General features: G+C 33.8%; 1 protein-coding gene and 1 long non-coding RNA gene across 2 annotated transcripts; both read left to right on the plus strand.

Annotated features, from left to right (window-relative positions):
- The first annotated feature begins 17,601 nt into the window (after nt 1–17,601).
- On the plus strand, nt 17,602–76,127 carry LOC124372416 (E3 ubiquitin-protein ligase SHPRH-like). The gene is made up of 18 exons (XM_046830815.1): nt 17,602–17,993; nt 29,105–29,205; nt 32,170–33,036; nt 36,138–36,257; nt 36,849–37,080; nt 40,917–41,175; nt 43,372–43,474; nt 45,379–45,621; nt 46,743–46,880; nt 49,334–49,536; nt 55,872–56,051; nt 57,370–57,608; nt 58,548–58,816; nt 68,095–68,250; nt 69,245–69,505; nt 74,502–74,612; nt 75,347–75,501; nt 75,695–76,127. The coding sequence occupies exons 1-18, from the start codon at nt 17,771–17,773 to the stop codon at nt 75,978–75,980; spliced, it is 4,146 nt and encodes a 1,381-aa protein (XP_046686771.1). The 5' UTR covers nt 17,602–17,770; the 3' UTR covers nt 75,981–76,127.
- A 19,508-nt stretch (nt 76,128–95,635) lies between these two features.
- Nucleotides 95,636–98,522, plus strand: LOC124372415. The gene is made up of 3 exons (XR_006923328.1): nt 95,636–95,710; nt 97,482–97,643; nt 98,325–98,522. It is a non-coding gene; the product is annotated as an uncharacterized LOC124372415 (long non-coding RNA).
- Nucleotides 98,523–113,204: the final 14,682 nt, after the last annotated feature.

Consider the following 113,204-nt stretch of genomic DNA (forward strand, 5'->3'; position numbering starts at 1 on the left):
TTATAGTTTTGTCAATTATAGCATAACGTACAATCGCTGCAATGCTATTTATTTTAATGATGAAATCACGAATATTCAACAATATATCACTGAACATATATTTAATATCGAAAGAATCATTACCTTTATCGCCGCAATTATCGTTGCTATAAACAATTGACACCACATTCACTTTTCACTGCACTTCATACTTGACGAAAACATGTAAATGTATTATTGTATAGCAGCTGTACACGCGGACGCATCGCTCACTCAAGTAGGAGAGAGAAAGATGTCGAACAGATGTTCTGCACTCTCGCTTGCACTTCAAGCCTTAAATGGAACGCCTCAGAGCGAGGTAACGCCGCATGAGTCATGTTTTTTGGTGCGTGCAGCCGGCTCCATCGAATTATAAGATGTTGTCACGTCAAAAAGTGCTCTAAAGCCAAAAGACTTGATCATTGGGAAGTTTGACAGTTACAATGCAGTTTTTGACTTGATCTTCCAATCATTGAGAAAGTCATTGCATTTTTCACAGGTAAAGAAAACCGATTCATGAGACACCAATACCCTATATTGTTACTCGTGTCATATTCTTACTGATTGAAAATAAACTCCTCTTTTCCTTTATTCCAAGACTGAACACAACATCGTCTTGAGCTCTGACACTGTCTATTAGGTTTTCTTTAGAGGTCTTCCTTCACTGTCTTATATTTCATGATTTCAATCTCTAATGCCTTTACTAGATGCCAGATTGATGTGCTTTTCAGACATATTCCATTGCGTTATCAATTGTCCCATGACCTACATGTAAGGTTGTCTTCTTCTACTCCATTGTTCACACAATAATCACAGTGCTGCTTTATGTTTTGTTCAGTGTGCAATACATCTACTAATACTTCTTTTTGTTCTTCGCTTATGACATGGATATGATCAAAAGACTTTATGACTTGACAAAAACTTCTTTCCATCAATAGCTCCTTGCTAAATTGCACTTCAAGCCAGCAATCCTACCACTTCCTCAACTTTATTATCTGCCCTTTCTCAAACCAACAGCTTTAGTTTTACAGTCCCTGCAATAATGAAAGCGGCTCTCACAAAATTCTATAGCTACTGTACTTAGTGATTACCGTTCTCAGACAAACTCTTTCCACTTCCTTAATTACACTTGTTTAGTTTTGTGCTCTTATCCACATTGGTTTATTATTAAACAACTATGGATCTTATATGATTGACAATCTTCTTCTGCCAAAACAGTCCATTTATGTTTGGTTATTTATCTTTCTACGTTATTAAAATGTTTTGTTTCCATGGATGGCTCCATTTTCAGCAAGGTTGAAATATTTTATTCTATAACAATGTATCTACGTAATATTAACTGAAAAACTTAGGTAATAGTGATGACAATCGCCTTGTAAGTCTAAGAACTAAAAACCTACTGAGTGCTCCAGCTACCCAGGCATACTTTTTATCATCTTGTCTGCTGGCCTAAGTAACCGATGATTGGGGAGTTTTCCATCGGGCAAGATTAAAATTATGTAAGAAGACCACTGCAGGCACTACATATCTGGAAATTAACTAACCAGTGGGACTTGAGGATTTTAATTATTGTGGTTAGACAAAGGCACTGCCATTAGATAATAATCTAGTTACTGACAGTTTTATAGTTATCAACCAGAAATATATACTATTAGTAGGGGAACATGGGATGCTAAATTTGCAGTTACTACAGTGTCATGGGAACCTACTGGATTGAGAAGATTAGGTCCTACAACAATAAAGTCTATGTTGAGTTTTCCATTTTAGTGGGAAGGTGAGCGTGCACAAATTTTCTAAAATGTAAAAAAGAATCACATAGAACTATTTGAGCATTTCAGACATCCATAGTGTATACGCGCAGTCTTTCAGATAATCAAGAGATATTAATCTGAAGAGTAGTGAACACAACGTGTCGTAAAAAAGATGTAGGAAAAAAAGAAAAAGTTATTCGAGCATGTCAGATAATCAGAGGATATGTTAATTTTAAGTGACCTCAAAAAAGTGTCCTATTCCAAATGTCCGACGATTTCGAGGTGACCATAAGTCATGAACGATTTTTGAAAATGTAAAAAAATGTGACCTTGAAATACTCGAATGCGTCAGATATTTTTACAAATGGCTCAAGTTGATGTACTTCTCATCCTATATAATAATCTGACAATTATATGGAGGAACATTGGTAATCTGACAGTTAGAATGTTTTTTAATTACTGGATGTAATAAAACATATATATATATATATATATGTACAATTTTATCCTTTATTGATATAAAACTATAAATTTGTCCCAAATTTTCACCCTTTTTTGTTTATAACTTTGTTAATTTTAATTTTATGACAAAAATTTACAGGAGTAAATTTATAGAAAATGTTATTAGCACCAAGAAATGTTTTAAAAGGTTTTTGGTTTGTAAGATAGTTTGTAAGATACATAAAAAACCTTTTGCACCCCTTTTTACAAGATGACGGCCGAGAGACATGAGTGGCGACTTCACAAACTTGAAATTAAACTTTTACTAACCCCTCATTGAAGTAAAAAATAAAATAAAATTGCGTCCTCTAAAAAAAGCAAACCCAAATGTAACTTTTCAATGAACTATTTTTTAATCTATTACATTAACACTTACTCATCTACATTTATACCAGCAGTCTGATTTGTGGAAGATTTGTAGAAATAGTTAATTCAGGGTTTCCCTATCATTGAGTTTGAAAAGTCTACTTCGGTCAAACAGTAACTACTTCCAAGCATCGAAATCTATTCCTAGTGCCGTAGTAGAGTTTGCATTGTTATCATGTATAAGGGCACATATATGTTCTACACATAACATAGATTATTGATGGTTTGGATTGATTCAGTACAAATATTGAGTTTATATCCATTCCAATTTGCCAAAGGGTATTCAAACAAAAATATATTGAGTTTATATCCATTCCAATTTGCCAAAGGGTATTCAAACAAAAATATTTTGTTGGTCTAGAAAGTAAATAGTAACTTTTGGTGAAAAAGTTGCTATTTTTGACCATTGGAAACAACTTCAGGTGCCACAGTAATGTTTCCCTGGTCAAGAATATACATGAATTGATCTGAAAAGTTTACATTGGTCAAAAACCCACTACTTCCTGTAATTGTAATTTACTTACAGTCTAAGGTATTATTTAATTTATGCTTTGTTGCCCTGATCAAGAAAATATACACATAAATAGGTCTTGAAAATCTATCATATAAAAGTGACTAATTCTGACCATTGTAATCTGGCCTACAGTATTTCCAGTGCCAGTACTCTGTTGAGGGCATAATGTATGTGTGTCAATTTTCACCTTTCTGGGAAGTTGAAAACTAATTATAGTTCTTATAGGTGCAAACCCAATTTCAACCCCTACGGGTAGAGTTTTATGAAAATGCTTTGATATTCTATGTAAGTCATGTGTTATGTGTGTCAAACTCCATCTTTCTGGGATATTGGGAGATTGTAAAAACAAAAATATAGTTATTCTGGGCGTTGCAACCCTATTTCAATCCATATTGATGGTTGAGCTTTATGAAAAATCTTGTATTTGCCTGCTAAGAATATTAGACACACGTCAAATTTCATTGTTGTAGGACATAGAGAACAAAATACAGTTCTTCTAGATAAAACCTCATTTCAATCTCTACAGAAATTTCAAATTTTTAGGTTATCGGAAAGTTGGAGATTTAGTGATGAGCGAGTGAATATGTGAGGACTTTGCCTTTTACATATAGAGATTTAAAAGTGTAACATTTGCCATTTGTATCACATTTAGAGATGATGTCAAACCATTCTTTCAGGAGACACAAGATAAGTATACTATAAGTGAAAGATTAGTATGCTACATACCAGTTATGTAAATTTACATCATATAAATAGTTATCAGATGAACAGGCATCATCTTTTCCATTGATTTAAAAATCATTAACCTATAAACGGCATGCAATACCACAGTATCCATCATGGTACGATTATGTTAGCAAAACTGTACTAAAATATACCTTTACTCCTATAAAAACATCAGTCATTAAGACAGAATCTTTGCTGGTATAAAATTGCGAGCCAAAATGTGCCATATCTTATATTTTTCATCATACCGACACAAATCACATTTATAAAAGAGCTCTAAATCAATTTTATAAACATCAAAACAGATAGGAGATGATAACGATGTAACAAAAACTCCGATAAACAGTTTACCGTCTTATATATTACATTCTCATATAAGTATGCAAAAGTGTTTCACCATATCAAATGAAAACCATCATTAGTTGTTTGGAGACTTGTCCTTAACCCAAAGTGCAGGTTTCGAAAACAGAATATTCTAATTACGCTAAACAGTTAATTCCCGAAATGTATATTATTTTTCCATCTATATTATGCCGTATTGCCAACAAAGATCACTCTTTATCCATAAAAATGCAGCATGCCACTTAAAGGAGTACCTACTACCACATTCAGAAAATAAATGCGGAAAAAATATAAAAAATTTGCAATGACCAGAATCCATTGCAAATGGCGCAGTGTAGTTGTTTGAATCCAACATGCAATCCATCCAATGCAATCCAATGCAAGTTGTTTGAAATTGTTTGAATCCATTGCCAATGGCGCAGTGTAGTGGGTACGGCGGTTATCGCAAGATAACCAGATCAAGCAACGCCGAGCGTGGCTGCTGCTTGGACAGGTGACCGCTGAGCGATCCTGTCCTTGCAAGCGGCCCGCCTGCCCGGCCATTGGTGGTGGTTCGGAAGTCACCTTTAAGCCGTTGGTCCCCAGGTTAAGTGTTAGAGAGGGCTTCTTAGCCCTAACTTCGCCTGGTAAAATAAGACATTCTTTACTTTACTTTTTTTTTTAATCATGTCAACTTGTATTTTTCCAAAATTAGCCTAATTTTGAAAGTGCAGAATCTGTTATTGTATTTACTAATGGTGAAAATAAATATTCTTTTAACCCTTCATGTACAAAAAGAAAATGATCATTTTGAATTTCTTTACAGTAGCCTAGATACTGTTTTAGTCATTTATTTTGACATGCCAGAATATAAATGGTTTTTATTGTGTTTGCATAAATTTATCAACAATATTGATGGTTAATTTTTGGAAGAAAACCTAACTAACTTAACTTTGTCTCTATTACTCGCACTTATTTTGAAAGTTCAAGTTCCATTACTCTGATTTTTTAAAATATCTGATTATCTAAACTCTAAGAAATTTAATTTTTAACATTATCTTCTTCTTTTTCTTAATAAAATGGTCACATTTCTGAACTTCCCTTGCTTCTTTTTTATTTTAATTTAAAGCTTGTTAAATTCTTCGTGCTATCGAATCATTTGACAGTGGGGTATTTTTTATCTATAAAGCTTCTTGGGGACTTATCACCCGTGAAACGATATCAATAGCAGCAGGAAGTATCAATTCTTCTGCTATTGTATGACGTATTGTTCTCTAACTGAAAAATGTTTAATGAAGAGCATTTAGGTTAGTATTACTTTTAATCATTTTAGTGATATTTCCTATTTGATTTTTCAGAGCCTGACATTTTAGTTTAGAAAAGCTTACCAGTTTATCCTTGAGTCAATAATATTTGGTTTCCGTTTAATTTTCACTTAATATTTTTGATGATTTAATTGATTCAGCGAACATCACACATGGCACACAGTGGCTTACTTCCAAACACTTTAAATAACATTTATTTTAATTCCATCAGCCTCGTTATCACGGAAGCACTCTTTTTACAATTGCATCCATTACAACATTGAAATAAGTAAGAACAGCAGATTGGGCAGAGAGCAGAAAGGCTGATCACGCTTGTCCGCAGACTTTATAAAGCGATCAAAAATACTGTATTTTGATTTAGTTTTTACTTTATGTTACTGTTTGTCTTCCTGTCATACTTTTATTAATGGAAGAATAAATTTACTGTTTATCAAATATTTGATCAGGAATACCATACAATAAAACCACAGCATTTTACAGGTAACATGTCCTATTTACTTAGTGGTGTTCAATGCCTCGCCCCCAATTGAAATTTACGTTTGCCGTCAAAATTTTGAACACAAAATGCGGTTCATAGGTTCAAAAAGGATGAGAACCCCTGCACTAGTTAGTCATTATGTACAGGAGCGAATTGACTGTTACGCACCAGACAGTGGTAATGTGTTGACTACGCATGAACCTTGTTATTGCTCAGCAATGTTAATGAAGGATTTCTACCTTAATTTTTGTGTTTTTTATTTTCTAATGGCTACCTGATCATTATACTAAAACTTGTCTGACTTCTTGTGACACTAAAAGAACATATGTAGCAGGCTACATCGTCATTGTACTTGTTGCCATTAGTCAAATACCAAACAAGTGTTTTTACTTTGAATGATTTTGAGCAATAATGTTGAACTGAATTTAGTTTTTTAAATTTGTGTTATAGTGAAGCTATAATTTTATATGTAAAAGAAATGTATTTGCTTTAGATTATATAAAATAATTAAACTTTATTTCAACTATGTTTGAGCAGTAGTAATTATGATTACTTTAGCCAATCTGAAATGGTAGGCCTAATACTGCAGGTAGGCACTGATGCCATTAAAACTACATTAACTAATTTAAAAAATCATAATTTGTTTGATACCTACTGAAATAGTAAGGTTTCCAATATATTCATAATGCCAAATTTAGAACGTTCAAAAATCTTTTCAAGTGCATTTTTTGCAACGTTGTGTTTGTCCTGACTTTTCATGTAGCAATACACTATTTGACTTCCACCTTTAATTCTAGTTCCTATTTCCTATACTACAAACTGTACACTTCAGATTTAAAGCAGTAAGGGGCTGCAGTATAATAAGCGGCCACCAACACAATTAAATCATGATTATGGAATGATATTGAATTATCGATATTCATGACCCTCTAATACTGAAAACAGTAAACAAGATGTCGTACCAAATAAAGTAATAGATATTTGAGAGGCTGAATTTAGTTCATTTTGGGAAAATTTCCAAATGGAATCTACCACCTATTCTTTCCATTTTGGAAACTTTATTTATTAGTGTTTATTTCTTATGTAGTAAGCACTTTCTCTTACAACCATTTAAAACTTTAATCAATTTAAAAAAAAAAGGGTAGGGTACGATAAGCGGATCCGGTATCGAATTGGTAAACGATATTACTTAATCATAACCATCAATATAATCAATCGATTCTGATTAATTATTTTGAACAATTAACTTAAATAATCTATATCAACAGCTGTAAACACTTTAAAATAATACTCGTAATGTAATATTTCAATTTTATATAAATAGCCTAACATTTGATTTTTAAAAATGGCATTAAATTTTAGAAAACTACATGACAACGCTTTGAAAGAAGATAAGACATGTTCTTAAACATGTTGGACTCGTACCGAAAAACGTATGTGAAATTTGTGGAAAAGAAACAACTGTAACTGTGAGAGGAGCAAATATGATTGTCTTCAGTTTTCCTAATTTTGATTATAATAATTTGTTTGATCACTGTAAATATTAAATTCATATTTAATTTAAAACTTATGATTGTTATTGAGGAATATGGATACTTTTATATCGATTGATAGTCAAGGATTTGAGATGCGAATATTAGGTATCGATGACTACATTCTTCGATATAAAAAACCGGGTCCGCTAATCGTACCCTACCCAAAAAAAAAACATTTTGGGCCAATATTTGCCTGTTCATTCCCATTGTTCTAACCGATGTCACCAGCTTTATAGTACATAAATGAAATAAAAACAGCTGGCAATGATTTTCTATAGGTCAAATGTTGTATTCGATAATGTAGATATTTGTAATCATGATTAATTATGATTTGATTGTCGTGGTTGGCCGTTAATTACACTGCAGCTGAGCAAGGTCATTATCTTGTATCAGTTTAAAACATTGTTTAATGTTGTTTGAAAATACAATTTGAGACAATAATTGCATGTTCATCGCCATTGTTCTTGCTGTTGTCACTAGCCTACTTAATACATAAATAGGGTAGGGTACTATAAGCGAACCCGGTTTTTTATATCGAAGAATGTAATCATCGATACCTAATATTCGCATCTCAAATCCTAGACTATCAATCGATATAAAGTATCTATAGTTCTCAATAACAATCATGTGTTAACTTAAATTAAAATATGGACCTAATATTTACAGTGATCAAGCAATGTCGTGTAGTTTTCTAAAATTGACTGTCATTTTTAATAATCAAATGTTACTTACACAAAATTGAAGCTGCTGATATAGATTATTTAAGTTAATTGATCAAAATAATTAATCAGTATCGATGGTTATGATTAAGTAATATCGTTTGCCAATTTTGATATAAAAAACCGGGTCCGCTTATTGTACCCTACCCCATAAATAAAACAAAAACAACTGGCAATGATTAATTATGAATATCTATAAATCAAATGTTGTATTCAATAGTTTCAATATTCCTAATCAATAGGCTAGGCCTACTCATGATTCGATTTTAATGGTGGTCGCTTATAATGGTGCAGAAAATAATAAATTTTCCTCATTCAAGTGAAATTGAATATTACTATCCTGTCACACTAGCCTAAATCTATATTTGGTACCACAGGTATTTCATTATAATAGGGAGACACATTTTGCATTGAACACTATCAGACATAGATGACTAACCAAAGTTACATTTTTTAGATAATGATAATATGGTAAATCCAGTCATACCATTTTCAAATTTCTCAACAAAGTTGACCTCATTCAAAATTAAACTGTTATATAGCCTATATTTGAAAATAAATTACAGTGTTTTTGTTGGTGTGAATCCACAAGCTGTCATAATAAAAATACTTAACCTCAACAATGTACCCTTCTTTTTCTTATGGAATTAATCCCACTATATGTTAATTTAATCAATGTAGGCTATATAAGAAAAACTGTTTTAATTTGTTTACATTTTAAGCTCGTTCAGGCAGTGTTAAACAAATCCAATCAATTTCACGTCATCATGGACAAATGAATTACAGATTTAGAGACATTTATTTGCAGGTTATTTTATAATACACTGCCTGTACCATTGAGCATCAAGCATGATCATCCACATACCTGCCCCTGTTATAGATTCCTCTTCATCAGATAAAATAATATCATTCTTCAATTGTATGTCTTCTTCCATTATCAATCTTATATCGACTAAAACGTTTTGAGGAAAGTTACAAATATTATAATAACTATAAAAAACACAGATTCCTTATCACTCAAAACACACTAACATCGCTATCTCTCTTGCGCCAACACCTGAGAATCTTGGATAGCTAGAGTGAGAACTGACTACTGATTACTGAGAAGGGCCAGAAACAACCAACCAAAAACCAGCTCAGCATTTATGTTTTATTGTGCTGTGTTTACCATGGGGTCAATTAAATTTATTTTTTATAACTATTGGTTAATCAAACAAAATCATCAAATGAGCTCTTGTAGTTGCACTATTTCTTGTAGCATGATTATATAATGTGCAATACTGATGAAATACAATAGAGACCTAAACACATCTATACAGGTTGATAGACTGAGAACTGAGACCAATATGCGTTTTAAAAACAAGTACACAACTTGTTTTCCCTTGAAATTGCTACAGGAATATTCCCCTAAGAAATTAAGCGATTTCCAGCCGCGCTAGTTTTCGTGGAGGTCGAAATGGGAGGGTATTATAAGGGTTAAAATACCAGTATTGAATAATTTTTTTTCTCGTGACTTATTTTTTCTAGAGGTCTCCTAGGACTGCAAAAAACACTAGACATTTTCAAAAATTGTCCTATAGAATAACAAACGGGCACAGTTCCTATAGAATTGTACGTACAAATGGGCATTATGTTGAATCAATAGAAGATGTTGTCGATATAAAAACACCAAATGAATTAAACATACAATTTTCTCATTAATTGGACATTCAGTAATTCTAGGATGAACATTCAATACTGGTTAATTAATGACAGCATGGTGAGCATTAACCCAGATATGCCTAGTGACCTATATTTAGGACACTTGTAGTGTTCTCCATAAAGCTTACTTCTGAAGTAGTTTCAGCTTTTTCCAACAGGTGGCAGGGTGGTTGCTGTCTTCAGTAAGAGCTACTGAATGCATCTGAGCAACAATCAAGTGAATGCTTCAACTAGTTTGTTTCTTTAGACTAGTTTACAAATTTAGGATTTCCAATCAACTTCATGAGCTCTGCGCCATGTGCGAAAAGTAAGTACAATTACTATTATTTTCGTAGTTTTAAACCTATTTAAGTACATTTCCTAATAACTGACTAACTAGTTATTACATTTATCTTGAAAATGTGACCGTTCTAAATTCAGACCGTTTATAGGTTATGTTTGGAATTGGCCCGTCCTACATGTAGTCCAGTAGGCATATGTACAAACAATAATGCTTCCACTCTCAAATGAGTTTCGACCCTTGTATTTCAAGTCGTGACTTAGTAATTGGGTTAAACTTTTTGTTTTAAGCATCAATACAATTTTTTTACAGTTATTTTATAAAAATTCTGAAAAACCTTGTTATTTATCGTACTTTGAATTTTTTAGGAACTTGAACCTTCATGAAATTTTGACGATGCTAGAAGATGAAGAGATCCAAGTGCCACCTGATGAAGAAATTGGCGTATATATTTCAGCCACCAATCAATGCAAATGATGATGTCACTGATGAGGATTCTGGGGGGATGAGGACATGACTTCAATCCATCATCTTCCAGGAAACCAACTATTGGCCCCGGCTGAAGTTTCCCAAGAATTTGAACTGAGTGACAACAAAGATGAAGAGGATCCTTCTTTATCACAACCAACCTTACCCTCTAGTTCAGCGAAGATGGACATAGCACAGCCACCAAATAAAAAAGTAAGACGAATTCAGAATTTCACTGAAGAGAAACCAGCAAAAAAGGTTAGTAAGCCATTCACTAAAAAGCAGTACAAATGGGTCAAGAGGACCTAAAACTAGATGATACTATTTGGAGTAATAGACAGGAAGTACAACAAAAATTAACACCAATGGAACAGTTTTTCTGTTATTTTCGATGATGATATTGTAGATTTATAGTTGAGAAAACAAATCGTTATGCGGCATTACATAACCGTTTAGGTGATGTAACTGTCGATGAAATGAAATGTTTCATAGGAGTATTGTTGTTGAGTGGTTATGTTCCATTACCTCGAAGACGAATGTTTTGGGAAACAGCTTTGGACACTCGCAATGAATTAGTTGTAAATGCAATTTCTAGAGACAGATTTGAGTTTATTATGTCAAATTTGCATGTTTGTGATAATGACAACCTCAATGCTGATGACAAGTATGCAAAAGTACGTCCATTGTTTGATGCATTGAACAAAACATTTTTTGATTACGCACCACATGAGGAACACCACTCAGTTGATGAGTCTATGGTCCCATATTTTGGGAGGCATGGTTTTGAAACAATTCATCAGAACAAACCTATTCGCTATGGTTACAAAATTTGGGTTGGTGCTACACCCAATGGCTATGTAGTTTTGGAAAGACCCCTACCAAGGGAGCAGCCACACCTTGGACCCTCAGTATGAACACTTGGGCCTTGGTGCCAGTGTTGTTTTGCAGTACTGTGATGTTCTGAAGAAGAATGGTGATTTCCCGTACTTCTTGTATTTTGATAATTTTTTTCTGGTCTACCTTTGTTTGAGAAAACTGTCCCAAAAGAAATATAAGAGCTATTGGTACGGTGAGAGAGAACAGAATAGCAAAGTGCCCACTGACTGATAGTAAAGATTTGAAAAAGAAAGAAAGGGGAACTTTTGAATACGAAAAAGTATGTGATGAAAATTTAATTATTGCAAGATGGAATGACAACAGTATTGTCACTGTTGTTTCAAATGCTGTTGGTGTACAACCCATACATCAGGTAAAACGCTTTTCACTTAAAGCAAGAAACATGCTTTCATCCCTCAACCAAACCTCATACACCAGTACAACAAAAAAATGGGGCGGAGTGGTGGACCGGTGCGATCAAAATATGAGCCTGTACCGAATCCAAATCAGAGGGTAAGAAGTGGTATTTCCCTCTGATCTGTGACTGCATTGACAGTGCAGAACAAAATGCCTGGCAACTTCACCGCCATGCGGGAGGGAACCTTGACCACTTGTCTTTCAGACGCAGACTTGCCTGTAACCTGCTAGAAACATTTGGTAAAGGGTGCGCGTCAAAGGCTGGACGGCCATCGAAACAATCAAAAGTGGACTCCAGGTTTGACAGATTGGACCACCTTGTTGTTCCTCAGGAAAAGCAAACGAGATGTGGGCATTGCCATGCCAAGTGCACTACCAGATGCCAAAAAGTGTGATGTTGGTCTTCATACTAAATGTTTTATTGATTACCACACAAAGCCATAAAACTACAAATGCACTTACTAAAAATTTTATTTAAGCTTGTTTTATATATCTTTGTTAAAAACACAGTTGAATTAAGTACATAAAACATATATATCCAATGTAAATGTAACCCTTCTAAAAATAAAAAGCATTTTTGGAATATTTTAGCATTTCACTCATATTTTCCTACTGTCCTATATATAGGGCCACCCATTATTTACTAAACGACGATGAAATTTTTTACAATTATTGTTAAAATGTGTTGAAGAATACATTTATAGTATAAAAAAACTGTAGAATTAAAAAAAATTAAAAAAAAAATAATTCAGGCATATCTGGGTTAATGATAATTGTAAATTTGATTTCCATTAGAACTTATGGGCTCTTGACGTTATAATTTATATTTATGAATTTCATTTTAATCTTTTTTAGTTGTCATACATGATGACTCTAATTTTGATGAGTCAATAATACTTTCCTATATATTTATACTAGCGACCCGCCCCGGCTTCGCACGGGTATATATAGCCTATGTCACTTACTGAAAAAATGATTAAAATCTATCCAGTAGTTTTGATTTATGCATTACTGCCCGTGGCCCGAACGCGTTAAATTTGGAGTAAAACAATTCCCCTTTCCCTATACCATGAAGATTTCCTGCTATCTTTGGAATATCTAAATTCATACTTACATTACTTATTTACTTTTTACATTTTTGTTTATTTATTTTATTTTTACAACAATTATTACATTACAGAATGTCTTTATATACAACGTTCACAGCTTTCGTGTCATTAGACAATACACACATGTTTTCTCTAGAGGTTACTCTTGAAAGAGCGACATACAGTTGGCCATGTGAAAAACAATCAACGCTCAAATCTAAGGCTGCAACGTTGAAGGTTTGATCCTGCGACTTATTAATGGTCATTGCAAAAGATGTCTTTACTGGAAACTGTAAACGTTTAAATTGGAAGGGTAAATCAGATGGTATCAGAGGGATTCGGAGAATCAATACATCTTCTCCGATACCATATCCTGTGAGTATTGTACACTCTATTATGAAAGTTTTTAGTGATTTTACCAGCAAACGCGTGCCATTGCAAAGTTTAGGTGGATTCAGGTTTCTTAATAAAATAACAAGACAACCTACTTTCAACACCATTGTGTGAGGAGGGGGTCCAGACGGGTTCAAAGAGTATAGAAATTATGTAGGCAAATGAACAGCTTCTTCCAAATCGAGAACAGTATCGACCGAGTAGTATATTTTCGTCGGCGCATCAATCTTTTAAAGAATCAAGCTATTTACCTTATCTACTTGTTCGTTAGTTGGTGACAGATTCACTCTTTCTTTAAACCAAGATATTGTCTTACAACTTATGTTATCAATGTCAGGATAGACTTTGTTGACTAACTCTTTGATGTTGTCTATCAAAACACAAAGTTTTCCAGGTTAATCCTTCTCTCACTTTGTGTTAACTCTCCATTGCCAACTTTCCCGAGTCAGAGTGAGGCGAGCCTCACGTTCCGTTGACAATAATTTATTCTTCATCTCATGCTGAACGTACTCTTCTGGCATTCACTGTACTACGACCTATGTTCGAACGACCACGTCTTCCAGACATGACTGAAAAAGTTTACTCAGTTCTATATGTATGATTACCTATACACAAATTGCCATATTATGAGTATGTGCCGCACAAAAAATATCTAAATACTTACCATTTAGAAACAAAAGATAATTGACATTTATAAAAAACAAAAGATGCCTATTCTATTCAGTTCTTTTTTTAAACTGCAATACCTCAACTTAAACAACGATTTTAATTAAATTGAAAATACTTAAAAAATAATTTGCTATTCGTTCGACTAAAAACAAAAGATAATCAACAATCATCAAGAACAAAAATACCTATTCTATTAAGTTCTTTTTCTGAACTTAAATACCTCACCTTAAATTACGATTTTTGAAAATAATTTCCCTAATATTAAATTGATTTTTATTTAATCTAATCTTATCTAACCTTATGTACTTATAATTACTATAAGCGCGATTTAAAAATTAACATTAGAATAGAATATCATTTATATTTTAAAACTATTATACAATTATTTATCGTAACTTACTTATAATTATTGATACGTTGTTGAACTGAAAAGCACGTTTTTATTAAGTATGTTATTTTCATCGCTAGAGAGCTCCGATAATAAACGAGTCCGATCGCTGCAAAATTCTGCTATAGGGAAAATCGCGGTCTCCGACGCGCTATTTATAGACACGCTGCCGCCGCCCCGGCCGGCCAGTACCGCCGCAAGCGCTACGTCCCGCAATTTTAAATCTGTAATATCTTCAAAAATATTAATTTAAATCTTGTGCTGTAAAGGACCATATAGACCTATATTACATCAACAATGTATTTAAGCTATTTAATTGGATAAGAATTAATGTTGTATTGGTTAAAATCACTTCGAAAATTACCCATTATTTGTCGTAAAAAGTAAATGACAAAAAAATGTTATTGTGGGATATCTATAAGAGATAGACATATACCATCGCAGTTTTCTGTAGACCTTTTCAATGTGTACAAATAATTAGTACATTATTTTGATAAATCTCGTAGGGTTCAACCTGCGTTTGCAATATAAGCGGAAAAAATTGATAGTTAACCACATCACATTAGAAACCTCAAAAATAACAGTATTTATCCACTAATGGATGTTATCATACATATAAACCTTCCTCTTGAATCACTCTTTCTATAAAAAAACCGCATCAAAATCCGTTGCGTAGTTTTAAAGATTTAAGCATACAAAGGGACATAAAGCGACTTTGTTTTATACCATGTAGTGATTTTGCAACATTGAGCTCACAGATTAACCTCCGATTTTTAAAATGCAGCTTTTAATTAATGGAATGGGCAATTGTTTTAATCAGAGACAACCGTATTTTGTTTTGAGCAAAAACGTATTTTTAACTGTTTATCGTCGTAGATGGGGAGAATCATCTATAAAAAGCCGATAATCAAGGTAAACTATTGAGATTTATGCCGGAAATGTCCGGAAAAATCCTGTTTCCTTCCAAACACAATTGAGGATTGTAAAGGGATACACTAGAATTAAAACTTTTTTTAACATTGAAAACCTGTCTATCAATTCTTCCCGTAATTTAAAGATTATTCCTCTCATATTTAAACGACGAAAGAACAGTAAAACATACCTTCCCGCTAAAAAGGACTCTCAAAGTTTTTTAAAGAGTCCAATAAACAAAGAAGTTTTGAAATACGAGTAGTAGTCGGAAACTCAATATTTTTATTTTTTCTGATTTTCCGGCTTTGGACATTATCCAAATTTTTTATTGTCCTTCTCCATATATTAATATAGATAAAGTCTCGGCTCTCTAACTGAGATATTACGGGTTCAAATTCCGAATTGGTCCAATCTGTACCGACATGAATGTAGTGGACATCGAAGTAGAGGTGTGCCAAGCCGTTCCGGAACTATAGAACGGTTCCGACCAAATGTTCCAGGCTCAGAGTTAGTCCCAAGATAACCTTCTACTTCCAGGCGTTCTGTTACGTCAGATTATTGCTTCATTATTCTTGCCTGATTTTGGAGCGTAACATGTACATATATATGTACATACATATAGCATGTACTATTTATACCATTCCGGAAAGCATTGATGAATATTTTACTAAATTCAAGATATTCCACTACATAGATGACTTAATAATACTATATTTATAAACTCAACGCCGAGTGATCCTGTCTGTTCTTACAAGCAGGAAAACTGCCTGGTCATTTGGATGTGGTTTGGAAGTCCCCTTAAGCCGTTGGTCCCTAGGTTAAGCGTTTAAGAGGGCTTCTTATCCCTAACTTCGCCTGACAAAATAAGACATTCTTTAGTTTTACTTAACGTCTCTCTGCTCAACTAAGTTTCGTCCATTATAAATATCTATCTTGATATACAATACCATAACAGCTAACGATAGTATTAATAATCAAAGTAAACTAAACAGTTTAATATAAAAACATATTTCATATCACAATAAGTACAATGAATAATATTTCTGAGATGTTGAAAATCCCAAATTACAGTACCTCAAATTCTCTCTTAATAATCCAGTATGTTACAACATGAAATTTTGCCATTACCTGTAAACTAGACCGGTATTGAAGCATTTTTATCAAACTAGTCGTTCCGCTTATCAAATCTGGAACTTCTTGACATGTTTAGTAAACAGTAATTCCGACGGAACATGGAGTTCTAAAGTGAAGGTCCATTACATAAATCAGAGAGTTAAAGTTAAAAGTGGTAAAAAAAACCCTCTCTAAAATTAATGTAATTAAAGTAAAAGAAAGTCACTTACCTCAAAATCTTAATCTTCAACAGATGGTATGGTAATAATCTGTAGATAAAGTAGAACAAACCAGTGTATTTTACCACCACTATTAACAAACAGTGCTGACAACATAAGCAATCGAAATTTCCCTAACATAATGGCTCAAATTAGACCCCTGGCTCAAGTAGCCACAGATTACGGTACTGGAACGTATTTTAATTTTTGGTTAAGCCTCAGCATTACCAATTTGACTTTGAAGTGCACTGTTTTGTCATGCTATTCATGGATTGAACCTCCCGGAATTTGAACTCGTGATTTCTCAATTAGAGAGTCGTGACTATATCCATTAGTCTACGGAGGATGACTACCGGGACTTTCCAATGGAGCTAGTGCCAGTTCTTTTAGCACATATGTTCAAAAAAAGTAAAAGAAAAAGAAAAAACTTTGTGATGAGTTCTTTTTTCTTTTCTGAATAATAGAGATATTGATCAAGACAAAATTGTAAACAATCACTTAACATTTGTATTGTTTAAATGAAACTGTAAAATTGCACCATACTCTATCATCCAAACTATCAATCTATCATCTCTATATCAATCCTATTATGTCGATTCTAATATTTTAATTAATATAGTTCAGTGTAAATGTTTCTTTAATAACTCCATATATTAACAAATCAAAATTTCATTGACATATCGAAGTTCACAGTGTCCTACACCAACAATCTATCGGTTGTCTCACTGCAAACATGTGGTAAATTTAGGTCGATTCAATGCCGCCTTGTTCCTTCCTTAGTTCCAGGCCTACCAGCAGTAGACGCTTGGATAATCGGTGTTTTGTTGTTTACAAGCCGTGTTGGGTAGACCGGTTGTCAAAATTCTTAGTTGATTTCTTCATATTGAACATTAATTTTAGATCTGTTACTATCAAAGTGTACCTTAAATATATAAATGTTTGTTGGAAAATTTAAGTTGTGATTTTTATTAACTTGGTGTTGTTCAAATCAAGATGTTGACGACAAATCGACAAAGGGTTATTCAAGTGTATGATTGTGTCAAAACATTTCATAATCTTGAGATACTGCCACCTGATTTGCCAAATCCACAACATGTCAACCTATTACCAACATTAAGACCTTATCAGGTAAAAGCAGTGAAATGGATGCTCTCTAAAGAGTTGTATCCTTCCTACTATGAGAAAACCGAAGAGAGTTCTTCATCAGATAACCTCGGTAAGAAATGACCAATGTAGCCTAGATTGTAAAATACTAGGGCAGAGTATGATAAGTGGACTCGGTTTGTATATCGCTTATTACAAACGGGTAGGGTACGATAAGCGGTTCCGGTTTTTTATATCGAAGAATGTAACCATCGATACCTGATATCGCATCTCAAATCCTAGACTATCAATCGATATAAAAGTATCTATAGGCTAGTCCTCAATAACAATCATGTGTGTTAAATTAAAATATGAATTTAATATTTACAGTGCTTAAACACATTATTATAACCAACATTAGGAAAACTGAAGACGACCATATTTTCTCCTCTCACAGTTACAGTTGTTTCTTTCCCACAAATTTCACATAATGGGTTTTTCGGTACGAGTCCAACATGTTGAAGCCACGAAAAACACGTCTTATCATCTTTCAAAGTAATGTCGTGTAGTTTTCTAAAATTTACTGCCATTTTAATAATCAAATGTTACTTATGTAAAATTGAAATATTACGTTACATGTATTATTTGAAAGTGTTTACAGCTGTTGATATAGATTATTTAAGCTGATTGTTCGAAATAATTAATTAGTATCCACTGATTATTTCGATGGTTATGATTAAGTAATATCATTTACCAATTTCTATATAAAAAACCGGGTCCGCTTATTTTACCATACCCATACAAACTTTATACATTGAATAACACAACTATTAATCGATAATAACTAGGGCCTATCTAAAATATTAAATTAATGTCACTTGTATCAAATTAAATTAAATAGTTTAAATGTCATAAATAACAAAGGAACCATGACTATTAATGAAACAAAATTAAAACGGGTGTTAGGAAAAATTACATTTCACTCACAAAGAAAACGTGACAACAAAACAAACATCTTGGCACTGAGAAAGATACAATAAATCATCTTTTAGTGTTATTTTGTATAGTTTTCTAAAGTTAACTAACTTTTTTTGGTAATTATCATATTAACGGACGGAGCGGAAAAATACGAGTTTTGCGTTATTAACTTATTGGAATCGTCCTGTAGAAAAAATGTAAGGTTTGATGGGGGTGGAAAGGAGAAATAACGCAATTCTAGAACATAAAAAATGGATCAACTGTTCACAACGCGCGGAGTAATATTTCAATGTTGTACATCCACGTTGAGCGTCACGTGACCTTTTGTGATCATGATTTAACCTCGTGATGACGTCATCGGATGCGTCGCCATCTTTGCAAACGTAAATGAAAAATAATACTGAAATGAGGAGAATTTTGATCCAAATGAACAATGTTTTTCTTAATTTCGAGCTACAAATTAATTACTTGTTATCGAAATGAGACGAGTGTCTCCGGAGGTGCTGCCGAAGCCCGTGCTGATGTCAGTGAAATAAAAACATCCCTCGAGATAGTACCTATCAGTAAAATATCAAATTCTAGAGGGGCTGATCAGAAATATAAGTTGAAACGTTATGCAAAGCCAATTATGTAAAGTGAAAAAACTTAATAAATCATGAAAAACTCTAATATTAATATATAGATGGATATTAACAGAGAACACTTGCCATTAGTGTGTTGGCAGATATAGTTGAGCAGCATCAACAAAAAAGTGGATTTTTAAAAATTGCAATATTTAAAATTTTTTTTAACTTTTTCTAATTTTCCTATTGCAATGAAACAACAAAGTCTCCCGGTTTAAAAACAACACGCGACAGCACGACGAACAAATACAATCATTATTAAAAATGTTTAAATAATTAAAAAGGAAATAATTTCGTTTCGGTTAAAACGTAAACTCTTTACGTGCCCTACTAAACACTTCGACACACACAATTCACTAGGGTTGGTCGAACTAGTGGATGGTTGATTCATAATTGTAATGCACTCACTCAATCGAACCTACTGAACACAATATCTTGTGAAGCACTGACTCATGCCCCGGAGAACTCAAATAACAGATATGCTATCAGGCCGAGGTGGCAAATCACAAATTTGACGTTATCAACGTATTCTGCTCATCCTCCTGAACAAAAAATATATATGGTTTTAAGGGGTGCAAATGACAAATAACATGATTTTAGATGGTATATACATAAATAGTTAAGTTCTTAATGTTTTAATGTTCTGTTTGTGTGCTGTGTCTGGATATCTGTAAATATTATCTGCGGGGTGGGACTGATAGCGTATCTGTTATCTGATCGCTCTGGGGCAGAAGTCAGAGATAACGTGTACTATAGGTTGGATCGAGTGAGTGCGTGACAATCATTGATCAACCATCCACTAGTTCGACCAATCGTAGTGAACTGGTGTGTCGTAAATATTATCTGCGGCTGGGATTGTTAGCACAACAACAACTACTTAATTTGTAGCTCAAAATTTAAGAAAAACATTGTTCATTTGGATCAAAATTCTGCTCATTTCAGTATTATTTTTCATTTACGTTTGCAAAGATGGCGCAGCATCCGATGAACGACATCACGAGGTTGAATTATGGTCACAAAAGGTCACGTAATGCCATATGTGGATGTAGAACATGGAAATATTGCTCCATGGAAAATATTGGAACAGTTGTTCCACTTTTGATGTTCTAGATCTTCGTTATTTCTCATTTCCACCCCGTCAAACCTTATATTGTTTTGTTCTGTGGGACGATTCCAATGAGTTAATAACGCGAAACTCGTATTTTGCCACTCCGGCCGTTAATGTGACAATTACCAAAGTCCGTTTTGACTGCATTTAAAATGCAGCCAAAAACACAATCGGATTATGGTTATCGAATGATTTGAATCATCCAAAATCATGACCAATCCAAAAGACTTAAATCAAAATGTCGGAACAAATAACGTAATAGATATTTCAAAGAACAATATGATTTTGCTAGTTTTCAATCTTAGAAATCAATGTATAAATATTGATATAATTTACAAATTATATTATAATATATAATTAGAACAAAACACAAAATTTACTTACTTAATGTATTTTCAAGGATAAAAGTGACTACTTGTGAAACAAAGAAGACACATACGTCCCTGCTCTTGCCACCATTATCCAATAACAAAACACATGATTTTAATTTTGAATTTATTTCCCTACACGATTTTACTTTGAACTAATTTTGAGTGATAATGTCGAACTGAATTAAGTTTTAGGCTTTTAAAATTGTATCATAGTGAAGCTATACTTTTATATGTAAAATAAATGTATTTTTTCAGATTACATAAAATAAGAAAACTTTATTTAAACAACGTTTGAGCAGTGTAGTACTTAAGATTACTTTAACCATTCTAAAATGGTATTTCTGTGGGTACTAATGCCGTAAAAGTACATTTATTAATAAAAATGCAATTGTAAGATTTCAATTAAAATAGTACACGATTTTTCATTATATTCATAATACCAAATTAGTTATGTTCAAAACAAGTCTTCTCAAGATCATTTTTAGATATGTAGTGTTTGTTCTAACTTTTCTTGCAGCTAAACACTATTTGATTTCCACTTTTAATTCTAGTTTTCATCTCGTCAATAAAAAGCTGGACAGTTCAGTTTTAAAGGAGCAAGGTCATTATCTTGTAACCATTTAGAACATTACCAGTGTTTATAAAAACATTTTGAGCCAATATCTGCATATTCATAACCATTGTTATTGTTGTCACTAGCCTTCTCCTACATAAACAAAATAACAACAGCTGGTAATGACGTCACTAAATAAAGAAAGCTGGCAATGATTATTTATGAATATCTATAGGTCTAAATGTCGTATTCAATTTTCAAAATTTATAATCAAAATCCGATTGTGTTGGTGGCCGCTTATTGTACGTAAGCCTTAAAAGGCTTCTCTTTAGGGGTACCGTGATTCCCCCCTCTTTAAAAGTTGTCTGATTTTGACCAGATAAACTTCTGGCCATAATCAGACTGTAAGATATGTGGGTTGTCACTGTACACTATATGGGTCAGGATAAATGATAAGACGTTACATTTTAGAGTACCATTGCTCTAAGACCGCTTATAAAAGAACGGACGGGACACGGATGTTTACATGATGGTGTCTGGTGGTGGACTCCTCGCTAACTAGCTTGGACATTTGGTTGTAGGGTAGTGGCGTGATGTGACGTCACAGGAGAGCAGCCTATGAGCATTCTTTATTCGTATAGACTACATCGTATGATACATCGCCTAACGATACATACTGCCAACATAACTGGTGCAACATTAAATATTGCTATGGGTACATTACCAACTTAGTATTTATCACACTAAATACACTACACAGACAACTATTAAAACATGTTTTGATCTACATTCTATAAACCCATAAATTCAAATCTCCCCAATTTACTTTCGGGAGTCATAAAACACCACCAAACAACATGACAAGGAATGTGGGGGTACAAGTACTTGTACTAGTCCCTCAAAGATGAAAATTTACAAATATATAAGTACCATAGAGTTCTATTAATTCAAACAAACTCTCCAATAATGTAGTTTTTATTTTTGTGAGGCCTTTCATACTCAATGAGTACATCTTCAGACTCACACAACTGAATAAAAGTAATAATAAAGTTATAAATAATAATAATAATAAAAGTTATTATTACTTTTATTCAGTTGTGTGAGTCTGAAGATGTACTCATTGAGTATGAAAGGCCTCACAAAAATAAAAACTACATTATTGGAGAGTTTGTTTGAATTAATAGATAATTTCCAATAAGAGAAGAGCTTCAAGAATGTACCATAGAGTTCATTAAAAGTCTGCATTGACTACATCCAAAAGACACACCATTGAGGGGTACCATTCCCCTGTTTTATAAAAGTTGTCAAATTTTTTTCAAATTTTTATTATAAAACATGTTTCAATGCCTATTTTTGGGAAAACTATCAAAAAATGTATTTTAAACAAAATAAAGACTTACTTTGAAAGGGGCTTTGATTTAAAAAGCTCTGGGACAATACATAGCCAGAGATATGGGTGTAAATGAACTTGTACTAATACCATAAGATGCAAATGTACCAAAATGCAAAAACAGAAGAGAACATGAAAAATTTGTGGTGTGTATACCAAAAGACTCCCTCAATGTAGGTAAAAATTCTCTTTTTGACCAAAATTTTTAATGTGTTAAAATGTCTACTTTCAAGAAAATTCACCAAACGTTTTTCATTCTTCTAATTTAATAATTCAAGAGTCAGAAAGCCACACCACACTTATTTGACTTACTGCCACCGCTACATGTATTCCACCAAGTAGGTATGCAGATGATGCTGAGCAGTTCTCCTTTGGACTTTATTGCGCCACTTCGCACTACCCCACATTCTTTCAGATTTAAGATAAGAAGGAAGAGATTTGTAGAGTTTAATGCCTGTTTCAGCAAAACAATTTTAAGTGATTTTAAGACTACATTGAAATATGTGGTACTTATGCACTATATGGATCCCACCTATTTTATTACAAATTGGGCACAGTTAGTAGGAAAAACACGTGTAGCATTAATATGAATATATTTACAACAATGAACAGAGAGAACAAATGGTTACTGTGTATTGGCGTCACCCCTGAAGGCCACGATGTCCACTAGCGATGTATCAAACCTATCGCCTCCGGTCTCCGCTACTGCCAACCGCCACATGTATTCCACCAAGTAGGTATCCAGATGATGCTGAGCAGTTCCCCTTTGGACTTTATTGCGCCACTTCGCACTACCCCACATTTTTTCTACACACTGCGTGTTGGCCTCAGTTTCGGGATCTACGAAGTTGTTGCTGTAGTTGACCGAAAAATGTTTAAATCCAGCACTTTCCAGTTCACCGGTTTTGTATCCTTTCCTGCAATCAGACATAATCGTACTACCTGGTTCTATATGCTCCAGCGTAGCAGCTATAAGTGTGGCTGCATAACGGTTCGGTACTTTAACCAAAAATCTAGCACTAGTTTCACTGCAGAGTCCGCCAAACACCCATTGTTCAGGCAGAACACGACCAACATTGTTCTTACGTCTGGTATACAAGTTTTTGTCTATTTCAACTATTTTATTAGTACCACCAATTTTCCCAACATTCTTTTTTATAACAGATTCAACACATACCTCTCTTATGTAATTGTTGCAGTCCATTGTTGTTTGTATAGACATTCCCAACTGTCGGCCACACCACTTAACTGAGGAACTACTCGCACCAACAATACATAAAACGCAATGTTGTTACAAAAGGTAACCTACTGTGTTCAAACCATGTACTGACACGAAACCCCACTTTCTTCTTTCATGGTCTGACATTGCGTTTCCAAAAAGGGTATTGTTCGACGAAATACAACTTCATAGCATGTCCTCCTTTGCATAATTTTGTCACGGGCAGCAGACCTTGCGATTGGAAAAAACCCACGGCTTCTTCTGTAGACGGCAGCTCCCAAATCAGCATAGAGACGGCAATGGAATTTACTGTATTGTCGTGCGGTATGCGCCAGCGGCTTATCAGGCGTTTGTCAGGCAGTGACAGGCGCGCTAAGCGCCAAACAGTAGCTCACGCGCCCACTCTGCATGTCCACTACCTAGTCTCCTGACCTAGGTTAAGGTAGGTTATGTTATGATAGTAATTTAACATAATATAACATAACATAAAATAACCTTACTCTACCCAATTTGTAAAATAATAGGTGGGGTCAGTATAGTGCATAAGTACCAAATACTAAATTCTAAGAGAATTTGAGTTTCTAGTCATATGGTTATGAACAGATCTATTTGGAGGTATGGAATCTCTTTTTTGTATACAATAGGCAATCTAAAATATACAGTGCAGGTACTGTAAAAATACCATACTTTTCAAATAAAGGTTTACAGTGAGTCCTTATGTTTACAGTAGCTATAATCTTGATTACACATTTTTGTAAAGTTAATAAATTTTTTTGTTACAATCATTGTCCCATACAATAATTCCATAAGATAAAAAACTATGAAGGTAGGCTATAAGTAGGTAAAGAGGATGTCTGTAGTTACAATATATCTTAGCCTATTTAATATAAAAATACCCTTAGACAATGTGCCTATCCCATTTGATGTTATTTTAAAGAATTTAACATAGTCAACATTCTGTTGGCTAGATGGTTTTATACAAAATTATAGAGTCTGGGTTTTATCTTTATTAAGTTATAGTGAATTGACAGCAGCTGACCATAATGTCACTAATATTACAAAGAATATCATAAGCAAAAAAAACATTATTACATTTAACTTGTACAGCCAGGTCATCTGCAAACATGAAAGAACTCACATGGTTAGTAGCAGGTAAATCTTTTACATAAGTAATAAAAAATACTGGACCCAGGGTTGAGTCCTGTGGGACACCAGTTCTTACATTTAAGTATTGTGAAAATAGCCTTTATAATAAACTGCTTGTAGCCTTTCAGACAAGTAGGACCCTACAAACTTAACTGCCAAACTATCAAAACAATAAAATTTAAGTTTATATGGCAGTTAGTCATGTGAGATTGTGTCAAATGCTTTTGACATGTCATAAAAGGCACCAATTACTTTATTCTTGCTGTCCAGACCATAAGTACAGCTCTTCAAATATTAAATTACTAGACTAATACCTTTCTTAGACCTAAAGTGAAACTGACAATCAGTAAAAAGAAAAGTATTTTTTCAAAATATTCAATAATTTGATTGTTTAAAATAATCTCAAATACCTTAGATATTATCGGTATTATCGATATAGGTTGATAATTGTAGTTAGACTAAGAGCTCTTCTTGTAAATTGGTATGACCTTAACTAATTTCAAACATTGAGTGAAAACACCAATTTCAATAAAACAGTTAAATAAATAGGCTAAAATCTCAGAGATATGAGGTGCAGCAATTTTTAGCAGACCAGAGTTCAGGCAATAAACATCCAGACTCGTACTACAGTGCAAGGAATTGACAGCATTGTAAACTTGCTCAAAGCTTACACATTTCAAAGAAAAAACTGAGCGCTTGAGGTAAACTCTGCTTAACCTTATCTAAATAAAAAGACGTATACTGATTTGAGTTCAGAACATTATCAATAATACTACTTACACTACTAGTGAAAAAATCATTAAATCCAGCAAAGGTAAGATTTCTTTTACTATTAATAAATTTAGGCTTATAATTTTTGCTTGAATTCTCCTTTAAAATAGACCACATTTCCTTGGGTTTGTATTTAGCATTAACAACTTGATTACAGCTATACAGTTTCTCCTTAGATCTCCTGTACTTGCACCTTAAATAAAACATTCCTTATAACATGCTAGACCAGTGTATTTAAATTGTTCATACATAAACAAACACAGATCAGCATTATATCAATTAGTTTTATGAGATGTACATTTACTAGATACAATGTTTAAAAAGTAGTTTAAAAACCAATCAAACTTCTCATCTACTGTCAGAAGGGTGTAGAGAAACAACCAACTGGTTTTACTTAACAACACTGTAAAATAACGTGAGCTCACGCAATCAATAGGTCTTATTATCCTAGTAGCACCTATATCAACACCATCAGTAAATGTTCACTGCAACTGGCAACCCATAATGATTGCAAAATGGTCAGAAACAATCATAGGCTCAAGTTTAGACAAAAAATCCTATCAGGATTTATTGTAGTGGCTATATTATCAAGGCAAAAACCTTGACCTAACCAGGCCTAGTTATTTCATTAATAGCTGTAAATAAATTAAAACTTGTCAACAGTTTTAAAAATACATGCTTATTAATATGACTAGATAAAATATTTACATTGAAATCTCCACACAATACCAGAGATGAATTTGACTTATTCGTAGAATTATATACAGATAATAAATTGAATAGTCCTTCAATAAACATATTTAAATTGTTGTCCATGGGTACACAATACATACATAGACAGGTAAGGTTCAACTCTTGAATGTAAATGGCAGCTATTTCACATGTACCTTCAATTGAAAGTTCCACCAAGTCTGGTACCTCAACACCTACCCTTCTAGACTTGGTATAAATTGCTACAGGAAGAGACTCAGATACCACCTGACGCCTTAACTTTCTTTTTCTCTTTCTCTTATTGTTTGTTGTTGAATTGTTCTCTCTTTTGTTAGAGCGAGGTACGTATTCAGCACTGAATTTTTTACCTGTTTTTATCAAGTTTATTAGAGAGAAGATATATTTGAAGCCATAAACAAGCACATACAATAATTCGGTTGTCTCCTACAAAAACTATTAATGTAATTTCAAATTGTTATAAGTATACAAAAGTAACATATCGTAGTAATATAGAATCAACACAAGTGCTTATATGTAGATTAAAATATTTGAGATTTCAAGAAAAGACATTTGACAATTATGTAAGCTACTAGTTTCCTGCATGAGGGAGTGTATGACAGGGCTACTTGACAATTGTGTGGGCTACCAGTTTCCTGTATGAGGGAGTGTATGGCAGGGCTACTTGACAATTGTGTGGGCTACCAGTTTCCTGCATGAGGGAGTGTATGACAGGGCTACTTGACAATTGTGTGGGCTACCAGTTTCCTGTATGAGGGAGTGTATGGCAGGGCTACTTAACAATTGTGTGGGCTACCAGTTTCCTGCATGAGGGAGTGTATGGCAGGGCCAATTGACAATTGTGTGGGTTACCAGTTTCCTGTATGAGTGAGTGTATGGCATGGCTGATGGGTAACCTGCATCCCAAAAATTATTAGTATCACACCCAGGTAAAGGATGGTAGGATGCTAAATGATATTTTTAGGGGAAACTGTAAAAAAACAGACAATATTTATGCTGCTGGACAATATGTTAAATCACACGATTTGTTTACTCTCTTACTGCATATTGAAATGTAGGAAAGTATGAATAAATGTTTATCTATTAGGAAAACATCAACGTACGGTATCACAACATTGTATCATTGTTCTGTTGTATAACATTCTTCAATATTTATATTCCCTTATCACAACATTGTATCACTGTGTTTACTTCTATCCGAAGTATTTGGTCCCTTGTGCTTTTAACAATGGACATCAATATTAAACCATTAATATCATTACAATATTTATAAACGTATTATGTATTAACTTGTGTGTTTGTTACCTTCACAGTTTTCTTCCCAAAAACTGTTTGAACTGTATATCATAGGAAAAAAACTTAAAATAAAATATGTAAGATTTAATTCTAAATAATTTTGCTCCTTTAAATTTCTACTATCTCAATCAATAAATTAATTAAATGGATTAAATAAAAACACTTACAGATTGTATAAACCAGATTTTCAGACCTTAAAGAAAAAGATGTCAACTTTCTAATATAACTTAACTAGCAGTTACCCGTGGTTTTGCATGCAATTTTTTACGCTTTGCACCTGTATGAAATTTAGTCAAGCCATTGAAATTAACTCCGGTCTTAGTACTTTTTGTACCATGGTTGATTTTGCCTTTTCTCTCGATCAAGAAAATATATACATACACAGATCTGAGAAGCCTACTTCTATCAAAAGAGAACTAAGATGGATTTTATAGTAGTTTTTAAATTTATAGTAAATGTTTGATAGTAACTTTTTTTTTCAAAAAGGAGAAGCCGTTCTCCTGACTTTATCTTTGACGTCTAATAGCCTACATAACATTTTCTAAAAATGTACAGTTAAAAGTATATTTAAACTAAATTTTTTTATTTTATCTGGACATTTTCTTGCTCTGTGCTCAAACGCGAGTGGAGAGGGAAAGGTTGAAATAAGAAGTGCTGTTTCTATCAAACTTACTCTTTTTTAATGCAGTAAATGTTTAAAAAATTGAAAATAGTGGTTGATTTAATTAAACATTTGGTTGTGCTGTCATAAAAGAATGTTTACAGAGAACAGTTGATTGGATTCAACAGGCTCTTTCAATTAATTTTCTCAACTTTAGAGACCAAGATATTTGTTTTGGGAAAGGTGGGATTTTTCACCACCTTAAAAGACCAGTGGGGTCCAACCCAAAGGGATTTATTTAGCGATAGTTTATGTGTGAAAGCAAAACAAACAACAAAGTCACTTTCACAATTAAAATATAGGATTAGGATCATTACATTGTATATTTCAATAAAAAGGTAAATTGTTCTTTCATGTGCGCTGTGTATGATAAAATATAGATAAACCTTGTATTTTCAGAATCAGCTGTGTTGTTACCAAAAGGAGGAATTTTGGCAGATGAAATGGGTCTTGGAAAAACTGTGGAAGTCCTGGCCTGCATTCTTTCAAATCCTAGAATTGTGAGTTATAAATAGATTAACTCCTGTTGTAACCATGACATGAAACCATATTAGAAATATGACGCGAATAATGCACCTTTAATCACTCAACATTTTAAATAAATATTGTGTATAATGGGTAAACTTGATTAGACTTAAAGTTTGTTATTGACAATGGATAATAATCGATCGATAGGGTAATAGGATTTTTTGTTACAAAATGTATAACACTACATTTCGAGGATTAAAATCTACCCTCTTCCACAGTTGTAAAAAACCTTAAAACCTAAAAGTGCAGAAATGAATTAACACTAAAAAACCAATATTGCCTACGAGGGGTTACCCAAAAGTAACCGGAATTGTATTGCTGGCAGCCGGCAGTGTGTAGTACACATTTCTGCCGCTAGGCGTGTGTCGCGCAACCCATTGCGAGCTCAGTGACCCCAGTTCCGTTGTCCTAGTGCATTCTGTTCGTTCGTAGTGACCGTTTTCGCTAACCCTGTTTTGTTCTTGTTTCGTTTTTTGTCATGGCAAGTTTAAGTGAACAACGTGCAGCTGTGAAATTTTGTTTTTTACTTGGTAAAAATGCTGCAGAAACTATTTTAATGTTGAATACAGCTTACAAAGATGATGCTATGGGGAAAACTCAGGTCTACGAGTGGTTCGCCCGATTTAAAAATGGCGACATGTCGATTGAAGACAAACCTCGTTCTGGACGTCCATCAACCTCTCGAATGGACGAAAATGTTGAGAAAATTCGTGAACTTGTGCTCACCGACCGTCGACAGACAATTGAACTATCAGAGAGTAGTGGGTTAACTTGGAGCTCGGTTCAGCGAATTTTAACAGGAGATTTAGGACTGAAAAGGGTTGCTGCAAAATTTGTTCCTCGACTTCTGACCGACCATCAAAAGGCACATCGAGTTGAAACTTGCCGCCTTCTGAAAGAACATCTCGAAAATGATCCCGATTTTCTGGAAAAGGTAATTACTGGTGATGAGTCATGGTGCTATGGTTATGACCCAGAAACGAAGCAACAGTCAAGCCAATGGAAGTCGCCATCTTCACCTCGTCCAAAAAAATGTCGGCAAGTCAAATCAAACATCAAAACCATGTTGATTTGCTTTTTTGATGCTAAAGGCATTGTTCATTCTGAGTTTGTTCCTCCAGGTCAGACTGTCAACCAAACATTTTATTTGGAGATTTTAAGAAGATTGCGCAACAGTGTTCGCCAGAAAAGACCCGATTTGTGGCAGACTGGAGACTGGTTCTTCCACCACGACAACGCACCGGCACACACAACCATCTCAGTTAGGCAGTTTTTAGCCAAAAACGGCATGGTTCTGCTGCCCCAAGCACCTTACTCGCCTGACCTCGCTCCATGCGACTTTTTTTTATTTCCACACATGAAAAGAGGCTTGAAAGGTCAACGATTTGACAGCGTTGAAGAGGTTAAGAAAAAAACGAAGCTCGAGCTTGCAGCCATTTCTAAAGATGACTACAACAAATGTTTTGATCAATGGAAATACCGTTGGGACAAGTGTATTAGTTGTAATGGAGATTATTTTGAAGGAGATAAGGTCGTATTGTAAAAAATTTGATAATATATAATTTTTATAAAATAATTCCGGTTTTTTTTGGGGTACCCCCTCGTACTTTGATTTAGACTGCAGGCTACAGATGAGAACAGATCTTATTAACTCTTACAATATTTTTTTATGTGGTATATTCTGTTGTGAGTTATATTCATGTTAGAAGATCGTTATTAGTGGAAAAACAAACAATTCGGAATATTTTTATAAAAATCAGACATTTAAAAAATGTACAACTATTGACAGTGGTAACATTTTTTAGTGTTTCTTGTTGCTTATTAATTTGCTTTTTACGTGTTTATTTGTGTTTATAGAAATGTATAATCCAAATATAGTTAAATATTTGTTTAATAGCATAATATTACAATATTAGTATTTCATTTGTAATTATATTTTGTGCTCAATTTAACTAAAACGTGTTAAAATATGCTAAGTTGGTCTGCTATGCCTATAATTGGTTAAAACATACTTCAAATATAAAAATCTTTTCCAAAGATTTGGATAAACGGTGAAAGCTTGATGCTGAGTGTTATAAAATGTTTCACTTAAAAACACAGGACCGATTGTGAAACAAACAACACCAAAGTAAGTAGTTGGTTCATGAAATTGTAAAAACTTGTTTCAGCAGCCTCCCTATAATGTAATCACTGTTACAAAGCAGAAGAAAATTATAAAAGATAAAATGCAATTGTTATAATTAAAGTGCAATCAAAGCACTACATATTTATTACCTTATTGTACAAGTTCTTAAATGTCCAGTAATGATTATCATATTTATTACCTTATTGTACAAGTTCTTAAATGTCCAGTAATGATTATGAATTATATTTGATGGGTACAGTATAACATTGAATACCTTGAAAAAAATACAAGATAAAGAGAAAAAAACAGTCTCAATCCTACAAAATAAACAGGTAGACCATAACAATATGTGATCATGTATTTAAAAAAATGCAATACAATATGTAAACCTGAGAAAGGTTTATCAGTCTTTCTTGATATGTCTTTCTTTTTTGCGATTCAATGTTTATTGAAATTATATATATATATAATTTCAATAAACATTGAATCGCAAAAAGTACTTGCTCCGCCGGGACAATATATATATTACAATTATATTTTAATTCGCTTCAAATAACTATATAGTAGCCTATTATGATAAAAGCAAATAGGGGATGACAAAATCTTATAATCTTGCTATCCTTTCAAACAGTCAAAAATGAACTCTAAATACAGTAGGACTAAATAATTTATTGAATCAATTAAATTAGATAGTTCATTATTTTTCACAAGTTTTTTTTTTTTTTTTTTTTTTATACATTACAATACTACTTCTATGTATAAATAACTTCAAGCAATTTTTTCTTTTACGTTCTAATTTGAAATGTTTCAGGTGGATGAAAAAAAGGATTCCTGTAAAATTGAACCTGAAGAATTTAAAAATGAGACTAAAGAGTCAAAAGAACACCTTCAAAAAAATAAAACGGAAACTATTGTTAACTCTGGAGAAGAATTCGATCCCACTGAAGATGGATTTGTTGAAATTAAAATCAGTAACGACAATTCAGAAGACTTGAAGAATGGCGTAGGAGATCTTAAGGATAGCGGTTGTGTTGTAAATGATATCCTCCCACATTCTCCAAATGAGGTAACAGAAATCCAGACAGAAACTGTGCAAGTGGCAAAGGTTAAAAGGAAAAGAAGAAAAAAGGTAAGGTTCGATGAGGATGATGATTTTGTACCTGATAACTTTGATATTGAATTAGAAGAAGAAAATATGGCGGGTGGCAAAAGTAAAAGGAAAAGAGCCAAATCTGATAGTTTTAGTGATACCGGTGGGAAGAAGATGAAGATAGAAAGTACAAAACGAGGGAGGAAATCATATCCAGATTCAAATAAAGACTCTAAACAGATTAAACCTAAACGAGCGTCTGCCCTAAAGGCTGGAGAAACTTTTACTCTGCTGAAATCGTGGTATGATAATTGCCTGTCAGAGACCAGCATGAAGACGCAGCGGAGAAAACAGTTTCATCGCTCATCATCGTTCCAGTGCTGCTGTGTGAAGGATATAGAGTCCGACAACATCGTCGAGTGCCCGAACTGCAACACCTGGCAGCACGCAGAGTGTGTCGGTTACGATGAAACACTGGCTGATTATCAGTATTATTGTTTCCAATGTTGGCAACACCTGCCAACTGTTCTATCATCAGGAACCGTCATCATCTCTCCAGAGGCAATATCCCAGCAGTGGGTCAGCGAGGTGAGGATTTGTATGTAGTTTTGGATTTCAGTGAGCAGCCTACATTTAAGTGTGCAGCAGTATTTCAGTTTTAAATTTATCCAGCCTACAAACTTAATAGAGTAATAAACTTATGGTGCTGGCATAAGACTTTAATAGAGGATCCACACCATTGACACAATTTGTTTTCAAGACACTTAACAAGGCAAATCTAATTCTAAAGATAACTCACACTCAGATTTTGTGTACTGAAAAGATTTGTAGTTCGTGAAGACAGTTTTGTAGAACAAAAGGATATTTCAAAATGTTTTCCAGATTAATATATTCAGTACGTATGTTTGTTGTTAAATATAATATATTTTGATACCATGTGATATAATAGGTTTTCCTTGTAATATTTTAAGACCAACATGGATATTATGAACAGCTGCTGTAGAATAAACCTACTGGTTGTTTGAAAACTTTGCAATAAAACTATAAAAAGATGTACCCTCTAAATTTTATTTGCATGGTTAAACTCAAATTGTGTGAAATGAAATGAATGAAATGAAAATGCCTTTATTTACAGAGGCGAAGTTAAGACTTAAAAGTCCTCTCTACCACTTAACCTCCAAAAAAAACAAACAAAGTAAAATATTATCATACCTATTACAACATTGTAATTGACACTTAAACTAAATCACTTTAATAATTAATTACATATTGGATGTAACATAATAATGTATATATATAAATTATAATTAAAATTAACCATTTAGATTAAACTCTAACATAAATCTCTTTACAGGCAACTAATAAAACTATCCTATCCTAATCAGCTTTCATTCCCCATCCACGCAACTCACATACAGTTACCACAAGTGTGACCACAAGAACCACCAACCGTCACTCCCGCCGAGTCCGCAGCAGAAAGGCCCGAACCTCCGCCCCAAAGCGATCGCGCTTGTCAATAGTTCTGATGTTGTCTGGGAGAGCGTTCCACAATCGACATGCGGAAACAGTGAAAGATTTATTATATAAGGTTGTCCTATGAATTGGAGTTGATAATAAAGATGCACCCCTACGAGTTCTACGTGCACTAATATCAGACATAAAAACGAAACTTTGGGCCAAATAACTTGGACAACCATTGTGGATTAGTGCGTGCAACAGACTAAGTACATGAAGATCTCTAAGTTCTTTGGATTTTAATAGGGATAATTGCTCAAAATAAGGAGATACGTGATCATCACGTCGTAAGTTGAAAATAAACCGAATACAATAATTCTGTGCACGCTGAATTTTACTAGAAAGGTCAACAGTCATGTCATTGATCACCACGTCACAGTAATTGAAGTGAGGTAAAACTAGAGTTTTCACCAACATCACTCTAACATCCAACGGCAAGTATTGTGCAAATCGCTTGAGGCCATGTATACAGGCAAAAACCCTATTACAAATTTGTGACACCTGATCAGCCCATCCCAGGTTTTTGTTGATAGTTATTCCCAGGTTTTTTACTTTTTCATTGTAAACTATTTCATTATTGTTCAGTATCAGTCTTGGAGCAGTATTAATGTCAATTTTAGTAATAAGCCTTTTATAGCCTATTAAAATACAGTTAGTCTTGGTTTCATTAAGTTTCAGTCCATGTCTGCAAGTCCAGTAAGCTATTGAATCAATATCAGAGTTCATTACCTGTACACAAGTGTCCATCTCATTAGGTGAAAAGTGGCGGTAAATTTGTAAATCGTCAGCGTACAGATGGAACTTTGAGTGTCGGATGCTAGTAGTTATGTCATTAATGTAGAGTGTAAAAAGAAGTGGTCCAAGTACAGAACCCTGAGGCACCCCTCGGGTGACAGGTTTCCACTCGGAGCACCCATTGTCAGTCTTGACACGCTGCTGTCGCTCGGAGAGATATGACCCCACCCACCTGACACAACCATCAGAGAAACCATACCTCTTCAATTTGATCAGTAAAGGAGGGTGATACACGCAGTCGAAGGCCTTGGAAAAATTGAATAGAGTCAAAATTGTAGCTTGTCGCTTGTCCATAGCAAGTCTTGTATCTTCTGTGATTTTTAAAAGGGCTGTGGCAGTACTGTGGTGAGGGCGAAACCCAGATTGAAATACCGACAAAATATTGCCACTGTCAATAAAACGGGAGAATTGTTGGTGGACTATTCTTTCTAAACACTTGGATAGCGCAGGCAGTATACTAATAGGTTTTAAATCAGATGGAGCTTTAGGGGAAGAACACTTATTTAAGGGACGGATTTGAGCTCGCTTCCATATATCTGGAAAAGTTGAGGACATTAAAGATTTATTAAATATTGCAGTAATAACTGGGAGGGTGACTGGCAGAGTGCTCTTAATGAACTTGATTGGAATGTTGTCGGCCCCGACTGCATTGCTAGACATCCTCATGACCGCCCTGAACACCTCAGCCTCAGTCACCGGAGTGAAAGAAAACTGATGAACAGGTCTGTCAAGCGGAGAAGCCTCTAGCTCTATGACATAATCACGAGCACGGGACAGATCAATGGGGACGTTAGCAAAAAAGTTATTGATTATATTTGGATTTAAATGGGTTTGTTGGTCACCATCAGATTTGCCCACTCCCAGCTCTTTCAGTTTCGTCCACAGGGTTTTAGTTGTTTGTTTCTGAGAAAGAGAATTGTAGTAAAATCTAATTTTAGAATTTCTAATTTGTTGCTGTGTCTGATTTCTCAGTCTTTTATATAAGCTCCAATCATGCTGATTCTTTGTTCGCTTAGCCTTGCGGAAAGCAGTGTCTCTCTGTCTTTGCAGATGGCGAATAAAGTCAGTAATCCAGGGAGCAGGCTTTTTTGTTACACGTTTGAAGACTATTGGAGCATGTTTATCAAACAATTGAAGAATTAGGGAATTGCATGTTATGGTTATAAAATGTTATGCATGTATAAATTTTTTAACCAATACTTCATATATTTTCAACCTATGTATTTATTGTATTTTAAGTGTCTCAGGCTTTACACAGTTAGCTATAGATAGTGTACTCAATCTATTTATTTTTACTACTTTCACAGAAAGAAATTAAGCTGAGAAATTTTTTAATAGGGTGACAAGTACAACTTGAGAATATCATGTTTTCTCTCCAGATTGAAAAGCACGTGAAGAAAAACAACTTGAGGGTTCTAGTCTATGAAGGTGTACGAGTCAACGGATACATTCAACCCCACGACTTGGCTAGCTATGACATTGTAATCACCACATACCAGGTAATCTTTCTGGGCATTCAAATAACCGTACAGTACTTAAACAATTCATGTGTAATTACTTTGTACCAGCTATTATAGTCACCAGGTACCAGATAAATGGTTGTAAATATTGTACCCGTTTGTTTTTACACCAATCACCACATACCTGGTGTATACATTATCACCATGCTCCAGGTACATAGTTTTACACATTGTAATTACCACATATGTGGTAAATGTGTCACATATCATAATCACCATACACCAAGTAAACGGTTGTAAATATTGTAAATGATCAAAAAATAAAAAGTTATCAATGTTGGTTGATGTTATTTTTCCGTTTAGTGATTGAATTAAGAAAAGCCAATATAAGCTTCATACATTAAGTAAATTTATTAAATATTCTAGTTACATCCTTTTAAATTCATTAGGAGCCAGCATGTAGTAGGTAAATGAATCAGATTTTGTCATCATCATATAGTCTGAAAAATTCTAATTTCAGCTGCTATATTTCATTAAAATTAAATTGTGATTTCAAATGCTTTTTTGTATTTTAAAATCCCTCATGCTTAGTCAATTTTAGTGATATTATTCTCTCACGTTACTTTGAAGGTGTTGACGAGGGAGCTGAACTACACGGAGCCGGTGAAGCGAAACCTGCGTCATGCCAAGCGGTTCTTTGCGCCAACGTCACCGCTACTGTTTGTGCACTGGTGGCGGCTCTGCCTGGACGAGGCACAGATGGTGGAGGGATCAAGTTGTCGGGCGGCAGAGATGGCCAAGAAGTTCACTGCGGAAAACAAGTGGGCGGTCACAGGCACCCCTATACAGAAGGCTGTGAACGGTGAGCCCACAGTCATGTTGAACTTCTATCATAAGTCAAAGGAAAATAATGAAAACGTATTAAGCTAGGCCAGAGTTATGAAGTTGTCTCTTCCAATAATGATGACCATTAATCGTCAAACTGTTAATCGATAGATCTTCCATTGTTTACCACATGTCTCAACTCGTATCAACGGGTTATCCCGTTGATTAGCATCACTCCCTTTTACAGTACTCATATTGTTGAAAAACCATGTGATTTATATACCATTGGAAACGGGATGAACAGCTGAATGAGATGCCTTTATTTGATTCTTGATGTCCATTGATTCTTGATGCACTGGGGGACGTTCCAAGCATGAACTGTGGGATCTGCATCTTAGGGGACATCAATGTCAATAGTCTTGTGCAAACAAAAGAAAGCTCTGCTGTTGGTGAGTTACTTGCCTCATTCAACATTTCAAGAGTTTCTTTGCCTCCAACAAGAGTAACTCCAACATCTGCTACCTCAATCGATATGGTATGCACAGACCTCGATGAAGACAAAATTGATGTAAAAGTATTACAAACATATCTTTCAGACCATACTGGCCAAATCTGTGATTTAGACATATCGTGTGAAACAAGAAAACCTCAGATGGCACTGACAAGACATTTTGGACAAGAACACCTGTTGAACCTTAAAAGACTCCTTGATTTACAATCCTGGGAAAAAGTTTATTCAGCACCTGACCCAGAGGAAGCCTACTCTACTTTTATTGGCATTTTCACAACTGCACTTGATGTCGCCTGTCCACTGAAGAAAACCCGAAACAAGAAAAGGAAACACAACAACTGCGTGGTTAGCAATCCAGAGGCGGATAACTTAAGATCTATTTTCACTATAGCCCACAACAAATATTTGCTAACTGGAAAAGTAGAGGATAAATTTGATGCATTTCAAAAGAAAAAGGCATATGATCTTAAGTTAAAAAACCTCAGGAAACAAGCAAATGAAGAGGCTATTGCCCAATCAGATAACAAAAGCAGGACGATCTGGAATATAATCAACAGTGAAAGGGCATCAAAAAGACATGTCTCAGATGTAATGTGGCAGTTAAACGTTGCAGATGAGACCATTGAGGATCTGGGAAAAATTGCAGAATATTTTAATAAGCATTTCATAAATGCTGCAGAGATGACCCTGTCCAACAACATCCCGATAAGGGCCCCTGCCGCCCATAAACCAAAATTCCATGCAGCAACAACATTATTCGAATATCAACCTTCAACAATAGAAGAAATACTTAAAATAATTGCATCACTCAAATCAAAAACATCTAGTGGGGTTGATGGGATAAGTTCTAAAGTACTGAAGTTCTGTAGAAGTGAAATCAGTCAACCTCTCGTCAATATTATCAACAAGTCGCTGACTCGAGGTGTCTTCCCAACAGAATTAAAAATTTCAAAAATCTATCCTTTACACAAGCAAGGAAGTAGAAAGGAATTAAAGAACTTCAGGCCCATTTCCTTAGTTCCAACAATATCGAAAATAATTGAAAAGGTAGTGCTTTCACGTCTCTTGCAACACCTTGAAACAAACAACCTCCTACCTCCAAGGCAACATGGCTTCATCTCAGGAAGATCAACTACGAGTGCCCTTATTGATCTAATTGAACATCTTATGGACAACCTGGAAGATGGGAATACGGCTGCTGGTGTTTTCTTGGACCTGAGCAAGGCTTTTGATAGCCTTGACCATGCAGTGCTTCTGTCCAAGATCAATTCCCTAGGTATCGTAGGAACACCACTCAGGTGGTTTCAAAGTTATTTGCACGAAAGAAAGCAGATCGTTGAAATAAAAAAAGTTGTTGAGGGAAACTTGAAAATAGAAAAATCTAAGCCAATGACTATAAGGAGAGGGGTTCCACAGGGGTCAGTGTTGGGACCTGTGTTATTTGTACTTTTCACTGGTGACCTGCCTGACTACTTGGGGAACCACTGTTACCCTGTCTCTTATGCAGACGACACAGTTTTAATAAGCAACAGCAAGTCAGTTCCAGGACTAGAAATGAACACCATAACATCTGTAAATATGGCTCAGGAATACTGCCTTAGGAACGATTTAATTTTCAACGCATCAAAAACAAAATGCCTTACTTTTGGTAAAAATAAGGATGAAGTTCATGCTCCACCCAACCTTGAAAGAGTACGAACCACAAAACACCTTGGGGTAGTGATCGATGACCGGTTGACTTGGAACTGCCACATAGACGGCTTATGCAAAAAACTCAGCTCAGCACTCTTTGTGCTAAAGAGGATAAAATCAATTGGTACACCTACTGCAACAAGAACCGCATACCATGCTCTGTTTGAGACCCACATTCGTTATGGTATAGTACTATGGGGTGGATCATCTGCAGGGAATCTCCAGCGAGTGTTGGTTTTACAGAAGCGTGCAATACGAATCATGGCTGATCTAGACTTTCGAGATAGCTGCAAAGAGGCTTTCAAGACCTTGGGAATTCCTTCAGTGATAACTCTGTACATTACTGAAGTGATTCTACACGCCTACACACAACGTCCCGAGAGGAATGGTGACATCCATGATTACAACACAAGGCGGGCCAATGACTTCAGTCTTCCCTTACATCACTCAGCTCTTTTTGCCAAGAAGCCGTCTTATGCTGGAGCGAAGCTTTATAATATGCTTCCGAAGAACTTCAAAACCAGCACTCCGCAGGTTCTGAAGAAAAGACTTATTAAGTGGCTTGTTGGAAGGTCAATATATAGTGTTGAAGAGTTCAAGAATATAACCAATGTAAATATGTAAATTATATGTGTATTTTGTAATTGTTATTTTGGTAAAACTTTTATCATGTTTTAAAGAAATAGCTACCTAAACTGTGTCAGTTAAACATGTTAATTGTTAATGTAGTTAGCAACTTTTATCTACAATTAATTGACTATATGTCTTATCATATTTGACGCCATTTCTGTTCTTAATGAATACGAAAATAAAGCAATTGTCTATTGTCTATTGTCTATTGTCTATTGTGATGTCAGTGAAAACTATTGATCACTTCATTCTTCCGCGCATTATAACTATTTTTTTTGGCAGTACCTGGTCTTGTTTTCATTATTGTTTTGAGGTAAATACAGTGTGTTCCAAAATTGTACATACTGACGGGATCTTGTACACTGTAAGAGATAAAGGTTAAAAAATACAGTTGTGCATAATAACAAGACCAACAAATCAATGTAGTTGAGATAGTTGGTTGTGATGTTCACTTGCTGTGCTCAAAAAACAATTTTTAGTCAACATTTTTAATTGTTACAGCTCTTTTATTAGTACCTACCTATAACAAAACGGTTTTTACATGATATTTTTCTATTTGTTTAAATTAAATTGAACAATTTTTTAAAATCAAGCAGGAGGTGTAGGGTTTAAGTAATTTTGTAAATGTAACAGCCCATATTTTACTTATTTTATAGAAGTACATTTTTTACTGATTTCAAAAATACCATAAATGTTTTACGTTTCATCAAATAATTCATAAAAACCCATTTTTATATGGTTGTTTGAGGGAAATTTTTCTAATACTATTCAGATGGTTGGTAAAGCTGACTGATATTTCATTGCACACTGTGCTGGAATCAGCTGTTTAGTGAAACATGGAAATTATAAGGCAAGCTCGGTCTAAAAATGACTGTTACTGACAGTTTTATGACTGATAAGCACAATAGTATGATGATACTTTCAAATTGTGTAATATTCTATTATCTTACAAAAAAAAAAACAACAAAAATAATCACAAACTAATTAAATATTTAATGCAACTTATACTACTCTAACTTGTTATCGGATTTTTAAAACAGACCTAGTCGGGCTGATGGAGTTCCTGGCAGGGAACGAGTACAAAGAGTTCTTAGAACTCATGGGTCGTGATTGGCGCTCTCTGCTGAAGCTGGTGCCCAGAGTGCTATGGCGCACGCAGATGAAGGACGTGTTGGCTGAGACCGGTGTACCCCCACAGACAGTGGACACACACCTCCTAGAATTCTCAGAAGTGGAGAAATACTTCTACCAGTGCACTCATACCGAGTGCTCCCAACAGTTTGTCAACCGGATAAACAGGTGAGCGCAGTGAGTGCAGAACATTGGCACTCCAGATGGAAATGTCATAGGTTTATACACTGTGTATCTATTAAAAGTGTTTAATAATTAACTACACCGGTGTTATCAGTTTTCCAGGAGCTACCTGGTAGTCAAACTAATAACCTTAGGAGTTTTCATACGAACTAAAAATACTTGCTTTGTTTCAATGGTTACTGTGCACTGCAATTGCTTAACTTTTCTCGTTACTACCAATTGCGATGTTTGTATAACTTGTTGCAGCTGTGCCTCAGTATTGTGTAATGGTGTTTTTTTGTGATTCTCTTGATTTAAGTTCTGAGTTGTAGGAGTTTGACTTTTTGACACAATACTTTTTTGTTGTCACGTATTTTGGCATTTTCACTGCCATGTTTCTTAATTTTTTAAATTTCACTGTGCGCTTAATCTTTTGTTTTAAATTTTGACACCAGAGGAAGAGGATAAGTTTAATACTAATTCTCAAAATGTAGCGTTTCAGTTTTTGTAACATAATAATGATAACAAATGTACGAAAACCCATTCTTTAAGATTATTTATATCGAATAATAGCTTTAAAAAAAGGACATCCCATTGGCTGTTAGTGCTTTCTATATTATTTTAATTATTCTTGAAGCTCAAGAAAATGCTGTTTTTATTTCTTTTTTTATCACAACCTGAAAATTTATTGCCATTGATTGACCAAGTGTCAAAACACAAGATGTATGAAATTGCTGCAAGCTATCTTACAATAGATAGTAAATCTTACAGGATTAACATTGATGTGGCAGCATATCTTCTTTGTTTAAAGTTTATTATTGAAGGTTTGAGAGGATAATAGGATTTTGAACATTTTCTATCGTTATATTTTACAAAGTGTATAACACAAGGTTTCAAGGATTGAAATCTATCCTCTTTGTCAGGTGAGTAGACAATTAGTACATATATATGTAACTAGAAGATGCAACGTGCGGCAATGGGCTGCCTCTAAAAAAAATAAAGAGAAAGGAAAGAAATCAAACATACTCGAAAACTGCTTGGAGTCAGACAGGAGAAAATGAACCCAGGCGTTGTTACTGCTCAGGATGCACAAGTACGAGAAGTCAAGAGCTCAAGTACATGTAACACCATCACAGGCGAAAGGGGACATTGTTTAACTCTTATTCTTACAAGCTTCAAATGTTTTACTACTGAGGTACAGTATATTTCGTTTTGGCATATATTGTATTCCTGACTGAGGAACAATCACTTGCTCCTACAGTTATAATAGTGAACAATTTGAAAATATGTTTATATATGATTTGATAAAAATTTGAGTCAATAACTTGTGAACTAACATACTAATACAATAGTATGTTAATAATGTTTTCCATGTTAATTATGCAATTGGAAATTAGATTTGTCTCTCTATTTGGCAGAATGTTCCGCCAGTTTGGTGGCCACCTCAAATCTAGTAAACTAAGCACTTCTGTGATGGTTGAGCCATACTTATTGGACACCCATTTAAAACACTTGATAAATTGGTAAAGCCCCAGCTTAAGTCCAGTTGTAATGACTGACCTCAAACCTATTTCACTTTGTACTGACAGGTCATAGTCCCACTATAATTTAGTATAAGTGTTTATATACAAGATCTGTCCAGAAAGTAGATTACGTTTTGCTCTGTAGCCGCTAGGGTTAGAACTATCGAAGCCATTTTGATGTCAGAGCGTTTCTCTGTTCAGTGGCTATACAGCCGTGCTCTTGAGAGGTTACTGCCACTCCTTGTTTTACAATAACAGTTTAAAATGTGTGACACAATTGAAAATCCCATGAGTTGTGAAGTCCGGCCGATTTACACTAACAGAACTCTCACTTAGTTTTCCTCCAATTTTAAGGAGTTTGTTACACACAAAATTGTTACACAGAAATACTGTACATTGTAAATTGTTACCATTAAGTTACTGGTAGGGTGTACTACCTGGTTGAAGTCTCAGGTGGCAGAATTTTATAACGCTGGAATTTTAACTAGTTCGCGGCTGTGATAAATGCCCAAATTTGTATAGTGAATATGTTGAAAAATGGTATTTTAGTGTCACTTTAAAGTGCATATAATACAAAATTTTCTTGTACTTTTTTATTTCAAAACGTAATCTACTTTCTGGATAGCCCTCCTTCTAAATAATATATACAATTACTGAAGTAAGTTATTTTCGTGTCTAGGTTTGTGGACCTTAATGTCACCCTGAAGAGTCTAGATCGAAAACAGATCTCCAATTTGTTGAATCCTCTACTGAAACTTCGCCAAGCGTGTTTGCACCCCCAGGTTAGTGTTTCTGCTCAAATGTTTTCAGCAGTGGTGTCATTGTAAATTTAACGCAGAACCAACACTCATTGTTTAAGTTGAAGCGGAATCTGGGTGCTTCTCCTAAAATCTCAGAAATTTAGGTGGCCTGTGACGAACTTTCATCTCTCACCATATTATATACTCAATGTGGTATCTAGTGCATACCATTTATTTGATCTACTATGTACAAGGTAATGTATGTGAGGGGATCGTTATAAGATTAAAATTACAGTTTTTTTGGATATATTAAGAAATTTAATCTCTAACTCTTCATTGAGGGATGGGCTGTTAGTTAAAATTATTTAGATTAAAATTATTAGATTAGTTATCTAGTAACATCTCATTTTAAATGCCCTTGTAAAAAAGAACAATGTTGCAAACTAAATGTTTCTATCTAAATTCAGTACAAAACGATGCCTTATCAACTTTTTCCTTTTTATAAATATGCTAAAAGTCAATACTTTTGTTATTAACTGTGATGTTAATTTTATTTAGTAATGTTGAAAAAATTAACTCAATAAAATTAAAGCTTATTTTAACCCTTTATGAACTCAAAAGCACGCAATTTTGGTGCAAGTTAAAAAATATTAAGAAATATGCTTTGCTTTGGTGGAATTGTAATAAAACCTAAACAGTAAGATCTGACTTTAAAATATAAAATCTCTTCCAAAAAACCAGTGCCAAATTGCTGTTTGGGCACTATGAGACGTTTACAGGAGATGTTTATATATTTGAAGTGTCACATTATAAACCGTAAACATTACGGATTTTTTATCTTAAACATTCTTAAGGAGGACTTAATCTAGTTTTTCCTTGATCTCACAGGCTAGTTTAGAAGCCTTATATAGATACAATAATATGTACATTTTAGAGATGGTTTGATTCTGCTTCTCGAATCTGGAATTGCATAATTCTCAGTAGAACTGACAATTCTGAATTTGTACTTGATTTTTTATCAATACATCTGATTAATAAAAAGTATTTAATTGGATTGGTTTCTTGTTCCGCTGGTTCTCAAAATTGTGAAATGTGGAGTTACCTATACTGTTATAGGAAGAATAGTAATATTGATTTCCTGATTAAGGATGTTAGGGACCGTTTGCAAAAGCTTAGATGAACGTTCAATCTTGATAAGTGCATAATGGAAGGCTAAACTACAAGTAGCAAAAAATAGGGCTGAATTCCATAACTCGATAATTATACTAATATAAGTTTTGGATTTAATTCATAATCTTAAAACAAGAAAAATATTTGATTCGGAAATATTTGAAATTAGATTATTCTTAAAATTCAAGCTTTGAAGAAATATATCAAAGAAAATATAAATCTAAAGGGAGTAGATTTTTTGGTAAGTAATAATAATCAATAATAACTACAATAAATTTTTGATACAAAAAAGACTTTTTAAAAAGGAGAGGTCATTCTCTATTTAAGCCTTATTCTACCCATCCTCATGGGCCACTGGCTTGTGCGAGAATTTTGTCAAACAGAATAAGGGGGAGAGTCGATACAGTACAAGGTCGATGGTACTGATTAAATGTGCTACGATCACAGACAGGATTTGAACCTGCACTATCTCTAGCACAGATACTCCGACATCATAGACCATCACAATCTGATAGCAAAGTGTGAGTAATAAAATAAATTATTTATTTATTCTCCTTTGTCTACTACCTAAGGGTTATCAATTGAAGCTTGTCAAATGTTACAATTGAAAACAAGTCTTCTCTTAAAAACAGTGGCCAAACTGATTTTTGAAATTTAATACTTTGAGCTGTTGTAACTGTAAAGTAATTTTTATTTTAATAAAGTTCTAACTTTTATTTTTTTTTTTAAACTTCCTATGGAAAAAGTTATGATATGTATGGAAATAATGCCCACAGGCTGTGCGTGGAAAGTTCGTCTCAATTAAGAAGACGATGAGGATGGAGGATCTTCTGAGGCAGATGGTGACTGGGGCAAGGTTGGATGCTGAGCAGGCTTTACGTCAGCTGGTGGCGGCTCTCAACGGGACTGGCGCACTTCACGTCATACGCCAGGAGTGGTCCGAGGCGGCAGCCGCGTACCGGGCAGTCTTACATCTGGAGCACGAGCTCACCGGGCGCTTGAAAATAGATTCTCTTCAGGTGATTGGTTCTATAGTTAACAGCTGATAGTTATTATTGTCTTGTGTCATGCTCCATTACATTTTACAACAAATTTTACATTATTTTCACCACTTTATCTGTGTTTCTCAGCATTGGAAATGTGAATTGCTGCTGTTTTTTTTGTCAGTTTGTTTTGTTTTGTAAACCATTGTGACATTAACCCTTCACACGCCAATGAAATCTATAATTTTCCTTAACAGCTATAAATCTAAAATAACTATTTACAAAACTGTTAAGTTTATCTAAATTCAAATTCATGGTACAATGTAATGAAACTGAAAAATTACTTTATTATTAAAGCATTTTCTAATATAATATTTTGCAGATAAGGTCTATGATCTTATCTTATCAGATTTTCTATTTAAATCACAAAATCAAATTCTACTCATAAAATAGAATACACTCGTTGTTACTATAAAACATGATAGAAAAATGTAAATTAATTACAACACTATCACACGTTGAAAAACAATAACGAGATACGTAGTAGACACTTGTGACAACGGCATGGAAAGGGATAAAGTGCATTAATTTATAGAGGTTTGGGAGATAAAAAGATAAGTTAGTGTTTTAAATCTGTATTGAAAAGCATCTTATTTCAGGACTAAATTTAATATTTTAGATAAATATTTAAAGTTACAGTTTATCTGCATGATAAGGTTAGCTTGTATAAATTTTCATGATTCATATTAGTAACAGAAATAGTATTATGAACCTGTTACTCACATCTGAGTTCCAGGCTATGATCTGTAAATTTGTAAGTGTAACGTTAACTGTACAGTAAAATTGACATCCGAGGTTTAGAGAATCATCTATTTTTATAGCATTTCCCTCTTCTTTCTAGGTTCTGTGGTTTTTCATTAACATTACGTTTTGTGAAATTAATAACTTAATTAACTAACCTTGTTATATTTCATGAGAGTTTGATTATTTTAATAACATTACTTGTTTAAATAGTTGAAATTATGAAAATGTTCTAAATTAGCACTTTTCAGTATTTGAATTTCCGTGATGAATGTGATTGGTCCAGCAATGTACAACCTTTTTAAATATTTATATGAGTTTCTCTGACAAATCAAAATAAAGGATGACTGTTGCAGAGAATTCACACGATGCACAACTTGGCGGAAGTGTTAGACGGAGGCTATGACGGTGTCCCACCCACACTGCGAGACGACACCATGAGAGACGACATCAAGGCCTTAGAACTGAGATATCTCGGCAAGCGAGAGGCACCGGTAACTCTTTTAGTCTACATTGTAGATTAGTTTCCAAACCCTTGTGCTCGAAAAGGCCAGTGTTGATCTTCAGCTGTTCCTTAATAAGTATGTTCTTCACAAAGCTTCCTGTAAATATTGAAAAAGGTGCCTTTATTGTAAAGCAATTTTCAGACAAATTCGGTTTTACGTTACTAATATAATTACTACAGGTTCTTATAACCACACTATATTAATTAATTACTTAATTAAATATTTTTAACAAAAGATTCAGTAAAAAAAAAAAAACAACTGATATACTGCTTAAATCTATTTTTGAAACTGGACAAGGGCAGTGACTTAAGATCACAGGGAAGGGCGTTATACAGTCCAGATCAGAAATAACCAAAATCCCTCCTCCCGAGCTCAAGGCGAACTCTAGAGAAGTGGAGTCTTTTGCTTTGATGGTTGCCATGCAAGGCGACCTTCTCCCGGAACAAGAGCCTCTCAAACAGGTACAACGGCTCCCCAAGTGTCAGTCTTGTGAACCATGCAGCATGTCAGTGTTCTGCACACAGCCTCCAAAGGCATCAGATTGGCTGCTATTTTCGTAGGCTGGGCAGCAATAGTAGAACACTGACAGAATGTGTCGGTAAATAATTTCATTAATATCTTGAAACCTTTTTTTATATTTTTACATTGGTAAATTAATATAGTTTAAATCTTTCTAACATTATATACTTTGTATGTTCGAACAATTCTATTGAACAGTGAAAAGAAATGATTAAAATTCAAGTGCCCTTTCTCGCCGATTGGTAAGACAGATAGGCTTTATTCAATGTTACGTTTTGCCCAATCAGGGCGACAACTATGCAGTTGTAAGGGTACGGCAAAACATATGTTTCAGTCTACTAACATAACCTGGCGGCCAAGTCTTGAACTTTTTTAACTGAACCGAAGACCTTAAAAAAAACATCACCACTGTACCTTGTAAACAGTTGCCTGACAACAAAGCTAAATAATGGCTTATTTTGTCGTTGTTCCAATATGCACAACAGTGTAATTTTCAACCATTTGATGTGAAATAAAAATAATAAACAGCATACAATTAGTGTTCATTAAATCCTAGTTAATACATTTTTATTTCATTACAATACTATGTTAATCCTAAAAACAAAAAAAGGTACAGGATTGGCAGTGTTATACACCTAAATAACTGGTCGACTGATTGGCCTGGCAAGGGATTTTACGATCACGTTTTGACCTCGTAAAATGATATGTCGGCCAGATCAGCCGACATTTTATGCATACATATACATGTAAACAAACTGTTGGAATAGTAATCATTAAGATCCCTTTTATGTATGAAATACAAATAGTATCAATATCATGAGCAATGAAGTTTGGCACCACAGGGTGAAAATTTCCAAATTGCTTTGGCACCTAACGTGTTAAGGAAAGTAAGTATACAATATCCCTAAGCCTTTCAAGTATGAAATTTATTGTATTTATTTCTTGAGGGAAATAGATGATTTTCCCTGCATTTAGTCCTAAAAAGAACCTTTGCGCCTCCCTTACTTATATTTGTGTCCTCATGATCTAAGAAATTTACAGAAGCCGATCAGATTTGAGGGTTCCTGTTCTCTGATGTCCTTGGGGTTGAGTAGATATGCCCCTAGACATTGTTTTCTAATTTTAGATATGGCAGGACAACAGCCATATGTGTTCCGCTGATTCTTCTGCTTCTCCACAGAGTCTCTATTTCCACATCAGTCTGACTAAAACCCACCTTCATAAGGTGTTTTCTAAGGAGGTCATGTCCTGTCTGTCAACATCCCAAATATCATTCTTAAAGCTTTCTTACTCTGATCTAGGAGAGATGCTCACTCTTTAGCATAAGGAGAGATAAACATGTTTTATTGTCTTAATCCTGAGGCCCTTTTCCAATTAAAGTATCTTATCCTCTTTTTCCAATCTTTTACAAGAGCTTTGCTGTAGGAAAAATCTATCTCTCAACCCGGCTTTGGCCCCACCATAAAGGATTCCACTCCCTTTTTGGCGAGGGTTTGCATTTATTTTACAATCATCTGTACTTGTTGCAATGATTGTATGTAAATAGATCATATGATTACTTGCCATAATGTAAATTAAAACACTGATCATGAGGTGCTCAGAATTATTAAATAAATAAAGCAGAAAATATTAATGCTCTGCACTTAGACTGTTTTTGGTTTCAGGTATTAAGTCATTTTATTAATACTTATGTGCAGTGCCTTGCAGGCTGAAACCTATCGAAAGCTGGAGATGAACTATCAGAAAACTCATAAATTTGAACAGTTATTCAGGAATGTTGAACTTTTTTGTGTAGAATTTTTAACATTGTGTTTATACAGTGATAGTGAGACATGTTGTTACCTGCTCCCTTAACAGCCGGCGTGTAAGGATACATTAATGACTTACACTATTAGAGGTAAGTTTCCTTGGTTGTTGTGTAGATGGCGGGAACTCAAGAACGAATAGAACTTCATGAGAAAGCCATAACAGAACAATTGGAAGGAGCTACGCTGGGATACTCGGAGTGGTGGCTTCGGACACTGGAATGGTCCTCGGATAGAGAGGAGCTTTTGGATAGAGTCAAGTCCGCCATACAGCTTACTGACGCACAGCAGAAGAACCAATACAACAATCTGGCCAACAAGTAGGTCCATAGCTGTTTTTGCCATTAGACTTTTTTAGTTGTGGGCTTTATTTTTTGCTAATACCCAAAAGGAGATTGGGTCTTCATTTTCTATTTTTTAGTACTACAACTTTTATTGTAATTCATTGTGAAACCAATTATTGTATACAGTTAAGTAGTATTATTAATATAGCCCAAGAGTAATGGAATTTAATTCATGTGAACTTCAGGACTTTTGACGAAATAAGAAAAATACCTCACACATAAATAAAAAACACTGTATTTCAAGTAAACCAAATATATAATTCATTGATGATCTTAGAGAGATTCAGTTGTAATTTTATTGAGTTTAGAAAACAATGACCTGCTGACAGTCAGTGGATAAGATTTTGTCAATTGACCACCAACAAAAATAGACTATTGATCCCTGTTAATTTCTCTTACAGAACTGATAATTTAAAGACTTAACTCAAGGATTTCATTGTTGGAAACATCCAGTATTCATTACTTCCTTATTAAAAATGTCATCCTAATCAATTCAACTACTATAAACCAATAACAATATTTTCAAAAATAATAAATTCCAATGTTGACTGGTAAATAATATTTCTTTGTTTAAAGTTTGTTATTGACGATGGAAGGTTTGAAAGGATAACAGGATTTCGGACATTTGTCATCGTTATATGTTTACAAAAGGTATAACAACGTTTTGAGGATTGAAATCTATCCTCTTAATCAGGTGGGGGAGGTATTAATACATACAAAATAAAGAGCAGAAAGAAGAAAAAAAAGGAAAGGTAAGTGTTCAAACATACCCAAAAGCTGCTTGGAGTCCAGTCTAGATGTTGTCACTGTGCAGGATGCAAGTCCTGAGCACAAGTCCACAATCACACATCACACTAGCACAGGCTACTAACAAGAATGTTGGTGTCAGCTCTTTCATCGGTGCCGCATAGTATCATCTGAACTTTTTAACCTTTCACCTTTTATAACCTATAACGATGGAAAATGTCCGAAATCCTGTATGTAAAGGCAAGCTGCTTCTGGCCCTAAGGCCGTTTTGGTTTTGGTGTGTATACACATTTTGTTAGTTGAGGTTTGTTTGGTTGGTATTAACTTTTAAGGTTTCCTAGTTCTTTTTTTAATACTGATACCCAAAGTGGTCTAACCTGAATCAAAGATTGACTTAGCAATATTGGTCTGCTAATTTTATCCATGAAGCCTCAATAAGTTATTGTTTGAAAAAATTCTCCTCAAGGGATATTATGCTGGTTGCCTTCAATCCATTTCTTGTGATGATTTTCAGACCACCAATATTGAGGAAATTAGACTTCTCCACTATTCCTTTTTACGTATTGTCTTTATGTTATTTAATTCTCACATTGAGTGGTCTTTTTGCCTCGCCTATGTATTCCCTATTACAAGAACATGTTATACTGCAAACACAGTTTTTTGAGTCCTGTTTGCTCCACCACCTGACAAAGAGTATAGATTCCAATCCTTGAAATCAAGAATCAAGAAATCTTTATTGTCTTTAAGCACTTGACAATGCAATGGACAACGTCACTTTTTATTATATCTAAAAGGCTACCTACTCCTATCACACCTTTAAAACCCCATAATACGTGTAATGATTAGACTGTAAGTCAAAGTAAATTTTATATGAACATGTGAATAACGCCACAATTTTAGTCATTAAAAAGAAAATAAAAGTAAAAATGGTATTAGCAGCATCTCGTTAAATATATATAACATATCTAAAACATTATATACACAATAAATTAAATAGTAAATAAAACAATAAATATATAACAATAAAACAATAAAAAGTAACAATAAATAGATAAAAATGCAACAAATTAAAATTAACAATGAAATAGATTTAACAACAATAAATAAATAACAAGAGATAACTATCAACAAAATCATAACTATTAAAAAATTAACGTACTAATATCACAGGTTAAGTAGTCATTTAAAGAATAAAATGTGTTATCAACAAGCCAATTACTCACAACATTTTTAAATCTATTAATAGACACATGCCATGCTTTTTCAGGAAGTTTATTAAAAAGTTTAATCTTCATATAAATAAAAGTGCCTTTGGTTTTCTCCAATCGAACATTCATCTGTTCAAGCATATATTTTTTTCTTGTACAGTAGGAGTGTATTTCTTGTCTACTAATAAAACTATCTAATTGTTCCTTGATACTAAGTAAAGTACAATAAATATACAGGGATGGAAGGGTCATAATTCTAAATTTTTTAAAAAGTGGGACACAAGAACCTCTATTGCCAACATTTGCAATAATTCTAATTACTTTCTTTTGCCAAATGAAAGCAGTTTTAGCACTAGTACTGTTTCCCCAAAGTGTTACACCATAGCTGAGCTGGGAATGGAAAAAGGCATAATATGCTGTGACCAACATTTCAGTACTGATATTATACTTTAGTTTCCTGATAAGGTATGTAACCCTAGCTAATTTTTTACAAAGAAAAACTTACATGTGCATCCCAATTTAATCGATTATCCATGTATATTCCTAATAGCTTAATAGGTTCTGTGTATTTACTATCAAGGACACAATTTCCATCAAGAGTAAAAATTAAATTTTCTGTTTTGCTATTATTTACTACCAAAAGGTTGGCTTTAAACCACTTAATAGCTTCAGTCATTGCCTGCTCCTGTTCTAAAATTAAAGTTTCCAGATGTTTATTGCTATTTAAAATAGTTGTATCATCTGCATATAGAACAGACCTACAAGGCATATTAAATGAAAAATCATTTATTGCTACTACAAAAAGAAAAGGACCGAGTACTGAGCCTTGTGGTACTCCTAGTAAAACATTTTGGAAACCAGATACATCTTTATTTTGTGAAACCATCTGGCTTCTATTTTGTAAATATGATGAAAATAAACGTAATTCATTATTTTTTATGCCATAAAAATGTAGCTTTTTTAAAAGCAGGTCATGAGGAATGCAATCAAAAGCCTTACTTAAGTCAATTAAGGTAGTAGATGTCATTATTTTGTTTTCAAAATTCAGAATAACCTGTTCTGTTACAGTTTCAACCGCTTTTACTGTGTTTAAACGTGGGAGAAAACCAAATTGGTCCGAACAAAAAAGATTATTTACAACAAAAAAGTTATACAATTGTTCTTTGATACAAAACTCAAATATTTTACTAAGAATAGGAACTAATGAGATTGGTCGATAGCTAGAGGGGTTAGTCCTATCTCCTTTTTTAAAAATTGGCACTACTTTTGTTATTTTTAAAGCTTGAGGAAATGTTCCTTGGTCTAGCATCTTATTAAATAAATAAGTAACTGGCTCTAATATTATGTCAATGATGTCTTTCATAATTGCATTGGAAAAACCATAATAATCCTCACTTTTTGAGGTACTCAATCTAGATGTACAATATAAAACATCATTTCTTTCAATATTTTTCCATTTAAAATCATTTTTTAATACACCCTTATTTCTTATGTAATTTTCTAAATATTCAAGAGCAAGGTTATTGTCATTCTGCTGGTCAGAAGTATTAATTATATTAGAAGGTGAAAGTGTAAAGAAGTTATTAAAAGTCCTAGAATCAATAAAAGTTTCATGATTTTTTTCTTCAACCTTTTTTTCTGTATTAATTATTTTCCAAGCAGCTTTACATTTATTTTTTGAATTGGTAATATATTTCTCATTAAATAATTTTTTCTGTCTTTTAATTTCAGATCTGTACAGATTTTTTGCTCTGGTGTACACATTTTTACATTGTAGTTCATGAACTGTACCCTTACTGTTTTTAAGCTTATCATACAATGCAACTACTATTTTCCTAATATTTTCCAATTCTTTTGTATACCATTTACTACTTAACCTATTAGTATTGTCACTATTGCCTAATTTAATCTCTTTAAAAGGACAGCACACATTAAAAGTGCTTGTCAAGACAAAGTTAAAATAATCAAATGCTGCATCTACATTAGTAAAACGTTGTAGCTGTGACCAGTCTACATGAGTCAAGTTTTCCCTAAAATTTTGAATAGCGTATGGCGTTAATGTTCTAATGGTTTTAATTGAAATCCCTTTTTTTATACCTGAGTTTGGAGCACCAATAGTGTGAAAATTTGCATAAACTGCTGCGTGATCTGATAAATGAGGTTCAATAACATTACAGGTTACAGTACCTTTTTTTACATTAGTAACTATATTATCAAGGCATGCCTCACCCCTGGTGCTTTCTAGATTTAAGCAATGCATGTTATGGGAACGCAATAAATTGAAAAAAGAATCTACCTCAACATTACTTTTTTTTATATTGATATTAAAATCACCTGATACGATCAACTTCACATTAGAATATTTTTTATTAATATAACCAAGTAACTCATCAAAATAACTTATGAAATCATTTATGGGAGAATTTGGTTTTCGATAAATTGTTATAATGATAGCATTCAAACTAACTAAAAATATACCTGAAACCTCAAAAACGAAATCTACACATAAATGTTCTAATTCAATAGTTTTATATATTATATCTCTTTTAACATATATACTACAACCCCCTCTTCTAAGGGGAGGCTTCCGGCAATAAACACTACCTACACAAAAACCTGCTGGCACATATAACAAAGACTCTTCTGGACAAAGCCAGTGTTCATTTATAGTTAAAACATGTATATTTAACTTATTTGACCATAGATTTAATTATTCTAATTTATTTCTTATGCATTGAATATTTAAGTGATAAACAATGAGGCATGAGTCCTTAGATTCTGGTGACCTTCTACTTGTGCACTGTAGTTTTTTCCAGTTGGTAGGCAGTTCCCTGTCACATCACATGTACCTGGAGGAGGAGGTTGCACATCTCGTAGGCCCAGCCTGTGGTCAGGGTCCTTCTTGGCAGTAATGGCTTTTGCTACTACTCCAGCTAACCACTTCTTTCCCCAAAAATTTAAGTGGAGACCTTGACGGGTGTGTAAAGCTCTCTCTCTGCTTTACTAGATTTCACTAGTGTAACATTGGAGTACTTGCCACTAAGCTCTTCGAGGCGCTTATTTGTCTTTGCAACTTCTTTGTTGACACAGGACCAACTAGCCAGGTCATAACGGTGTGGGAGGTCTACTAAAATGATGTTTGTATTTGTAGCTCTGTCCAAGGTTTCAGTTATTAAAGTCAATGCTTCATTTGCTTCATTTTTTGCCACATCATTTGTGCCGCATACCATCACCAAATAATCGTTTTTATTTAAATTTACATTTTCTATATTTTTATAATTTAAAATTTGTCTTGTACGCCCTCCAGGCCTCACAAAACCTACTGCTTCATGATCTTTATGTATTTTATTAAGGTGCCAGGCTAAATCTCGTCCATGACTATCAGCACAAATGAGCACCTTATTCATGTGTGTCTCATTGTGGCTTCCATCAATACTGAGATCACTAACATTTGAAGTCTCATCTTCATCAACTTGTAAAACCTCAAACTGGTTCCTTAATTCAATGGGATTTAGGTTCCCATTATACGTCTTAGGTATAGGTTTGGGTATATTTTTTTTACTTTTTATAACCATTGAAAAACTCTCCAGCTTTGTTTTTTCAGGGCTCCATAAACTTTTTTCCAGTCCAGTGTTATTATGGAAAGGTGTGGAATTCAAAGGAGATAGACTATGATGTACACCTGAATTTACTCTGAATTTACACCTGAATTTTTGCCTCGCCTATGTATTCCCTATTACAAGAACATGTTATACTGCAAACACAGTTTTTTGAGTCCTGTTTGCTCCACCACCTGACAAAGAGTATAGATTCCAACGTATAGAAACGTTCTATTATACCTTTTGTAACATATAACGATGGTAAATAACAATATTTATGGAAAGTACAAATTAATTATCACTTTTAACAGTTTAAAACACACATTGGTAAAAAATGTTCAATAACTGATTTGAAATGCTAAAGTCTTTTAAATGTAATAAAACATTTGCTAGATATTATCTTGAAGTTTGGTTAAGTTGAAGTCCGATTATTGCACCAGTAGAGTATTACAGTGCGTTGTTTTCTTGACAGGGATTTTGAAGTCTGATAAATGGAAACTGGGAATAAGGATGAAGAAAAAGTTAAAGGCAAAGACGGAAAAATGATAAATTAATTTTTATATTAGTTAGGTTCAGATTGTAGTTTTGTAAATGCAGAATAGGCAAAGCACTAGACTCTACAATAAGGCTATTTATAGTGAGGAAAACATTGAACATGGACACCAAATGGCCAAACCAGTTACTTGTGAGGACTAATGGTGCGAACCTTTTGTGATAAACTGGAAAGCGTAGTAACCAATGCTGATTTGATTATTAGGCTGAAGTCACTGTATGTAGTAAGAGTGGAGGTTGCTAAGTGGTTGGCAGAGCTGGACAAAACGAGAGAAGAGGTGCGCAAGTGGGTCCAACTGCTGAGGGGTTCCGACAAGGATGTAATGGCAGCTGAAGCGCTGGTGTGTCACTTGCCGCAGGGTGCTCCTGCCAGAGGCAAAACGAGGTTAGTAGAGTTGTGTTATAGTCAGTAGCATTGATTCAAGGTGGAGTTACAGTGAAAGAGATATGTACAATCATTGATAGACTTACAAAATAATACAAGGGTTATTCAGAAAGTAAGGAACGTTTCCACCTGATGCTGTCAGGCGTGCGCCTATCGCGTATATATTGGTGTGCTCGTGCTCGACACCTCAGTCAGCATCCAGCCGTGACAACGAGAACATCTCTGCACTGGCCGTTTTTTTATATTCAAATTTGAAATGTGTGCTGCAATCGAAAATCCCACCAGTTGTGAGGTGCAGTCTGTGATTCGTTTTCTGTTGACAAAAAACCAATAAAAATTCATCGGGAACTGTGTGAACTGTACAGGAACAACGTAATGAGTTAAAATTCTCTCAGGAAGTGGTACATTCAAATTAAATATGTGAAAACATTAATGATCAAGAGAACTGTGGACATCCGAGCATTGTGACTGACAATCTGTTCGTCAAAGTTGACAAAAAGATTCGTGAAAACCGTCATTTCACAATAACTAAGCTTCCTCTATGTTTCCCACAAGTTTACTATAATCTTGATCTTGCTCCAAGTGACTTTTACTTGTTCCCGAAAATGAAGACCTCGCAAGCAAGACAGCGTTTTGACAACGATGAGGAGCTCCAGGTCCGCGTCACTGAGTGGTTGAGATCACAGGTGGCAGAATTCTATGACACAAGAATTTCAAAGCTTCTCCACAGCTATGATAAGTGCCTGAATTTGTATTGTGATTATGTATAAAAATACTATTTTAGTCCCTCTCTCACATGTATATAATAAAATGTTCTTCTTATACTTGGTTTTTAACATTTCAAAATGTACCTTACATTCTGAGTAGCCCTCGTATAATGGTTTTGAATATTATAAAAAGTTGGAAAACAAACCCTCAGTAGGTTTTAAATCAAGTAAATTGCATCATCCATAACTTTGCCTATTCGCTTTGTCTTTTCTCATAAAACACAAGTTGAGTTATCATTTACAGTGAATAAGATTATCAAGAATTTTGTGACAAGGAACATATAGGAAAGATTGCCTAATTAATTGACTCAGACCTTACAAAGCAGTCACACATGTTATAATTCGGTCTGAGATTTGCGAAAGCATATTTATTGCACACTATTTGAAATTTTTAATGTCAGAAATATGTTTTTATATAAATATTTAGTGTAAAAAATTGGTTTAAAACCATTTAAACAATCACTATTTATTTAGTATAATCTCTTGTTTAGAATCAAAACACAGTAAATATAAATTTAATATATTCTGATGCATTGTGATGTGTTGGGCAGATGTCAGCTGTGTAAGGCGGAGAACGCGTTGAAAAGCTACGAGGCTTTACTTTTTGAGGAGAAGAGCAAAGAAAAGCGGAAGAACAAGAAAAGAAATTTGCCTGGCAGCAGTGACTGGACAGATGACAAGGACATGGACAACAAGGAGGTGGCTGACTTGGTGGGAGTCAATGTTAATACCTTCGAGACCTCCAGAAAGGGAGGTTTCAAGGCGTCACCCTTTGAGAAAATACTTAAAGGTATTTCATTCCCTTCGTTTGATTTCTACTGGTGTTTGTTAAGTAGTAATTCCATTTAGATTTGGGTAGCGTTTTGCTATCTGCACTTTTTAAAATTGGAGGTAAGCGAACTCTAAGTATTAAGTATTAATTGCAAACAGTCCATAAGTTTTAGGATTTATACAGGATATTTCAGAGTTGCGTACATTATAAGAAGAATTCTCTAATCTCATGGAATACGGATTCATACTGTAAAATTATCTTTCTTGTTGTTATAATCTGAATTAAAATATGATAAAACAAACATTCTTTGATCAGAACAATCCTTTTAGTCTTACTTAATATCAAACATTCTGTTCTGATTTTACTTCATGCAGATAAACCTAGAAGATTAAGATTCCTAGTTTTAAGGAATTTTAATTAGTTGTAAATGTTGAATTTTAAACTGGTTTTAAGGAATTTTAATTAGTTATAAGAAATGTGACAATTGATGTGGCCTAACTCATACCAGCTCTGACATTGTTAATACTTTTAAGTGGGACAACAATAAAGATTCTTGATTCTTGATTTCTTGATTTCTTGAACCTTTTTTTCCAATAAAATCTTTTAGAAGACTGGGATAACTACTTAAAAGTACACTAAAACATACCACCAGTATGTCAGAGAGTGTGTTACTGCGATGACATACTAGTTTTTTTTTTAATTTCTACTTAATAATTAATTTAAATTACTGCATGCATTTGTATGAGTTTTCATGAACATGGCATATTTTGACGAACAAGTTTGAATAAAATTTAATAATTGATATTGCAACTTAAAATTTGTATTAATTACTCTGGGTCAATGGTGAGCAACAAAATTTGAGAACATTTACACCATATACCAATAACTTAAGTCTCTAGATATCAATCTTAATCAATTAAGAAGTTTTGTGTAAAACGAAACCGTTAATGTTTACAGCATTGGCTGCCTACGGGAGGCAGAGACAGGTGCCACCCCAGTGGACCAAGGAGGCCGGCCAACACCTGGCCATCCTAGAGAGGGTAAAGAAGGAGTTCCTTGACCTGAACCTGATGTGGCGACAGATTTTTGACTTGGTGGACGCCAAGGACGAGTTGAACATGTGCAAGATGCGGCTACGACTGCCTTGTCCTGGTGAGGAGGAAGAGGAGGCGGAAAAAAAGAAAAAGAAGATGGGTGAGAACCATCACATCATAGCTTTGTACAGGGTGAGTCTTAGCAAATGCAGGTGGAACATTTTTAGCCGAATTTAGATAGATTGTAGATTATCGATATCATTCCGAAAATTTCATTAGGTCAAGTTGGATAACAAGCCAAGCTTAGCTTTTTCACAAAAATCTTGAACTCCTTTTCAAGTTGGATTGAATATTCAAAGATTTTTGTCAGTCACACTGTTCAGAAACTTTTGTTTGGTCTAAGAAAGAGCATAGAATATAATTATCCAAATATTGGAATCCATGTTAATAGGTAATACATTAAGATATTAATCCTTTTAAGACCCACTTATTAATGCCACAGTTGTAATCCTAGAAGACTAGTCATTAGTTCTGTATATTTTTTTACGATTTTTTAAAATTTTTTAATAAGTAAGATTCCTCCCCAAAGTTAGAGAAATAATCACAAATAATATTCCTGATGTTGAAATAATTGAAAACTGATTGTAATATAATGCAATAGTAGTTCAACAACTGGAGTATCTAGCAGGCTTTGTTATCTAAGTTCCAACCTCCTAGGAGTTACGCGAAAGAAACTGAAATAGTGCTACCCACTAGGGGTGGATCTTGCATAGTGAAACCCCCCTCTACTTTACTCCCTCAGTGGCCATGGATGGTGCTGCATCCATCGGGAGAGAGATTCAAGATTTGAGATAAGAGTTTTTTTAATATTTCTGGCAAGTTTATAATGTAATAATAAAACAAAGCATTTCCTGCAATTTAGGATATATTTAATATAAGATAGTAATGAGAAAATCCTCAATTTTCGAATCTCAAAACCTATTCTAAACCTTAAAAAATCAATTCCCAAACCTAATAGATGTTTTAGCCTGAGGTGTCAAATTAAATTATCACCAATCCAATTTTTGATATTCTTAAACCTTTAAAGACTGCCCAATAACACAAAAATAATCCAAGAATACTCTGTTTTAAAGAGATTTGCAAAGGCTCAGGAAAATAGCAAGAATTGAGTCACACCTCCTTCTTTATGCTTTAATTTGATAGATTATAATATGGGCTTCCAGAATATACGTCTTTAATCTGCAAAAAAATAACATATATTTATGTAACTTATCGAACATGTTTTAAACTTATAATGCTATAAAAATGTCAAATCATCCTATAATAGTTGTGATAAAAATGTATTAAGAAATAAACACACATGTATTTTATTGAGGAAATGTGTTTAACCTTTCCAGCGTTATTGACGCGGATCCACGGAGGGCCACTACAAGCTCAAAACGTTATTGCCGTGGATCCACGTTTTTGCATTCTTTATTTTCTTACTGCTATGTTAGTTGAATATTTTGCTGCTAGATGGTTCTAGTAGTCATGGGACATACCGACGGCTTGCCCTGCCTTGAATTCTGTTACAATGGGAGTGGCAGTTGCTTCTAATTGGCCAAACACTGTCTAGCGGGCGTGGCCCCGCGCCTTTCACAAAGTCATTGACGGGAGCTCCCGTCAATAGGGTGGCTCGAAAAAACCTTTTTTGGAGTAATCAAATTCTAATAGCGCAAAAAACTTGCGCATAGACGTCATTATTAAGGAAAAAATATAAAATAAAATCATTTTCAAAATTTGAAATCGCTCAGAGGACTTAAAGTTACGAAAAAAATAAAAATTTTGGCAATTTTCGAAATCGCAAAAAAATCTAATTTTTAATTTTGTTTTGTTTTAATAGTTAAAAAGGGTCTTATAGAATAGCCTCAATGAATATAAATACAATTTAGACTAATTCCCTTTAAACTGAAATCGCGCAAAATGCCTATAGATGCAGGGGTTTTCGTAAAAAATCGATCTTCCATGATTATGATAATTTTTGTGATTTTCAATATTTAACGTGTGTTTACATAACATATTATATTTAGGTTTGTATTAAGACTCTTGCAAGTGATAATCAAATAAATTTATTAGCCAATCACATCATATTACATCATTATTATACATTATGCATGTTATTGTGATAGGCAAAAGGTTATTAGATGTAAACTCCTTTGAATTTTGACTTGAAATCAAATGTGGGCATCAGCTGTCTTGATTTTAAGGTAGCTCTAATATATCCATCTCGATTTTCTTGCCCACACACTTTTTCTGCTGATTCTGTAACCAGTTTTACACACCTCTCAACTGCCTGGGTGTGGCATGGGAACTTGAGGTAGTTAAACTCCGGTAAGGCCTTTTCTTTCAATAAAGAAGCAATATGTTCAGTTGACATCTTAGACAGAAGTGGCGGTGGTGTTAACTTACAGGTAGACCAATCAATTAGTTCGGTATAATTGTTTGCACTAAAATTGATTGAAGGTATGATGAAGTCTCTAACGAATCCTTCGGCTAATGGCTCATTTCTGGATTTTAGGATCCTCCTGTATCCGAGTTCTCTAATGTTTGGGTTCTTATCCATTATCATAGCCAACATGATATTTTCAGGGTGACAGAAGAATGCGTTCCTTTGAATCACTGGATCAATGATATTCTTGATACTTTCTGGCAGATATCTGGTTGATTTGACTACCTTCAAAATATGCTTCGGTCCATCTTTCACAGTCCAGTTTTTTTTTATATCAAACCACACAGGCGCATATGTCTTTACTATGTAATTTGCAAGAGTCTGTAACTCAATTGTTGGACTAGTTTGGGAGACATACAATCTTAAAACCCGGTTAGCACAGGTAAGCCAACGAGAGTGACTGATGGGTCCAGGATCCTTAGCAGCCAAGTCTGGATTACAGATTCCTGTGTTGAATGCTCTTACAATGTCTAAGAGGTACTGCTGATCTTTACTCAGATTGGATTTAGTAATATCAATTACTTCTAATTGTATCGGCTCAAAATCTACAACAGGAAGTTTCTCACAGCCAGGGAGTTGTTTTCCGATTGGACCACTGAATGAAGCTGGCCCTGTTGTAGTTCCATCCAAGTGTTCAAATAAATGCCTATATGGCAACTCATTAAAATGTAGCAAACATATAAACCATTGCAACGAACGGCGACACTTAAGTTCTATTTTGTGTATAACACCATTTCTCCATCCAGTGTTTGTGGCTGTTCCATCACATCCGACGGCCTCCACTGCACTCATATCAAATCCCTTACTTTCTAAGTGTTCCCAAATACTGTCTGCAATTCCATTCCCGGTCCCGTTTTTTGGTGTTACATGGCCAATGTATTTACCACCAGGCTCACTTATCACACTGACATGTTCCTCTTTTATAGTCCTCCGGTACATTTTCGATCCAATCTTCTCCTGAGTTATAGTTTTGTCTTTTCTTCCGTCAAAATAGATTGCGTTTACTTCTTTCATCTGGTTGTCTTCTTCCGTAATTACTTTTCGAATCTTTTCTTTCTCTCTTCTTATTTTATTTCTGTCTATTACTTTTGCTATGTTTTCATCACATATTATTCCCAAATCGTGCAAGACACCAGTAGCTATTGCTGCGGTGGCTCTGTCCGACACCCCGAACCTGTCACTCATCAAGGATGTTGTTGTCAACGTTGAACGCATTTGTGTAGACGAAGAAGGCAACAAAACCCCTACATCACACTCAACATCTGGTAAATTGTTCTTAATTTTCTTTTTTTCATTACTGCAACCACTTATAGCACCTTTGCTTGTACTGGGAGTACTAGGCTCAAAAGTAGTTTGCGATTCTTGAGACAACAATTGTGCTCTTCTCTCTTTCTTAATTTAGTTGTTTCTTGTACATCTAAACTACCAATAGCCATAATTCTGGTTGTTCTTTGATCATACATAAATTTCAACTCAATGTCTGGAATTCTTCTAGTTTTATCACATTTACAGGCTACACTCAAAGGACAGTTGTCCTTACAGATGACAGTACCACATGTGCAATTCAAAGTTATTTTGCATTTACACGCAGCAATATCAAAAAGTTTGATTTTTGCATTCTGTATGAAAGCCTCAATTTTTTTCTTGTAAAAATCTTTTTCACAGTCTCGGTTATAAGATTTTTTTAATGCAATATAAGAGTTGTAATATGATTGGATCAATTGGACCACACGAGTGTGTGTGACTGTTTGAATTGTGGCCTTGTTGTAAATTCCAACTACTTGAGTAGCTACACAATCGGCAATTGCTAAAAATCCTAATTCTTTCTTATTATTAGGGCTAAATAACAAAGAACGTTTATACTTCTCATCCAAGCAACAGAGCAGGATGTCCTCATATGTTGGCAGCGACAATCCACTTAGTTCTTTGGGCACACCGATGATAGGGCACGCAATAGTCTGTCTTGTGACACGGGGAGCGTTTGGACATGCCATTTCAAAATTACAACATATAAAAACACTTTATCACAATGTTCATCACATCACTGTTTGATTGCACTAACAACGTAAGCACTAGCAGTAACGCGGATGATTTGCAACTGACCGCCCGCGTGTCCTGTAGCCTGGGCGAGTCTATCCGTCCAAGCGGAAGGGGAGTATGTTTTGAGGAGAGCTAACTAGTACCTTACTTTCGGCCTTTTGCGTGAATACAGTTTAGGATTATCTGTTCGGAAAGTATGTTTTCCGTGTTGGGAGAACAATTTTGAATGGTTTTCAGTCTATTAAAATATTAACTTACTAATTTTTAGATTGAGGCATATATTTAAAAATCGTTAAAAATCATGACAGATCGTTTTTTTACAAAAACGCCTCAACTTCAGGCCTTTTGCGCGGTTTCAGTTTAAAAGGAATGAGTCTAAATTTTATTTATATTTATTAAGGCCACTCTTTAAACCCTTTTTTAACTATTAGACCCCAAAAAAATTAAAATTTGAATTTTTGCGTGTTTTCGAAAATTGCCAAAATTTTTATTTTTTTCGTAACTTTAAGCCCTCTGCGCGATTTCAAATTTTGAAAATGATTTTATTTTATATTTTTTCCTTAATAATGACGTCTATGCGCAAGTTTTTTGCGCTATTAGAATTTGATTACTCCAAAAAAAGGTTTTTTCGAGCCACCCTACCCGTCAAGGCATCTAGTCAGTTAGTTAGTGAGAAGCGCCGGAACACGCATTTGTATTTCGGTTATCGCTAATTTTCTGTTGTGGCCTATTCTTTTTAAAGTAAATTATTCATATTATATACAGCAGTTTCCAGTATTTATTTAGTGTTTTTTACCATTATTCTTGTGAATGGCGAATCCAGACGATTCGGAATTTGAAGATTTGGTAATTCTAAGCAATTACTTGGTCAAACCCACACTTTTTCATATTTTACTACGGTCATAAGGATGTTATCAGAAAGCAAGAAAATAATTCAAGCCCCGCAAGGCTGTCCTACAGGTTGCCGAGCGATAAGAAGGTTCAAAGTCCACGCGATAACAGTGGCTTGCGGGAGCCGCGCGGAATGTCAGTTGTGACAGCCCGCCACCAAATAAACACTCTTTGTCTACTTTTGTATTTTTATAATTTTATTGGTTTGTAATATAGTATATGTTTATCTATAAAACTGTGTTTCAATCCCATATTTACTGAATAAATGATAAAAATATTAGTGACAACTACACTGCTATTCTACGATATTCTCAAAAGTTAAAAATTAGCCTAGGAAATCCAAAAAGGGCTAAACAAATTTTATTTACCGTTAAATAACTCTATTTTAACATACAGAAACGAAAATAAATTTAACTTTACACATTGGAAACTTAAAAAAAATTGTAACTTTATCAAAGATCAGGTCTAATTTGTCATGACGCTTAAAGGGTTAAAGTACACAAATTGTGAAGTAAATCAAATCAACAACCATTTATTAGTTTTCTGTTGAGCAACTGACATACGCACTGATGCCAATATAAACATTCAAGATAAGAACTGCAACCAAAATATTTACAAGAGTAAGATAATACACAATAAGATAATACTGTCCGCTGATACACAAAGTAATAACAATGGTGCGGGTACATAGATACAGAACTGTAAGCAAAATATTGTTTACAAAACTATGATGGTTTGTTGATTGTATTATCTCTATACGTTTTTACTAACAAAAATTACAACACGTTTTTGGAATCAGAAATTTGCTTTTGCTCTGCAAGAAACTAACTGATGGAAGTTTTTTATGCTAGTTGACTGAGGTGGTAAAAATACCAGCAAACCATCAGAAGCAGATTAAGTTTTAAAGGTCAAAATAAAATTACAAAAGCTAACCGTTCAAAGTTTTACAAGACATCTTTTACAGTTGAGCCACACAGTAAAGGTTAAAAAAATAAATATAAATATCAAAGGGGCCAAAAATCAAAACAAATTCATAAACTTTCCAAGTCACCTCAGGATAACTACATAACAACATATAATTAAAAGCGTATGGTCTGGACCATCGCTAACACTTATTATTAAATGAATAAATAATTACACAAAAATAACAACCCAATGTTTGACTTGGTTGGGAACACAGATTGAGGTTTCTTTGAACCTCATGTACAGACATTGATGAGATACAAAAGAATGGACCAGAATTAACACCCAAACTGATTGCCAGTTGGGAAGATTGTAATTAAAAATTTCAAAAACTAAGGTTCCTTCCTTCTCACATAAAACTACCGCAGCAGGCAGTTGGTGGGCTTCAGGAAATCCCCACATTACAAGATTTTGAAAATTTTTGTATTTACTTTTGTGATGTGTCTGATGAAGATAGCCTTGCTATCGAAAGGCCTCACAAAAATAAAAGTATTAAATATTGGTTTTTTGTGTTTAAATGTAATAAGTTAAATTTTGTTCAATGTTTTATTTTGTTCCTCAAGGATTACCTAAAAAATGTATTTACATAAAAAAATTAAACAATTAACCCTTCAATGTGGGGATTTCCTGAAGCCCACCAACTGCCTGCTGCGGTAGTTTTATGTGCTAATGATCATAGATTGCTATATTTTAGTTATAATTACATTATGTACCTCTTGTAAATATTGTAAAAGATTTTATTTTATTAATTTATCTTACATCTAATAAAAACAGTTGTTTAGGTTACAATATTAATTAATATTGAATATTATTCATATCAAGATGAAAAATTAGCAGTCAAAAATTTGATTTGCTGTGATAGTTCTTGAAGCAGGTTCCCACACACATTGCAGCCTGGCAATCAGGGCACCAAAATCTTGTTTCTTTCCTTTTTCCTTGTTTGGATCATACCACACAAACTCTGTATGGCTTGGATTTCTTTTCTGTAGGTGGTATATTTTCGATGAAATGCCTCAACTAGGCGTTTTGGTTTAGGCTCAATGGAAGGGCGCCCATAGACTGGCCTCTTGACTTCTGAGCCATACTTTTCAATAAGACCCTTGATTAGTTCTAGTCTTACAGATATGTTTAGGTTATATATTTAGGAAATATTTAGAAAAAATTTAGGTCCTGGTTGCCCAGTAAAAACTTCTCTTTCAGGAATGTAACCCTCCATGGTTTCCCAAATCATTGAGGGACCTATTTTTGATTTTTTAGGCCTAGGAGGCAAGATTTCATTTTCTGGTGTACTTTCCCCAACCAGCAACATTTGATCATCATTTAAATTATCTTCAATACAATCTAACTGTGTATAATCCAAATCTTCCACACCAAGGCTAAAGTCTATCTCACTGCCACAGTCTGACAGTTGGTCATTTAGCCAGTCGGCTATTTGGTCACTGCCATTTGACATTGTGATATCTTTACATTTTATAAACAATAAATAAATGTCTAAAAGTTAGAAATTATAAAAACACTTACCCAAAATTGTTCAAATTATCCATAAAAACAATTAACTCACAGATAGGCCTAGGCCTACATCACTCACAAACACACATTCACTAAATTACTACCATTATTATTTGCACTTACTGAAGAATGTAATAGTATTATTTAGGCTCAAAATAATAACCAATACGTCTAGTACCAACTATAAACTTAATATAAAACATTAATATTATACAAGATCTAATAAAACACAGTGTAAACACAAGCCGGTCAGCAATAAACAACAGACACGATGTATTGGAATATCGCAAGACAGCTGACTGAGTTATCTGTTTGGTAAAGGTTTAGAACAGCTGAATAAAAAAAAATATTCTGTGAATACGAAAATCAAGAATGGAATGTCCTCTTTCTAACAATATAAAACATCGCTTGGAGTAGTTCAAACTGTCGCTTAGGCATACGGTCTGCACGAAAACGTGGCGTTCACGTGAAACCACCGCAACGGGCTTCGTTAGTCAGCTGTGAATGTCACGTGGAACCACGTTGAAGGGTTAAGCACCCACGGGGTACACCATAGTCTGAGGTATTTCTTTAAGCACAGGATCATATTAAACAAACCGTTAAAGACACCAAGGCAGGCAAACAATAAAAAGGCAAAGAGAAAATGCATAGTAATGTGTTCCCCATTGGGTGTACGGCGCACTTTATGAAACACCGGTGTGTAGGTATACAATGGTAATTGTAAAAGATCATACAGGTATTAAAATTTTACAGCAATGAAAATATTGTTAAACATACAAATCAACATCTTTTAGAAGTTACTCGCCCATAGAAGAGAATGAGTTCTACGAAAAAAGAAATAAACTCAGTTTGAGAAATGTGGTTGCTAGGGAATTCGAAAAGGACAATCTCTCACAGAGTACAGCATAACCGATACAACTGAAAATCAAAATAATACAGGATTAAATTACAATGAGATAATGTATATAAAATGAACCATAAAAATACAATTACCATAAAGCTAGAATAAATAAATACACCATGCAGACTTACCAGAATTGTAGGAAAAAACTTAGGAAGATTCCAGCGATAGCCAAGAAGCCATCTTTGGATGTTGGCCAGCCTAGTCACTATCACCTTAACTCAGGGTTGCCAACTTGACTTAGGCAAAATTGGAACAGAGGTCTGGGGGTGTTGCACAAAAACAGTGGTGCGCATATCCGTGGGCTTACCTCAGGGAAAAAAATGTGAAATTGAATGCCTCAAAATGATTATGTTATTCCTGCACTTAAAAACCAAAGGAAATTTGTAAAGGTTTTTCATACAAACCTCTTATTATTTGCGTTATCTCATTTTATTAATTTTTTTATCAAAAGTAAGACGTATAAAGCTTGACGTATATGGTTGAATAAGATTATCAAACTAAACAATATTAAATGAGAGCTTTACTTTTCCAAACCATATGTAGGAAGTTAATCAACAGTAGATTTTTGTTTTTTTGTTTAATTACTTTACATTGTAATGTCAGATTTTTATGAACATTTAACTGAACTTCTTTACCTATAATCAATGTAAATTACCATCATAACTCCCTATGCAGGTTGAACCAGAACTGTTGAAGCTGAGTGGGGAGAAGGTCCAGTTTGAGGCTCTGCTCAAGAAGAAGATAGGGACTCTATGTTACTTGGAGAATCTGCAGAAGGAGGGGGCCCCAGCAGCGATCTGTCCTATCTGCCGGAACGATCTCACAGCAAAGGTAATCAGACTCCTTTCAAGGGATTTAACCCTTTGGGTACCAGCTGGGCCGCCAAATTTAAATTTTCTTTTTGAGGAATACCAGTGACATCTACTGTGGATCCATTTTATGGGCGGCTGTGCATCTTTTTACACTGTTGCTTATACATTTTTGGTTAAAATTCATGACGTTTCAAAATTTTATTAGAAGAAATTCTCTAGCACCACAAATAATATTACATGAAAAAATAAATACGACAAAAAATTATAATACATAAGTACGTAACTCAAAAAAAGTTTTTTTCCATTTTGTCTTAGAAAACACATTGCCACATTGCGGTAAACATCTGTTAGCCCAAACAACTTACAACTTACAACAAACAGGTCCGCATCATGTCATGTCAGGTCATGTTGATGTTTGCTGGCTCTAAGCAGTTTTTCTTATCAAGCTGTGAATATTGTTTAATATTCTATTATTAATATTATCATTTCTCAGTTTATTTCCATTTATTGCATTTTTGTTATAATAGCGATTCCTGGTAAATATTGAATTATTGGAAATTCAACTGTTCTTACCAATATTTAGACCTAAATAACTTTTGGCAACGCAACCAAGGATAATATATTTGGTTGTTGATTTCATTTTGTAAGTAAAGGTATCACCGCTCAAAAATTTTTGTTATGTTTCTTCTTACGATCAATTTTGTCTAAAAATTATGTAAATCACAATAAAAACCTAGTCAACAAAAAAAAACATAATATTGTATCAGTTTCAATACTATTATGTTTATTGGTACAAAAGATGTGGTCCTTTCCATGAATACAAATATACTTATAATAAAAATGTTTATGTTCTAAACATAATCTTTTCTGTAGGAATGAAGCAAAAAAAACTGTAATTTTTTTATATTAAAGTAATAATTTTCATAAAGGAAAGGTAAATTTGCAGTTTTGCCCCATGAGGCAGAGGCCTAGTTGAAATAAATGAAAAACGTCATTTGGTTGGTGTGTTACAGTGGTCCGTGCTGCAATGCGGCCACAGCATCTGTTTAGAGTGCCTGTCACTGATTCTGAAGCCACAATCGGTGAGCTTGCTGTGTCCCCAGTGTCGCCAACCTTGCAATATACAGGAGGTGTCATACGTGGAGAACCGGCCAGAGAGCAGCAAACCGCAGGAAGTAAAAGGCTCCTACTCTACTAAAGTTGATGCTGTCGTCAGCCAAACACTGCGGCTCATCAGCCAACAGCGTGACGTGAAGATACTTGTGTTCTCTGCGGTAAGTACCTTGTGTATGATAGAATTGCGCCTGATTCAGGTTGGCCACCTGACCGGAAAAACCAGGTAACAGGGAATGAATGAGCTAGGAACCTCAATTTAGAATAAGAAAAAACCTGATTGCATTATCATGGTAATCTGTGTTAAATATTATAGTTGCTTATAGTTTTTTGTAAAACTAGACTGAGGAATTGCGATATTTTTATCAAAAAATAATAAAAGGCAGCCGCTCTGTAAATTTTTGACAACCCAATAAGCCAAAAGTCCAACTGATTTTTTGAAGTTCTTTAAACTTAAGTTGATATGTTTGCTATTTAACTCGGGTAAGTTTTCACTGTGATTTTCGTCTATTACTATTACTACTATTATAGGTACAGTAAACTTCCGTTAATCCGGTACGGTCAGGGCTTAAGACATGCCGAATTATCAAATATGCTGGATTATTGGATATATATCCGAGAAATAATGTAGACATAATGGGCCATGTGAATAAAAACTAGTATAAACAAATACTAGGGATTTCTTAAGTAAATGCTACGTTTTGTGTGAATAAACACACTAGCACTTGCTAGGGGTAGTAAGTTCTAGAGTTTTCCCGGACGAGTAGTAAATGCTTAAAAAATGGTGTGAATAAAACTTTTGAAGTAGATTGTTCTGTAGCATATGCTTCAATATTTTCAAGCCTGGTCTGGGGCATGCTAGACTTTTTCCTAGCATTTACTACCTGTCTGCTCAGTCCACAGTTTGTTGTTGATCATGGCTGAGTTTATGCCTATTCGTCAACGTAAAATTTATTCTGTTCGCTCTGAAATAAACGAACGTAATTGTAAAGAACTGTTAAGGTTTAACAGTGAGAGTGTTGATTTCCTTGCGGCACAGTTTCTTGAAGAAAGTGATATTCGTGGCGGTGGTATTTGCAGAAGACAGCAAATGGAAATATTTCTGAGGTTTGTGGGTGATCCTGGCTTTCAGTCTGGTGTAGCTCAAGATGTGGGTGTACATCGTACTACTGCCAACAAGACTATAAGGTACGTGATGAGTAGAGTAGTTGAACAATCACACAATTGGATACGGTTTCCAACTACAGCTGAAGATATGACCGAGGCTAAAGTTTTGTGGCAGAGACATTTTCGTTTGCCGTCTGTAATTGGTGCCCTTGATTGTACTCAAATTGAGATACAAAAGCCTGGGCTGCACGGTGATGAGTATATTTGTAGAAAAGGATATCCTAGTATAAATGTCCAGGCAACATGCAATGCATTGGAACAGTTTACAAGTATTAGTGCAGAGTGGCCCGGCAGTGTTCACGACGGCAGAGTGTGGAGGAATAGTCATGTCAGAGACATTGTGTCACAGTATGATGGAGCAGTTTGTCTTTTAGGAGATTCAGGATACGGTTTATCGCCGTGGTTGATTACACCGTTCAAGCCTCCACGAACGCATAAAAAACGAGAGTTCAATCTAATCCATGCTAGAGAAAGGGTTATAATAGAAAGATGTTTTGGCCAGTTAAAAAGGAGATTCCCAATCCTGGGAAACTGTGTTAGAGTTGCATTAAACAACGTTCCACAAGTGGTAGTCAGTTGCGCTGTGCTACACAACATTGCCAAGCATCTAAAGGATGACTTTGAGTATGGGGATCTTGATAGCGTCCCAAATGAAGATGACCAACCTGGGGTGGATCGTTATGAAAATCCCGACACAACATTAAGAGGCAAAGACAAGCGTGCCAATATGTTGGCGTATTTGAATATTCAGTGAGGAAATTGTTTTTTTGTTAAATTGAACTTAGTAACGTTTTCATGTTTTTCTCACGCAAGCACCTACTTGCACACAATTTTGTATATATATATATTTTTTTTTGGGTATGGGTTTTGTTTATTTACTGAATAAAATCATCTTATTTTATATACTAGTTTTTATTCACACATTACTGATTTATTTCAAATTACAAGTTTGATTACAATGGTAAGAATTATAATCCTAAGAATTACAATCCAAAGGAAAATACAACTTATGCAGCTTACAATGTGAATAGAGTATGGCAATCATCAACAGTTACATCAGTTTGAGTAGACTTTTCAATGGTTTGCTTCTTCATGGTTTCCAACAATATAGTTTCCTTCTCCAGTTTGATCTTATTCAGTTTGTATTGTTGCAACAAAACAATCCTTTGCAACTGCGGTGTGGACAGGTCTTTAGTTTCATCTGCTTCATGATTCGACACCATTTTTTCACTTTTTCTGATCTTTTTTTTGTGGTGGTCGGCATCAGATTTAGTTTTCATCGGCTTCTTTGTTTCTTGGCTCTTCGGTTCTTCATTTTTATTTGGTTTCCCTTCAGTTTCTGTATTCGGCAAACTTTCTTGGATGTCGTCACTGGTTGGTTGCTGAACTGGGGGCCCGGCACTTGTGCCAACTGAAACATTACCCGGGATTTTATGGAATACTGGGTTATCATCTTCTATCAACTCCAAGAATGTTTTCTCCCACGGTTGTAGTTTTATTTTCCTGTTTCCCGTTACTTTTACGTCAGTCTTCTTCTTGACGGTAGACTTCACATTGTTCAATGCTTTTATTAGTTGGCCTACAGTAACTTGTTTCCCCAATGCACCACAGTAGTCAGAACGTAAGGTTTCCCAAGCTTCTTTCTTAGCATTCATCACAGCAGGGGTTTTTGATTTGCTAAGTAATACACTGTGATCCGAAAGGAGACGTACAAACAGAGCGCGATCAATTTTTTCTATTTTATTAAAATCATTATTGTCAGATTCTTCTGATGATGAATACATCTTGGTGAATACGTGGTTGAACAGAGTGAAAGAGGGATATGCCACCGATGTGGAGTAGACTGAAAGGTAGTGGAGGGGAGAAACGTGTCGTGACAGGAACGTTAAAACTTAGCATTTACTTGGTCTAGCATGTACTACCCCGCGAGTAAGTGCTTGGGTTTTTCCGGAACCAACTAGACTTGCCCTAGTATTTTCTACAAATCTTTATTCACACTGATTTGACCAAATACTTACTAGACCTAGCATATGCTAGTTAGAAAGTGCTTGTTTTTTATTCACTTGCGTCAATAATAAAAATAAAATCACAGTAAATTTCTATTATTCATAGACGGTCTATTATTTAAATTGCATAGGCTATGCATCCCAAGAATTAGTTGGAATAGTCAAGGTCGAGGGCGTGTTGATCCCAGTTCATCACAGCCCTGTACTGCCACTGCTAGCCTCTATAGACACTACTTGCCTATCACAGAAGGCAGTGGCGAGACGTCACTTGTTTAGAATCAACCTTCCATCACAAACCTGTGCTGAGCACATTAACTGTGAAATTTACCTACCATTACTAGACTCAGTTGAATTGATACGAAAATGCATCCGGTTACTCAGGCTGACATCCGACGGCCATGGTCAGTCATTTGACTCGATACCACACGATGTTGGCTGAATATGACACCTAGCCTATTCTCCACACCCTCCTAAACCCTCTGTCCACCACGAACGGAAAAAATATTGTTGCGTATTAAATTATTGATGTTTTGCGTTGTGCAGGAAAATTGTACTTTTTCCAAAAGGCATGCTGTATTGCCAAGCATGCCTTACTGTAGGATGCCGGATTAATGGAGTTGTACTACAACTTCATTATATATATAGATTTTTTGAGTATATGGTGCTGTAACATGTACCAAAATGTTGTAACATTAAATTTTAATATGCCACCTGCACTTGATGTATTGTACTCAATTTACAATATAATATAATGTAATTTTGTTAATGATATGTACAGGGTGGCGCAAAAGTCACTGGACAGTTGGTTAAAAGAAGAAAAAAATAACAGCAAGACGTAGTACAATAGTTTTTGTCCGTGATGTTGGTAATACTAAATGTTGGTAATTATGCCTTTTTAAGTTGGCAATACAATGCAATGAAACTCACAACAATCGAACTAGTGAGTTCATCTGGAACACATGTTTAAAGCTGTAGTCCCCGAATTATTATTTTTCTAATAGAATGTTTGTTAAACATTAGTCATAATGTTAACGAAAGAAGAAAGGATTTTTGCTTTAAAAACATTTTATAAAAGTGGTGCTACTGCAGTTGTTAATGAATGGGGAATACACTTTAGATCAAAACCACCATCTAGACAAACAGTGTACAACATACGAGATAGATTTGAACAACATGGATCTGTTATGGATGCACCAAGGTCTGGCCGCCTAACAACAGTCTCAACTGATGACAATTTATTACGGGTATGTTTAGCTGTAACCAAAAGTCCTCGAAAATCGACCAGACGATTAGCATCTGAGCTGGATTTATCATGAAGGTCAGTGCAAAGAATGTTACACAAACAGAATTATAAATCTTACATTCCACGTTTATTACATGGGTTACTTGAAGATGATCCAGATCGACGACTTCAGTTTTGTGGATTGATGCTTAACCAACACAAACATGATCCTAACCTTTTTAATAAAATTATTTGGTCTGACGTGGCCAATCTTTTGTTAGAGCAACAGCTGAATCAACCTGGTGTGAGTGTTTGGGGGCAATAACATCATTTGGCGTACTTGGACCATATTTTTTTGAAGGAACAGTGACAGGAGATAAATATTTATATATATATATATCACGGACGAAAACTATTGTACTATGTCTTGCTGTTATTTTTTTCTTCTTTTAACCAACTGTCCAGTGACTTTTGCGCCACCCTGTATAGTTAAAAAATCATTCTGTAATTAATTATTTATAGTAGAATTTTAAACGATAATTATTCACAAATTGACAAACAATCATCAGGATGTTGTAAATGTACATGAAAGAATATTATTAATAAATTACTACATATCAACCACATATTAGTTCTGTCAGTTTTCTTTTTATTCTGCCACTGCCAAGGTACAATTCATTCACAACTTTGAGGGAAAATGGAAAGGTTTTAAAACATTTTATTATTGTTGTACAAAGTGAGTTCTGGAGTATTTGCTTGCAGTGGGAGAAGGTCTTGGATTTGTTGGCGGAGGCATTCGAAGAAAACAGTGTTACCTTCAGGCGGATGAAATCCGGAAAACTCAAACAACGGCAGTTTATGAAGGAATTCAAGGTAATAGTGAATCTAATAATCTAATAATGTAGTTTTAATAATCATTGTTAATATTCAGCAACATATTCATTTTGAACTTAGAGATTGGTTTTGTTTTTTAATGTTCATTCTCATATAAGAGTGCCAGCAATACGAGTAGTTGTGTTAGTTATGAAATAATCATTGTTCACACCACAGACACAAGTTTTAAGTGTCGCAGCATAAAAGTTTTTAAAAGACTGCACAAGGATATGCCCCTACCATTGGAATTACGCTAAACGCTGCATTCTGGAGTATCCGTATTATCTTATTCTAGGCTGTTGCGTGTACATGTGCTATCCAGTAGGTTACATTTTGACGTAAACAAAAATACTTATACTTTGAAAAGAAAAAAATTGTATTATATACATTTGAAAGTGATACAAAAATGTATGCACTCTTCATAGCGGTGAATTAGTTTTGAAATTCAGCGTTATAAACTTCTACCTGAGACTTCAACCAGATAGTCATACTCTCCCGCAGTTCCATGTTGTCGTCAAAGCGCTGTGTCACAAACTAGATCTTCATTGCTGGAAACAGGTTGTAGTTGCTGGGTGCAAGGTCCAGACTGTAATGTGGGTGTGGAAACACCTGCCACTTAAAAGCATCCAGAACTTCTTGAGTAAAAACCTCGAACCATTCTTAAGAACTAACCCCAAAATAAATTGATTATTCAGTAACAAGCCACTAAAATGTTGTACATTGATGTTCCTCAGACAGGAGACGTGACTGTGCTGCTGCTGCCTCTGCGCTCTGGTGCGAAAGGTTTGAACCTTGTGGAGGCCACCCATGTGTTCTTGGTAGAGCCCATCTTGAACCCTGCTGAGGAGTTGCAGGCTGTGGGCCGGGTCCACCGGATAGGGCAGACTAAGTGAGTAAATTATGCATCATTTGGTATTGTTATTGACCTAAAATTTTGAACTTTGGAAACCTTTGACCTTTACAAATCCAATATTGGACGTGTCAGAAGTTTGTGTACAATTTCCACAACCGTTTTAGGGTGTATGTTTTAGGGGCAGATGGAAAATAATTTTCTTGATAAATAAACTGAGTGCCGTTTGCAGACCGACGGTGGTCCACCGATTCATCGTGCGGGAGACTATCGAGGAGCGGATATTGGCGGCGGTGGCAGCGAGTGGGGCGGAGCAGTGGAGTGACGACTGCGTCACACTGCAGCAGCTGCTAGACCTGTTCACCAGTGACCTAGAACTGTCACTGCCTGGGCCTTCGGTGGTGGCGGTGGACAGTGATGACAGTGGCAGTGGCAGTGAGAGCGATGGAGAGCAGGACACGATGGACGGCAGTGAACTGATCGGTGAGGAAGAGGCGGACAGTGGGGATGAGCTGTGAGCCGTACACTGAGTTTATTCCGTGTAAAATATAGTTGTATTCATTTTTATTTTTCTATTCATAGTAATAGCAAATATGTATGAGTATTACATATTATATGTTTTAGATAATAGTATTTTTTTTAACATCATAAAAATGTAAAACATGTAATGTCTTATTTTGTGCATTTTAATTACTTATTTAATTAGTTACGTATGTAAGGTTGTGAATAAAACATAAAAGAGTAGTATAAAATAAACAATATATTTGATTTAATACATGTTGAAAACTACTACTAAATCATGTTGGTAGAACAAATTAATTGAAAATATAGAAAGGGATAGGAAGGTAGTGAGTTTTTAAGAAGCAGGAGGCAATCAAATTGAGTTGCTTTAATTGTGTATCAGGCTTAAAAAAGTTTTAAGAAGTCTTTTCCATGTACAAGCCAATGCAGGTATGCACCTCAACAGTGAGACTGGTTAACAGATGTAAACAAAAATATTCCTTCCAGCTCAGTCGGAAGAACGGTAGATTTTGCATAAGGCTGTCATCTCGAAATGTCAAAATGGAGATACATTATTAGTTTAGATGTTTGATTTGCACAACAATGATGGGGCAATAACCCTCAATGATGGCTTGTTAATATAATTGTAACACTTTCAAACCTTTAGAAAGTTCATAATCTTGAAACCTTACGAGACAATTGTTACAACCATATAAACATGGACTTGACTTAGTTACAATTAATCCGAAATTACATTTGTAAACATAGTCATTTATAATGGTTCAACTGTGTACTTCTATAACACTATACGACCACCATCTTGAAACCTGAAAAGTCATCAAAAAAGAATAGGAATAAATGTTATTTGGAATTACTTGAAAACTTTATGAACAAAATTGTTCCTTACGACACCCTCTATCAGTCCTAAAAATAGACATTTGTATCAAAATCATCCTGCATACAATATTTTATAAGCATGTAACTTCTGCCTCCGTTAGAAATTGATCTAAACTAGTGGATAGTTACAGACTTTTAGCCTTTCAACCTTAGTGGTAGTGATTTGTATAATGCCATTTGTGTGTTTATCAGTATTATAGTCGTTAAGATATTAGGTAAAACAGTTGGGTTAATGCGCTGCCAAGCTTATATTCAGTATAGAATATTTTTACTTCAAATTTAATTACAGTGCAGATGCACTTATCCAACCTCCATTCTGTTTTATTCTACACTTTAAGGGGAAAATGTCGAATCTCTTTAAACTAGGTAGTATTCAATTGTTTATCACATTATGAAGGGTGAAAAATCAATGGAATAGATGTAGATATCTATATTGTAATTTGAAAATATTTTTCATTTTTAAACCTCACTGTAAATGTGCACTTGTTAGTGTCAGTGTCGTCAATCTTGACCTGCCCTCACTGTATTATTTGTTTTTTTTTTTTTTTTTTTTTGAAGTGACTACTTCTTTTGGCTGGCTATGGATGTATGTTTTGCACAGGCGCGAAAAACTTTCGTTTCTTGTCACGGAATGTCACATCATGCTTGTTTGCTCTGTAGCCGCTTGGGGCGAGACTATGGTGGCCATTTTGATGTCAGGGTATTTCTCTGTTCAGTGGCTATCCAGCTGTGCTAGTAGGAGGTTACTGTCACTCCTTGTTGAAATGAAACTTCTTGTGGCAGCCTATGGATGTATGTTTTCCACATGCTTTCAAAGTAGAATGACAGCCTTTACTGAAACGTGAACAAAACCGTTATATAAACAAATTTGAATAACAAAAGTAGACGTTAATGAAAACACTGTTAGGAAATATTAGAAGGGAAATATAAACCACAATAATATACAAAAATTATGTATGATAAGGGAAATAACTAAACGCTTCTCTAATTCTAGTAGTGTTTTACAATGATTCACTTTCTAACTGTTCGATCAGTTTACTGTTGAAATATCGCATCGTCCAGATCTATCTATCCCTGCTTCTGTAGACTTGCCTTGGTTATGGAATTTTTCAGGTTAGGTTACTTAAGTTTCATTTTAAAAACTGTCAAAATTTACAGAATTAATATTCATATTCTGCTATTAGTAGCTATGTTGACTTTAATACTCTAAAAACCTTCCTACACCAAACAATTGTTACAAAGAGACTAAAATATATGGTAAAATACTGGTTTGAATAAATCGACAAGCTATTAATTTATTTATTAATGAATCCAATGTAAAATTTATTAACTTACTGCATCATTATTAATAGCAGTATTTAAAGCTCATCAGATTCTAAATTTAATTTCAGCATGGTTAATATTAATTCCTATTCCAGTTCACTAGTAGTTTTGTCCTGACAAGATTTAAAAAGTGATTAAAAATAAATAATTAATAAGATCTTTTCTAGCCAACAAAGCCGTAGTGTAATTCTTTCGTTGATTATAATAAATAACCTATACTCAATTACAATGGGCCTTACCTTACAGTCACTTAGAAAATAAGTAACGTAAAAACAGATTGTAATACAAATTTTTGCTTAAGAAACGTCAAATTGACTTTCTTAAATATAAGTTAAATTTAACAATGTCAAACGATAAAAACGTAGGTACAACGAGATATGGAACAACAATAGATGCTGTGCTTACAAGATATTTAGCAATATTTCATTCCAGTGTTTTTATTTGGTTTTAGAATCATTTTAGTTGTACTTTCCTATCATCCAATACACTCAGTGCTGGATAAACAAGACTGTACCGTAATTCTTGGTGTTGTGTTGTAACATCATTAACAATAACTATGAACTGTGTTCCAACAACACTGCCAGTACATTCCTTGCCAATGTGATTTTGACTTTTTAAACTCAGTTTTTACTAGCTTATTACTCAGAGATAAATAAATAAAAAACATAAACAAGCAATTATTTAGGTAATTAAATTTCTAATGAACTTTAGTTTTTTATAATAGTGTTGTAGTTGTAAAAAGAAATATCTATTATACAGCGAATTAAATAATAATTAGTGGCAATGCATGTGTATTTAGCATTTATTATTTACTTATAGTATATTTATGTTGTTTTATATTTTAATGATAATATATCAAACACTCCATGTGCAACTAACAGAAATGATTTTCTGTAAAATAAAAGTTTAACAAATTACTATAGTAAGGACTGAATTTTCACCAAATACTGTGATCATTGTTAAATGTTAGATAATAAATTACATGACATTATAACAATCTGTACAACACTAATTTTGAAATTCATTTAACCCTAAATCTGCAGCAGTGTTGAACTTGAAAAATTATTGTCCCGACGATTGCATGCTGCATTTCTTCAATTTTTAGAAAATATTTAAGTACCATAATGTATATATATATATCTTTTTACATCACAATATTGCTTTAGTATTAGATATAACTACTTGATGTATATATTTTAATTCTGAGTATATAAGGTGATTGACACATAATATTAAAACAATTATTCGGTTATTGTACATAATTTTGGAATAACACAGCGGGTTTTAAGTGTTTTATTCTAACTCTCCAAGTAAGAAATGTGTAAGGTTATTTACAAAAGTAGCAACACATGATTGATAAACATGATTTTTTTAAACATTAATGTAAAAAATACACAAAACTAAAAAATTCTTAATGATTGATACATCTTTGTAAGAATAAACTGTTTTTCATAACTTTTTATTGTTTCCTAACATGACCAAAAGTATAACATTTGGAAGTTATACAAATTTATTTCTAGCTCTAAGAGGATTTTTAATTATCCGATCCACTGCAAGTGTGAAAGGGTGACAAACTACATTAAAAATTTCTTCAATAAATATCTTTTAAACCGTATATTGGACTTTGCTGACTGACAGAACTTAACGTTTGAGTAACTGAAGGCATGTGTTTCAACAAAAGGCAATAAATCTTTTACATTGAAGTGTACTAGTTTTATTTGCAATAACAATTTATTACTAACAAATCTTTTGTATAATATTGTGTACTGTTTGAACTAATCACTTTAAATATCTCCTTTGAAGTGACCTCCTTGGATTTTTATGATCACTCTAGCTCTTTTTTTCAACTCGCATGGTAACTTTGACTGAGAGATACTGTCAAACTATTGCTTCAACTGACACAATCCTGTTCCTATGATCGTTGTGATTTTCAACCGCAGTAGAATAAAGATGATCATTGTTCTCCTCACAAAAGTGAGAGATCCGGCGATCTGGATGGCCAAGCATTTGTTCCACCACTACTTATTCATGTGGTATACTTTAAAAACAACCATTGCCTTACTGCATTTGTAAAATTCGGTGGAGCACCATCTTGTAGTTTGTGTCTTAGTAGAGGGTGTAGCTCATCGAGAATTGTTTTGATGAATAATTAATTAACTATAATATATTTACATCACATGTGCTTGGTCCAAACTTATTTTTATTGTTCAACTGTATTAATTTTCTATGGTTTGTTTTGTGATTGCTACAACCCTTTATTCTGTTACATTATTAACTGGGTTTATTTTTCATTACAATTTAATGATCTCGCATGAAATGTTAAATAATATGTTTTTGAAATTAAAGATAAATAATCCAAAACTAAGAGAAAGTATACATAAGTTACTATCAGGATAATCGGGGCTGGTCAAGCCAATTGTACATTATGTTACAGAATAGATGAAAGGAAGCGCGGAACTTGTTGGTAGTGTGTGCGTGTGAGGGTGTGTGTGTTTACATAAGGATGTGTTTGTGCTTGTGAGTGAGTGATTGTAACGTGTGTACAATTTACCATTATATGTACGGCGACTATATGAGCGCCACCGCCTAGTCCAGGCTGAGCAACCACTCGCCCACCCTTTACCCTATAGTTAATTATGTAACTATACGTCTCAGTAATGGAAATGACAAGACAGTTTTTCCTGAAACAGCTAGCTTCAAAAGGAGACAATGCTGTTGTACTCTCAATACTTGTAAAAAGACAACAAAGATTAAACTGTTTAGGTAGTGGACCAACCAGACAGTAATATCTCTGAAGAATCAATATATATATATATATATAATATACATACTAGTTGTTGCCCGCGGCTTCGCCCGCAATTTCCTGTTGAAAAACAGTACACTATATTCACGTATTTTTTTATCATATTCTAAACATTCCTGAAATAATTTATAGTCATTCCTTAGTGAGCCTCTTGGGCACATTATGAAGGTATATACCATATTTCCTGCCTCTATCTTTCGTGGTTTTTGCTAGGTGTTGATAAGTTATTCAGTACAATTAATTTATATGGATGAATCTCGATAAACTAATTAGGTTATAAAGAATCAAATTCAGTCTATTAAAAATAATTTTCTGTCTAAGATATTTCCAGTATTATTGTGAAGTTTGCCTTGTGCTCCGATCAAGAAAATGTATCAACGAAAACCAATTTCTATCATGAAGCATCTTCTTTCGGCTCTTTTCATTTACCTTTGATCTAACCAAATTCGATTACCTTGTGTGCAAACATTCACAACTTTGTACAATGAGTTGGTTTTTATGTTAAGTATCAGTTCACTTTGTATTACGTGTCATAGCGCAGTCTGCCGGACCTAATGTGATACATTCTAAAATCAATAACTACTTAGAAATTAAAAATTAATTTTAAAAAATTTTCCAGTGGACCAAATTGTGAATTTAAACCATTCTCAAATCCCCTTCAACACATATAGAAAATGTCATCAAAATCGGTCCAGTCGTTTAGAAGTTCAGTGATATACACATGCACACCAGAAATATATATATATATATATATATAAAATGCGATACGTGATATTTACACTGGATCGTGATCATCTTGCACCACATCCTCATTCATCTAAACCAAGCAATTCATACGCTCCGCCATAGAACATTGATTCTCCTCAACCAACTCAACAAAGTCATAATTCTGACTACCCTCCTTTAAGACAAACAAAAAATAGATATCTTCCAAAATACTGAGAAGACTTCCCTGTTAAGGAGGGATGAATGTGGTGAATAATGCGTCATCTAACAAATTCAGCTCAACTAACTCCACCTTCCATCTGGTGGACATAATTGAACTAGCAATACTGTCCACACCCATCATAAACAAATTATCAGTATACTTCCATATTAAAACTGATTGCTCGAATCAAAGTTAGTACGTATGCACACTTGTTTGGTGTAAACGGTTATTATATTACGTTTATATTATAAAATATATAACCAGTATTGATTAACAAGATTAAAGGGGTATTTAAAGTTAAAAGTCCTTACTAAATTTAGACCTTTCCTCTACCCTATAATGCCCTAATGCAAAACAGCGGGTTTCAGAAACTGGCCTTAACTTAGGTAAGGTATCCGGAGTTGTTGTGAACGTAAGTGTGTTCCTTTTTCTTTATACATAAACACATTTGAATTCCCTATTTCTTAATGAAAATATCAAACCTGCATTGGGATGAGAAATAGGAGATATCAGTTATAAATCATAATTGTAGATGTTATTTTCAACACTGCTTTACAAAGATTATTAGTATTTATTTATTTATGTACCGTATTTAAATAAATAAATAAATTAGTCCGTAATTTATTTTGAAAGTCGTTTTTGTTTCTGTAGGTTAAACCGTTATTATAATATTAGTTATTATAATATTACTTCCATTGGTCGGATAAAATATGGTTTCTGTTAAAAAGTCTAAACACCTTTTTTCATATTTTGACGATAAAACAACACAGATTTTTAAATCTCAATAATTACAGCACAATGAATAAAACTGTATTGCAAGGTAAGCAAATGTCTATGAGTAATTCATCTACACATTTGTTAGCAGAAAACAATATACAAGGTATGTGTGTTAAAACCACAGGTTTTAGGTTTTCAAATTATAAGTTATCATACATAGTCATAGTCAATAATAAATTAATCCCTTAATGGTATGGCTATTTGACTAATTTAAAAAGATAACAAAACAAACTGACATAACTCAAATCTTTTCATCGTAATAAGCTGTAATTCAACATTTAGATAAAATGACAATGCAGCTTCCAAATAATGTATATGAAAAAAATGTTTTACCTGAAAACCCATACAGTTGCAAAGAAGAAAATATGTATATAAACTTCCTACAGTTTAATCTGCAAGCGGACCATTTTTAATAATGTTTTATTTTTAACCTTTTTTTTCTAATTTATTTTATTTTATACACAATGTATACTCTGTGAAATGTAATTGTATACTATTTTTTTAATTTGTTAAAACAAAAAAGAAATAATTTTACATTTAAATTTCTAATAGTTAATCACTCCTAAAAACTACTAATGCGCCATCTAGCAGGTTAAGTCTAAACTTACTCGGCACTCCACCTGGTGGATAAGAACCGAACTAGCAGTCCAGCCCATATCTAAAATAATGACATGTCATAATTATTTTTTACATAGTTAATAATTATATTCTTTATTATTTACACATATAAACATCATGTGTAAATAATAAATAAGAACAATGAGGGTTTAGCGTTAATTGTCATCAGTAATTATACTTGGACATTGATTGTTACTATAATAAACATTTGGAATCACTACAAATTATGTAGTTGATGATCAGTACGACGGAAAATCACTTGTTATTTTTAAATTCGCTATAAAAATGTTTAAGTAGTATTTAAGTAGATTAAATAGGTTGTAAATAGTCCAATACTTTTAGAGGGTAGTGTGATCAACATGGTTGAAGTGATGATGGAATTCATATTCCATTCACATTTCGCTTTGAGCTCGAACAACCAAAGTTATTCATCTGAAGCTGTCGTAGGATTGATCTCAGAAATCTGAAGTCTACACCTACCTGAAGAAATCCAAGCTGATGTATTATTAATCTTTGAAAGCAACTAATCAAACAGGGTAGAACAATGGTTGATGATTGTTCGAATTGGGGGATGAATTCGTGTGCGAGTTGTAATCCACATTTGCAGTCAATTAAACATTTTAAAGAAAATTTTAACAGTGTACGGAATGGATTTCATACAAGCGATTTCCATTAAACAGTTACCTTTCACCATTAACAATTAAATCTACAACTTTTAATTACAGAAACTCCTTTTAATATTTCTTAATGATTTTGACCTGTTAAATAAGGGGGATGATTCCTGCATTTTTATTACATAGACGCACTCGAACCACACAACACTAATTCAATTCAATGAGTAAGCTGCAGGGTTCAGAAACTGGCCCCAATGTAGATAAGGTATCTGGAGTTGTGTACCAGACAGTGTTACTGTATGTATACATGAACACATTTACAGTTTTCTATTAGATTTTTATGAGATTCTAAATATACTTTCTTATGCCAATGACTTATATTTTGGCATTTTAGGACTAAAATTCTACATTGAACAATACAGTATGCTATTAAACTTACCTGAATAGTAAAACATAAGTAATATTGAGGGCATTCTTTGTATTTTAAGCAGCAAACAATTTATGAGTTTTGGGTTTTAAAACTAAATGTTATAGGTTTTAGGAATAAATGACTTGTTGTATATAGGCTTAGTTAATAATAAATGAATACCTCAATGGTATTGCATTTAACATGATTATTTAAAACAGATAACCTACCTAATTAACATCTGTCTACTAAAACTTACATTTACATCTTAATGAGCTGCAATTCAACATTCAAGTTTAAATGTCTGAATGCAGCTTCCAAATAATTTAAGCCTAGACCTGTGGGTTACTCTAGATAGTATTGATGAATAACTATATAAGCATACTAATATTAAATCTGCGGACGGGATCTTCAACAATTTGTTTTACTACTTGGTTATGTTTTAATTTATTTTCTACTATATAAAGAATAACACTTTTGAATCAAACTTTTATATTTTATTCTCAATTTATTTTTTAAAGAAATGTTTTAATTTAACATTAAAAAATACTAATAATGATTCAATCCAAAAGAAATATAAACTACTAGAGTCACCTAGCGGTTGAAGTCTAAACTAACTCGTCTACTTCTACCTATTGGACAAGAACAGAACTAGCAGTACAGACAATATCTAAAATAATGAAATGTTATATAATTTGTTTTATAAACATTAATTATTTGATATATTTTTTCATTATTAACAGATATAAACATGGTTTGTGAATAATAAATATAAACATGGAGAGTCTTAGAGCTAATTAACATATAATTGGATATTAATTTTCATATAGTAGCTTGTCCTGTAAACAGCTTCCAAGTACAACACATTGCTGGAAAAGAGAATTTTGATCTTAATGGACAATTGAAATTAGAACGAATAATTATATAAACATATTCCTGTTTAATATGCAAGCGGGATTATTTTAAATATATTTTTCTAATATGCACAATGTATTCTTTTTTTCTATAAATGTTACTATATGATGTTTTTAATTTACTTAAAAAAAGATAATTAACATTAAATTTTAATTCTAATTACTAATCACCTTAAAAAATATACAAGTACTAAGGCGTCACCTAGCAGTGTAAAAACTAACTCGGCCTGAAACCAGGTGGACAATGACTGTGTTTGGCAACACTGTCGACATATCGATGGTTATAAGCACAGACATTGTATGTCCACTTTTTTCACTTTTGACATTTTTATATCTTTGGAAAGCTGTAGTCTTTATCTTTCAGATCATACATATTGTATGTCCATTATTACTATAGAAAAATTAATAAAAATTCTCAAAAAAAAATGTGTACACTTTGGAATGATCTAATTTTACACTGCACACTTGTAGCATGTCCAGTCATTGCAGCACCAGCTGATCAGAGAAAAATACCATTAGAGCACAGATATAGTATCTTTGGACTTTCAATGATTGTGCATGAAAATACTAGGCCTACTCTCTCTGGCATTTGTCTTGCATCTTATAGTATGTCCAAAAATTCGCTGATCTCAAGTGCACTCATATAGTATGTCCAACATTTTGTTTTAAAATTAGGTTAGGTTTAGGACTTACAACATCTGTGCACAACAGAACATAATCCATAAAAATAAACAAAACCACGAAGACCGTCTTAATGTTTCTAGTTCGAGCTGTTAACCTCTACTGAGAAAGCTTGAGTTATTTACTTTTCTGATTATTTTGAAATTACCGTAATTACTTATGAAGATTTGTAGGTTGAAATTTAAGAAATTTCAAAATGGTTAGTCGCGGGCAGAAAATCCTCAACCTCTTACAAAACTCTGAACAGAAAGGTGGACACAATAATTGTATGCTAACCTCTGTATTTCAAGGTAAGTTTAACTGAGATTTTCGATTTCTTTGATGAAATTATAGATATGGTTTGAAAATAGGATGAATGTAACGGTATGAAGGGCTCTAGCGAAATTGGTACTGGATTGATTAATGATACATGATACATGATACATGATAAATCTTCCGAAGGAAATCAAACATGTCACAACGTTTTCTGACACTTATGGTGGCCAGAATCAGAATCAATTCATTGCTTCAGGAATGATGTATGTTGTTAACAAGACACACATTGAAACTGTTGACTTAAAGTTCATGGAACCTGGCCACTCGTACTTAGAGGCAGACTCAATGCACGCCACGATTGAAAGAGCGCGCAAACACAGGAAAATCTATACCACTCAAGAGTGGGCACTTTTGAATGGAATGGCTCGTAAAAAACCTAAACCATACAATGTTGCGTTTTTTGGAAAATCTTTGACATTCTCAAACTGGGAAAAAAAATATAATATTGAACAGAACGAAAAACACCAAAAATGAAACTGTGAATTGGCTTAAGGTAAAGTGGTTCAGGTTTCAAAAAGCAAACCCTTTTGAAATTCTATACAAGTACGGTATGAACTAAACAAGGGAATAGAGTTTTTTACTCTTGATGTACGTATGGATTTCGAGACACCACTCGTTTGGGAACAACAACTTCTCAGTCCGAAGTATACCGAGCCTATTCCGGTTTCCAGTGCCAAGAAAAAGGATTTTATGTACCTATTGAAAGCGGGTGTAATCCCAGAAGCATACATGCATTTTGTCACTGAAATTCCTAGTTCGGGATTGGCAAGAGATATTGTACCTTATGTTGTAGAGGAAGAAGAAGGAATCGAGTCTCTCACTGAAGCAACCAAAAAGAAAAAAGGAAGACACAGTAAAACAGATGTTAAAGGCAAGAAACCAGAAAAAGAACTCAGCAAAGAGACCAAGAAAACCAAGGAGCCTAAAAAACCACCAAAAAGAGTAAAGAAAATAAAACCTCATTAAAGCAGTAGTAATAAAATGTCTAAAACGACAGCACTGCTGAATAAATCCCAGAAAGACTGACTCAATGTAACTGAAACACATTTAGCTGTTTACATGAAGCACTACCTAATTTATTTAATGTTTTGTTTATTTGTATTTGGGTTTCTAATAGCTGGTAGTAATTTTTATTTTTGAAATGTAAAAAAAATAAAAGTAGTCTACAATGTATGACAATAATATTATTATACTAGTTGTTGATTTTTCATTTCCCTACTAAATCATCTAGGGGCAGTTTTTGATTTTGCACACTTGTAGCATGTCCATAAATCTGTTGTTCAGAAGTGCACACATATAGTATGTCCAACACGGTTTGATTAACAAATTATTTGTAAAAATATGGCTTAAAGAAAGTTCAAACTATTTATTTAGATGCATTTCCAATAAATGTGACCAACAAAATTTATTCCATTCAAACATTCAACAGTTTTAGTTTAAGTTTCCCCCAAAATACAAACTTTGTTTTTGCTGTTTCCGAAATTTTATGAAACTGGACATACAATGCCTGTGCTTATAACCATCGATATACTGGGAATAGTAACACTTATAGTTGTTATCCTGTCTACACCGGATTACAGGCTGAGTTAGTTGGTATTAAGCCGGATAGATGCCGCCGTTTTTGTACTTTTTTCATCTAATGTAACTAATTTTGGTGTTTTAATAAAAAAATTACCAAACCTTGGTAACATGTATTAAACGTCATTGTATTAGGAACTAGCTGTTACCCGCGGCTTCACACGCAATCTTTAGAATCGAAGTCCTTATATTACTTAGTAAAAGCACTTATGGGTGCGGCCTCAAAGTGCCACAGCTCATAGCATGGATGCGAATTAATTTATTCGGTTGTGTTGGCGCTGTGAGCACTCGGCTAATTCTGTGGCGCTATGAACCAGTTTCTACTTGGTAGTATCGCATAGCGCCACAATAACATTAAATAATTAGAATGAAGTTATAACAAGTGTACTACGTGGCCGCGTTATAAGTTTACAAAGGCCTGCCAACAGGCAAAAAGAAGAAAAAACCTCCTATTGGTTAACATTTATTAAACAAGAACGTTGGAGGGGGACACTTGATGTAAGGGAAATATTGAAAAAAAGTGTTTACGTGAGTGGCTAAACGAAGAATTATGTTGTGACGTCGTGACCCATCCATACTTCGTTTCACTTGTTATCTGCATCTAGGTTATGTTGATATGTGAAATGTATTGGTCCCAGATTTTATCATTACAGAGTTTGTAAGAGTTGTAAACCTCATTTTACATTTGATTTATTGTCTCGTTTACAAAAATACTTAAAATAGGCTGGCACTGCCTTCCGACATCAGTGTGGGCTGTGGCATTCCTATCTTTATCTTTGTGAGATCCAAAGCTATAAACTTATAAACCACTATTATCTAGGTAAGGAATCCTAGATTCGTTTATTGTTCCAAAATACATATGTGAGCCTCATAATTCGTTGTGAAATTGAAAAGTAGGCCTACAACTAAAGTTAGGCATATAGCGTCTGTTGCTTTAGATCATTGTGGGTAAATAATATACGGGTAAAGTAGCAAATGTGCAATTTTATTTTAAATGATGACCCAAGATGAAAATATGTTAAATATATTTATACTTTGAGATAATGTTCACAGCATTATAGTAGCATTCTCCTAAACTCCACAACTTATATTTTAATAAATATCGAGATTATTTGAGGTCAGTCTAGCCTACATTTTGAAATACTGATCTGTTACATGAATTCAGCCTATCTACAAGTTTGAAGAATTTTTTTTGGCACCAGTAGTGTGAGCAGGATAGGCCTACCTACTCTTAAGTATTTGATGTTGAATTAAACTACTTGCTACATGTACAGTATTTGGTTTGATACAGATCTATGTTATTAATAACTTAATACAGGTCTGACTTTGATCTAATACTGTACAATGTTTTATGTATTAGGCTATAGTTCCGTATCAGGCTTCCAAACCAATCAAATTTAATATCAAACTAAAACTATCAATAGCCTTATGTCAATTTCGCTAAAATAATTGAAAAAGTTATTAGTTTGTTATTTTAAAAACTTAATGTTAATGTAGGGTATTGTTTTCATCTGTTTTATCAACAAAGAGGCTGCAGTATAGTCAGCGGCCACCACAATTTAACCTAGGTATCAAATATTTATATGAAATACTTAAACTATTGAATAAAAAACGTCATTCTAATTATAGTTATTTACAATTACTTATTACCAGTTCTTTTTAATTTATTGAATAGCATTATTAGTTCAATTCAATTCAAACAAAGTAAAATCATGTTTACGGTCTTGAGTAAAGCCACAAGTAGAATGGAGATGTACACATGTTTTATGTGTCACAAGCTGTTAGTCATGTTTATCCACTTCAAAGTAGTAAAAAAGTAGGATAACTGAATGTTACATGTTTTGTTACTGTAGCCTAGTCGGAAGCAGTACAATAAGTGGCTGCCACAATCAAGTGATGGGTATTAAATTATCAATTATTAGAAATACCTAAACTATTGAATACATTGAAAAGCATTCTAATTATAGTTATTTACAATTACCTATTTAAAGTTTTTTTAATAATATTGAATAGCATTATTGTTCCAATTTAATAAGCAGCCACCATGACATTATAATGAAATTTCTAAACTATCAAATATAAAAACATTTGACCTAGTATAGATATTCATCATAAATAAATAAATATGTATATATATATATATATATATATATATATATATATATATAATATATAGCCGCATGTGTAACTCACTCACTCACATATGAAAATTCTATCCTACTTCTAGAAGGGCTAGAAACTTGAAATTTGGCTCACAGCTGGCTTTTGTTGTGTAACCATCGGGAGATATCTGAAAACCAGTAAATTTAAATTTTAAACTCCTAAAATAATTATTAAAAATGTTAGAGGAATTAATAAACTATTCCCATTTGTTCACATGTTTTTTACAGTATTATTACAGATAGTGAGACCAGGGGTGCCCAGAAGGGGGGGGCATGGCGCAATTTGCGCCATCAAAATTTTTTGGGGGGACATGATTTTTTTTTATGTTAACATTTTAAACCATGACGATAACCAGAGAAATGAGAATTATACTCAACAGTTAAGTTAAAAGTACTGATTAATCATTTAACCATATCATCAAGATTCAAGATCGAAATTGCCATAGCTAAATATTATTCCGCCGTTTAAACTAACTCCAGGATCTCCGTGTAAATCCTTAAGAGAAATATTTTATTTGTTTAGGGCGATTAGGTTGGCAGTGGCTCAACTGGCAACACTGTCTTGTCTGCCGTCTGCTGTCTGTCACAGTCACATCACAGCCGTTAGTGATGTACTGATGTGAATGTGAGTCGTGAGTTTTGAGTTTGAGTACCTATTGTAACAGAACAAAACTGTCTCGTTTGAAGAAGCTCGGATACGGACGTTAATCAAGGTTGAATGTGCGTGTATTTGTTATGCGTATGGTATGTCTTATGTTATGTTGTAGATTTGTGATTTGTTCATAACTAAAACTAAAGATGCCTAAGAGAGCAAAAACTTTGTACAAATTTAAATGCCTAGAAGTGATGTGCAACACGATCCATCGCAAAGACAAATGGTTGGATCACTGTAAGAAGAAACATAGCTGATTTGGTTCTGCCGTATTCACTGTTATAGGTATTTTGGTACTGTTCAGCACTCTGTGGAGTTAGGTTAGGTTATAACATAGGCCTAATAGTTATGTACCCAAATAGTTTGACCCAAATACTGAATACAAATATAAACCGTGTACATCATTCTTGACGTTCTTCACTGTCTGAATATTGTTGTAGTTCGCCAAAGTCCCCGTTAGAGTTCAGAAGCTTCTTGGTTGTTTATCTATCGACGGGTAGAGCATAGAATTGGCGTGCATAGAAGGGTTAATTTTCTTCAGGCATATGTTGGAAGTTATAGGCAATAGGCCTACCATTTTTTGAGAATTTTAAAACCTATTAGCTTAGGGCTTAATAACTTCTCACAGACTAAACAAATTTTGTATATATTTGTAGATCAAACCAAGAACTGGAAGAACAGGAACCTGACAATTTTGGAACAAGTGATGTAGATGAACCAGACTCGGATATTTCATCTAATGAAGATCACAGTGATCCAGCTTCATATGCTAACCTCAAGCTCTCTCCTGAAGACATAAATGTGGCTCTAAATTTGGAAAATCAAGACTTATCATCAATAGAATTTCCTTCAATGGGTGGAAGAAAATTTAATCCTCTGTGGAAAAATTGTATATTGCCCAATAACAGTGTGAAACCTAGGAAGTGTCTAGTGTACAGTAAAAAAAAGGACGCTGTATTTTGTTTGCCTTGCACACTATTTGCACTTCCAACTGAACGGTCTGTATGGGGAACAACCGGCTACAGAGGGTGGACAGAGCATAGAGGAGAAAGAGATTTTTTACTACACGAGACTTCCAAAAATCATATATCTGCAGAGGTTGCCAGAATTCAATGGATCTCACAAAAGAGAATAGATTCGAGCCTTGCTCAACAATGTAACAGAGCAGTTGACCAAAACCGAGAAGTCCTGTCAGTTGTCATTGATTGTTGTAGTTACTTGAGTGAGGAAATGATTGCCTTTCGCAAAAACGATGTTTTAGAAGGAAAGCTGTTAGGGTTATTTAGACTTATAGGAAAATATAGCCCAGATGCGAGAGTTTACCTTGAAAAAATTGATAGAGCAAGGGCTGAGAATGTAAGACTGGGATCTAATTTCTTGAGTTACAGGAATATTTTTCATCTTATCAATACAATGAGTGACGTGGTAGTTAATAAAATTGTAACAAGTGTGAATTTAACCAACATTTATTCGATTATACTAGACTCTACCCAGGATGTGAGTAAAAAAAGAATGTACCACTATCATAGTTCGCTACATTGAGCACATGGATGATACACAACAAACTACAATATCAAACGTAAAACCAAAAGAGCGCTTGGTCAAGGTTTTTACAAGTGGGGATACATCCGGGGAAATGTTGTTTAGAGAGCTAAAGAAATGCTTAACAGCCCTAAACCTTGATCCCAAAGGTATAGATGGCCAGAGTATGGACGGTGCAGGGAACATGAGAGGGCAGTTCAAAGGTCTCAAATCACTAGTCACAAAAGAAAACCCTAAAGCTTTTTATGTATGGTGCTGCTCTCACAGGTTCGGCCTTGTTGTAGAGCAGTCCCTTGATATATGCTGTCAAATGAGGAATTTGTTTTCATTCTTGGAAGATTTGTATGTTTTTCATGTCAGGCCACAGGAGACACCACCTTTTGCTCGAAAATCTAGAAAAGGGGAAAAAAAGAAGCAAGAGACGCTTAAAAAGAGTACAGACTACTCGTTGGTCAAGTAAAACTGACGCCCTTCAAACCATTGTGAGTTGTTTTGAAACAATAAGAGATACATTGCAAGATTTGTCGACTGACAAGAATTCTGACAACAACACCAAAGCCAAAGCAATAGGCCTCCTAAAGCAAATGACAGATTTTGAAAATATAAGCACAATATACATAGCATCTTCTTTGTTCAAAATATTGTCTCCCATAACAATTTGTTTTCAGTCACCTACCATTGATTACAGTATAGTCCCAAAAGTTATTAAAGAAACACAGGAAAAAACTGGCGTTCATGCGCCAAGATTCGGCGTGGGAAAAGATTGAAAGTGGCATTACTTCCTTTGCTGAAGAACACAACATTTCTTTACCCACCAGACAACGAATCAGAAAAAGGAAAAGATTCATGGACGAGTTGGCAATTGAGGAATGCATAGAAGACCCTATTAAGAAAGTAAAGGTTGATATTTATTTCAACGTTCTAGACTCTCTCTACAACCAGCTAAATGACAGATTTCCAGAAAGTTCTCTGGCTATGGTGTCGCAGATGGGATATTTTTCTCATGATGGAATTTTGAAGATGGTAGATGATAAGAAAAAAGGCCTAAAATGTAATCCATCTTCAATTGAGAATCTTTGTGAATACTACAATCTAGACAAGGAATTAATTGTAGATGAACTAGACATCTTCATTGATGTTTACAAAGCTACTCACTTGGACATATATATTTCTGATGTCATGTCTGAGAAGAAGAAATCAGAGAGAACCAGTACTGCTAACCCCGAGGATAGTTTAAGTTCTGACCATGATGAAGATGAAGAACAGGAGGACGTTACAGTGACTGACAAGTTCAAGAAAAAGAAAAATGTTGACGACTGGGTGAAAAGAGGATTTATTAGACCATACAGGTGCGCCTATTGAATCTATCAGGATTCCCTCATCTCAGTATACTTTATAGGATACTGTTGTCTCTGCCAGTCACAAGTTGTTCTGCTGAGAGAACTATGAGTCGGTTGAAGATAGTTAAGAATCGTCTAAGAAAGCACCATGGGGGATAGTTGGCTTTCAAGCTTGCTCATTCTTTCTTGCGAGAAAGAAATTCTAAAACAGATCTCAAATGAAGAAATCATCAACAGGTTTGCACTTTCAAGTGTGCAAAGAAAAAAACTTCTTTTGTCAAAAATTTAAGAAAAGTATCAAATGAAGCCAATTTCAACCTTTCAAATTTACACCCTATTTACCACACAGTAATCAAGTAACTATTGTAATGTTTTATTACTTTTTTCTTTTTTGTAAAAGTTGTTATTGTTATTGGTATTAGTAGATAGAATTTACAAAATGTACTTGTTCAGATGATATCTTTATTCCAAAAATCAAACCATTTAATGATACATTTTGTTAGATTTTTGTTATTTACTCTTGTAATGTAAAAGTAAATACAACCTACAACACAACATCAGTAACAACCTGTTCCAATTTATAATAATTTAGAATACCTAAACTTGCCAACATTATATATTAATTTACAGCTATGTTTATTCCATTCACTTGTGAAAACTCTGGTTATTGTTAAACATGATGCCTCCACCATAATAGAAACAAAATTAAATTAATACATTTATTAAACTTTTTAATACATGCCGTTTTATGAAATAAAATTTACAACACTATTTGGATTATAAATATGTTGTACTATTTGGATTGTATTGTATGATCAGCTGTAAATTGTATCTCATTGTTTTCATGACAGCAACATACTAGACTAGTGACTATAATTGCTATTGGAACTACAGTATAATTACTTATAAATAAAAGTGTTTAAAATGACATATACATTGAAGATTGAAGTGCTATTATTTCATTGCCTTAACCTTTGATAACCTTAACCTTCAGTTCTTCAATTCTTTTTCAATCCTTTTTTGGTTTTTTTGGCTGGAATCTAACTTTTTATAAACGTTCCAAAATTGTATGAATGTTTACCAAAGTTGCTATGCAATATTCTTTTGCAATAAAGAATTATCAATGATATTATTATTCAACTTTTTATAAGTAACCTTAACATTTAAAAGGCAAAGCCTCCCTTACTGACCTTTTAATATCCTATTAAAATATTTGTCATGTAGCTATTCCTGATGTAATCTAGTACTTTGATAAACATATAAATATTAAAAACTATAATAATTGTTTACTACTTTTTAGTCCTCCCGTACAAAGAACGGGTGCACTGCTAGTGTCAAAAATTATATCAAAATTCAAAAAGATACTTTATTTCTATTCTAAAAAAGATAATAAACAGTGGTATATATTTTTTACAATAATGAAAACAGAAAGAATTCCTCACAAGACCAAAGGTAAATGATGTCCTTTGGAAGATTAGAATGTACGATGTGAATTTTATTGTCATACACTGACTAATGTTAAAAACTAAAGGGGTTGGGTATTGGGGTACTTTGGGGGGGGGGCATTACACTTGGATTGGGGGGGGGCATGCGCCATTGCCCTTGGGGGGGCTGGGCACCCCTGAGTGAGACTCAACTCCTCTATGCTGTATCTCCACCAGTTGACCCAAAAACGCTCACATAGTTAGATTTTATGCATATTTTGCAAAATTTTCTATGCAGAACTTTCGTAAAAGACAAATAGTGCCCGAAGTACTGGTTATAGTTCAAATCTGATTCCAAAATCAAATACTGAAATAAAATTTTCTAATACTAGTAATGGTTGAGTTACTTTTTGTTGTATATCTAATGGTTCATCAAAAAATGTACTCGAGACAAACTGAAAGTATGGTTGTATTTAAACCTTTCAACCTGGGTTAACCATTAACATTAATTACTGATTATCCTTGTATATCAGTTAACCACTTCCAAGTTTAACAAATATCCTCTTTTGGCTTTTACTTCGACATGGAAAACCCATGCATTCAATACCTATCACAGGTACTATGGCTGTTGTGTTAATAACTTAAAATGTATTGTATACTAATAACTTTTTATTATTAAATAGGTTGGAAACATGTGAAGGACCACATATGCCTTAAGTAGATTATTATAAGTGATGGAGAGCAAGTTTGGAAGTAAATGCCAAAGCACAAAGGTAATGACTTTTATCTGTATGTGTGATCCTCTTAGTGATCCTCTTATATCAAAATATAGTTTGATTGCTAGATTTTCTATTTATGGCCTAGTTTAATGCTGTGGGTGATTTATGTTGTATTATTCAAGTTCATAAGAGCTGGATCTTTTAAATCATTACTTTGTTCTTAAATTATTAAATTTCTTTAATTTTTGGATTACACATAGAAAAAAACAATAAGGTTTAAAAGCTGACCATTAGCAAATTTGTTCCACTGCTCAAAATGTATCACGCCATTAATAAAAACTCCACAGATACACTACTGTGTTGATTTTCATAACTTCACAGTAATTTAACAATTTAACAATTTTAAACTGCAAATATCTTTTTTAAGCGTAGTTTGAACAAAACAGTCTTGTTCTCAAAATTATTAACCTTTTTACTGCCAGGCCAGAAGGCACATATTTGTAAGTGACAGCCAAAGATACCGACATGGGTGGAAGCATAAATCAAGGCGTCAAATTGTTAAAATTCAGTTACATGTAGATTGAAAAAATAAAGTACGAAACTGTGAATATGTTATGTGTCAATAGCTGTGTGTATTAAGCCTTGGAACATTATCGTACAATTTTAGTTGTTTTGGAAGTGATCTTGAGTCTGGGCATTGGGCTTTTGAACGTTTGCTTCAAAATAAGAGTAAACAAAATTTTTCTTGGTATCAAATTTTTTTAATATCTTAGGGTATTGAAGATAAATAAAATGCTACACTATTGAATATAAAACCATTCTTATAATAGTTACTTAAAATCTATTTAATGCAAGCTGTATTTAATGTACCTATTATAAAATTAATTCAAACAATGTAAAGTCATTTGTGTGGTATTTAATAAAATAACTGAAACTAAAACGGTTGTGACCTTTATTATTTGTGTCACAAGCCATCAGATACATGTTCTTTAAAATAATAAGAAGTAAGTTTTACAAGTTACTTGTACACACTTATATAGTTTTTAACTCATCATTAAATTATTACTTTTTAGTCAAAAAATAACAGCTGAACTATACTATAATATGAAATATCTAAAACATAATTCGGTTAGTTATTTTGGTTTGTTTGGTAGTTTAGATTTAATCAGAAATATCAATTATTCTTTAGTTATGGTGGCCGCTTATCTTAATGCAGCCAAGACGGTTCATGTGTAAACAAAAAGCAGTGTAAAACTTACTTCTCAGTATTTTAAAGGGTGTGTATCTGACCGCTTGTGACACAAATAACAAAGTTCATCACCATTGTAGTCGCCGCCATTACCCAAATACCACACAAATGATTAATCAATATTGTTATAATACATTAAAAAACAGCTAGCATTAAATTAATTTTAAATAACTATATAAAAAAATTGCATTTGTATTCAATATTTTAGGTATTTCTAATTGATAATTGGGTTCGTTGATTTGATTGTCTTAGTGGCCACCTATCGTACTACAGCCATTGCAATGGCTATTACAGTAAATATTACATATGCTCCATTTATAGCAATAATAACACTCTGTTGTGTATAGGATAATTTATTTACAATGTATCCGAGAACTTTTATACATAAATAAAATGTGATTGTTAGATCAACAACACCTGGGACACGGACAGTATTTATACAATGTAGGCTATGTGTATCAAAATACAAAAACTATTCACAAACATATTTTTATTATTGGTTATGTAATTGCTTAGCTATATCTCAAAGTTTAAATTTGTACTTCAATGCTTAATGCGGATTGTAATTTATTGCAGATGCCTTGCTGTATTGAGAGAGGAACAGATAAATGCTATGCAATCATTGAGTTTCCAGATGATGGTATTTAACTTGTACCGAAACTTTGGTTATGTGATGATGCCTGTGGCCTAACTATGTGAATCAACTAAACATGAACAATAGCTGCTTACAGGACACAGGTAAGAACAATTGTAGAAACACTACCATATGAGTTTTGGAGGAGTATGGGATAATGTTATATAAATTTCTTTTGATAATTTGTTAGTTAAAACACACACACTACTGATTCACGATATCAAAAGAATATTTTATAAATTCAATAATACAGAGACTTCTATAAAATCTTTTGGATTTTTCATTAATTTTAATAACATAACTTCTAAGTAGAACTTGTTTACTAATTTATATATTTACTTTACATGTGCAATATGTTCTGTCTGATAAGTTTGAAATGGCTAATGGCATTACATATATTAATGCTCCTTCCATTAGCCATAAAGAACCAAGTATTGACCTCATAAGATCAGCTGATGATTAATGTAATTAGTCATGTACACTTTCAACATTCTCTCATAGATTTCACTACTTTTTACACCATTTGCAACTAAAAATATCATCTCTGGCTATTGTTCTTCTGTGACACAATTCTTCAGAGGACTTGACAATATCGATTACATTTGATGTTATCTTGACCAAATACTCTCGATTAGCTTATAAGAATAAAAGTAGGCAGATGCTAATTTAATGAACTAAAATTATTTTATTAAACTATATGTGTCTGAGATAGTAAGAACAACAACTTATTGAATGAACTTACTTATCATGATGGCCTCTTAATATGCTTGAACGTTTGGTTACAGAAAGGAGAGGACCAGTAGCAGCATCTCCAAAGAAAGCAGTAATTCAAATGTGGGGAAATTGGAGTAAATGTATTAATCTAGTTATTTATTGTATAAATAGAAGTTAAATTAATTTAAAAATTGTTTTATTATATTCATAGTTTATTATTTTTAATGCATTTTATTTTTTCTTGTTAATCATACATATTTCAATATATAAAATTAAAATATTTCATAGTAAATTTTAAAATGTCTTGTTGTTTCAATGTTATTTTTCTCATGACTATATAACATATTTTGTATTTGTTGTATTTTTAAAAGTTAATTTCAGTTGTGTTTGTTTGGTTTTAAATTGTAAGTTTAAATTTGTATTATAAAAAAAATTATTAGTTTGTCATAAGACCAACTTTCCGGTGTTTTCACACTTGTAGAGAAATTTCCTGCAGTCTTATTTTAATTCAGTTTTCTTTAGTTCAAATATTTTTATGTTCAACTGTGATTTTTGTTCAAAATAAACTTTAATAACATGTTTTTGTTGTTTTTTAATTCATACCAATGTTATTTCTCATTGTATGTGTGTGTGTGTCAACTATATTATTTATATTCAACAATTTTTCAATTGATTCAATTATTTAAAACTTTTCCTACAATGAAAATATTGTGTAATCATATTTGTAGCTATGGAATAATGGATATTTTGTAATAAACACAGTTAAGACCAGATTTAGAATTTCCGAAAACTGTATTATACAAGTAACTACACTTAAAATAATACATTTTAATTTTTCTTGTCCATTCTTGCTATTCACATAAAATTCTAATATCATTTTCATTTCAGAGACTAATAATGGTAAATAGAGGCATCTGAAACATGCTAATTACGTGTTTGTCCATATATCGTAACCAATATATTACTTTGAACATATCAGATATGTTACTTTTAAACGTATCGAATAATTTACTATAAAATGTACCAGATATGTTACTTTGAAACATATCAAATATGTTATTTTGAAATGTATCAGATATGTTATTTTGAAACATATCGTATAAGTTACTTTGAAACATATCGAATATGTTATTTAGAAATGTATCAGATATGTTACTTTTAAATGTATCAGGTATGTTACTTTGAAATGTATCAGGTATGTTACTTTGAAATGTATCAGATATGTTACTTTGCAACGTATACATATATTTGTGATGAAACATGAGAGGACATTCTCGTCAGTTAGATACGTGTCTGAAACTAAGCAGATATGTTTTGAAATGTATCTGAAACATTACCAATATTTCAATGAAAAATTGTTGATACTGTTGGGTGCTATGTGGGTTATTTTGACAGATGTAAGTGAGACTTCGGGAGCAGTTGTAGTCATGAGTTCTTCAAAGATTACTCTTCGTATTCAAAGGGTTCATATACAAGGGGATAAGATTTAAAACTGCAATGTTTCCACGTGGCATAAAATTAATAATAGAACAATTTGAATAACAAGTGATTCCCTTACTAAAAAGTTCTTTGATAAAATAGTAAATTATTATTATATAAATAATAATACACACAGAACGGTGGTTTTTGAACACCTGCCCTCGTAGGCAGGTGTTATATTTATTAGCAGACTACCAAATTCAATAAAAAAATCCCTAACGCCAAGACGTTCAAAATGCACCTTAAGTTCCTTTTCACAAGATTTGCTTTCAGGGGAGTTTTTGCATTTACCTGGGAGACCACCCAATTAGACGGCTGATTCTGCTGTTTGAAGTGGGTTATATTGGCGGAGAATGAAAGAGGCGTAATTTTAAAATTGGACGAGTGAATGAGAATTTTGTGATATAAATGTAAGAAATTTTAGATTAAAATCCATGATTGTGTGCTATACAATGTACTATTGTCCCTGCAATAAGATTGATTTGAATTTTTCGTTTGAAAAAAGAAACCGTGTTTGACGACTCCAGTCATTGAGTCGATGTATTGTGACTTGTAGAATTTTTCCGGTGGTACAGATCTTCTTGCGGCGGCGAATATATAGGAAAGTCGACAACAAAGAGAGCAAATGCCTCGGAGCACTTTATTTTATAGATTTACACAATCAGAAAGGTTTGTTCAGAGCCTTACATGGAAAATCCTCCCGTTCATAAAGTTTGTTATGAATGAACACATGTTTCCGCCGACCCTCCACAACACCAAGGTGTTTACAATCCCTCGTCGCCAGGAGTATCGTAGGCTTTCTAAGGTCGAAGAAGACCGCTAAAACCTGTTTTCGCTCGAGGAATGCATCTAAGATTGTAGTCTCTAGTGAGATCAAGATATTTGTAGTTGATCTTCCTTGGCGAAAACCACACTACTGATTGAAGAGAAGAGGTTTATTTTCCATACCATATCAGGCCACAGTTCACCATGCACTCCAAAGTTTTGCACAGGTTAGTGACTCTGGCCTATAGTCATATAACTTTTTACGTGGTTTTGTTAAAGATATGGCGTGGGATGTATACCATACCAAAGAGAAAGGTCTTCTACGGTGAAAGGAATGTTAAGAGGACTATTAATATTAAAATTAAAATTATTGGACTGATATGGCTGGTCTCAGATCTGTATCTTCACTATCGCGTCGGCACTTCAGCCCCAGCAAACTATCAGAAAGGCACTTCCCGATTAGGATTGGGGCACTCCCAGCATAGGTAACATGGATAGGAATTACGATAAGGCATGAGTAAGGTAGAGGCGTTTTAACGTTATACGCATAACGCCAATTAATAGTTATTCCACAGTTAGGCACCATAAAGCTAATCAAATCTCTTCGGAAGCTTTAAGAGTGTCGCAGTCAACAGCACACATAACGAATTAATTGAACAGTAAACCTCAGTTGTACACAAAATATGGTTTACTTATCGTATTGAAGTTCAATTATGGAAGAAAAGGTTAAGATTAAGTGTTTAGTAAATACTATTCATAATTCGTAGTTCATTCAATGAATAGGCTACAACTAAGTTGTTCTGAAGGTAATTAGTATGTACAAGATTACGGATCACTCTGTATCCTCCTTCTTGTAATATAATTGAAACCTCAAAAAGTAACCTTTATATATTTGGATTGCTGTTCAAGAATTTTTTACTAAACCCAATTAAAAAAAAACATTATGGTTGCCTGTAAAGTCGGTTTTTACGGGCGAAGATTTTTTACGTGACAACGTCTTTTTCTCGGTAGAATATTTATTGATATGAATATTATTAACACATTCGAGTCTACGCTCGAGCCAGACGCGAGCGCCATTGTTTAAACCCCCGGCCGGCGCTCGAGCGTGACTCGAGCACAGCTTTGTCGATTGATATACGGAGTTGCTCGAGTGATATTCGAGTGCCGTCTGCTGCATTGAAAGCCAGCTTTAATGGTTAGTTCAGAAAAATTCCGCTAGGCGCTACTACGTCATACCCGCTTGAGGTTTTTGTTTATCCACTGACGTGGCCTAGCGCGTCGTCAGTCTGTCTACGACAACAATAATTTTTTTATCATTTGAAATTTTTTGGCAATTAAAATAATTATTTGTAAATATGTATATAGTAAATGCCTTTAAAAAAACTGAAATTACTTGTTTTATTTATTCAAAAGTTAGTTTTCAAGTAACACAAGACATGCGGGAGTTTTTATATTTCTTAAAAAAATGTAAGTTTTGAAATTTTTTTAAAATTAATTAGATTTTATAAGAATACAGTTTTACATATCATTTTAAAGAGAAAAGATAGAACTTTCAAGAAAATATAATATTTAACAGTTTTTTAAAAAAAGAATCTGAAAACCAATTAATTTATGCAGACCGGGTTATAAAAACAACAAATAGCGAGCCAGACTCCAATGTGTTAAATTGCACAATAGGATCAAGGAATTGAATGAAAATAAGAATTGCACAAATTGTAACTATAGAAATATATTTTGTTTACTAAAACATTGTACATAATTTGAAATTAATTAAAATTTGTTATTGTAAATGGTAAAGTTGAATAAAACATTTACTAAAATTGGAATTTAAAATTCTTGCTAAACACAGTTTAAATTCTAACTCCGCGCGTGGTGATTGGTCGGTTTATTTCGTTCGTTTGGTCGCACTGTTATGACAGGTTAGAGGTTATAATTTGTTATTTTAAATGTTTGACTAGGAATACGCGCTGTTTCTTCTCAATCGACTGAATTACGATTGATTGCAGAGTGATTTAAACTAATAATTTACTTAACACTATCAACATTTGTCAATAGTATGACATAACCTATATACTCAGTTTCTCAACTTTTGTGTCAATCTAACAATTAATCAATCAATCATAGTTTACGATAATGAAATATCAGTGTACAATTATTTACCTTTATTGTTGTAGTTGTTGTAAATGACGAATCTAAGCACTCCACATTTTCACGAATAAACATAGTTATCTGCTTTATCCCGTGCGGCGGACCCACAGTTATCTGCTTTATCCCGTGCGGATCCCGTGCGGCGGACCCACTGGACGGGCATCGTAACGTTACAGGGCGTTACACTTTTTCATGAGTGACTCCGAGCCGCAACCTAATTTAAGACGTTGTCACGTCAAAATAAACTTATCTATAAATGAAACTAATTAAAATGGACGTAGTTATTATTTTAAATCGGGCCGAGTGGTCTAATTGGACTTTGGGTCTGAGTTAGAGGAAAGCGCAGGTTCAAATCCTGTCTGTGGCTGTTGCACTTTTTATCATTTAGTATCTTAGATCTTGTACTGTATCGACTCTCTCCCTTGTTCTGTTTGATAAGATTCTTGATAAGATCCTCGTACTGGCCAGTGGCCCAAGAGGACTGACAGAATACGGCTTAAAAGGGGGTCGGCCTCTCCTATAAAAAATAATATATATAAGAATGACCGGTCACCGTTTTTCTATCAACCACAAAGACGACAAAAAACCAGTAGCTTTACACGCTATTCACCATAACAAAAGCTTTGAGGATTGTTATAACTCAAAGCTATAAGCAAAATTATACCGTGTGAAAACAGCTCTCGAAATGATTTAAATTTAAGGAATAATGAATTGGCACACCAACTTATATTAAAAACTGAAACAACCATATGGACTTAACATTCACTAAATTATCGTTTTCCACTTGAATAATTAAATTCTTATATACAAATTTATCTAAATTCTAAATTATATTATATTATGTTATTATTGTTAAATTAACAACTAATCAAAACTTGTTTGAATGTCAAAATTTTATTTACATTTAGAATGTTTATTATCAGGTGTTTCTTCTTTTGTTTGTTTATTTTATTCTGTGTATATTTTAAAAGTGTACTTGGAAAAGTTGTTAATTACAACGAAAATATTGCACATAAAAATTGTAGTTTTCTTTTGAAACTGCTCTAAGAGACTATATATATATATATATATATATATATATATATATATATATATATATATATACATTAAATTGTATAATGGCAATAGCCTTATTTAATTTCAATAAACATTGAATCGCAAAAAGTACTTGCTCCGCCGGGAGTCGAACCCGGATCTCTCACTTGCCGGGTGAATGTGCTACCATTACACCACAGAGCGCTTACTTTTTCCGATTCAATTATTTTGTATTTGGCCGTATCTGTCACATATGGGTTTAAATAAGCAAACTAACATATGATCGGAAGACCAAATACCTGTCAAACGACTTTTATTTACATTAAATTGTATAATGGCAATAGCCTTATTTAATTTCAATAAACATTGAATCGCAAAAAGTACTTGCTCCGCCGGGAGTCGAACCCGGATCTCTCACTTGCCGGGTGAATGTGCTACCATTACACCACAGAGCGCTTACTTTTTCCGATTCAATTATTTTGTATTTGGCCGTATCTGTCACATATGGGTTTAAATAAGCAAACTAACATATGATCGGAAGACCAAATACCTGTCAAACGACTTTTATTTACATTAAATTGTATAATGGCAATAGCCTTATTTAATTTCGATAAACATTGAATCGCAAAAAGTACTTGCTCCGCCGGGAGTCGAACCCGGATCTCTCACTTGCCGGGTGAATGTGCTACCATTACACCACAGAGCGCTTACTTTTTCCGATTCAATTATTTTGTATTTGGCCGTATCTGTCACATATGGGTTTAAATAAGCAAACTAACATATGATCGGAAGACCAAATACCTGTCAAACGACTTTTATTTACATTAAATTGTATAATGGCAATAGCCTTATTTAATTTCAATAAACATTGAATCGCAAAAAGTACTTGCTCCGCCGGGAGTCGAACCCGGATCTCTCACTTGCCGGGTGAATGTGCTACCATTACACCACAGAGCGCTTACTTTTTCCGATTCAATTATTTTGTATTTGGCCGTCCGTATCTGTCACATATGGGTTTAAATAAGCAAACTAACATATGATCGGAAGACCAAATACCTGTCAAACGACTTTTATTTTACATTAAATTGTATAATGGCAATAGCCTTATTTAATTTCAATAAACATTGAATCGCAAAAAGTACTTGCTCCGCCGGGAGTCGAACCCGGATCTCTCACTTGCCGGGTGAATGTGCTACCATTACACCACAGAGCGCTTACTTTTTCCGATTCAATTATTTTGTATTTGGCCGTATCTGTCACATATGGGTTTAAATAAGCAAACTAACATATGATCGGAAGACCAAATACCTGTCAAACGACTTTTATTTACATTAAATTGTATAATGGCAATAGCCTTATTTAATTTCGATAAACATTGAATCGCAAAAAGTACTTGCTCCGCCGGGAGTCGAACCCGGATCTCTCACTTGCCGGGTGAATGTGCTACCATTACACCACAGAGCGCTTACTTTTTCCGATTCAATTATTTTGTATTTGGCCGTATCTGTCACATATGGGTTTAAATAAGCAAACTAACATATGATCGGAAGACCAAATACCTGTCAAACGACTTTTATTTACATTAAAATTGTATAATGGCAATAGCCTTATTTAATTTCAATAAACATTGAATCGCAAAAAGTACTTGCTCCGCCGGGAGTCGAACCCGGATCTCTCACTTGCCGGGTGAATGTGCTACCATTACACCACAGAGCGCTTACTTTTTCCGATTCAATTATTTTGTATTTGGCCGTATCTGTCACATATGGGTTTAAATAAGCAAACTAACATATGATCGGAAGACCAAATACCTGTCAAACGACTTTTATTTACATTAAATTGTATAATGGCAATAGCCTTATTTAATTTCAATAAACATTGAATCGCAAAAAGTACTTGCTCCGCCGGGAGTCGAACCCGGATCTCTCACTTGCCGGGTGAATGTGCTACCATTACACCACAGAGCGCTTACTTTTTCCGATTCAATTATTTTGTATTTGGCCGTATCTGTCACATATGGGGTTTAAATAAGCAAACTAACATATGATCGGAAGACCAAATACCTGTCAAACGACTTTTATTTACATTAAATTGTATAATGGCAATAGCCTTATTTAATTTTCGATAAACATTGAATCGCAAAAAGTACTTGCTCCGCCGGGAGTCGAACCCGGATCTCTCACTTGCCGGGTGAATGTGCTACCATTACACCACAGAGCGCTTACTTTTTCCGATTCAATTATTTTGTATTTGGCCGTATCTGTCACATATGGGTTTAAATAAGCAAACTAACATATGATCGGAAGACCAAATACCTGTCAAACGACTTTTATTTACATTAAATTGTATAATGGCAATAGCCTTATTTAATTTCAATAAACATTGAATCGCAAAAAGTACTTGCTCCGCCGGGAGTCGAACCCGGATCTCTCACTTGCCGGGTGAATGTGCTACCATTACACCACAGAGCGCTTACTTTTTCCGATTCAATTATTTTGTATTTGGCCGTATCTGTCACATATGGGTTTAAATAAGCAAACTAACATATGATCGGAAGACCAAATACCTGTCAAACGACTTTTATTTACATTAAATTGTATAATGGCAATAGCCTTATTTATTTAATTTCAATAAACATTGAATCGCAAAAAGTACTTGCTCCGCCGGGAGTCGAACCCGGATCTCTCACTTGCCGGGTGAATGTGCTACCATTTACACCACAGAGCGCTTACTTTTTCCGATTCAATTATTTTGTATTTGGCCGTATCTGTCACATATGGGTTTAAATAAGCAAACTAACATATGATCGGAAGACCAAATACCTGTCAAACGACTTTTATTTACATTAAATTGTATAATGGCAATAGCCTTATTTAATTTCAATAAACATTGAATCGCAAAAAGTACTTGCTCCGCCGGGAGTCGAACCCGGATCTCTCACTTGCCGGGTGAATGTGCTACCATTACCTACACCACAGAGCGCTTACTTTTTCCGATTCAATTATTTTGTATTTGGCCGTATCTGTCACATATGGGTTTAAATAAGCAAACTAACATATGATCGGAAGACCAAATACCTGTCAAACGACTTTTATTTACATTAAATTGTATAATGGCAATAGCCTTATTTAATTTCAATAAACATTGAATCGCAAAAAGTACTTGCTCCGCCGGGAGTCGAACCCGGATCTCTCACTTGCCGGGTGAATGTGCTACCATTACACCACAGAGCGCTTACTATATATATATATATAGTGTCATTCTGAATATTATTTTGTATACATTTACCAGTTGATATGTATTACATATAAGATTATGCATAATTAGTAAACCCCTAGAAATACACCATTTTTAATATAAAAGACATATATTTGTTATGTTAAAAACTTAGCTGAAAAACTATTATCCAAGATGGAAGAATTGTGAAAACCAGTATTCCGTTATTTAATGTTTTTAACGGTAAGAAATAAACAACGATTCTATCCACATTTTTGTAAATAGCTACTCAAACATGCTAATAGTTTTAATAGAGTATAAACAAAGTTTTTCAATACAATATTTTTATATTGAATAATAATTATTATTCTTAACAATTCACCACTATTTCATAATTTTAAATGGACTTGTCTACTCGTTACACATACCTTTTGAATATTTTATTTAATACTCAACAAAGCAATCCTAATTAATTATTATTGTTTATTATTTACTTATACGTCTCTTTAAAAAAATATTTTGTTGGATAATTTCTTAATTTGACTTTGTTAGGAAGATTTAGTTAGGATGAGGAGAATACCTGGAACCTTCTTTAAACGTTAGATTTATTAGGTCAGTTGATGTTACAGATTCGACCCGTATGCGGATAACATGTGTTTGTGGTGGTGGTGTGGTGTTAACAGCTGTCAATTGTTCTTAGCAACAAAATGTGTTTATTTATTTTGGTTAATAAAGTTCTCTAGTTGTTTATAAACATTGAAACTAGTTATCTCGTAAATGTACGTTTATTTTGTGTAAGTTGCATTTACTAAAATGTAATAAAAAGAGTAATAAATGTAAGATTACAACAGCTTGAGGAAACTGTGCCTCCTAATTCAACAAAAGTAAGCCTGACATCAATCACATCAATGAGAACGTCAATCGATCCAAGTACAAGTCCCCAACGCAACATTAGAGGATCTACGACAAGGAGTAAATAGAATTGCACTTACATTTTAATCAAAATACACGAAATTATGGTTAGCTAAAGACAATTCTCTCTTTATTACATCCGAGATTTAAAATGTGGTCAAGAAATAAATTATATAGGCTCTCAGCTATATGCACGAATACTAGCAGAAATAAAGACAAAATAACCAATCAACCTTTAAAAAAGCCCTTTTACATTTCAAAACTTACTGATCGTATGCCTGCGTTAGACGAGGGGCGTATGGGTCAATTAATCTGTGAGAACTAGGGGATCACAAACCATTCCGTTTTCTTCGTCATCTAAGCTCTTTAGCAAGTCGAACTGTAGTCTAAGATAACCTGACACGTCAGTTCTGGATTTAACAGTTATTCTTGCTTCTCAACATGTGGAAGTAATTTAAACCTATGTTGATTTAAAGAGACTTGTGGTACATAACTGTGAATTTGAAGACCAGATTCTTGGTGTTTCACTGCAAGGTAACATGCAATAAGAATGATTTAATTGGAATAGATGTATTATTTCTTAACAATTGTTAAGCTTACTTAATGGCACATTTGATGTGTCATTTATATCGTTGACTACAACATAACTGATTTACTAACATTTCGTAATATATTTGTATTATTATTATTAGTATATGGCATAAGAACAGAAAAGATTGGTTATACTTCAAATATGTGTGAACATTTCGTTCAGGCTGTGTTTTCTCGTCCTAACAATATGCACTGAGCAATTGTAAACACCGTTGTCATGAAAAACGCTAATAATGTTTAACAAATTAAGAAAATTACAATAAATTGTTGTATGAGGCTTCATGATGCTCCTCCAGGTTTTATAGTTCGTGGATCCGAGAAAAACAGGCTCTTTGGATTCTGCTGGATTATTCTACAAAAATGGTAAGTCAAATAAATACATTTTGCACCAATCGTAGCTCGGGTAATGAGTAGATGTCTAGATAGATACCATCTCCGTATTGCTAGTAAATGCTTGTGCCCTGATGTTAGAGTGTGGCAAGTTTACAGAGGCTATGATTAATCTATAAGTACTATTCAGGGCATTATATCTCGAGGTTGAATTTAGATTGTAGGAAGTAGGTAAACACTATGACTCAATGTAGACACAGTATCAGGTATTTCTATAGATGTATCTGTGTGTTTAAAATAAGAAAGTAATAATATTGACTGGCCGGTTTAGGATCATGACTGAGACATATGTACGAGTAGTATGCTTACTGTTTATACTGTGTGTGAATGTTCATTCATATCTTTTTATTTAATAAAACTTTACCGACTAATGCACAAAGCTCTTGTTTCCCTGTAGCTTCTCGGGCGCTTATAGTACGCTAGCTCTACTAACACTCTTAATAATATTCCTGTACCTTGTAAACTCTAGTTTTCCTGGTAGTCCTAAACGCCTAAGCTGTAATAAAGTGTATTATAAAATTCGACTGTATGACCTGCTGACCACCAACTGCAATACTTTCACTGTCAGTTAATCCATTCACTAACTCGATACAATTGACTAACGGAGCTGTTAACCACCAACTGATATCCACCGACTGTTTAGCCTGTCTTACTAATACCACTAACTCTATACATCTGACAGAGTGACCTGCTAAACCACCAATTGAAATCCCCAGTATATTTGTTATGTCTTACTAAACTCCACTAACTCAATACCTCTGCCCGACTGACTTGCTAACCATTTAAACACTAACCTGATAATTTCCACTAACTCTAGATACTTGGTGACTGATCTGGTAACCACCAAGTGGATCCCTTGTTATTCTCTGGCCTGTACTCCACTAATTCGAAACAATTAGACTGACTGACCTGCTAACCACCAATTAAAAATCCCCTGTCTATTTGGTTCTGTACTGCTAACTCCACTAATTTGATGCATCTGGCTGACTGACCTGCTAACCACCAATTAAATTCCCCTGGCTATTTGGTCCGTATTACTAACTCCACTAATTTGATGCATCTGGCTGACTGACCTGCTAAACCACCAATTAAAATCCTTTCTCTATTTGGTCTGTACTACTAACTCTACTTAATTTGATGCATCTGGCTGACTGACCTGCTAACCACCAATTAAAATCCCTTCTCTATTTGGTCTGTACTACTAACTCTACTAATTCGATGCATCTGGCTGACTGACCTGCTAACCACTAATTGAAATCCCCTGGCTATTTTCACTAAACTATTATTCTTGGTGAACTGATCTGGTAACCACTAACTAGTTTCTCCTTACTCTCTGGCTGTCTTACACTAACTCGATATATCTGACTAACGGACCTGCTGACCACTAATTTAAATCCCCTGAAATTTTTCAAATAACTATATATACTTGACAAACTGACCTGCTAACTACAAATTGTAAGGTCCTGGCCTGTCATTTACGGAACAATGTAATACGTATCAAATGCGTCGCTTGCTTAAACAGTACAATGCTCTAAGGCCTAAGGGTTAAGGTTATGTGTTCACATTGTAATAGGTATTAAAAAACAATAGATCTGTGGAACTAGAAATCCCTAGAAGTCATTTTTTGAGTTTGATGAAAAGGATTTAGGCTATCTGATAAAACATTCGACAATATACTGTTGTGATAGTGTGGAAGTGGATGGATAGGTAGTAATGACAAAGGCTTTGGCACACGGTACTTCGCCTTGTTTGCGAGAACTGTAACATAAACTCGTCGTCTGGCGCTGCAGGGACCGGTTTTATAGAACTTTTCTCGGTTAAACTTAAATAGAATAACAGTTTTGAAGTTTTAAAAGCCTTAAAAATGGAACTAAAAAACTCTTAGGTCCAGATTGTAGTCTTCCTTATTTATTCGTCGTTATCAATCAGCCGATAGGTCGGGAGAGATGGGGGTCGCTTTGATAAAATCTCTGTAGTGCAGGTTTTACCTTGCCTACACTATAGTCGGTTTATACTTTATAATTATTACGAAGATCTTGAAAACTATTTATTTGCTAATTATACATTATCGTTCTATAAGTTTGAGGAGGTAAAAAAAGCAATTTAGAATACACCAAAATTCATCATCTCTCGTTACAGGTCGTGGCGACCTTTTGCTATGCTCGAAGTCAATTGTCATTTAGACTCTGGCGAGTTCATGGACCACTTTAGACCAAAGAACGAAAGGCTATCACGGATCCACTGGTTTGAGGGGTCGGTGCTATTAATAACGCTGATATTAAAAATATACAAACAATACCAACTTTACATTTTATGAGAGTATCAATTTCTCCTAAAAACAAGTTCCAAAACTGCTGATCCATATTAAATTTAAAATTTAAATTTTTAAGTTATTAAAATTAATTTTGAGTTGTTTGTTGTAAATGTCATTCAGTCCTCATTTCAATACGATCAACAAGGTTTGTAATGTAATAAAAAGTTCAAAATTCGAGTAAACTAGTTACACTATTTATCAAATAAATTAATAACTTGCTGGATTTTCCATAATTCTCCGTCACTTTCTTCATATAATCATACAAACAAAATTAAATGCTACTCAAGTTTCGGATAATATCTTTCACATTTGTGACCTTGAAGGATATATGGTATAGTCGTTTGAGTTTTTATTCCCCAATGAAATAATTTATTTGTAAATATTTCACTCGTAAAACAAGCCGTGTTATCCGGAACTATTGACACAAACAGAATGAAAAGTAGTTTTAACCAAAATATGCGTTATGTAACTCCTTCCCTTCCTTTCTCGAGATATCCTGCGGCAGGTTAGATTTTTTGCAAAGCCAAATCTCATGAGGGAGGCATGCTATGCCAATGAACGATATAAACCCAGGACATATGTATGGGTGGACTTGTGAGTTGGAATAACTTGTGAGTAAGCTTGACTATGATGAATTTCTCTCTCTGGAAATTTCTCAAAGATCAAGTGATGAAATGAACCAACAACTCGAGAATGAAATGAGGGAGAGAATTCGAAGACATTGTTTGCCCGTGAGACTACAGAAGTTACAAAACGTACCAGAAAAACTTTTACTAAAGAATGAAATTGTTTAAAGGTATTTTAAATGTGTAATTTAAAAATGAGTATCTTTAGTTTTATTGAATAGGGTTAAACTTTTCTTTTTAGTTGCCGTAAGTTTATGGTTCTTTGATTACATGTAGCTTAAATTTCAAATATTAATATGGCCAATAAGTTTTGAAGTATACTATACATAGCAATACAGGTAAATAATAAACAATAAGTATTAGATTTACTATTGTTAATTATGGAATTAAATATTCATCAATAATATGGTGACTATTTGATTTATATTGTGTTAGATTTTGAATTTTACGCTGTATTGTATTTCACGTCATAATGAAATTAGGGAAAGATTTGTGCTTCTGAAAATCATTCAGGTATAAAGTTAGCACTTCTGCAACGTGTCTCCTCTAGATCGTTTCACATTTGATATTAAATGTTGACTCTTTATCTCAGTTTCGTATAAATTCTGCCTCTTAAATATCCCCGAAATAAAATCATAAATTAAGTTTTAGTAGTTTTCACGAATGAATATAAAATAAAATATTGGTGTTTTTTCCCTCTATTTATTTGCGGTTTTATATTGCCAAACCTGCCAATACTGCTACATAATAGAACTTGATAGAGATCCTAAAGAGTATATGTTTGTAAGATAGTTTTCATAATATATGGAACATAAGAATTTAACGTGAAAAAATAATATATTTGTGGTAAATTAATGAGAATTACTTCAAATAAACTTTTACAGTCTTGTCTATTTAAAATTGTGACATATAAAATCTTAGTAATATTAATTAAACAAATGTGGTTATTGTGAAATTAATACAAGTATTGTGTGAGTGTTTTATTGGCTTTAGATTCAATAATCAGGTGTTTTTGTTTGAGTATCTAAAGTGTCAAATGTATGTTTATGTTTCATATATGTAAATAAATAAATTTATAGGAACATTGAATTCGCGTTTGCTTAACTCAAACTCAACTAGAACGCTATAACTAAAAAGAATGACAAAATTAAATTGGAAGTTTAAATCAAATCAAGGTTCAATAATATATGCTTTAAAATATTTGATTTAGTTGTTTTCACAGTTTCACGAACATCTTTCAAACTCAATAAATATTAAGTGAAAAACTGATTTTTAAACATTAAAAATACTGACAAGGGCACTAACAGCTAAAGTGATTTACAATTTATAGTTTTATTGTATTTAATGCACGGATATTGTTGATACTATTTCTATGGTAATGGGATTAACATCTATGGGAGATAAATTATTGTTATGAATCGTGTGAAAATCAACCAGGAATAAGGAGCAACTACAAGAAGAAAGAAGCCTTGATG

Source organism: Homalodisca vitripennis, unplaced genomic scaffold, assembly GCF_021130785.1.
Source record: "Homalodisca vitripennis isolate AUS2020 unplaced genomic scaffold, UT_GWSS_2.1 ScUCBcl_3113;HRSCAF=8424, whole genome shotgun sequence".
In the NCBI taxonomy this organism is placed as follows: Eukaryota; Metazoa; Arthropoda; class Insecta; order Hemiptera; family Cicadellidae; genus Homalodisca; species Homalodisca vitripennis.

Bases quoted from the DNA above. Each gene is read 5' to 3' on its own strand.
- LOC124372416 (XM_046830815.1), top strand. From the start codon at position 17,771: ATGTTGACGACAAATCGACAAAGGGTTATTCAAGTGTATGATTGTGTC. The intron at 56,052-57,369 runs GTTAGTAGAGTT...TGTGTTGGGCAG, and splicing joins CCTGCCAGAGGCAAAACGAG to ATGTCAGCTGTGTAAGGCGG. The intron at 57,609-58,547 runs GTATTTCATTCC...TAATGTTTACAG, and splicing joins CTTTGAGAAAATACTTAAAG to CATTGGCTGCCTACGGGAGG.